Source organism: Salvelinus namaycush, chromosome 1 (assembly GCF_016432855.1).
Source record: "Salvelinus namaycush isolate Seneca chromosome 1, SaNama_1.0, whole genome shotgun sequence".
Classification (NCBI taxonomy): domain Eukaryota; kingdom Metazoa; phylum Chordata; class Actinopteri; order Salmoniformes; family Salmonidae; genus Salvelinus; species Salvelinus namaycush.
The window spans coordinates 6,628,311-6,768,491 of record NC_052307.1 but is presented as its reverse complement, the minus strand read 5'-3'; the positions used below and the strand labels follow the sequence as shown (position 1 = coordinate 6,768,491).

The following is a 140,181-nucleotide window of genomic DNA, read 5'->3' as shown; positions in this document are numbered from 1 at the left end:
AGGTAGCAGGCAGGCAGCAGTAACCCGGCCACAGACAGGCAACAACCCTAACCCTAGCCCAATGACCCTAATCCTAGCCCAATGACCCTAACCGTAGCCCAACGACCCTAGCCCAACGACCCTAGCCTCAATGACCCAAGCCCAATGACCCTAGCCCAATGACCCTAAACCTAGTCTAACAACCCTATCCCAATGACCCTAACCCTAGCCCAACAACCCTAACCCTAGCCCAATGACCCTAATCCTAGCCCAATGACCCTAACCGTAGCCCAACAACCCTAACCGTAGCCCAACAACCCTAGCCCAATGACCCTAGCCTCAATGACCCAAGCCCAATGACCCTAACCCTAGTCTAACAACCCTAGCCCAATGACCCTAATCCTAGCCCAACCACCCTAACCCTAGCCCAACAACCCTAGCCCAATGACCCTAATTCTAGCTCAACCACCCTAGCCCAATGCCCCTAATCCTAGCCCAATGACCCTAACCCTAGCCCAAAGACCCAAGCCCAATGACCCTAACCCTAGCCCAATGACGGTAAACCTAGCTTTTTGTGCGACCTGACCAATGTCACATAGACATTTGAGTTATAGATCTGTCATTCTCATTGAAAGCAAGTCTAGGAAGCGGTAGATCTGTTCTATGTGCACTTCCTGTTCTTAAGTTTTGTTTTTGCATCTTTTACTTTCGGTTTTGTACACCAGCTTCAAACAGCTGGTAATACAATATTTTCGGTGATGGAAAAGGTATTTCACAGCAGTTTCGATTGTACATACATTTTCTACAATATTCTTACTTGTTTTGTCACATTAACTGAAATTAGGCAAACAATTTGAATTTGAGCAACCAGGAAATATGGGTGCAATTTCCGCATAGTGCACCTTTAATATACACTATATATACACAAGTATGTGGACACCCCTTCAAATGAGTTGCTGTTCGGGATCGCTGTGTGCTGAAGCATGTTAAAATCGTCTGTTCTTGGTTGCAACACACACTACCGAGTTCCAAAGAGACCCATGACCTTAACCCCATCGAAAACCTTTGGGATGAATCCGACTGTGAACCAGGCCTAATCACCCAACATCAGTGCCCAACCTCACTAATGCTCTTGTGGCAGAATAGAAGCTAGTCCTCGACAGCAATGTTCCAACATCTAGTGGAAAGCCTTCTCAGAAGAGAGGCAGCTGTTCATAGCACCAAAGGAGGGACCAACTCCATATTAATGCCCATGATTTTGGAATGAGATGTTTGCTGAGCAGGTGTCCACATACTTTTGGTAATGTAGTGTATCTGAATATAGTTACTTAATGTGATTTTGTAGTCATTACTCAAACCGATAGTCACAGTGACCCTGAGGGTCTGTATCACAACCAGCTGTGATTGGGAGTCCCATAGGACAGGGCACAATTGACCCAGCGTAGTCTGCGTTTGGTCCGTGTAGGCATCATTGTAAATAAAAATGTGTTGTTAACTGACATGCCTAGTTAAGTAAAGGTAAAAAAAAAAAAATTAAATATGTAAAAGGGAAGCGGTTCCAAACTGGGGTCGCGACCCCATATTATAATACCTTACACATCTAAATGAAAATTATTCAAATCTAAAAGATCTAATTCAACCAGAGAGCGCCCTTAGATCATGGGAAAAGGCCGCCCTTGACCGTTGCACTTGAATCATTCCCATGGTGAATGGCTAGGCCGGCTACACTATGAAACCACACACTATTGCAGAGACTTATATAGACTTATGATATTGATATGGTGAAAACAATGTTTAGGGAGACGGAGGCACAGAAACTCAAATGAATGCCTTTGTCAGATAATACTGTTATATGAAGAATGTATGCTATCGTTAGCAATCAAGAGGAAACTGACTGAACGACTCAAACTCCCCGGTTTATGCTCTCCAAATGGACGTTAGCTGTGAGGAGCCGAGATACGCATGCATTGACTTTTGTTCGCGATACATGTCGGGGGATGCTATTCACGAGGACCTATTTTTCTGTATCACGATTCCCGAGCATGAAACGGCACAGGGGATGTTCAATGTGCTGTGTGGCTACATTGACGAAAAACAGATTCCATGAGATCGAATGGTGGGCTTTTGCACAGATAGGACATAGATGGTGGGACGGCGGTCAAGCCTCTGCACTCTAGTTATGAATGAGTCTCCCTCTGCCATATGGACGCATTGTATGATAGATAGCAATTGGCGGCAAAAGAGCTGAGCACAGAACTCGGTGATATATTGCAGCTGCGCGCACGCCTTTGCGCAAAACTATGTGGAGATATGCATGCAGGGAAAATACAAAAACATTCTACAGATTAGTGACCGAATCAGTGGATTCAGAGGGAATAATTCTAATTGGAGAGTCTTTCAAACGCGAACCCCTTTCCCTCGGCAGTGCATGTTTCTAACAGAAAACAGCATCACTATGTGTCCCACACTTTGGGACATACTTCACAATCCGTTTGACTGTGATCCTGGCTCAGTTGACATGTCGGTAAGTAAAATCGAACAGCTGATCGAGCTGTCATTTGACCAAATGCATTCACGGGTTACTACGGAATTTTGGTTCCTGACTCAAAGGGAATAATACCCCCTGAGCATTAAATACCGCGTTCAAAACAACTGGGAACTCGGAACTGGGAACTCTGAAATCAATTCAATTCAAGGCGTTTTATTTGCATGGGAAACATATGTTAACATTGCCAAAGCAAATGAAGTAGAGAATATCCAAAAGTGAAATAAAGAATAAAAATGAAAAGGATGAATGAAAATTACACTCACAGAAGTTCCAAAAGAATAAAGACATTTCAAATGTCATATTATGTATATATATATACATTGTTGTAACGATGTGCAAATGGTTAAAGTAAAAAAGGGAAAATAAATAAACATAAATATGGGTTGAATTTACAATGGTGTTTGTTCTTCACTGGTTGCCCTTTTCTTGTGGCAATAGGTCACATATCTTGCTGCTGTGATGGCACAGTGTGGTATTTCACCCAGTAGATATGGGAGTTTATCAAAATCGGGTTTGTTTCGAATTCTTTGTGGATCTGTGTAATCTGAGGGAAATATGTGTCTCTAATATGGACATACATTTGGCAGGAGGTTAGGAAGTGCAGCTCAGTTTTCATTTTGTGGGCAGCGTGCACATAGCCTGTCTTCTCTTGAGAGCCAGGTCTGCCTACGGCGGCCTTTTTCAATAGCAAGGCTATGCTCACTAAGTCTGTACATAGTCAAAGCTTTCCTTAAGTTTGGGTCAGTCACAGTGGTCAGGTATTCTGCCACTGCGTACTCTCTGTTTAGATCCAAATAGCATTCTAGTTTGCTATGTTTTTGTTAATTCTTTCCAATGTGTCAAGTAATTATCTTTTTGTTTTCTCCTGATTTGGTTGGGTCTAATTGTGTTGCTGTCCTGGGGCTCTGCGGGGTGTGTTTGTGAACAGAGCCCCAGGACCAGCTTGCTTAGGGGACTCTTCTCCAGGTTCATCTCTCTGTAGGTGATGAATTTGTTATGGAAGGTTTGGGAATCGCTTCCTTTTAGGTGGTTGTAGAATTTAACGGCTCTTTACTGGATTTTGATAATTAGCAGGTATCTGCCTAATTCTGCTCTACATGCATTATTTGGTATTTTACGTTGTACACAGGATACTTTTGCAGAATTCTGCATGCAGAGTATCAATTTGGTGTTTGTCCCATTTTGTGAATCCTTGGTTGGTGAGTGGACCCCAGACCTCACAACCATAAAGGGCAATGGGTTCTATAACTTATTCAAGTATTTTTTAGCCAGATCCTAATTAGTATGTCGAATTTTATGTTCCTTTTGATGGCATAGAAGGCCCTTCTTGCCTTGTCTCTCAGATAGTTCAAAGCTTTGTGGAAGTTACCTGTGGCACTGATGTTTAAGCCGAGGTATGTATCGTTTTTTGTGTGCTCTAGGGCAACGATGTCTAGATGGAATATGTATTTGTTGTCCTGGCAATTGGACCTTTTTTGGAACAACATTATTTTTGTCTTACTGAGATTTACTGTCAGGGCCCAGGTCTGTCAGGGCCCAGGTCTGTCAGGGCCCAGGTCTGTCAGGGCCCAGGTCTGTCAGGGCCCAGGACTGACAGAATCTGTGAAGAAGATCTAGGTGCTGCTGTAGGCCCTCCTTGGTTGGGGACAGAAGCACCAGATCATCAGCAAACAGTAGACATTTGACTTCAGACCCTCATGCCAAATTGTGTCGAAGGCTTTTTTGAAATCAACAAAGCATGAGAAGACTTTGCCTTTGTTTTGGTTTGTTTGTCAATTAGGGTGTGCAGGGTGAATATGTGATCTGTCGTACGATAATTTGGTAAAAAGCCAATTTGACATTTGCTCAGTACATTGTTTTCACTGAGAAAATGTACGAGTCTGCTGTTAATGATAATGCAGAGGATTTTCCCAAGGTTGCTGTTGACACATATCCCATGGTAGTTAATTGGGGTCAAATTTGTCTCCACTTTTGTGGATTAGGGTGATCAGTCCTTGGTTCCAAATATTGGGGAAGATGCCAGAGCTGATGATGATGTTAAAGAGTTTAAGTATAGCCAATTAGAATTTGTTGTCTGTATATTTTATCATTTCATTGAGGATACCATCAACACCACAGGCCTGTTGGAGGGTTTCATTTTGTCCTGTAGTTCATTCAAGGTATTTGGAGACTCCAGTGGGTTCTGGTAGTCTTTAATATTTCATTCTAAGATTTGTATTTGATCATGTATATATTTTTGCTGTTTGTTCTTTGTTATAGAGCCAAAAAGGTTGGAGAAGTGGTTTACCCATGCATCTTCATTTTGGATAGATAACTCTTCGTGTTGTTGTTTGTTTAGCGTTTTCCAATTTTCCCAGAAGTGGTTAGAGTCTATAGATTCTTCAATAACATTGAGCTGATTTCTGATGTGCTGTTCCTTCTTTTTCGGTAGTGTATTTCTGTATTGTTTCAGTGATTCACCATTGTGAAGGCATAGACTCAGGTTTTCTGGGTCTCTATGTTTTTGCTTGGACAGGTTTCTCAATTTCTTTCTTAGGTTTTTACATTCTTCATCAAACCATTTGTCATTGTTATTCATTTTCTTTGTTTTTCTGTTTGAAATTTTTAGATTTGATAGGGAAGCTGAGAGGTCAAATATACTGTTTTGGTTTTCTACTGCCAAGTTTACACCTTCACCATTATGTCGGAACGTTTTGTCCAGGAAGTTGTCTAAAAGGGATTGAATTTGTTGTTGCCTAATTGTTTTTGGTAGGTTTCCACACTACTTTCCTTCCATCTATAGTATTTCTTAATATTACTCAGTTCCTTTGGCTTTGATGCCTCATGATTGAGTATTGCTCTGTTCAAGTAGACTGTGATTTTGCTGGGATCTGATAGGAGTGTCAGTGGGCTGACTGTGAACGCTCTGAGAGACTCTGGGTTGAGGTCAGTGATAAAATAGTCTACAGTACTACTGCCAAGAGATGAGCTATAGGTGTATCTAGCATAGGAGTCCCCTCGAAGCCTACCATTGACTATGTACATACCCAACGTGCGACAGAGCTGCAGGAGTTGTGACCTGTTTTTGTTGGCTATGTTGTCATAGTTGTGCCTAGGTGGGCATATGGGGCAGTGAATGCTGTCACCTCCAGGAAGGTGTTTGTCCCCCTGTGTGCTGAGGGTGTCAGGTTCTTGTCCGGTTCTGGCATTTAGGTTGCCACAGACTAGTACATGTCCATGGGCCTGGAAATTATTGATTTCCCTCTCCAGGATGGAGAAGCCGTCTTCATTAAAGTTTGGGGATTATAGGTAGCACACAGGAGGAAATTGTTCTCTGTTGAGATCATTTCCTTTTGAATTTCTAGCCAAATGTAAAATGTTCCTGTTTTAGGTCTGCATACCCCCTGAGTCCCTTCCCTGTTTCACACCTGGTAGTTTGGTGGATGGGACTACCAGCTCTCTGCAACCTAGAGGGCAACCAGTGGGTCCGTCTCATCTATGCCATGTTTGTTGTAGGATGACAATGTCTGTATTTCTGATTTCTTTGATGAAGTCCAGGTTCCTGCTCTTTAGGCCAAAGGCAGATGACCTCAGGCCTTGGATATTCCAGGATGAGATAGTGAAGGCTTTGTGTTCCATAAAGTGTCCAATGTTGTTGGTCGTGGGTTTGACCTCAGGATAGTTAGTGTAAGCAGAGCCTGCTGAGCCTCTGGTACATTCCATTGGCTTGGGCTAGTGTAAGAGTGGGGGTTGGGCCTGTTTGCCCCCTCACTGCCTGGGTGTATGTGTGACTTCCATGTTGAGTCCCTCTTTGCGGGACAGGGGGCATGGGGTGGGCAGGAGGGGCATAGGTCTGATCTGAGGGGGCCTAAATGGGATGTGGGCATGGTTGACTTGGGGGGGATGTTGATTGGTTGGGGTTGGAGTGTGGATGTGGATGTGGCTGGTGGTGTTGTGGTCTGGATGTAGGTCCTCTCAGCGTGGGTCCTCTATGTGTAGGTCCGGGGGGGGGGGGGTCTCGCTGGTCTGGGCGGGGTGTCTATTGATCTGTTGCTCCTGTGTGAAGTGTTGGGGGCAGAGTTTGAGAGCGATGTCCTTTAGGGTCCGGGAAAAGATGGGCACTGCTGCCTTGTATAGCTGGACCTGGTCGTAAAGGCTGTTCAAGTCCAGGGTGGAGTGGTGGGCCAGGAAAACATTTGGTTTTGAGGCACATTCACGAGGAAATACATTGTATGGTAGCAGGGTGGATGTATTTTCGTGGTAGCAGGGTGGAGATTGTGCGTTGAGGAAAGTAGAAGAAGCTTTTTCAATCACTCCCTTGAGTGCTGTGGCCACCCTTTCCTGCTGTGTTCTCAGGTCGTTTGTGCCTGTGTGTATTATTATGTGACTAGGTGAACCTAGTTGGTCCTCAGACAGAAGGTCTAGGGCAGGCTGGGTGTATTATTATGTGGCTGGGTGAACCTAGTTGGTCCTCAGACAGAAGGTCTAGGGCAGGCTGGGTGTATTATTATGTGACTGGGTGAACCTAGTTGGTCCTCAGACAGAAGGTCTAGGGCAGGCTGGGTGTATTATTATGTGACTAGGTGAACCTAGTTGGTCCTCAGACAGAAGGTCTAGGGCAGGCTGGGTGTATTATTATGTGACTAGGTGAACCTATTTGGTCCTCAGACAGAAGGTCTAGGGCAGGCTGGGTGTATTATTATGTGACTAGGTGAACCTATTTGGTCCTCAGACAGAAGGTCTAGGATGCGCTGGGTGTATTATTATGTGGCTGGGTGAACCTAGTTGGTCCTCAGACAGAAGGTCTAGGGGCGCTGGGTGTATTATTATGTGGCTGGGTGAACCTAGTTGGTCCTCAGACAGAAGGTCTAGGGCAGGCTGGGTGTATTATTATGTGGCTGGGTGAACCTAGTTGGTCCTCAGACAGAAGGTCTAGGATGCGCTGGGTGTATTATTATGTGGCTGGGTGAACCTAGTTGGTCCTCAGACAGAAGGTCTAGGGCAGGCTGGGTGTATTATTATGTGACTAGGTGAACCTAGTTGGTCCTCAGACAGAAGGTCTAGGGCAGGCTGGGTGTATTATTATGTGACTAGGTGAACCTATTTGGTCCTCAGACAGAAGGTCTAGGATGCGCTGGGTGTATTATTATGTGGCTGGGTGAACCTAGTTGGTCCTCAGACAGAAGGTCTAGGGCGCTGGGTGTATTATTATGTGACTAGGTGAACCTAGTTGGTCCTCAGACAGAAGGTCTAGGATGCGCTGGGTGTATTATTATGTGGCTGGGTGAACCTAGTTGGTCCTCAGACAGAAGGTCTAGGGCGCTGGGTGTATTATTATGTGACTAGGTGAACCTATTTGGTCCTCAGACAGAAGGTCTAGGGGGCGCTGGGTGTATTATTATGTGGCTGGGTGAACCTAGTTGGTCCTCAGACAGAAGGTCTAGGGGCGCTGGGTGTTTGGACACCAGAGTTTAGACACTCTGTGTTTGGGAAAAAGTTTTCTTTCTTGTATATATTTCCCATTTGAGTCCATAAGGAGTACAATCTGTGTCTTGTGTTTGTCCTCAGTGGGAGTGGGGGGGTTGTCAGGACGGGCGATCAGGGTGGCTGATAGGGGTGGTGCTCAGAGGGGGAGGGGTCTCCTGGGCTTGGGGTTCTTCATTTGTCTGTTCTGCTGTGATGTCGACGCTATGGTCAGGGTCTGGTGTGGACTGTTCTGCTGTGGTGTCGACGCCATGGTCAGGGTCTGGTGTGGACTGTTCTGCTGTGGTGTCGAGACTTTTGTCGGGAGCTGAGGTGGGCTGTTCTGCTGGCTTCTCTGCGGGGGTGGCCACCTCTCTAATGGGTTGTTCTCTGTCACACGCCATCCCCCTTCTACCTCTCCTCCAGGAGTCTGATCCTTTCCTCTAGTGCTCTGTTCTTCTCCTGCTCCTGCTCTTTCTCCTGTAGATGTTGTCTCACTACAGTCCAGAGTGCAGATATGTCTCTCTCCACCTCCAGCTCTCCAGGTCTAGTTAAGGGGGTGTTGTTGTACTGGACTGTTGTCTGGGTCTGTGCTGACTGGAGTGGAATCACCTGCTGTTCCAGCTCCACCTGCCTTACCTCCAGCTGGGTGAATGTATCCTTCATCTCAATGAGGGAGTATTACTCTGTGCTGGGAGGTTGACTTTCCACTTGGGGTTGCTCGTGTGTGGGGTTTTTGAAATGAAGAGGTCTGGTCTGACCCACTCTGTGTGGGGGTATCTTTCTCAAGGGAAAGCTTCTCCTGCTGAGCTATTTCTTTGATTAGGTGAAAGTCCAGCTGAAACTGTTTGCGGTTGCCCTGTACCAATACTGTTCCAGACTTATAGAGATTTATATTAGCTGACTCAGAGTCCTCGTCGTCTAGTATCCTGAGTTTCCACCCATCAGTGGAACAGAGGGGTAGTGTGTTAATATAGCACTGTGCCATGCCAGGGGATGGTCTGTATGGAATATAAGGTTGCTTATGTTCCCATTTTTATAACAGCCAGCGAAAAGTGTCTCTTGATTTTCCATAAGGATCTTCATTTTGTACTCTTTTCGTGTCTTATTATTCTTTACATACGAGGGTAATGTATTTGAATTACCTCTGAACAGTGGGAGGGTGCTTCTAAGGCCTCTCCATTTGGTTGGTGCTCTCCTGCCATTGTTGGGCTCAAGGGCTTTGACACCTCTCACTTGACACGCCAGTACTAATTAAAGTTGTATCAAGCTTGGTAGCCTTAATTTAGCATTCAATCCTTATAAAATATATAATTGTAATGTATTTTTCTTTTTGTCTTTTGGAAATAAAATATAGCTTCAGACGGAATATTACTCACTCAGTTCCAGGTTGGATGGTGTTTTCAGGTTTCTGTTTGTATGACAGAGCATTTGCTGTATAGCTTGGGAATAATCATCTTTGGTAATTGTAAGCCTTCCAGGTAATTCCGTAAATCCGTCCAAAATCAGGTTGTAGGTTTTGAGTTTTGATTTGGAGTGAAGGTTAAGTTGTAGAGGGTAGCATCCTGTATAAGTCCTTGCTGAAAAATCCAAGTTTATCAAACTCTAAATCTATATTTTTTAAGAACATGCTGAAAAATGCAGGAGCTCATCTGCTCATGACCTCTCGGTCTCTCTTTCTCTCAAATATCTGACTTCAGTGCATTCAACACAACTGGGAACTCTGAAAAAAACTATCTCCAACTTGGAAAAATAGTTTTGAACGGTCATCCATCACGGAAGTTGAGGCCTCTTTCTAGAGCTCCGACTTTCCGAAGATCACTGACGTCATAATTTGACCTCGTATTTTTCAGAGTTCCCAGTTGCCTTGAAAGCATCATCAGTGCTCTCGTCGGCATTACTCCCAAATATCCATGTTGGATGTCACAGCAGAGATCAGGTGCGCATTGTAGACCACGCCCCATGATTTTGAGAAACTCAGACGCGTCATGCATCAAGCACATCTCATTAGTGGTGGTGAGATAAGATACATTATGTCAGACAAATTTACAATTGTCTCTAATAGCCCCACATTAAAATTATGTGATGGTGAGTTGAGAAGACAATCAGAAATACTGTTAGAATGTTTTTGAAATGACTGCCATAGCTCTAAATAATAAAGTAAACATTGGTTGTTAATTACATAAATTTGTTCACATGGTTGGGGTCGCAAGAATTTTGAGACATCAAAATGGGGTCGTGCCCAAAAAAGTTTGGGAACCCCTGCTGTAGGGGAACCAGATTTGATTCACGCCCCCACTAAGCCAATATACAGTGAGCTCAAAAAGTATTGAAATTCAATTATGTCTATTATAGTAGTTAAAAGTTTAGTATTTGGTCCCATATTCATATCACCCAAAGTCTACATCAAGATTGTGACTCTACAATATTGTTGGATGCATTTTCTGTTTGTTTTGGTTGTGTTTCAGATTTTTTTGGGCCCAATACAAATGAATGGTAAATAATGTATTGTGTTATTTTGGAGTCACTTTTATTGTAAATAAGAATATAATATGTTTCTAAACACTTCCACATTAATGTGGATGCTACCATGATTACAGATAATCCTGAATGAATCATGAATAATGATGAGTGAGAAAGTTACAAAGGCATAAATATCATACCCCCCAAAAATGCTAACTTCCCCTGTTATTGTAATGGAGAGAGGTTAGCATGTCTTGGGGGTATGATATTTGTGCATCTGAAACTTTCTGTCATCCTTATTCACAATTAATTCAAGGCTAATCAATTTTATTTTCCAATGATTGCATGTTAGCAAGAAGAATGGAAGGCTTTGGAGTTTACTCGCTGGCCTCCGGATTCTCAGAAGGGTGCCCGATCTGCTGCCTCTTTTCGGAGTCTTTTCTTCATGCAAAAGGCGTGGATCTGGGCCTGTTCCAGTGAAAGCAGGATATCCTTCTCGTCGGACTCGTTAAAGGAAAAAGTTTCTACCAGTCCGCGGTGAGTAATCGATTTTCTGATGTCCAGAAGTTATTTTCGGTCATAAGACACGGTAGCAGCTACATTATGTACAAAAGAAGTAAAAAAATAAGTTACACAAAAAGCAAAGAAAGAGACAAAATTGCACAATTGGTTGAGAGAATGTAAAACGTCAGCCATGTTCTTCGGCGCCATCACTATCTATATATATATAGCGATAGAGAGTGAGAATATCCAAGGCCTGAGGTCATCTGCCTTTGGCCTAAAGAGCAGGAACCTGGACTTCGGAAATACAGAAATTGTCATCCTACAAGAAACATGGTATAGAGGAGATGGACCCACTGGTTGCCCCCTAGGTTACAAAGAGCTGGCAGTCCAATCCGCCAAACTACCAGGTGTGAAACAGGGAAGTGACTCAGTGTAAGGACCGACGCTGGAGATGAGAAGCAGGTACGGGGAGTCAAACATTTAATGCAGAACAGACAGGTAACAGAACAGGAACAGCGTCAGCACACACGTAAACAAAGACAAATGACAATTAATGCTGAAGCAGGGAACAGAGCGGGGAACCAGACAGATATAGGGAAGGTAATGACAGAGGTGATATAATGTCATAATATAATAGATACTGTAGATCTAGCTGGTTTGTCATAACATAATAGAGACAGTAGATCTAGCTGGTCTGTCATTATATAATAGAGACAGTATATCTAGCTGGTCTCTCATTATATAATAGAGACAGTAGATCTAGCTGGTCTGTCATAATATAACAGAGACAGTAGATTTATCTGGTTTTTCATAATATAATAGAGACAGTAGATCTAGCTGGTCTGTCATAATATAATAGAGACATTAGATCTAGCTGGTCTGTCATAATATAATAGAGACATTAGATCTAGCTGGTCTGTCATAATATAATAGAGACTGTAGATCTAGCTGGTCTGTCATACTATAATAGAAACACTAGATCTAGCTGGTCTGTCATAATATAATAGAGACATTAGATATAGCTAGTCTATCATAATATAATAGAGACAGTAGATCTAACTGGTCTGTCATAATATAATAGAGACAGTAGATCTAGCTGGTCTGTCATAATATAATAGAGACAGTAGATCTAGCTGGTCTGTCATAATATAAAAGAGACACTAGATCTAGCTGGTCTGTCATAATATAATAGAGACACTAGATCTAGCTGGTCTGTCAAAATATAATAGAGACATTAGATCTAGATGGTCTGTCATAAAATAATAGAGACAGTAGATCTAGCTGGTCTGGCATAATATTATAGAGGCAGTAGATCTAGCTGGTCTGTCATAATATAATAGAGACAGTAGATCTAGCTGGTCTGGCATAATATTATAGAGGCAGTAGATCTAGCTGGTCTGTCATTATATAATAGAGACAGTAGATCTAGTTGGTCTGGCATAATATAATAGAGGCAGTAGATCTAGCTGGTCTGTCATAATATAATATATACTGTAGATCTAGCTGGTTTGTCATAACATAATAGAGACAGTAGATCTAGCTGGTCTGTCATAATATAATAGAGACATTAGATCTAGCTGGTCTGTCATAATATAATAGAGACAGTAGATCTAGCTGGTCTGTCATAATATAATAGAGACAGTAGATTTAGCTGGTTTTTCATAATATAATAGAGACAGTAGATCGAGCCTGTCTGTCATTATATAATAGAGACAGTAGATCTAGCTGGTCTGTCATAATATAAAAGAGACAGTAGTTCTAGCTGGTCTGTCATAATATAATAGAGACATTAGATCTAGCTGGTCTGTCATAATATAATAGAGACATTAGATCTGACGCGCGTGACATGGGGATAGCAGGTGTGCGTAATGATGATGGCTAGGGAGCTTGGCACCCTCGCGCGCCAGAGGGGAAGAGCGGGAGCAGGCGTGACACTCAGGGGGTATATACTAATTTGGTATAGAGCAGACCTAACATTCTATTAAATTAATAAAAACAGGACCATTTTACATTTGGTTTTAAAATCAAAAGGAAATTATCTCAACAGAGAAAAATGTCCTCCTGTGTGTTACCTATATCCCCTCACTAGAATCCCCATACTTTAATGAAGACAGCTTCTCCATCCTGGAGGGGGAAATCAATCAATTCCAGGCCCAGGCCCAGGGACATGTACTAGTCTGTGGCAACCTAAATACATGAACCGGACAAGAACCTGACACCCTCAGCACACAGGGGGACAAACACCTACCTGGAGGTGACAGCATTCACTGCCCCATATGCCCCCCTAGGCACAACTACGACAACATAATCAACAAAAACAGGTCACAACTCCTGCAGCTCTGTCGCACGTTGGGTATGTACATAGTCAATGGTAGGCTTCGAGGGGACTCCTATGCTAGATACACCTATAGCTCATCTCTTGGCAGTTGTACTGTAGACTATTTTATCACTGACCTCAACCCAGAGTCTCTCAGAGCGTTCACAGTCAGCCCACTGACACTCCTATCAGATCCCAGCAAAATCACAGTCTACTTGAACAGAGCAATACTCAATCATGAGGCATCAAAGCCAAAGGAACTTAGTAATATTAAGAAATACTATAGATGGAAGGAAAGTAGTGTGGAAAACTACCAAAAACAATTAGGCAACAACAAATTCAATCCCTTTTAGACAACTTCCTGGACAAAACGTTCCGACATAATGGTGAAAGTGTAAACTTGGCAGTAGAAAACCAAAACAGTATATTTGACCTCTCAGCTTCCCTATCAAATCTAAAAATTTCAAACAGAAAACCAAAGAAAATTAACAACAATGATAAATGGTTTGATGAAGAATGCAAAAACCTAAGAAAAAGATTGAGAAACCTATCCAACCAAAAACATAGAGACCCAGAAAACCTGAGTCTATGCCTTCACTATGGTGAATCACTGAAACAATACAGAAATACACTACGGAAAAAGAAGGAACAGCACGTCAGAAATCAGCTCAATGTAATTGAAGAATCCATAGACTCTAACCAATTCTGGGAAAATTGGAAAACGCTAAACAAACAACAACATGAAGAGTTATCTATCCAAAACTGAGATGAATGGGTAAACCACTTCTCCAATCTTTTTGGCCGTATAACAAAGAACAAACAGCAAAAAAAAAAAGAATAAACTATTAAAGACTACCAGAACCCACTGGATTCTCCAATAACATTTGAATGAACTACAGGACAAAATAAAAACCCACAAACCCAAAAAAAGGCCTGTGTTGATGGTATCCTCAATGAAATGATCAAGTAAACAGACAACAAATTCCAATTGGCTATACTTACACTCTTTAACATCATTATCAGCTCTGGCATCTTCCCCAAGGACTGATCACCCCAATAACTACCATGGGATATGTGTCAACGGCAACCTTGGGAAAATCCTCTGCATTATCATTAACAGCAGACTAGTTAATTTCCTCAGTGAAAACAATGTACTGAGCAAATGTCAAATTGGCTTTTTACCAAATTTCCGTATGACAGATCAAGGAATTCACTCTGTAAACCCTTATTGACAAACAGACAAACCAAGACAAAGGCAAAGGCAAAGTCTTCTAATGCTTTGTTGATTTCAATAAAGCTTTTGACTCAATTTGGCATGAGGGTCTGCTATACAAATTTATGGAAAGTGGTGTGGGGGAAAAACATTCATCATTATAAAATCCATGTACACAAACAATAAGTGTGCAGTTAAAATTGGCAAAAAATACACACATTACATTCCACAGGGCCATGGGGTGAGACAGGTAGGCAGATTAAGCCTCACCCTCTTCCACATATATATCAACGAATTGGCGAAAGCACTAGAACAGTCTGCAGCACCCGGCCTCACCCTACTAGCATCTGAAGTCAAATGTCTACTGTTTGCTGATAATCTGGTGCTTCTGTCACCAACCAAGGAGGGCCAACAGCAGCACCTAGATCTTCTGCACAGATTCTGCCAGACCTGGGCCCTGACAGTAAATCTCAGTAAGACAAAAATAAGGTGTTCCAAAAAAGGTCCAGTTGCCAGGACAACAAATACATATTCCATCTAGACATCGTTGCCCTAGAGCACACAAAAAAACTATACATACCTCGGCCTAAACATCAGCGCCACAGGTATCTTCCACACAGCTGTGAACGAGCTGAGAGACAAGGAAAGAAGGGCCTTCTATGCCATCAAAAGGAAGATCAAATTTGACATACCATTTAGGATCTGGCTAAAAATACTTGAATAAGTTATAGAACCCATTGCCCTTTATGGTTGTGAGGTCTGGGGTCCTCTCACCAACCAAGAATTCACAAAATTGGACAAACACCAAATTGAGTCTCTGCATGCAGAATTCTGCAAAAATATTCTCAGTGTACAACGTAAAACACCAAATAATGCATGCAGAGCAGAATTAGGCCAATACCCGCTAATTTTCAAAATCCAGTGAAGAGCCGTTAAATTCTACAACCACCTAAAAGGAAGCGATTCCCAAACCTTCCAAAACAAAGCCATCACCTACAGAGAGATGAACCTGGAGAAGAGTCCCCTAAGCAAGCTGGTTCTGGGGAACCAGAGGAAACAGAGCAAACTATAATGCTATTTGTATCTAAACAGAGAGTAAACAGTGGCAGAATACCTGACCACCGTGACTGACCCAAACTTAAGGAAAGCTTTGACTATGTACAGACTCAGTGAGTATAGCCTTGCTACTGAGAAAGGCCACCGTAGGCAGACATGGCTGTCAAGAGAAGACAGGCTATGTGCACGCTGCCCACAAAATGAGGTGGAAACTGAGCTGCACTTCCTAACCTCCTGCCAAATGTATGACCATATTAGAGACACATGTTTCCCTCAGATTACACAGATCCACAAAGAATTCGAAAACAAACACAATTCTGATAAACTCCCAAATCTACTGGGTGAAATACCACAGTGTGCCATCACAGCAGCAAGATTTGTGACCTGTTGCCACAATAAAAGGGCAACCAGTGAAGAACAAACACCATTGTAAATACAACCCATACTTATGTTTAATTATTTTCCCTTTTGCACTTGAACTATTTGCACATTGTTACAACACCGTTTATATAGATATAATATGACATTTGAAATGTCTTTATTCTTTTGGAACTTCTGTGACTGTGTAATGTTTACTGTTCATTTTTATTGTATATATTCACATTTTTGTTTATTATCAACTTCACTTGCTTTGGCAATATTAACGTATGTTCCCCATGCCAATAAAGCCCTTAAATTGAAATTGAATTGAGAGAGGGGGGGGGGGGGGGGGTGGGGGGGGGGTGGATGAGAGATTCCAGATAGGAAGAGTGTAATTACTTCTTTCATCTTTCTAATCCCCCCTGACACTCATATAATGGATGCTAGCTCAATAAAATGGAGCTAAGCAGGTCATGAGAGAATCAATTCACTTGGACCCCAAGTCTGGATGTATTCTACATAGAGGAAGGCCTTACATTGATACTGTCATTCCTGTCATTTACTGTCATTTTTTTGTGGCCCATGATGCCAATGTGCGCTGCAACATACCCAACACTGGCCTAGAGACTACAGTGAGATACGCACACACATCAAGGCAGAGAAATACACACACACACACACGCATGGTTAAACATAAATACACACACAAACCACAGGCCCATGATGAGCAGTTTGCTTCCTTTTATCTACTGATCCAAACACAATCTGCAGTGTGGAAAGAACATTAGCCATTGATGGAATTCATGGGATACTTGTGGGGAGCACTGCATGAAGTACAAATGAGCATTGACTGGGTTCAGTCCTATGACCCACATGCCCCAGGCCCTACATAGTAGCTACAGATATATGGAATAAATCAACTCCACCGTGGAGCTCTATGGTGGCCAAATGTGTTCTACAAAAGCATCATCCTTCAAAACAGTTTTATTCACGTTTTTTTCTGAACATGTTGAAATAGAAACAGCAAAAAAAAAAAAATCCTTTAAACTGATATATTAGAGAACTTAAATGACAAAACAATTAGGATTCTTCAATGTTAGGATGGCATAATTTCATTGTTCACATCATCAAGGTGGATAGATTGCTATTTTGGATGGTTCAGCAGTTTGATAAAACCATGGATGAGTCTCTAGATCTGTACCACAAGGTGAGATGGAAAGAGATATTTATGCAATAATGCTCGAGGGGGTGTGGCATATGGCCAATATTCCACTGCTAAGGACTGTTCTTAAGCATGACGCAACGCGCAGTGCCTAGATACAGCCCTTAGCAATGGTATATTTGCCATATACCACAAACCCCAGAGGTGCATTATTGGTATTATAAACTGGTTACCAACGTAATTAGAAGAGTCAAAATAAATGTTTTGTAATACCATCTGATATACCATCTGATATCCCACGACTTTCAGCCAATCAGCATTCAGGGCTCGAACCACCCAGTTTATAATACAGATTATACAACGGGTGGGTCTAATCCTGAATGCTGATTGGTTTAAACCGCATTCCAGCCGGTGTCTATTCCACAAATTACCACCGGCTAAATCTATGATGTTAAAATGCCTTTTTACTCTGTTCCGTCTGACTGAGCAATCCACTGTCTCATCAGCCCAGCCAAGCAATTTATAAACTTGATCTCCACTATAAAAAGCATCTAGACATTATCTCACATTTCTTTTATACTAACTTTTCGTTTTCAACAGCGGAGATTTGTATAAACCTTGCTGTCTGTCTCTCTGACATTTGCAACATTGATTCAATATTCAAATTCGATTTCCAGCCATCCCATAGTAACGAACGTGTCGTGAGTCGGGACGAGACAGATGGCAGGCAGCGTTTCTCAGCTTCTCGAAAAGGTAAAAGGAGATGAAGTGCAGCTAAACTAGCATTCTTTCCAGCTTCCGTTTGAATTGATTGTGTTAGCTGTGTTGTTGGCAAGCTCCTCTTAACAACAGTGGCCTGATGAGTGAGCACATTTTCTATGCTAGGCAAAATCGCACCTCATTAGCTCATTGTTATGGATGTATCCAAATAAATGTCACAAGAAAACAGTATAAACAAATGCAAATGCCGCTACTTTGCTGTTATTCTGTCTTTTTGATGTGACTAAATTAGCAGTAGTTGGTTAGCTAGCAAGCAAGAGATAAGAATGTTGCCAGCCAGTATGGCAATGGAACTTTTAGAACGAACGACTGGGTCGCGTCCATAGATACAGAACAAAAAGACTGAACGACTGGGTTGCGTCTCTAGCAACCGAACCGATAGAATGAATGACCAGTCGACGTGGGTAGCAACCCTAGATTTGTGTCCGGGCTAAATTTATCACAATAAATTTTTTTATGAAAATATGTCAATCATTATTTGAATATATTGGTAACCCGTTGCATAAAATTGATAATGCCCTCGAAGCCGGTGTTTGGAGGATATATTGGCACAGTTTGTAGACCCTTGACTTCTTCTCAGGCCTAACAACACTTGTGCCAATATATCCTCCAATCACCAGCTTCTCTGGCATTATCACTAGGGGGCAGAATTTTTATATTTCGAAAAATAACGTTCCCATGGTAAACGGACTATTTCTCAGGCTCAGATATTAGAATATGCATATAATTGACAGATTAGGATAGAAAACACTCTACAGTTTCCAAAACTGTCAGAATATTGTCTGTGAGTATACCAGAACTGATTTTGCAGGCGAAAACCTGAGGAACTCCAACTCGGAAGTGCTTTTCTTTTCTTTTTTATCCTTGTTCCATTGCTTGCCCCTCCTCCATTTAAAGGCGTATCAACCAGATTCCAATGGCTTCCTCAGGCTGTGACCAGGCTTTAGACATAGTTTCAGGCTTTTATTTTGAAAAATGAGCGAGATTTATCAAACCGCGTCAGGTGTCCTTTGATTACTTCCTGCGCAGGAGAGATTTGGCTCACATTTTCTTTCTCTGTAGTATTGAACAGTTTACCGTCTGGTGAAATATGATCAATTATGTATGTTAAAAACAACCTGAGGATTGATTTAAAAAAAAACATTTCACATGTTTCTACGAACATTACGGATACTTTTTGGAATTTTCGTCTGCCCTTCAGGACCAGAACGAGCTTGTGGTTTTCTGAACATAACGCGCAAACCAAATGGCGTTTTTTTGTTATAAAACTAATCTTTATCGAACAAAAATAACATTTATTGTGTAACTGGGAGTCTCGTGAGTACAAACATCCGAAGATTATCAAAGGTAAGCGATTAATTTTATTGCTTTTCTGACTTTCGTGATCAAGCTAATTTAAGGCTAGCTGTTCTAGCAGTGATTGATACACTCACAAACGCTTGGATTGCTTTCGCTGTAAAGCATATTGTAACGTCCTGGGTGAGCTGGGTGGGAATTCTATGTTGTGTGTCTAGTTCGTCCGTTACAGAACCACCCACCAACCAAGGATCAAGCAGCGTGGCAACGGGCAGCAGCGACAGCAGCAGCGGTACCAGGAGGAATGGTCATGGGAGCAAATATTTAACGGAGAAGGACCCTGGGCTAAGGTTGAAGAATATCGCCGCTCTCGGGAAGAGATGGAGGCAGCTAAAGCCCAGGAGCGGTGGTCTGAGGAGGCAGCACGGAAGCGGGGCTGGAAGCCCGTGAAGAAACCCCAAAAATGTATTGGGGGGGGGGGGCTAAAGGGTAGTGTGGCGAGGGCAGGTAGGAAACCTGCGCCCACTTCCCATGCTTACCGTGGAGAGCAGGAGTACGGGCAGACACCTTGTTATGCGGAAGAGCGCACGGTGTCTCCTGTACGGGTGCATAGCCCGGTGCGGGTTATTCCACCTCCCCGCACTGGGCGGGCTAGAGTGAGCATTGAGCCAAGTGCCATGAAGCCGGCTCTACAGATCTGGCCTCCAGTACGTCTCCTCGGGCCGGTGTACATGGCACCAGCCTTACGCATGGTGTCCCCGGTTCGCCAACACAGCCCAGTGCGGGTTATTCCACCTCCCCGCACTGGACGGGCTACGGGGAGCATGCAACCAGGTAAGGTTGGGCAGGCTCAGTGCTCAAGGGAGCCAGTACGCCTGCACGGTCCGGTATATCCGGCGCTACCTTCCCGCTCCAGCCCAGTACCACCAGTGCCTACACCACGCACCAGGCTTCCAGTGCGTCTCCAGAGCCCTGGTCCTCCTCCACGCACTCTCCTTGTGGTGCGTGTCTCCAGCTCGGTACCACCAGTTCCGGCACCACGCACCAAGCCTCCTGTGCGTCTCCAGAGCCCTGTACGCACTGTTCCTTCTCCCCGCACTCGCCCTAAGGTGCGTGCCCTCAGCCTGGTACCTCCAGTTCCGGTACCACGCACCAGGCCTATAGTGCGCCTCGAGAGTCCAGTGTGCCCTGTTCCTGCTCCCCGCACTCGCCTTGAGGTGTGTGTCTCCAGTCCGGTACCACCAGTTCCGGCACCACGCACCAGGCCTAGTGTGCGCCTCAGCGGGTCAGAGTCGGCCGTCTGCCCAACGCCGCCTGCACTGCTCGTCTGTCCAGCGCCGTCTGAGCTGCCTGCCTGCCCAGCGCCGTCTGAACTGCCTGCACTGCTTGTCTGCTCAACGCCGCCTGCACTACTCGTCTGTCCAGCACCGTCTGAGCTGCCTGCCTGCCCAGCGCCGTCTGAACTGCCTGCACTGCTCGTCTGTCCAGCGCCGTCTGAGCTGCCTGCCTGCCCAGCGCCGTCTGAACTGCCTGCACTGCTCGTCTGCTCAACGCCGCCTGCACTGCTCGTCTGTCCAGCACCGTCTGAGCTGCCTGCCTGCCCAGCGCCGTCTGAACGGCCTGCACTGCTTGTCTGCTCAACGCCGCCTGCACTGCCTGCCTGCCCAGCGCCGTCTGAGCCATCCGTCTGCCCAGCGCCGTCTGAGCCATCCGTCTGCCCAGCTCCGTCTGAGCCATCCGTCTGCCCAGCTCCGTCTGAGCCATCCGTCTGCCCAGCGCCGTCTGAGCCATCCGTCTGCCCAGCGCCATCTGAGCCATCCGTCTGCCCAGCGCCGTCTGAGCCATCTGTCTGCCTAGCGCCATCTGAGCCATCTGTCTGCCCAGCGCCATCTGAGCCATCAGGATGGCCAGTCAGGAGCTGCCAGAGCCGCCAGCCAGTCAGGAGCTGCCAGAGCCGCCAGCCAGTCAGGAGCTGCCAGAGCCGCCAGCCAGTCAGGAGCTGCCAGAGACGCCAGCCAGTCAGGAGCTGCCAGAGCCGCCAGCCAGTCAGGAGCTGCCAGAGCCGCCAGCCAGTCAGGAGCTGCCAGAGCCGCCAGCCAGTCATGAGCTGCCCTACAGTCATGAGCTGCCCTACAGTCATGAGCTGCCCTACAGTCATGAGCTGCCCTCCAGTCATGAGCTGCCCTCCAGTCATGAGCTGCCCTACAGTCATGAGCTGCCCTACAGTCATGAGCTGCCCTACAGTCATGAGCTGCCCTCCAGTCATGAGCTGCCCTCCAGTCATGAGCTGCCCTACAGTCATGAGCTGCCCTACAGTCATGAGCTGCCCTACAGTCATGAGCTGCCCTACAGTCATGAGCTGCCACCCAGTCATGAGCTGCCACCCAGTCCGGAGCTGCCACCCAGTCCGGAGCTGCCACCCAGTCCGGAGCTGCCACCCAGTCCGGAGCTGCCACCCAGTCCGGAGCTGCCACCCAGTCCGGAGCTGCCACCCAGTCCGGAGCTGCCATTCAGTCCGGAGCTGCCATTCGTCCTGAGCTGCCTCTCTGTCCGGAGTTGCCCCTCTGTCCTGAGCTGCCTCTCTGTCCTGAGCTACCTCTCTGTCCTGAGCTACCTCTCTGTCCTGAGCTACCTCTCTGTCCTGAGCTACCTCCTAAATCATGTGGGGGCCTTGGGGAGGATTCTTAGGCCAAGGTCGTGGGCGAGGGTCACCACTCAAAGGACGCTAAGGAGGGGGACAAAGACAGTGGTGGAGTGGTGTCCTCGTCCACCGCCGGAGCCGCCACCGCGGACAGATGCCCACCCAGACCCTCCCCTTGAGTTTTAGGGGTGCGTTCGGAGTCCGCACCTCAGGGGGGGGGGTACTGTAACGTCCTGACCAGAGTTCTTATGTGTTTTGCTTGTTTAGTGTTGGTCAGGACGTGAGCTGGGTGGGAATTCTATGTTGTGTGTCTAGTTCGTCTGTTTCTATGTTCAGCCTGATATGGTTCTCAATCAGAGACAGCTGTCAATCGTTGTCCCTGATTGAGAATCATATATAGGTGGCTTGTTTTGTGTTGGGGATTGTGGGTGGTTATTTCCTGTCTCTGTGTTTGTGTTCTGCACCAGCTAGGACTGTGACGGTATGTTCTTTTGTTATTTTGTATAGTGTATTGTTTTGTGTTGATTAAATTCATTATGGAAAATTACCACGCTGCGTATTGGTCCTCTGATCCTTCTCGCCTCTCCTCGTCTGAGGAGGAGGACGAAGTAGACTGCCGTTACACATATTTTCAAAATCTGACACGATAGGTGGATTAACAACAAGCTAAACTGTGTTTTGATATATTTCACTTGTGATTCTATGATTATAAATATTTTTAGTATTATTTTTGAATTTGGCGCTCTGCAATTCAGCGGTTGTTTACGAAAATGATCCCGTAATCGGGATCTGTGCGGCAAGAATAATGCACAGTATATCAGCATGGTCGAATTCAATGGCTATAGTTCATTCTTACATATTTAGTTTGAGCTGCTTTTTACAGCAAAAGTCGAATTGAAAACAGTATTGGTATTGTTGAATTAGGTTTTCATAATAGCAAGCTAGTACTGATGGTTTGGTTATCTAAACTAGCAAGTATGTTTGTTTGGTTACCAAGGCAACTACTGTAGCTATCTAGTAAACTTGCTGTCAGGTTTTGGCCAGGACTGTTCAGGTTTTGGTCACTAGATGTCCCCATTGCACCTTTTTTGTACCTTTTGTTTTTTCCTTGCTCTAATTATTGTTTGCACCTGTGTGTCGTTCCCTTGTTAGTATTTAAACCCTGTGTGTTCCTCAGTTCCTTGCTCAGTGTTTGTATGTTAGCACCCAGCCCCAGCCCAAGCCTTGTTCTGAACATATGATTCTCTTATTGGATTTTCCAGAGGTTCTCTGGTTTAGTTCTTGTGTATTTTTTGAGTAGTCTTTTGAGGTTTGTTTTTCCCTGCTGTTTTTACCACGTTGTGGAGTTTCTTTGTATTTTGGAGGATATCCATTTTGTGCTTCTTGGCTTTATGTTTGGACATTGTGGATTTAGATTCTTTGCCTGAAGATTTTGTTCTTTAATTAAACCACCATCTCTAGTACTGCTGTGTCTGCCTCATCTTCTGGGTTCTGACGATTATTAGTGACTGTTTCTCGCACCGGGTCCTGACACTTGCAAGCTACTTCAGTGGATGTTGATCACATTTCTACCGGCAAATGTACAGACACCAACACATCTTGACCACCAAAGTGCATTTGATGTCACAAAGCTGTCCAGTACTTAAAAAATATCCACTCATGTTGTCCAGAAGAGGATGTCTTCCTTAATTGACCCCCCATAAACGTAACGGACATATACCAGGAGCTGTGCCAGGCCCGCCACATCTGTTGACTCATCCAGATTAACGCATATAATTCACTGGCTTGTATGCTAAGCAGTAATTGTTTCAAAACATCTCCTGCCATGTCACTGATGCATCGTGAAAGTGTTGTTTGATGAAGGCTTTGTCTGTTTAGGTTGTTTGGCCTTTTCCCCCAGCATTGTCCCACCCATATCCACGGCAGCAGGAAGAATTAAGTCCTCCAAAATAGTATGGGGCTTGCCTGTCCTAGCCACTCGGTAGCTCACCATATAAGACGCGTCCAGCCCCTTCTTATTAATGGTATCTGTTGCTTTTATACATGTCTTACTACTCGAAAGTCGTCTTTATTCTCGCTCAAAAAACTCCTTTGGTTTATTTTTCAAATTGTCATGTTTCGTTTCTAAATGTCTGCGCAAAAGTGAAGGTTTCCCGCGAGAGAGTAACGGTTAATGTTATTGGATGTTAATTATTTGACTAGGCTATCTGTATTTGACATTGACTAGGCTACCTGTATTTAACATTGACTAGGCTACCTGTATTTGACATTGACTAGAGTACCTGTATTTGACATTGACTAGGCTACCTGTATTTGCCATTGACTAGAGTACCTGTATTTGACATTGACTAGGCTACCTGTATTTGACATTGTGTTGTTATTTCACTGAACATTAGATGGTTTAATGTTTTTTTGTTGCAGTGAAAGGAGGCTACTCAGGCGAGAAAAAAACCTTACCCAAATGTATAGCCCTGATGGAAAATGTAAATGTACTGTTTGAAAATGTAAAAAAAACCTCATTTTTATTTGGCGTACCCTGGACGGCATTGTGCAGGTATTCCCAGTTTGGGAATAACTGCACTACGCAACACACCTTCCATGTCTTTCATTATTTTCCATAGAACGCTTAGCCCCTCGTTGATTACCCCTTCCTTCGAAACCCCTGCCCGGCTATTACTGCACATAACATAGACTCCAAAGTAAATAAATGTAGTAGAATGGCTATCATCTGTGCTGATTTGTGTTGGGATGCCTGAAAATAGCATTCCAGTCCATCTCTATATGGGCTGCAGTAGTTTCCTGACGGGCCGGCGAATCTGCTGTCGACAGCCTGCTGCTGTTATTACGTGGATGAATTTGAGATCTAAATGTGAACGATTATGACCAACTCTCCCAACCCTAATCCCTTGTTGTACTGGGTAAATGTACGATGTATTAAGATAACCTCATGCAACTGTACACAGTTAAACTTCATTAATCGCACATTTAGCGCGTTTCACATTGGGTAAAGGGGAATAGAATTCGCAATCTTATTTATACGTGTAATCCACCCCCCCTCACATCCATCATATGACACTCGGCGAATCAATTAAGGTTTGAGTCTCGAAAGTGACAGACTTCCATTTGATGAGCCGTCGTTTGCATGTGATGAGAACGCGCGGTTTCGTCAATCTTGACAGCCGTCTGTTCCTTCTGAACAAGGAGATTTGATTTGTGCGTGGGTAGGCTACTGTAAGTAAAAACACTCATTTAGTACCAGCATGAGGATCCCATCCCTTATTCCCTCATTTACAGGGCATCATCAGAGAAATTTCAGTGACATGTAATTCTATCTAAGCCTCTTAAGCGTGCCTGGCTTTCTCTTAAAATGGGGGATCTAGGTTTACGATCCAAACGGCACCCTAAAGCCTTTATAATGCACTACTTTTGACCAATACCCTTAGGGCTCTGGTTAAAAGTAGTGCACTATATAGGGAATAGGGTGCCATTTCGGACAACATAGATCATGAGTGCTATGTGAAAAACATGATGGACAGGAAATGTGCTTTGATTAATACAATTTAGTTGCCATGTCTAGAACCTGGACCATAATAATCTGTCTATTCTACTAAAACCTGGACCATAATGATGGGTCTGTTCTACTAAAACCTGGACCATAATGATCTGTCTGTTCTACTAAAACCTGGACCATAATGATGGGTCTATTCTACTAAAACCTGGACCATAATGATCTGTCTATTCTACTAAAACCTGGACCATAATGATGGGTCTGTTCTATTAAAACCTGGACCATAATGATCTGTCTATTCTACTAAAACCTGGACCATAATGATGGGTCTATTCTACTAAAACCTGGACCATAATGATCTGTCTATTCTACTAAAACCTGGACCATAATGATGGGTCTATTCTACTAAAACCTGGACCATAATGATCCGTCTATTCTACTAAAACCTGGACCATAATGATGGGTCTGTTCTACTAAAACCTGGACCATAATGATCTGTCTATTCTACTAAAACCTGGACCATAATGATGGGTCTGTTCTACTAAAACCTGGACCATAATGATCTGTCTATTCTACTAAAACCTGGACCATAATGATCTGTCTATTCTACTAAAACCTGGATCATAATGATGGGTCTGTTCTACTAAAACCTGGACCATAATGATGGGTCTATTCTACTAAAACCTGGACCATAATGATGGGTCTATTCTACTAAAACCTGGACCATAATGATCTGTCTGTTCTACTAAAACCTGGACCATAATGATGGGTCTATTCTACTAAAACCTGGACCATAATGATGGGTCTGTTCTACTAAAACCTGGACCATAATGATGGGTCTGTTCTACTAAAACCTGGACCATAATGATGGGTCTATTCTATTAAAACCTGGACCATAATGATCTGTCTATTCTACTAAAACCTGGACCATAATGATGGGTCTGTTCTACTAAAACCTGGACCATAATGATGGGTCTGTTCTATTAAAACCTGGACCATAATGATGGGTCTATTCTACTAAAACCTGGACCATAATGATGGGTCTATTCTACTAAAACCTGGACCATAATGATGGGTCTATTCTACTAAAACCTGGACCATAATGATCTGTCTGTTCTACTAAAACCTGGACCATAATGATGGGTCTGTTCTACTAAAACCTGGACCATAATGATGGGTCTGTTCTACTAAAACCTGGACCATAATGATGGGTCTGTTCTACTAAAACCTGGACCATAATGATCTGTCTATTCTACTAAAACCTGGACCATAATGATGGGTCTGTTCTACTAAAACCTGGACCATAATGATCTGTCTATTCTACTAAAACCTGGACCATAATGATCTGTCTATTCTACTAAAACCTGGACCATAATGTTGGGTCTATTCTACTAAAACCTGGACCATAATGATCTGTCTATTCTACTAAAACCTGGACCATAATGATGGGTCTGTTCTACTAAAACCTGGACCATAATGATGGGTCTGTTCTACTAAAACCTGGACCATAATGATGGGTCTGTTCTATTAAAACCTGGACCATAATGATCTGTCTATTCTACTAAAACCTGGACCATAATGATCTGTCTATTCTACTAAAACCTGGACCATAATGATGGGTCTGTTCTACTAAAACCTGGACCATAATGATCTGTCTATTCTACTAAAACCTGGAACATAATGATGGGTCTGTTCTACTAAAACCTGGACCATAATGATCTATCTATTCTACTAAAACCTGGACCATAATGATGGGTCTGTTCTACTAAAACCTGGACCATAATGATCTGTCTATTCTACTAAAACCTGGACCATAATGATCTGTCTATTCTACTAAAACCTGGACCATAATGATCTGTCTATTCTACTAAAACCTGGACCATAATGATCTGTCTATTCTACTAAAACCTGGACCATAATGTTGGGTCTATTCTACTAAAACCTGGACCATAATGATGGGTCTGTTCTATTAAAACCTGGACCATAATGATGGGTCTGTTCTACTAAAACCTGGACCATAATGATCTGTCTATTCTACTAAAACCTGAACCATAATGATGGGTCTGTTCTATTAAAACCTGGACCATAATGATGGGTCTGTTCTACTAAAACCTGGACCATAATGATCTGTCTATTCTACTAAAACCTGGACCATAATGATGGGTCTATTCTACTAAAACCTGGACCATAATGATCTGTCTATTCTACTTAAACCTGGACCATAATGATCTGTCTATTCTACTAAAACCTGGGCCATAATGATGGGTCTGTTCTACTAAAACCTGGACCATAATGATGGGTCTGTTCTACTAAAACCTGGACCATAATGATCTGTCTATTCTACTAAAACCTGGACCATAATGATGGGTCTGTTCTACTAAAACCTGGACCATAATGATGGGTCTATTCTACTAAAACCTGGACCATAATGATGGGTCTATTCTACTAAAACCTGGACCATAATGATCTGTCTATTCTACTAAAACCTGGACCATAATGATGGGTCTATTCTACTAAAACCTGGACCATAATGATCTGTCTATTCTACTAAAACCTGGACCATAATGATCTGTCTATTCTACTAAAACCTGGACCATAATGATGGGTCTATTCTACTAAAACCTGGACCATAATGATGGGTCTGTTCTACTAAAACCTGGACCATAATGATGGGTCTGTTCTACTAAAACCTGGACCATAATGATCTGTCTATTCTACTAAAACCTGGACCATAATGATCTGTCTATTCTACTAAAACCTGGACCATAATGATGAGTCTGTTCTATTAAAACCTGGACCATAATGATGGGTCTGTTCTATTAAAACCTGGACCATAATGATCTGTCTATTCTACTAAAACCTGGACCATAATGATCTGTCTATTCTACTAAAACCTGGACCATAATGATCTGTCTATTCTACTAAAACCTGGACCATAATGATGGGTCTATTCTACTAAAACCTGGACCATAATGATCTGTCTATTCTACTAAAACCTGGACCATAATGATCTGTCTATTCTACTAAAACCTGGACCATAATGATGAGTCTGTTCTATTAAAACCTGGACCATAATGATGGGTCTGTTCTATTAAAACCTGGACCATAATGATCTGTCTATTCTACTAAAACCTGGACCATAATGATCTGTCTATTCTACTAAAACCTGGACCATAATGATCTGTCTATTCTACTAAAACCTGGACCATAATGATGGGTCTGTTCTACTAAAACCTGGACCATAATGATCTGTCTATTCTACTAAAACCTGGACCATAATGATGGGTCTGTTCTACTAAAACCTGGACCATAATGATCTGTCTATTCTACTAAAACCTGGACCATAATGATGGGTCTGTTCTACTAAAACCTGGACCATAATGATGGGTCTGTTCTACTAAAACCTGGACCATAATGATGGGTCTGTTCTACGGGGAATGAAATTGTGTCATAATGAATTACATGGGCAATGGAATTGTGTCATAATAAAACGAATGTGCTTGATTATGAGGGGATTAACCAATATTAATAAAAACAGATTAAACGGGTAAGAAAAAAAATAGACCATAAAAAGCAGACTTGTTGAGTGCAGTGATTTACACACATGTTTCTTTATTCAAAGCAGCGCAGGACAAGCAGCATCTGTATTCCATTAAGGGAATGTTACTATGTAAGAGATCCAGAGGTTGACTTAGTGCAGTTTAAGGTTTTCTAACAACAGTCACACCTACTGTAAACGTTGGTATGATAAAACGTTAACAATTAAAGTCAGATTCCATTTCTATTGGCCCTAAAAATCAGTCCATAAATTAGAGATGATCCGTTGTCTCTTTGGGATTAAGAGCCGAGATGAAAGCACATTGTATTGGAGAGCATTGGCAGAGCCATCCATGGTTTCGTCAGCAATAAAGTGGAACGCATAGAAGCATGTAAGGAACATAACTGCAGTTTTTAACATACATTATTAAAGTCTTTGGTAGTTTGAAGGACTCCTCAATTGTAATACTGTAGGAACTCATGATATTTCTGGACTGAGCTGGTTGCATGGAAGTCTATTCCCTGGAGCTTCACGTCTGTTTTCTTCGGATTACTCTCATTTTAGGTCAAGAAGTATTTTCACATTTTCAGCTCAAATAAATGATGAGCTGATCCTTTCTATTTTTAATCTCTCGTGAATTCTGCAGATGTCCCAAGAAAGTGCTACAGAGGGGGGTGCGGACAGCTCTGTACATCACAGGGCTGAGCTTCTTCCCTGCCACCCAGGACCTCTATATCGGGTGATGTCAGAGAAAGGCCTGAAAAATGTCCAAATGTCCAAAGACTCCAGCCACCCGAGCTATACACTGAGTGTACAAAACAATAAGAATACCTTCCTAGCCTCCCGGGTGGCGCAGTGGTCTAGAGCACTGCATCGCAGTGCTAGCTGCGCCACCAGAGTCTCTGGGTTCGCGCCCAGGCTCTGTCGCAGCCGGCCGTGACCGGGAGGTCCGTGGGGCGACGCACAATTGGCTTAGCGTCGTCCGGGTTAGGGAGGGTTTGGCCGGTAGGGATATCCTTGTCTCATCGCGCTCCAGCGACTCCTGTGGCGGGCCGGGCGCAGTGCGCGCTAACCGAGGGGGGCGGGTGCACGGTGTTTCCTCCGACACATTGGTGCGGCTGGCTTCCGGGTTGGAGGCGCGCTGTGTTAAGAAGCAGTGCGGCTTGGTTGGGTTGTGCTTCGGAGGATGCATGGCTTTCGACCTTCGTCTCTCCCGAGCCCGTACGGGAGTTGTAGCGATGAGACAAGATAGTAATTACTAGCGATTGGATACCACAAAAATTGGGGAGAAAAGGGGATAAAAAAAATATATAAAAAAAAAGAATACCTTCCTAATATTCAGGTGCACCCATCTTTTGCCCTCAGAACAGCGTCAATTAGTCGGGGCATGGACTCTACGAGGTGTTGAAAGCGTTCCACAGGGATGCTGACCTATGTTGACTCCAATGCTTCCCACAGTTGGTTCAAGTTGTCTGGATGTCCTTTGGGTGGTGGACCATTCTTGATACACATGGGAAACTGTTGAGGGTGAAAAACCCAGCAGCATTGCAGTTCTTGACTTAAACCGGGGGGGCTACTGCCATACCCCGTTCAAAAGCACTTTTGTCTTGCCCATTCACCCTCTGAATGGCACACATTACACAATCCATGTCTCAATTGTCTCAAGGCTTAAAAATCCTTCCTTTATCTCCCCTTCATCTACACTGATTGAAGTGGATTTAACCAGTGACAACAACAAGGGATCATAGCTTTCACCTGGATTCACCTGATCAGTGTATGTCATGGAAAGAGGTGCCTGGTTTCACCTGGTCACTCTGTGTCATGGAAAGAGATGCCTGGATTCACCTGGTCAGTCTATATCATGGAAATCAGTGCCTGGATTCACCTGGTCAGTGTGTCATGGAAAGAGGTGTCCTGGATTCACCTGGTCAGTGTGTCATGGAAAGAGGTGTCCTGGATTCACCTGGTCAGTGTGTCATGGAAAGAGATGTCCTTAAAGCTACCATATAGCAAACAGACCCGGAGCATCGGCTCTCCACCGAGACAGCTTCTACCCCCAAGCCGTGACTGCTAAATACCCATAAATGAATGAAATGGTTACCTGGACTGTTTGCATTGACCCTATCTTGCATGGACTCTATGCACACTCACAAGACTATACAGTGCATTCGGAAAGACCGCTTTACTTTTTCAACATTTTGTTACGTTACTGCTTTATTCTAAAATTCATTAAATTACATTTTGTTTACATCAATCTACACACAATGCGCAGACCAGCTGGCTGGAGTGTTTACGGACATATTCAATCTCTCCCTATCCCAGGTTGCTGTCCCCACTTGCTTCAAGATGTCCACCATTGTTCCTGTACCCAAGAAAGCAAAGGTAACTGAACTAAATGACTATCGGCCTGTAGCACTCACTTCTGTCACCATGAAGTGCTTTGAGAGGCTAGTTAAGGATCATATCACCTCCACCTTACCTGACACCCTAGACCTACTTCAATTTTTTAATCTTACCTCATTTGCACACACTGTATATAGACTTTTCTATTGTGTTATTGACTGTACGTTTGTTTATTCCATGTGTTACTCTGTGTTGTTGTTTGTGTCGCACTGCTTTGCTTTATCTTGGCGAGGTCGTAGTTGTAAATGAGAACTTGTTCTCAACTGGCATACCTGGTTAAATAAAGGGTAAATTTAAAAAAAAATGTTTAAATTGCTTACCGCCCCAATAGATTCACAGACGTTGCAATCGCCAATGCACTGCCGCCCCCAGGTGGTGAAGGTAGGAAACAACACCTCCACTTCGCTGATCCTCAACATAGAGGCCCCACAAGGGTGCGTGCTCAGCCACCTCCTGTACTCCCTGTTCACCCATAACTGAGTGGCTACGCACACCTCCAACTCAATCATCAAGTTTGCAGACGACACAACAGTAGTAGGCCTGATTACCAACAATGACGAGACAGCCTACAGGGAGGAGGTGAGGGCCCTGGGAGTGTGGTGCCAGGAAAATAACCTCTCACTCAATGTCGACAAAACAAAGGAGCTGATCGTGGACTTCAGGAAACAGCAGAGGGAGCACACCCTTATCCACATCGACGGGACCGCAGTGGAGCAGGTGGAAAGCTTCAAGTTCCTTGGCATACACATCACTGACAATCTGTAATGGTCCACCCACACAGACAGTGTGGTGAAGGAGGTGCAACAGCGCCTTCTGGCTGTGGTAGCTACTAACAATGGTGGACAATGGTGGCTGTGGTAGCTACTAACAATGGAGGACATCTTGAAGAGGCACAATAGCGCCTCCTCAACCTCAGGAGGTTGAAGAAATTTGGCTTGGCACCTAAAACCCTCACAAACGTTTACAGATGCACAATTGAGAGCTTCCTGTCGGGCTGTATCACCGCCTGATACGGAAACTGCACCGCCCACAACCACAGGGCTCTCCAGAGGGTGGTGCGGTCTGCCCAACGCATCACCGGGGGCATATTACCTGCCCTCCAGGACACCTACAGCACCCGATGTCACAGGAAGGCCAAAAAGATCATCAAGGACAACAAACACTGAAGCCACTGCCTGTTCACCTCGCTATCATCCAGAAGGTGAGGTCAGTACAGGTGCATCAAAGCTGGGACCGAGACTGACAAACAGCTTCTATCTCAAGGCCATCAGACTGTTAAATAGCCATCACTAGGCGGCTTCCACTCTGTTACGTAACAATGCACCTTAGTCTGCTGCCCCGTACACAAAGACTTGAAATCACTGGCCACTTTAATAATGGAACACTAGTCACTTGCATAATGTTTACATATTTTTGCTTTACTCATCTCATATGTATATGCTATATTCTATTCTACTGTATTTAGTCTATGCCACTCTGACATTGCTCATCCGAGTCAGTATAGCAATGTATGTTATTGATCTGTCAATTTCCCTAGCTAATTCCCTACTTTTCACACTGATGCGGTATTAACAGCTCTACAGACTACACTGTCATGGTGCACAGTCAGTACACAACACAATATTGATGATGATGATGAATGGATACATATATGTTTGAATGCCCAGACATGTTCACATAATCTCAGACATAAAATACTGCAGTTTAAAATCTCTACAGGATCGGTATCCCCCCCCCCCCCCCCCCCCCCCCCCCCCCCCCCCCCCCCCGCGGGACGGTTGAGCTAACGTGCGCTAATGTGATTAGCATGACATTGTAAGTAACAATAACATTTCCCAGGACATAGACATATCTTATATGGGCAAAAAGATTACATTCTTGTTACAGTTTTTTACAATCGCTAGGACCTATTTCTCAATACTTAGGTCACTTTTTCAAAACTCTTCACACAGTTCTCCTAGACAAATTTCAGCTTAGCACAGCAGTTCATTTCACATTCAAAATGCCCTAAAACTACCAAAACACTTCATACATGTCTCAAATCAACTCATTATTCCATAACACTAGCAAAGGTTGTCACTCAACAAGCACACGTTGTCACTCATAAAACAATGACCTAAACAACACTAACAACAGGTAGCATTACACAATGTTCTTTACAAAACAAGAATGACACCTCTCAACTGTTTAGAATTCACTGCAGTATATGTTACAGGAATTAATCAGACATGATGCAATATGCTTCAATATGTTTTATGTCATTTTTTGGCATTGAGTGATTCCAAAATAAAATAATTTGTACATACACCATCTACCGATACAGATACAGTAGCAATGCTAGTCAACCCTGTCTTATGCATTTGGCCACAGGTTCTCATCCACGTCACATCTTATGTCATCTTGGGCAATACACCTAGGAAAGAATCTTTTGGCGTGCCTGGTCCATCCCTGGCAATCTTCTGCAGATATGTCCAGGCATCCAGCATTCATTGCGTCCAGGAGGGACATTTGATCATGTGGATGGTGGTCATAAACCTTCTACCTCCATGAGGAAAATAATTCCTCTATGGGGTTGAGGAATGGAGAGTAAGGAAGGAGGAAAAGTGACACACCATCCTGGGATGGGCTGCAAACCGCTCTGTGACTGCACGGGAGTGGTGAAATGCCACATTGTCCCATACAATTACAAACGTTGGCCAATTTCGCCTCACTGCAACCCTTTCCTCACCCGGCACGACCCTTCCATAGAGGTCATCCAGGAATGAAATGAGAAGCTCGGTGTTGTATGGCCCTATTAGCGGTTTGTGTAACAGCAATCCATTAGAGGATATTTCTGCACACATTGTGATGTTGGCACCCCTCTGGCCCGGGACATCCATTGTGCCTCTTTTTCCAATCACATTCCTTCCTCGGCGCAGTGTTTTGGCCAAGTTGAAACCAGCCTCATCCACAAAGATGAATATGTGGGGTGTTTGCCTGGCTTCTATCTCCATGACTCTCTCTCTAGTTAGGCTATTCCGGTAGTTTACATTATACCTTAAAACATGCCATTGTGTGTCTCTGCCCTGTTTAGTTTTGTTCAAAACCAGTTCTGTGTTTTATAGTCATCTTACCTGGACATATTGGTTCCTGAGTTGCTTGACTCGTTCAGAGTTCCTCTCAAAGGGGATAGTGTACAACTGCTTCACCCTGACTTGATGTTGTTTCAGGACTCTAGAAAAATGTTTTATGCTTACCGTACATTGTCTGCCAGCACTTGTCCCGAATTTCTGTGAGTTTTATGCCATTGTTTCTGATGACCATATCAACGATTGCAGTTTCCTGCACAGCAGTGAAAATCCTACCTCTCCCGCCTGTAGGAGGTAACCGTTGGGTCCTAAGCAGAAATACAAATACAAAAACAATTACAATTACACACAAGTAGGTTTAGAGGCTTTGCTCAATTTACTTCTGTAATGTTTCAGTCAGATGCCCTTGCAGAATGCACATCTTACCTGTTGTTTTGTCGGAAATTTCTCAGAATAGATGCCACTGTTGAGCGTTGCAGATTTGTCTGCACTCTCAGACCAGCCTCTCTCATTGATAGCCCAGGATTTATTACATGATCAATTATAGTGGCCCTAATCACATCTGAGACTACAGCTCTTGATCTTCCTCTCAGTCTTCTTCCACCACGCGTACGTACTCCTCTCCCTCCTCCTCTCCCTCTCTCTCTCTCTCCCACTCCCTCTCCCACTCCCAGCCACTCTTCTTACTCTGTCAGCCACTTCTCTCTCTCTGGCTGGGTCCATGTTTACATTACAGTACAGCATTATTCCTAAAATGTCCCCTTTTGTATAGATGGTAATGTAATTGAAAGACTAACACCTGGGTAGGTGTTCAGCTACAATGGGAATCAGCTGTAGTTGGTCTAATTGTTTTGATAGTATTTCATTTTTTTAGATTTGTAATATAAATGTGTCTTATTCAATTTTGTGTTATGTTAGGTTTTTAACTTAAGTTTAACAGTTTTGAAAAGAGTATGTAAACATGTGCAAATTGGCCTGTAGGTACATAGAGTTTTGGTGGTGGTTGTGTCTGAGTGAGAAAATAATTCACGAAATTTGAAAGATGTAGTCATTGAATGCATTTTGTGCCAAAGCAATGAAAAATGATCCAAAGTTTAGCCCACATAGACTGCTGTTGTGCTCACTGTGTGAAGAGTTTTGAAAAAGTGACCTAAGTATTGAGAAATGGGTCCTAGCGATTGTAAAAAAAAAATAATAATAATCTAACTGCACTGTCTAATGTACAGTAGCTATTACAGTGAAAGAATACAATGCTATTGTTTGAGTGCACATGTACTTGAAAATGTATCAATAAACCAATTAGCCACATTTGGGCAGACTTGATACAACATTTTGAACAGTAATGCAATGGTTCATTGGATCAGTCTAAAACTTTGCACATACACTGCTGCCATCTAGTGGCCATAATCTAAATTGCACCTGAACTGCAATAATACATGGTGGCCTTTCTCTTGCATTTCAAAGATGATGAAAATAAGAAAAATTAAAACGCATGTTTTTTTTCTTTGGATTATCTTTTATCAGATCTAATGTGTTATATTCTCCTACCTCAATTTCACATTTACACAAACTTCAAAGTGTTTCCTTTCAAATGGTATCAAGAATATGCATATCCTTGCTTCAGGTCCTGAGCTACAGGCAGTTAGATTTGGGTATGTCTTTTTAGGCAAAAATTGGGGGAAAAAGGGTACGAGGTAAGACCATCCATATAACATACTATGTGCCAGTGAAACTGAACATCATGCACTCAGAAATGTAATTCCTCTGCTGGAAGTGAAAAACACAAAAGGGGACATATTGCCTACAGTATGTTATGATCTTGTGAAGGCTGGCTGAATTCTTGCAAAGAGTATGATCTTTTATCTCAGCATGTCTACAGATTCTCCCTTCTCCCTGTTTTGGTTTGTTTGTAGGTGTTGATACTGGAGACTGTTACAGTATCAGAAGAAACGGTGTAACCTAGCATTTATAGCAGCTAGGTTGGTTAGAAGGTTGGTTATCCTCCATACAATGTCACAATGGATGGCAGAAATGACAAGTTATGTATCACTAGATTTGATTAATTACAGGATTAAGGGTATACTGTGAAACTTTCTTAAAGTCTGGGTGCCTTATATGGAATAGCTTACTGCTTGACAAAAGGGGTCTGTATTGAAAACATAATAATTTTTTTTAGAGCACTCGCAAATATATAGTTTTTTTCATGGCACACAAGACACCTGTGTAATTTGTGCCTGTCTCAGTGGACTAATCCATTGAGGAAGAAGCAGGGATGCCACGGTCCAAGAATATGGGGATTGTGACTCCGATGCACAAGACACATCTCTCCAGAATGCGCTCTCTCCTGCCATTTCGTGGGTATTCAGTGTTTCATAACTTCATTGTGTGCATTATTTGTTGTGTCAATTCCCCATTACTTACATCACCAATAGAAGCCTACATTTACCGTTAATACCCATCCTTTATCATCTGCAATATTTGTTTGGTTATGGTAATTTACCACATACTACATAATACTACATAATGGTACTACTCCATACTACTGCTACATACTACTACTACTACATAATACTACTACATACTATTAGATACTACTACATAATACTATTAGATACTACTACTACACACTACTACATACTATTTCATAATACTACTACAACACACCTCTACTACATACTACTAAATAATACATACTATTAGATACTATGACATAATACTATTACATTTACGTCATTTAGCAGACGCTCTTATCCAGAGCGACTTACAAATTGGAAAGTTCATACATATTCATCCTGGTTCCCCCGTGGGAATTGAACCCTGGTCCCCCCGTGGGAATTGAACCCACAACCCTGGCGTTGCAAGCGCCATGCTCTACCAACTGAGCCACACGGGACCACACATTACACACTACTACATAATAAACTCAGCAAAAAAAGAAACGTCCCTTTTTCAGGACCCTGTCTTTCAAAGATAATTTGTAAAAATCCAAATAACTTCACAGATCTTAATTGTAAAGGGTTTAAACACTGTTTCCCATGCTTGTTCAATGAACCATCAACAATGAATGAACATGCACCTGTGGTACGGTCGTTAAGACACCAACAGCTTACAGACGGTAGGCAATTAAGGTCTTTCTACTGACTCTAAAAAAACAAAAGAAAGATGCCCAGGGTCCCTGCTCATCTGCGTGAACGTGCCTTAGACATGCTGCAAGGAGGCATGAGGACTGCAGATGTGGCCAGGGCAAGAAATTACAATGTCCGTACTGTGAGACGCCTAAGACAGCGCTACAGGGAGACAGGATGGACAGCTGATCGTCCTCGCAGTGGCAGACCACGTGTAACAACACCTGCACAGGATCTTGTTATGTTCAAATATTTACACATGTTAAGTTTGCTGAAAATAAACACAGTTGACAGTGAGAGGACGTTTCTTTTTTTGCTGAGTTTACTACTACTACATATTACTACATAATACTACTACATGCTATTAGATACTAATACTACACACTAATGCATACTACTACATACTACTACTACACACTAATACATACTACTAAATACTACTACATAATACTACTACATACTATTACATGCTGTACTACTACATAGTACTACTACTACATAATAGTACACACTACTACATGCTACTACATAATACTACATACTACTACTACAGTACATACTACATAATTATATGCTTTAATTGAAGCCTTCATAAACACTTTATAAGGCATAAATTCTTCAGAAATCATAAGCATGTCATGCTGTATGAAGGGTGGCAAAGCACCCTGTGTAATGATATCACCTTTTATGCAGTATGGCTTTGCTCTTTTATAACAACATCATGTGAAGCACTTATGTAGTGCTCTTAAAGACTTCATGAATGACATATACAGCCTTTTTAAATTGTAGTTCATTTAAGTATAACCAGTTTTTTGCCATTTCCCCTCAGAAGGGGTAGCATGGGAACAGTACTTGAACAATTAATAATGTTACTGTGAGTTACAGAGATACTCTTAGGTCATTGTTACAGAAATACTCTTAGGTCATTGTTACAGAAATACTCTTAGGTCATTGTTACAGAAATACTCTTATGTCATTGTTACAGAAATAATCTCAGGTCATTGTTACAGAAATACTTTTAGAACAATGTTACAAAAATAATTTTATGTCAATGTTACAGGAATACTCTGAGCACAATGAAAATCAGATTCCCTCACAGCCTTACCAAGAACAGTGTGTCTCTGAACATGCTGCATAATTGATACATATTCTAAAATACACCAGTAGCGAGCACAAGGCAGCTATTTAAAAATGTGTGTGTGTCATATGCTTAGTGACAGCAATTCAAAGTAAATGATGTTATATTATTGTATATTATTGAATAATGTAATCATCTGAATCTGGACATTTCTAAGTGACTACAGGCAGCACAACCTGACTAGAATTATTCATTCATCATTTATTAATTAACTAACACATTATTACAGTCACAAAATGTACTGTAGTGTCCTGCAGTTTGAGCTAAACCAGGGTCAAAATCACACTGTTTCATTGGAGATCATTCAACCATCATAAAGGGTTTGGTTTATCATCAGTGTTTATCAGCATATAAACTTCAATTACCAGGAAAAGCCAATACACATTATTTCATCACTCTAATGGCAAAGCTTTTTTATTGAATGTCTGAACATCTTGCTGGGTTTTGGGGATACATGTCTGCTCCTATCTTGAGCTAGCATCCCAGATCTCCTCTTCCAGAAGACAGCATTTACATACTCCCTGTCTTGGATTTAAATGCATATATGATTTGGTGTAAGGCGCGGCGCATTGGAATGAAGGGAGTTTCTACTGTTGTTAAATTCAAGCGATAAAGTGGTCAAGTGGTCAAGGTCACAGATGCAGTGGAAATGAGAGTAGATTGTGGATCCCTGCATGAACAGCTAACTGGCCCGTCTGGCCCAGGGCGTGGAGGAACGCCATTGATTTGTAGCATTGATATTATTGGTAACACCCAGCAGGGGAGAAACCAGGTCAAAAGAGGAATGTTGGGATGCGATGTGGCGTGACATTGCAGATTCACAAAATAATCTCCCAGCTGTTGATTAAAATCAAATGTAACCTCTATGTCTACTATTCAATGGCATTTTGGGATGTGAAATCATGCTCCCTTCTCTGCTGGAGTGCCCTTTTGATCTCATTCAAGAAAGTAGCTGCTGCAATCTGTTAATGGACATGCGTGTGATGTGCACCTGGCTCCATAGTTGGATAGAGGGCGCACTTGGCCCAAACGCCTGTTTTTCGCATGGGCAGCGCCATTGAGGGCTTTCACCGTTTTGAAGTAGTAATCTGGATGGGACTTTCTATGGATTAAGGAAGGATCAAAAAGCAAACATTCCATAACTCCAGGTGGCAGTAAATCACCAACCTTGGCTGTATACCTGTTCAGACCGCAGGTATAAAGTCAGATTTGATTTGGAGATCCATCCTGGCATGTCAACAAAGCTATCTGAAAAAGAAATCTATATATTTTTGCAACCCAATAGAAACAAGTGAAGTTACAGTGCACGACAACAAACTGTAGGGTGATGCTCAAGTGTCATTCATCACAGGGATGTCAAAAGACTCATCCAAAGGGAATTCAAATAAACAACTCATAACAAACATCCAAAGTAATAAACAGTCAGATTTTTCCAAGCCATCAATAGGTCAAGAAATTATCCAACAGAGGCAGTTCCTGCTGTGATTCTTGTTCTGTTCTTCTCTTTCACAGAAGGAGCGGTCAAGAGGTGAAGGACTAGGTGAGACTCAAGCAGCTTCAAATGTGTCACCAGAAAAGTGTGTGTGTGGTGGTGGTGGTGGTGGGGGGGGGGGGGGGGGGGGGGTGGTTCTTCTATCCTTGTGGGGACATGAAATCTCCAAAAGTCCCCACAAGGATAGTAGAACAAAGAAAATGTTCCCTTGTATGGACATTTCCCACATTCCCCATGAGGACAAAGGTTATTTTAAGCTTAATGGTTAGAATTAGGGTTAGGGTAAGAGGTTTAGGAGTTAGGTTAGGGTATGGGTTAAGGAAAATAGGATTTGGAATGGAAATACATTTTAGGTTCCCACGAGGATAGAAGAACAAAATGTGTTCGTGTCAAACCAACATTTTCTTTCACTGATTATTTGTGGAGGCAATTTTGTAAAATAGTCCACTTCAGCCAGTCATTTTATTCTTAACAGTCAGAAGGGGAGTCATTATTCAAAGATTTGCAGTAGGCCACAGACAAAATATATGATGACAAAATATATATAACGACATCAAAGGAACATCAAAAGGAACACGGCAAAAAAACATCATCTTCACAAAAGAGCGAACTTAAAAGCTGTGGCAATGTCTTCATTGATTTCTGTGGAATGCAGTAGTTACCATAGCACAGTCCAAATAAAACGGTAACATATTAGCTAGATAACGACTACCTGTTTGAACTTCATTGAAATCAATCACATTTTTTATTCCAAATATCTATCATTAGCAATGTTCTCTGGACATTGAGTATTATTTTCTGTTTTAAATCAAACATGAACATTTTAGCAACAAAAACTTTCCCAAAATCCGACAAAATATCAACACAGAACATTGTCAGAATGTCCTTGGTGGTGAACTTGTTATTGCAGTAAGCCTAGGCCTGAGATGACATGCTAACTAAATGTACTATTAGTATTTGCGGTTTCCAATACACACAACTGGGGAAATTCATCAGGTTCAAAACAGGAGCGACAACACAACTAAAAGGCTGACATGTGCAGTACATCATATCAAATGAAGAGGGTGATAGTGTTTTACACACATTATTTTGGTTGACTTATATCAGGGTTTCCCAAAACTCAGTCCATCGGAACCTCAAAGGGTGAACGTTTTGGTTTTCGCCCTAGCACTAACCAGCTGATTCAAATAATCAGCTAATCATCAAGCTTCGATCATTTGAATCAGATGTGTCGTGTTAGGGCAAAAAAACTAAACGTGCACCTCTTGGGGTCCCGAGGACCAAGTTTGGGAAACGCTGGGGACTTGTATATTTTTCTGTGCAATAATGATAGTGTCCATCTGGCATATTTCTTTGTCGTAGAGAAAAAGCAGAGAGACATGGATACTGAAAGAGGAAAATGTCCTGATATCCAGACAGGGGAAAGAAAGAAACACCTAGACACTCACGGCTGATCTTCATCACCTTCCAGCAGTGGAGGCTGCTGAGGGGAGGACGGCTCATAATAATGGCCGGAACGGAGTGAATGGAATGGCATCAAACACCTGGAAACCATGGAAACGATGTGTTTGTTGTATTCGATACCATTCCACTAATTCCGCTCCAGTCATTACCACAAGCCCGTTCTCCCCAAATAAGGTGCCACCAAACACTAGCAACCTGCAAACAACTCACATGAATTGAAGTCAAAAACACTGTAGTCTATGGACTGGTTGATACAGACACCACAACACAACAATCACAATAACATGACTCTGTGTGCCAAGAGCAGGCTTAAAAAATACAACTAAAAAAAAGGTTATTTTTCTACAAACATCATGTCACTTTATCAAAAACATCCTTCATTACTACATCTTTTGGTTCTCCAAATCATCCAATAAGGATGTAGAAAAAAATATATGGATATCGTCGAAACCATCCCATGAAATTGTCCTTCGGATGTCAAAGTTGCAACCTTACATTTTCAGGAAGTTCTAGCGAGGTCTCTCCACTCCAGTCTCGTTGCACTTGTGCTATTGGGTCCTTTGGTGAACGTGTCTTGCTGCTGAGTGGACAGAAAGCCCAAGGCCCGTATTCACAAAGCATCTCAGAGTAGAAGTGCTGATATGGGATCAGGTTCCTCCTGTCATGCTTTCTCATCTAAAAGGCTAAACTGATTCTAGATCAGCACTCCTACTCTGAGATGCTTAATGACTACGGGCCCTGGACACACAGAACTTTTAGTTGGTACAAGTGTTGATGTTCTTGCCATCGGCAGCGTCCTCCACTAGGGAGAGGTGGTAGTCGGTGGACAGGGTGAAGTGGGAGACGCAGCCCACCAGACCTCCACTGTACTGCCGGTTAGTGTGCAGAGCAATCTCCTTCATCCCCCCTAGGCAGAGCAGAGACATCAGGCATTAAAGTTCTAATCCTACTCATCTTCATCATAATTACAATATGACATTTCTGACCATGACTACCCTTATCACCATCATAACCATTATCAACACCATCACCCAAATTGCCATCACTATCATCACGATAATTTTCTTTGTCATCATCATCGTCATCACCATCATAACCATTATCATCACAGTCATAACCATTATCATCACAGTCATAACCATTATCATCACAGTCATAACTATTACCATTGCTGTTATTGCTATCTTAACAATCATCATATCATGATCAACATAGGTTGTACTAGCTTACATTTAGTCTTCCAACCATCAGACAGACAGTGGAACCGCCAGACAGACAGACATTGGAACTGAGGAACCACCAGACAGACAGACATTGGAACTGAGGAACCGCCAGACAGACAGACATTGGAACTGAGGAACCGCCAGACAGACATTGGAACTGAGGAACCACCAGACAGACAGACAGACAGACAGACAGACAGACAGACAGACAGACAGACAGACAGACAGACAGACAGACATTGGAACTGAGGAACCACCAGATAGATAGACAGACATTGGAACTGAGGAACCGCCAGACAGACAGACAGACATTGGAACTGAGGAACCGCCAGACAGACAGACAGACATTGGAACTGAGGAACCGCCAGACAGACAGACAGACATTGGAACTGAGGAACCGCCAGACAGACGGACATTGGAACTGAGGAACCACCAGACAGACAGACAGACAGACAGACAGACAGACAGACAGACAGACAGACAGACAGACGGACATTGGAACTGAGGAACCACCAGACAGACAGACAGACAGACAGACAGACAGACAGACAGACAGACAGACAGACAGACAGACAGACAGACAGACAGACAGACAGACAGACATTGGAACTGAGGAACCGCCAGACAGACGGACATTGGAACTGAGGAACCGCCAGACAGACAGACATTGGAACTGAGGAACCGCCAGACAGACAGACATTGGAACTGAGGAACCGCCAGACAGACGGACATTGGAACTGAGGAACCGCCAGACAGACATTGGAACTGAGGAACCGCCAGAGAGACAGACATTGGAACTGATGAACCGCCAGACAGACATTGGAACTGATGAACCACCACCAGACAGACGACAGACAGACAGAGATTGGACCTGAGGAACCACCAGACAGACATTGGAACTGAGGAACTGCAAGGCAGACATTGGAACTGAGGAACTGACAGACAGACATTGGAACTGAGGAACCACCAGACAGACATTGGAACGGAGGATGCAATGAGAATCCAGGAGACTATCCATGGAAGGGAATGGGAAAGGGGGATACCTAGTCAGTTGTACAACTGAATGCATTCAACTGAAATCTGTCTTCCGCATTTAACATAACCCCTCTAATCAGAGAGTTGCGGGAGGCTGCCTTAAATCAACATCCACGTCATCGGCGCCAGGGAAACAGTAGGTTAACTGCCTTGCTCATAGGCAGAACGACAGATTTTTACCTCGTCAGCTCGGGGATTCGAAATAGCAACCTTTGGGTTACTGGCCCAACGCTCCTACCCGCCAGGCTACCTGCCACGGCTGCACCTACTTCACTGCCCAGTCACTTTTAATAGGGACTAATGATGATTTAGTGTAAACTACACAATAGTTTCTTAAAAATACGATGACATTGCACTTTGGATGAAATCTTAATCAGCGGCAATAGAGAATGGAGTTAGTGGAACTGTCAGCCGGGAGGCACAGAACTTTCAGAGGTGGAGTGACGCAAAGTGCAACCCCAGGAATAATATAGGTGACTACATAGCTGTGGTGGTGACATACCGACATACAAGACCCCGTTGACGTTCAGCTGTCTCATCTTCCCAGGTGACCTGCCAGTCTGGGCCCCATAGTCATCCACTGTCAGCTTCCCAGTCTGGCCATCCCTGAAGAACACACAACAACAGGAAGGACGTGCAACAGAATGACACACAACGAGAGAGAGGGGGGGAGATGAATGGATGAGAGTTCCAGATAGGAAGAGTGTAATTACTTCTTTCATCTTTCTAATCCCCCCCCCTGACACTCATATAATGGATGTTAGCTCAATAAAATGGAGCTAAGCAGGTCATGAGAGAATCAATCCACTTGGACCCTAAGTCTGGATGTATTCTACATAGAGGAAGGGCTGTACATTGATGGGGTCTTGGTGTACAATACATGTACATTTACTGTCATTCCTGTCATTTACTGTCATTTCTCAGGTCTTTTCTGTGGCCCATGATGCCGCTGTACACTGGCCTAGAGACTACATTGAGATACGCACATACATCAAGGCAGAGAAACACACACACACACACATACATACACACACAGTTTTATGTCTATTTCCCAGACTTGTCTAAAGAAGTCCAATTGAAGCAATGAGACAGACCTCCAAATTCTTCCCAAATGTCTTAGACACTGCCTGATTCCATATGCACAAAATGTTACAACGGAATACAAGATCAAATGGGAGATTAATCTACAATGTCATACAAGTTTGCCACCTGCAATAAGACACATTATGTTGTATTCCCAGAAACCCTAGTAGAATGTAAGGCATTTTTCTTATTTTAATTTCCAAGTGAGAAGGCATTGAAAAGCACCTGACAGCCTTTACTCTGTGCCACCTTCCATCGCTGAAGGTTCCGTTGACGATCACATTGGCCACACCACTGCCCAGGTTATAGCTACAGACACAGGAAGACAACATTGGAATTAACTACTGCTACAATCATCCCACAGCCAGGAATGAAACAATGCACATACGACAAGGCTCAACTCAAAGGGTTGGTTTCCCAGATGCCGATTATGCCTAGTCCTGGACCAACAAAATGGTGTACGGAGTCTACTTTTTAGTCTATGCGTAGTTTTAAGGCTTAAGCTGGGATTCATCCTTTTCGGGGCTATGCACCTTTTAAAGGCAATGTTCCCGCATTTGTGGAGAACGCATTCACGGTAAATGCTGCATATGTTAATCTCAATCGGAAATTACCTTTAAATGCAAATTGCGCTATATTGCGGATCTAACACGAATCGCAATCAATCCTGGCCTTAATCTGTATCCAGGAAACTGTCCCAAAGATACGGAAAGAAAAGGCTGGGCAATGTTTTTACCAGCCTGGTCCCAGACCTGTTTGTGCTGTCTTACCACAGCATGACCAGAGGAGTTTTTTCTTCTGCAGGAAGCATTAGGGAAAGGGAAGGTGTGGACTAGAGGTCAACCGATTCTGATTTATCAACGCCAATACCGATTATTGGAGGCCCAAAAAAGCAGATACCAATTAATCGGCCGATTTTTATATATATATTTGTAATAATGACAATTACAACAATAGTGAATGAACACTTATTTTTCCTTAATATAATACATAAATAAAAATACATTTAGTCTCAAATAAATAATGAAACATGTTCAATTTGGTTTAAATAATGCAAAAACAAAGTGTTGGAGAAGAAAGTAAAAGTGCAATATGTGCCATGTAAAAAAGCTAACGTTTAAGTTCCTTGCTCAGAACATGAGAACATATGAAAGCTGGTGGTTCCTTTTAACATGAGTCTTCAGTATTCCCAGTTAAGACGTTTTAGGTTGTAGTTATTATAGGAATTATAGGACTATTTCTCTCTATACCATTTGTATTTCATATACCTTTGACTATTGGATGTTCTTATAGGCACTATAGTATTGCCAGCCTAATCTCTGGGGAGTTGATAGGCTTGAAGTCATAAACAGCGCTGTGCTTCAAGCATTGCGAAGAGCTGCTGGCAAACGCAGGAAAGTACTGTTTGAATGAATGCTTACGAGCCTGCTGCTGCCTACCACCGCTCAGTCAGACTGCTCTTTCAATATCAAATCCTAGACTTAATTATAATATAATAAACACACAGAAATATGAGCCTTTGGTCATTAATATGGTCAAATCCTGAAACGATCATTTCGAAAAACAAAATGTTTATTCTTTCAGTGAAATACAGAACCGTTCCCTATTTTATCAAACGGGTGGCATCCCTAAGTCTGAATATTGCTGTTACATTGCACAACCTTCAATGTTATATCATAATTATGTAAAATTCTGGCAAATTAATTACGGTCTTTTTGTTAGGAAGAAATGGTCTTCACACAGATCGCAACGAGCCAGGCGGCCCAAACTGCTGCATATACCCTGACTCTGCTTGCACAGAACGCAAGAGAAGTGACACAATTTCCCTAGTTAATATTGCCTGCTAACATGAATTTCTTTTAACTAAATATGCAGGTTAAAAAATATATACTTGTGGTATTGATTTTAAGAAAGGTATTGATGTTTATGGTTAGGTACATTGGTGCAACGACAGTGCTTTTTTCACGAATGTGGTTCTTAAATCATCACCCGTTTGGCGAAGTAGGCTGTGATTCGACGATAAATTAACAGGCACCGTATTGATTATTTGCAACACAGGACAAGCTAGTTAATCTAGTAATATCATCAACCATGTGTAGTTAACTAGTGATTATGTTAAGATTGATTATGTTTTTATAAGATAAGTCTAATGCTAGCTAGCAACTTACCTTGGCTCCTTGCTGCACTCGCGTAACAGGTGGTCAGCCGGCCACGCAGTCTCCTTGTGGAGTGCAATGTAATCGGCCATAATCGGCATCCAAAAATGCAGATTACCGATTGTTATGAAAACTTGAAATCGTCCCTAATTAATCGGCCATGCCGATTAACCGGTCAACTTCTAGTGTGGACTCGAGTGATGTGTAACGTCAGGGGTTCATCATTAGGGAAAGGGAAGGTGTGGACTCGAGTGATGTGTAACGTCAGGGGTTCATCATTAGGGAAAGGGAAGGTGTGGACTCGAGTGATGTGTGACATCAGGGGTTCACCATTAGGGAAACGGAAGGTGTGGACTCGAGTGATGTGTGACATCAGGGATTCACCATTAGGGAAACGGAAGGTGTGGACTCGAGTGATGTGTGACATCAGGGGTTCACCATTAGGGAAACGGGAAGGTGTGGACTCGAGTGATGTGTGACGTCAGGGGTTCACCATTAGGGAAACGGGAAGGTGTGGACTCGAGTGATGTGTGACATCAGGGGTTCATCATTAGGGAAAGGGAAGGTGTGGACTCGAGTGATGTGTGACATCAGGGATTCACCATTAGGGAAACGGAAGGTGTGGACTCGAGTGATGTGTGACATCAGGGGTTCACCATTAGGGAAACGGGAAGGTGTGGACTCGAGTGATGTGTGACGTCAGGGGTTCACCATTAGGGAAACGGAAGGTGTGGACTCGAGTGATGTGTGACATCAGGGGTTCACCATTAGGGAAAGGGAAGGTGTGGACTCGAGTGATGTGTGACATCAGGGATTCACCATTAGGGAAACGGAAGATGTGGACTCGAGTGATGTGTGACGTCAGGGGTTCACCATTAGGGAAACGGGAAGGTGTGGACTCGAGTGATGTGTGACATCAGGGGTTCACCATTAGGGAAAGGGAAGGTGTGGACTCGAGTGATGTGTGACATCAGGGGTTCACCATTAGGGAAAGGGAAGGTGTGGACTCGAGTGATGTGTAACGTCAGGGGTTCACCATTAGGGAAACGGGAAGGTGTGGACTCGAGTGATGTGTGACATCAGGGGTTCACCATTAGGGAAACGGGAAGGTGTGGACTCGAGTGATGTGTGACGTCAGGGGTTCATCATTAGGGAAAGGGAAGGTGTGGACTCGAGTGATGTGTGACATCAGGGGTTCACCATTAGGGAAACGGAAGGTGTGGACTCGAGTGATGTGTGACATCAGGGGTTCACCATTAGGGAAACGGGAAGGTGTGGACTCGAGTGATGTGTGACATCAGGGGTTCACCATTAGGGAAACGGGAAGGTGTGGACTCGAGTGATGTGTGACATCAGGGGTTCACCATTAGGGAAAGGGAAGGTGTGGACTCGAGTGATGTGTAACATCAGGGGTTCACCATTAGGGAAAGGGAAGGTGTGGACTCGAGTGATGTGTGACATCAGGGGTTCACCATTAGGGAAAGGGAAGGTGTGGACTCGAGTGATGTGTGACGTCAGGGGTTCACCATTAGGGAAAGGGAAGGTGTGGACTCGAGTGATGTGTAACGTCAGGGGTTCACCATTAGGAAACGGGAAGGTGTGGACTCGAGTGATGTGTGACGTCAGGGGTTCACCATTAGGAAACGGGAAGGTGTGGACTCGAATGATGTGTAACGTCAGGGGTTCACCATTAGGGAAACGGGAAGGTGTGGACTCGAGTGATGTGTGACGTCAGGGGTTCACCATTAGGGAAAGGGAAGGTGTGGACTCGAGTGATGTGTGACGTCAGGGGTTCACCATTAGGGAAAGGGAAGGTGTGGACTCGAGTGATGTGTGACGTCAGGGGTTCACCATTAGGGAAAATGAAGGTGTGGACTCGAGTGATGTGTGACGTCAGGGGTTCACCATTAGGGAAACGGGAAGGTGTGGACTCGAGTGATGTGTGACATCAGGGGTTCACCATTAGGGAAAGGGAAGGTGTGGACTCGAGCGATGTGTGACATCAGGGGTTCACCATTAGGGAAACGGGAAGGTGTGGACTCGAGTGATGTGTGACGTCAGGGATTCACCATTAGGGAAAGGGAAGGTGTGGACTCGAGTGATGTGTGACATCAGGGGTTCACCATTAGGGAAACGGGAAGGTGTGGACTCGAGTGATGTGTGACATCAGGGGTTCACCATTAGGGAAAGGGAAGGTGTGGACTCGAGTGATGTGTGACGTCAGGGGTTCACCATTAGGGAAAGGGAAGGTGTGGACTCGAGTGATGTGTGACGTCAGGGGTTCACCATTAGGGAAACGGGAAGGTGTGGACTCGAGTGATGTGTGACATCAGGGGTTCACCATTAGGGAAAGGGAAGGTGTGGACTCGAGCGATGTGTGACATCAGGGGTTCACCATTAGGGAAACGGGAAGGTGTGGACTCGAGTGATGTGTGACGTCAGGGATTCACCATTAGGGAAAGGGAAGGTGTGGACTCGAGTGATGTGTGACATCAGGGGTTCACCATTAGGGAAACGGGAAGGTGTGGACTCGAGTGATGTGTGACATCAGGGGTTCACCATTAGGGAAAGGGAAGGTGTGGACTCGAGTGATGTGTGACGTCAGGGGTTCACCATTAGGGAAACGGAAGGTGTGGACTCGAGTGATGTGTGACATCAGGGGTTCACCATTAGGGAAACGGGAAGGTGTGGACTCGAGTGATGTGTGACATCAGGGGTTCACCATTAGGGAAACGGGAAGGTGTGGACTCGAGTGATGTGTGACATCAGGGGTTCACCATTAGGGAAAGGGAAGGTGTGGACTCGAGTGATGTGTGACATCAGGGGTTCACCATTAGGGAAAGGGAAGGTGTGGACTCGAGTGATGTGTGACATCAGGGGTTCACCATTAGGGAAAGGGAAGGTGTGGACTCGAGTGATGTGTGACGTCAGGGGTTCACCATTAGGGAAAGGGAAGGTGTGGACTCGAGTGATGTGTAACGTCAGGGGTTCACCATTAGGAAACGGGAAGGTGTGGACTCGAGTGATGTGTGACGTCAGGGGTTCACCATTAGGAAACGGGAAGGTGTGGACTCGAGTGATGTGTAACGTCAGGGGTTCACCATTAGGGAAACGGGAAGGTGTGGACTCGAGTGATGTGTGACGTCAGGGGTTCACCATTAGGGAAAGGGAAGGTGTGGACTCGAGTGATGTGTGACGTCAGGGGTTCACCATTAGGGAAAGGGAAGGTGTGGACTCGAGTGATGTGTGACGTCAGGGGTTCACCATTAGGGAAAGGGAAGGTGTGGACTCGAGTGATGTGTGACGTCAGGGGTTCACCATTAGGGAAACGGGAAGGTGTGGACTCGAGTGATGTGTGACATCAGGGGTTCACCATTAGGGAAAGGGAAGGTGTGGACTCGAGCGATGTGTGACATCAGGGGTTCACCATTAGGGAAACGGGAAGGTGTGGACTCGAGTGATGTGTGACGTCAGGGATTCACCATTAGGGAAAGGGAAGGTGTGGACTCGAGTGATGTGTGACATCAGGGGTTCACCATTAGGGAAACGGGAAGGTGTGGACTCGAGTGATGTGTGACATCAGGGGTTCACCATTAGGGAAAGGGAAGGTGTGGACTCGAGTGATGTGTGACGTCAGGGGTTCACCATTAGGGAAAGGGAAGGTGTGGACTCGAGTGATGTGTGACGTCAGGGGTTCACCATTAGGGAAACGGGAAGGTGTGGACTCGAGTGATGTGTGACATCAGGGGTTCACCATTAGGGAAAGGGAAGGTGTGGACTCGAGCGATGTGTGACATCAGGGGTTCACCATTAGGGAAACGGGAAGGTGTGGACTCGAGTGATGTGTGACGTCAGGGATTCACCATTAGGGAAAGGGAAGGTGTGGACTCGAGTGATGTGTGACATCAGGGGTTCACCATTAGGGAAACGGGAAGGTGTGGACTCGAGTGATGTGTGACATCAGGGGTTCACCATTAGGGAAAGGGAAGGTGTGGACTCGAGTGATGTGTGACGTCAGGGGTTCACCATTAGGGAAAGGGAAGGTGTGGACTCGAGTGATGTGTGACGTCAGGGGTTCACCATTAGGGAAACGGGAAGGTGTGGACTCGAGTGATGTGTGACGTCAGGGATTCACCATTAGGGAAACGGGAAGGTGTGGACTCGAGTGATGTGTGACATCAGGGGTTCATCATTAGGGAAAGGGAAGGTGTGGACTCGAGTGATGTGTGACATCAGGGGTTCACCATTAGGGAAAGGGAAGGTGTGGACTCGAGTGATGTGTGACATCAGGGATTCACCATTAGGGAAACGGGAAGGTGTGGACTCGAGTGATGTGTGACATCAGGGGTTCACCATTAGGGAAAGGGAAGGTGTGGACTCGAGTGATGTGTGACATCAGGGGTTCACCATTAGGGAAAGGGAAGGTGTGGACTCGAGTGATGTGTGACATCAGGGGTTCACCATTAGGGAAAGGGAAGGTGTGGACTCGAGTGATGTGTGACGTCAGGGATTCACCATTAGGGAAACGGGAAGGTGTGGACTCGAGTGATGTGTGACATCAGGGGTTCACCATTAGGGAAAGGGAAGGTGTGGACTCGAGTGATGTGTGACGTCAGGGGTTCATCATTAGGGAAAGGGAAGGTGTGGACTCGAGTGATGTGTGACATCAGGGGTTCACCATTAGGGAAAAGGGAAGGTGTGGACTCGAGTGATGTGTGACGTCAGGGATTCACCATTAGGGAAAGGGAAGGTGTGGACTCGAGTGATGTGTGACATCAGGGGTTCACCATTAGGGAAAGGGAAGGTGTGGACTCGAGTGATGTGTGACATCAGGGGTTCACCATTAGGGAAAGGGAAGGTGTGGACTCGAGTGATGTGTGACGTCAGGGGTTCACCATTAGGGAAAGGGAAGGTGTGGACTCGAGTGATGTGTGACGTCAGGGATTCACCATTAGGGAAAGGGAAGGTGTGGACTCGAGTGATGTGTAACGTCAGGGGTTCACCATTAGGGAAACGGGAAGGTGTGGACTCGAGTGATGTGTGACGTCAGGGATTCACCATTAGGGAAACGGGAAGGTGTGGACTCGAGTGATGTGTGACATCAGGGGTTCACCATTAGGGAAACGGGAAGGTGTGGACTCGAGTGATGTGTGACGTCAGGGATTCACCATTAGGGAAACGGGAAGGTGTGGACTCGAGTGATGTGTGACATCAGGGGTTCACCATTAGGGAAACGGGAAGGTGTGGTCGAGGGGTGTGTGAGGTCAGGGGTTCACCTGAAAATGAGTGCTCCATCCTGCAGTCCTAAAGACAGGAAGTCACTGTTGGGCCTCACTTGGCTGTCGCCTCGCCATAGCAACAGACCATCCTTCGCAGTGCTCTTAAAGCGCATAAACATGTTGGTCCTGACGCCCGAAACCCTGGGGTGGGAAACACACAGGATCTGTCAGCACAGAGTGGCACACGCATCACTTTCCTTAAAATCCCACAAACCCAGAGGGCTTTCTAGTTGACTGGGTTATACTCACATTGGCTGACTGTGTAGTGTACATCATCTGACTAAAGCTAATTACAGAAACTATGTCATGCAGTATAACTCAACTACTGCTGAAGTCATAGTATTTCTGTCTGAACCTAATGCTTCAGAAAATACTATTTTAGTGGTAGTGTTTTCTCTAAAGCACACGTACATGCACGCACGCACGCACGCACACACACACATAGACAAACCTTTTCAGGATTTCACGATTGTCGTATGTGAGGTAGCTGCGGCCAATGAATTGTGGAATCTCAATGGCCTCTGTGACAGCTGAAAAGAAAATAACATTTACACAATGTGGCCACTAGATGTCCTCCTAAGCATGGTACTAACTGAGGGGAACCGGGACACAGACAACGCTGCACAGGATAATGAACAGGGGTGTATTCATTAGTGCACACTGTAGCAAAATATTTTGCAACTGAACACGTTTTTCAACGAATTTGAGAGTTTCTGATTTACAAATTCATGAGTTCCTTCCTGGTTTTTGCCTGTTTGTTCTGTGTGGTTCCTAGTAAATATACCCTAGGTAAACAAAAAAAGTGTACAAACAGCATTATTAAAGTCTGATATGGTAGATGAACAGAGGTAGCCTAGTATTTACGAACATAATGGTGATAGAAAACTTACTGTTTAAACAGTAATTCCCACATTCTGCACAGCGAAAGCATAAAACAGATAAGATAACGGCTTAGGCGAGATTATGTTGTTCAAATATATTACATACATTAAAATGTACATTTAAATGCAAAATATTTTCCACCAAAATGTTGAAAATCTACCTTGTCATACGGAATGTAGTCTACAGAGTATAACTTGTGAAAAATGTGGACGCGGGAACAATTTATTTTCCGTCTCTCACCCTTCTGGCAGTGCCGGCCATCGTAGCCGAGAGGGCAGTCACACTCGTAGTCATCCCAATTGGGCCTGCAGGTGCCGCCGTTGGCACAGGGACTCTGCACACATGGGTGGGCTGCGTTCTCCACATTCACCCCCAGAGCAAAGTCCTTGGTCAGTGGGATGCTGCGGTCATTCAGAACCAGCTGACACAACAAGTAGAGGGGAGGGTGGGGGGGCAGGTAGATGAGGAGAACGTTAAATGAACAATCATTGTTTCCTTCTCCTATACGAACAAATTAATGAATGAAGTACTGAATGAATTAACAAACAAATGAATAAATTAATGAATTGAGTTGACCATTGTAAAATATATGTCAACTTGCCACAGTACACACATTAAGAACAATCGAGGAGAAATATACACAAAAGTCAAAATACTGTGGTCAGATGGGCCATCCCAACACTTTAACATGTATTTGAAAAGCCAAATCAGTTGTGTTTGTGGGATATCTGGCTCTTCACCTGGCTCATTATCTGACTCATTATCTGGCTCTTCATCTGGCTCTTCATCTGGCTCTTCATCTGGCTCTTCATCTGGCTCTTCATCTGGCTCTTCATCTGACTCTTCATCTGACTCTTCATCTGACTCTTCATCTGACTCTTCATCTGGCTCTTCATCTGACTCTTCATCTGACTCTTCATCTGACTCTTCATCTGGCTCTCCATCTGGCTCTTCATCTGGCTCTCCATCTGGCTCTTCATCTGGCTCTTCATCTGACTCTTCATCTGACTCTTCATCTGACTCATTATTTACTAGGAACTCTGGGACACATGCAGTAAGAACCTAACAACTGGGCTGTGTTCAGTACGAAAACACATAATGCAATGTTCAATTAAAAACAGAAACAGGTGATGTTCTGAACGACCAGCTGAAAAAAAACGGGGAGGGGTTGGGTTGTGGCTTTGGGAACGCTGTCGGAATAGCCCCTGCCCTTTAAATACGTTCACTGACTGCTTCAAGCCACACCTCGCCTCACCCACCAAAACGGAGCAAACGTACCTCAAAGTCAAGAATGTTCAAGAAACGTGTCGTTCAGTACAAGACGTTACACAATGTAGCAAACATGTAATCGAACTGAACGGACCCCCGGAGAGACTGTGGCACCCTATTCCCCTACATAGCGCACTATCTTTGACCAGAGCCCTATGGGCCATTTGGGAAGCAGCCGGTGTGACAGGGCAGGAGGTACGGCTGTTTCAGCCCCTCAACCTGAGTCATCTATACAGAAACAGTACCTTCTGGATGGTGCCGCTGAAGGGGCGGAGCACGGCCGCGGCGCTCTTGGTTTTGTCATATTGTGGAACTCCGCCGATGTACAGAGGAGAGCTGCACTTGATCTGAGTGAAGGCTCCCTGGAGGAGGAGGAGTCACAGTACAGTCACAGTACAGTAGAGTCACAGTAGAGTCACCATAGAATAGAGTTACAGTGTAGTAGAATTACAATAGAGTAGAGTCACAGTAGAGTAGAGTTACAGTAGAGTAGAGTTACAGTAGAGTAGAGTTACAGTAGAGTCACAGTAGAGTAGAGTTACAGTAGAGTAGAGTTACAGTGGAGTAGAGTCACAGTAGAGTCACAGTATTCACAGTAGAGTAGAGTCACAGTAGAGTCACCATATTCACAGTAGAGTCACAGTAGAGTAGAGTCACAGTATTCACAGTAGAGTAGAATCACAGTAGAGTGAAGTCACAGTAGAATTGTTCCTTACCATGCCTCCTGACCTAGGTAAACACTGTGCCCTAGAGTTTTTACCTGGTCAGGTTACATGGTCAAGTGTAGGGATGTTGTGGTGAACATACTACAGGCAGTTATGAGAAATGTAAAATTCAGGAAAAATCGGACAAGAAAAACGCAGTAAAATTCCACGTGAGCATTGAGTCACGGTAATCTCCTTTTATGCACTCTGGACACAGTGGCAGAATAAATTCAACCACACATTTGTTTCATTACAAAACCAGAGAGCAACATCTGTCCGGTGAAGTCAACAAAACATATGGCATGTAACAAACAGTTACATGACCTACAGCATGGTCAAGCAAGGTAATGTTTCCCTACATTTTTCGGACAACTAAACAACTATTGATTTAGAACCACAGAGAGTTACCACAAGTCGCAAAGAAAACAGGAGCTGCCTCCACTATTCCAGCACTATTTCAACATCATCTAATCTCCTCTGCTTAGTCTAATACAGTGACAACTAAAAGATACCAAAAACGATTTAGTCCAATCAATGTAAGCTAAATATGATGTGGCTGTCCATGGTATTGATTTCTGTGAGTGTTTGTGTGTGTGTGCATGTATGTGTGAAAACATGTGGATTTACTCTACTTGCCAATGCCATCTTCCTCTTTCATGTTGCCTGACAGTATATGACTATTTCATACAGTACACGCTATTATTTTTGGTTGTCCTAGGTTACCTGGCTAAAATACTTGCTCGCTAGCTTAACTTCATGGGCAACGGCGCGCCAGGCCAGCTAGTTAACATTAGCATATTAAGTCTAGCTACATATTGAACTTCCATCCTCTCAGGCCAGGGGCAAAACAATGTACGAATGTATGGTTGGATCAGATTCGCCGTTATAATCATTGGCCAGTACGGAGAATTAAGTACAACCACAAGTTCAAATCCCTATCTCCAAATGTAATGGCTAATTTAGGAAAGGGACGATTTTAGCTAGCTAGCCACCGGAGGACAACAACACAATGAGATGCAACAATTCAATTTTTTTTCTGTCAATAATGACGTTTGGCTCGTGATGTGATTGGTCTGAAGACAAATCCAAACTGGCTTCCCTTGACACTTTTTTTGTGTGCACCAGGACCAATCACAGCTGAGCTCACTCAGTTTAGCTGAACGCTGATTGGCTATTATTTTATATATTTCTTTATCAAGGGAGGCCAAATGCTCGCTGGCTTTCCTTCCATTCAATGCTATGGGTGGCAACAATGTTTTTGTGACTTTCTCAAATCATCAATAGCCTATAGTCGCATCATGCAGCCCATATATGTTTGATTTCTAAGACATTCTAAGGTTTGTATCATTCACAACTAATGTTGCCAAAGAACTCTAAATCCAGTGTATAGGACCTGTTTCAAATGATCACTTGCTAAACGTGCAAAACGTGTTCATGTTAATTAACGGTCAATTACCGTGAGACAGACAGTCTTTTGCGTGACAATAACCAGCTGACAAAATGTTTTCTGGAAATCCCAATCGAACAATTCCCAGAATCAGGATAGAAAAGGAAGGACATCTGTAATTCTCCGACCAGGATTTCTGGAAAACCAGGGAATTTGGGGAAAGTTGTTGGAAATGTCAAATCCTAGTCCAGTCCTGTACCTCAGCTATGCCCTCCATGGGCCTCTGGTTGTCCACCTGCAGGATGCCACTCTTGGCTGTACGAGAGACCCGCAGCTCATGCCATGCGCCTATACTGACCTGCTCCTCACTCCTACACACACACGCGCACACACGCACACAGAGACACACATACGCATGTACATAAACAGACATAGACACACATTCGCACACAGACACAGACACAGACACACACAGACAGGAAAAGCATGGGTCAAACAGTCATCATTTCCTATACATATGAACAAAGAGTTGCCAGCACAAGTCTACAAACACTAGAAAACAGTCGTAACAAAGGCATATCTTCTAAACATAGATCTTTCAATGAAGCCTGTACCTAATGACAGACCCTCCAGAGCCACAGTCAAAGCGGAACTCCACGTATCCTTCCACCAGGTTGATGGCCAAGAAGTCCCGGCTGCTGGCGTCGTCGCTGTAGAGCAGCGTGCCGTCAGGACTGGCCGGCTGAAAGGTGATCTCAAACTCCATGAAGGACAGGTAACTGAGGAGGGACTGGGGCCAAGGGGCGCTGGCGTACGAAAACATGGTCTCGTTGAAGAGCGGCAGAGACAGCAGGAAACCTGGCAGTGGTTTGAGATAAAGTGACAGGTTTGGGATAGAGTGACAGGTTTGGGATAGAGTGACAGGTTTGGGATAGAGTGACAGGTTTGGGATAGAGTGACAGGTTTGGGATAGAGTGACAGGTTTGGGATAGAGTGACAGGTTTGGGATGGAGTGACAGGTTTGGGATAGAGTGACAGGTTTGGGATAGAGTGACAGGTTTGGGATAGAGTGACAGGTTTGGGATAGAGTGACAGGTTTGGGATAGAGTGACAGGTTTGGGATAGAGTGACAGGTTTGGGATAGAGTGACAGGTTTGGGATAGAGTGACAGGTTTGGGATAGAGTGACAGGTTTGGGATGGAGTGACAGGTTTGGGATGGAGTGACAGGTTTGGGATAGAGTGACAGGTTTGGGATAGAGTGACAGGTTTGGGATGGAGTGACAGGTTTGGGATAGAGTGACAGGTTTGGGATAGAGTGACAGGTTTGGGATAGAGTGACAGGTTTGGGATAGAGTGACAGGTTTGGGATCGAGTGACAGGTTTGGGATAGGGTGACAGGTTTGGGATAGGGTTAGGGGAGAGGAGTTGGAAAATGTTTCAAAATCGAAACGCTGATCTATCTAAGTAGCATACAGGGTGTGGCTGATCTTTCTAAGTAGAATACAGGGTGTGGCTGATCTATCTAAGTAGAATACAGGGTGTGGCTGATCTTTCTAAGTAGAATACAGGGTGTGGCTGATCTGTCTAAGTAGAATACAGGGTGTGGCTAATCTTTCTAAGTAGAATACAGGGTGTGGCTGATCTATCTAAGTAGAATACAGGGTGTGGCTGATCTATCTAAGTAGAATACAGGGTGTGGCTGATCTATCTAAGTAGAATACAGGGTGTGGCTGATCTATCTAAGTAGAATACAGGGTGTGGCTGATCTTTCTAAGTAGAATACAGGGTGTGGCTGATCTATCTAAGTAGAATCCAGGGTGTGGCTGATCTATCTAAGTAGAATACAGGGTGTGGCTGATCTATCTAAGTAGAATACAGGGTGTGGCTGATCTGTCTAAGTAGAATACAGGGTGTGGCTGATCTTTCTAAGTAGAATACAGGGTGTGGCTGATCTATCTAAGTAGAATACAGGGTGTGGCTGATCTTTCTAAGTAGAATACAGGGTGTGGCTGATCTTTCTAAGTAGAATACAGGGTGTGGCTGATCTTTCTAAGTAGAATACATGGTGTGGCTGATCTATCTAAGTAGAATACATGGTGTGGCTGATCTATCTAAGTAGCATACAGGGTGTGGCTGATCTATCTAAGTAGCACAAGAAAGAAACATATCTATGTCTGATGTCAAGTATGATTGAATGGGCAGAAGTCAGTATTTAATATCTACATTTATTCACAATTGGCATTATACAGTTTGTGTTGTAGAGAAGTACAGTATGATGTATCCCAAATAGCACCCTATTCCCTACACAGTGCACTACTTTTGACCAGAGCCCTATGGGCCATTTGTGACGCAGACTAGAGGACAGAAAGATGACTCACTCTCTTCACAGAGCATGCCTCTGAAGCCCAGAGGGCACAGACAGATGTACCCGTCCGCTCGGTTGGCAAAGCAGATCCCTCTGTTGTCGCAGGTGATCATCTCACACACACTGTCACTGCAGTCACCTGGAGAACAAACAGAAAGGATACACACAGGCGCTGCAGGGTTTAAAGAAACAGTTCACAACAACAACAACAAAAAAGGTGTCCACTGTTAATACAATCCCAAGAAATTGTGCAGTCAAGTTTTCACTTTTAGAACAAAGCTACATTTCTGATGATGTGTTTTGTGTTTTATGATGATGATGAACTCTCTCTTTAACTGCCCCAAACTCTAAATTAACTATCCCTTTAACTGCCCCCATCTCTAAATTAACTATGCATTTAACTGCCCCCTAAGTCTAAATGAACTATCCCTTTAACTGCCCCCAACTCTAAATGAACTATCCCTTTAACTGCCCCCATTTCTAAATTAACTATGCATTTAACTGCCCCCTAAGTCTAAATGAACTATCCCTTTTACTGCCCCCTATCTCTAAATGAACTATCCCTTTAACTGCCCCCTAACTCTAAATTAACTATCCCTTTAACTGCCCCTTAACTAAATTAACTATCCCTTTAACTGCCCTCTAATTCTAAATGAACTATCCCTTTAACTGCCCTCTAATTCTAAATGAACTATCCCTTTAACTGCCCTCTAACTCTAAATGAACTATCCCTTTAACTGCCCTCTAATTCTAAATGAACTATCCCTTTAACTGCCCTCTAATTCTAAATGAACTATCCCTTTAACTGCCCTCTAACTCTAAATGAACTATCCCTTTAACTGCCCTCTAACTCTAAATGAACTATCCCTTTAACTGCCCTCTAACTCTAAATGAATTTACTTGTACAGCCAGACTTGACCAATAGATGGAATGTGGATGACACTACCACAGACGAAGAGCCAAGCGTAAGTGAAGTCTATTTTTTTCACTGCTGTCTATCCCTATTCTACATACCATCATTATGGGATGGGATGTGTATTTCATATCATCTTTCTTTGGACGAATCACCTCATTGATTTCACCTATGTGGTGCTACAGTGTGAGTTACCACTTTGACACAGAGTGAGAACCAGCGGTGCATCTCCCTCGTTCTGTCGACTCTCATCAACATTGACTGTCCATTCAACTCCACACCCGGTATAAATGCACTAATCAATATGGTGTCTGACTGTTGACCTACAGAAAGCCAGACAACTCTCCAGCTCAAATCTGACCTGGGGACAGATTCATTCCACAGACATGGCCAAAGACATGGGATGATGGACTACAGTACATCAGAATATTCATGGTAATTGGACAAAGTGACATTCTGTTAGAAGTGCTAGAACTAAAACTAGAGGTAAAAGACTACGATTATAAGACTTGAATGAAAAACATAAAGAAACATCAGAAACCATTGGGAATGAAGAGGATATACAAATAGCTAGACATCCAGACGTGTATGGATCGGACCCCGTCCCTTACCGATGTCTGCCCCGCTCAGAGCGCTGCCTAGGGGCCAGGGTCTGAGATCTGTGGCCTTGTTGTTGACGGTCAGGCTCTGGATGCAGCCCTGAAAGCCCCGGTTGCTCCCTGTGGCCCTGACCAACCAATAGGCACTGGGAGCCCCTCCCACGTACAACGGGCTTCGGAATGTGATCTTGGTGTACTGTCCCTGTGGGGGAGAAAGAGAGGGTCAACCATTACAGTCAAGCAAATCTATAGCTAATCCTGGCAAAACATAAAGAGAGAAATAGAAAAAGTGATGCACCAAAGCTCTCTAATGAGAGGGATTATCACCTGTCAATCATGGATGTGTGCATCCCAAATGACACCCTATTCCCTATATTGTGCACTACTTTAGACCAGGACTGGCACCCTATTCCCTACATAGTGCACTACTTTTGACCAGAGTCCATAAGGAAGCCCATCGGGCTATGGTCAAAAGTAGTGCACTATGTAGGGAATCGGGTGCCATTTGATACACAGACCATTATAGATCATACTTCTATCTCAGTGAAATATCGACCCAATCTAAAATATTGCTGGCTCCACTGGTGTGTTCTGCCCTCACCTGTGAGCGTCCTGAAACGGGCGTATCGTTGTCCATTCTCAGCCAGCCACTCATGCCGTCCCTGAATACGGTGACAGTGTGCCACTGTCCCGGCACCATGCGAGTCTCGCTGACTATCTGAGCTGCCCCAGTGCCACAGTTAAACCTGCAAAACCACAACACATTGTCTGTCTCCCTCGCCACAACCACACTGACCCTATCACAGCATGCATAATCTCTGTCACACAGTCTGGGATGAATTTTCCCCTAAGTACAGATCTAGAATCAGCTTCTCCTCCCCCAATACTAATCTTAATTATTAGTGGGGGAAATGCAAGACTGGCACAAGATCAGCATCAAGGGGAAAATTCACCCTACACCCTGACAAACCCGCCGCAACCACACTGGTCACACACCTGTAATGCAGCTTGCCTCGTACAAGAGCCAGAGAGGTGAAGTCTCCACGGCCATGCTCATTCTCCCCACAGTACAGCAACAAGCCATCCTCCGAGTCTGCCTAACACACAACACACACACACAGATACAGACGGAAATACACACACACATGCACGGACCACACACACAGACACACAACCAGTGGTATGGTACTGTACCTTGAATTCAAGGGTCATCTGAAATGTCTGGTAAGAGTTCTTCAGAGGTTCAAAGGTCATGTGGGAGTGGCCATAGAACCTTGGGAACTGCACCGTCACTCCTGGCAAACACAGAGCAGGAAACACCAGCTCATCACTGTGTTTTACAATGGCATCGATCAAGTCAGTGCGAACATGCAACACACTCAACTGAATTCAAATACTGGGGCTCAAAAATGTAGGAGTGCAAGGCAGAACCAGGTGGAAGATCATGATGGTATTCATTAGGGCACACCGTGGCAAAAGGCTTTACAACGGAAGGTAAAAAGAGCGTTGGTTATTGGACAAGCTCAGGTATAGTCCATCCTTGTTTTAGTTTGTGTCTTCTGTTTGGTGAATAATGAATACAACCCAGTTGAATTTAGGTGAAACACAAACATATTCAAAACTCTGACCCCCCCCCTTCTCCTTGTGCTCCACATGATCAATTTATGTTCATGACACAGAATTAGGCCTACACCAGAGACACCCTATCCACAGACCCTATCTCCACTAGAGAGACGTTTTCAGAGAAAGAGAGGACACAGATAATTTCCAGAAGGATGTCTATAGACCCAAACTCAGCCACTGTCTCTGGGGTACCCCCCCACAAATTACAGAGGATAGAACGCTCCGATTGCACAGGGTTGATCCATTCTCCCACGAGGAGAGGGGTTAAAAACACTCAATAAAGTCAGTCAAATTATTGTCAGGGTTTATAAGACTCAGGAGATAAGATGCTTTGAGTATAGTTCTGAGGAGGAGCAGGAAGAGGAGAGGAGGAAGGGGAGAAAGAGGAGGAGCAGGAAGAGGAGAGAAGGAAGGGGAGAAAGAGGAGGAGCAGGAAGAGGAGAGAAGGAAGGGGAGAAAGAGGAGGAGCAGGAAGAGGAGAGGAGGAAGGGGAGAAAGAGGAGGAGCAGGAAGAGGAGAGAAGGAAGGGGAGAAAGAGGAGGAGCAGGAAGAGGAGAGGAGGAAGGGGAGAAAGAGGAGGAGCAGGAAGAGGAGAAAGAGGAGGGGGGAAAGCAGGAGAAGAGGAAAAACAGGAAGAGGAGCAGGAGGAGCAGAAGTAGAGGAAGAGCAGGAGGAGGAGGAGCAGGGGGAGGAGCAGGAGTAAGAAGAGCAGAAGAAGAGGAAGAGCAGGAGGAAGAGCAGGAAGAGGAGCAGGAGTAAGAGGAGCAGAAGAAGAGGAAGAGCAGGAGTAAGAGGAGCAGAAGATAAGGAAGAGCAGGAGGAGGAGAAGCATGAAGAGCAGGAGGAAGAGGAGCAGGGGGAGAAGAAAGCTGGCAAGTCCCTGTCCTAATCCAAGGTCCAAGTCCTGTCATCACAGGGTTAACTCCCCCTGACCTGACCTGACCTGGACTGACTCACCGTAGGAGCAGATGTCACCACTGCGGCCCAGGTTGCAGTGGCAACGGGAGCCTCCGCTGTCGTAGTCACTGAGGCAGAAGCTGTCGGGGGGGCACACCGTGTCCTCACAGGCTAGGTCGTAGAGCCTGGGCACGGGGCCCATCCATTGGGTCATGGGGGGCGTGGGGGTGGTGGGAGGCAGGGTGGTGGGGGAAGGGCTGTCGGTGGTGGGGCTCATGGTGATCAGCTCAGGGGTGACGGGGGTAAGTGGGGAGCCCAGCTCTGGGTCAGAGGGGGGTGAGGGGAGGAGGATGGCGTTGGGTGCGGCCGTGCCCATCCTGTAGATGACGTTCCCGCCTGGCTGAGAGGACGGCGTTCCAGACCGGGAACGGAGCTGGGATCTCTGGTTGTCACCGTTGGGAATGGCAGGGAACGGCTTCAGCTTTGAAACGGCAAGATGGAGTAAGAGGGGCGCCACTGCCACGGTTAGTTTAGTTTGCTGGATTAGTTATTGGACAGACTGGGTGCATGCCTAAAACAAACAGTGTTGCCAAATGTATAGTTATACTTATATAGCTGCTTTCCTGGACCCAAATTAACCCTATTCCTGGACCCAAATGAACCCTGTCCCTGGACCCAAATGAACCCTGTTCCTGGACCCAAATGAACCATATTCCTGGACTCAAATGAACCCTATTTCTGGACCCAAATGAACCCTATTCCTGGACCCAAATGAACCCTATTCCTGGACCCAAATGAACCCTGGTCCTGGACCCAAATGAACCCTGTTCCTGGACCCAAATGAACCCTGTTCCTGGACCCAAATGAACCCTGTTCCTGGACCCAAATGAACCCTGTTCCTGGACCCAAATGACCCCTATTCCTGGACCAAAAACCAATCTCAATGGATAATCTGTATTGAAAGTGCTTTTTGAAAAAGGAAACTGGAACATACGGTTGTTAAATATTTGCCCTGAGAATAGCTTCCGGATTGGGATATGACTGAGATAAGGATAAGATTGGTAGGGTGGCTTTCCTGGGTTTCTAGGGCCCCTGTGACCGGTCTAGGGTGAATTTGCTCCTAGACACTGATCTTGGGACAGTTTTTCCTTTCCCCCACTAATGGTTAAGGTTAGGATTGAGAGAGGGTAAGATGATCCTAGATCTGTACCTAAGGAAAACTTAACCCCAGAGCCCTGATGTACATGATGACCCACCTCCTCAATGAAGACATCGTAGTCAGAGTCGTCTATGTCAAATCCGTCTTCATCTTTGATCTTGCCGTCTGTGATGTAGCGCTGGCCATAGCCGCTGCTGCCAACCTCTGCTGTGCCTATGGATATGGACACTATTATGTATAGAATTAAATCGATACCGTGTACAGTACAAGTAACAATATCAGCATCATGAGACTATGATAAGAGCACAGTGAGTCACAATGTCACAGTTAGTCTGACTCTCCAGACAGATGGACAGGTGGGGGGACATAGAGTTGGAAATAGCTGCCCATGCTAACACAGGCCTTGTGGCAAGTACTCTATCCAACTCTATGGTGGGGACTTGGTCGAGTGGGCAGCAAACACACAGGGAGCCCATGGTACTGAGGGTGATGATGATGATTAGCTAATAAATGTTGGTGGATGATCCCCTTTATAGGGATTGATGATATACAGTAGTAGCCTGGTCCTAGATCAGCTTGTGCTGTTGTGTCAAAGTCATGACAAGGAGTTTACATAATAGCACAAACAGATCTGGGACCAGGCTAATACAGTAGTTGTCCCAGGTCTACCTGTCACAGTGTAGAGAGCTTGTTTCACCACATACTGGAACCTGTCCCCCAGATATACGACTGACCATGCAGACAGAGACCAGGCTGAGTCCGGCCAGACAGTAGGAAACAAAAACACCATGATGTTTAGAATCCCCAACCTAAATGTTTTATTTCACATTTAATGCTGTGTGTTTGTGTGTGTGTGTGCAGAACAAACTCAAAAGAATTACTCCTAACCATAACGTAGGAGTCAGGTAAGGTTACTACTGACCATAATATAGAAGTGAGGTAAGGTTACTACTGACCATAATGTAGGAGTGGGGTAAGGTTACTATTGACCATAATGTAGGAGTGGGGTAAGGTTACTACTGACCATAATGTAGGAGTGGGGTAAGGTTACTATTGACCATAATGTAGGAGTGGGGTAAGGTTACTACTGACCATAATGTAGGAGTGGGGTAAGGTTACTATTGACCATAATGTAGGAGTGGGGTAAGGTTACTGCTGACCATAATGTAGAAGTGAGGTAAGGTTACTACTGACCATAATGTAGGAGTGGGGTAAGGTTACTACTGACCATAATGTAGGAGAGGGGTAAGGTTACTACTGACCATAATGTAGAAGTGAGGTAAGGTTACTACTGACCATAATGTAGGAGTGGGGTAAGGTTACTACTGACCATAATGTGGGAGAGGGGTAAGGTTACTACTGACCATAATGTAGGAGTGAGGTAAGGTTACTACTGACCATAATGTAGGAGTGGGGTAAGGTTACTACTGACCATAATGTAGGAGTGAGGTAAGGTTACTATTGACCATAATGTAGGAGTGAGGTAAGGTTACTACTGACCATAATGTAGGAGTGGGGTAAGGTTACTACTGACCATAATGTAGGAGAGGGGTAAGGTTACTACTGACCATAATGTAGAAGTGAGGTAAGGTTACTACTGACCATAATGTAGGAGTGGGGTAAGGTTACTACTGACCATAATGTGGGAGAGGGGTAAGGTTACTATTGACCATAATGTAGGAGTGGGGTAAGGTTACTATTGACCATAATGTAGGAGTGGGGTAAGGTTACTATTGACCATAATATAGGAGTGGGGTAAGGTTACTATTGACCATAATGTAGGAGTGGGGTAAGGTTACTACTGACCATAATGTAGGAGTGGGGTAAGGTTACTACTGACCATAATGTAGGAGTGGGGTAAGGTTACTATTGACCATAATGTAGGAGTGGAGTAAGGTTACTACTGACTACAATGTAGGAGTGGGGTAAGGTTACTATTGACCACAATGTAGAAGTGGGGATAAAATGGGTTGTGTTAAGTAAGGAGAAAACGTTTTCAATCAGAGTGAAAACAGAGTCCTCAATGTGTTATGGTAAAGATGATTGGCATTAAAATGATCCTGCCCTCTTTATTCTTTGTTTTGTGGGAGGGAACTACAAATAAGACAGTGGGGATGTGTAACGCCCCCCTCCCTGCCTCCCTCCCCTCACGTGCCCCATGTTTTTGGTCATGCAGGGAGGTAATTTGGAGATATGGGTGCTAGTCAAGTCCTGTACAAACCCGCCCTTCCCCGCGGGGGGCAAACCTCCCCCATCCCCCCGCTCTTAATCCTGTCTGATAAGGCCAGGGCGTAACCCGATTTTCGCCCTGTGAGGGGGGGCAGGCTTGTGACGCAGTGTGTTGGGACAGCCTCTCTTAAGATGCTTCATTCAGTCCAGTTTAACCCTGTGATTGCCACCATGTGTCGGCGCGCCAGCCGTCCACCCACATGGCTCTAGGAGTTGGATTGACAGGACAACAGGCCCCACAGTCCTCCTCACAACATGGCATCAGGAACCTCTCTCTGTTCTATAAAGGGTTAAACTTGTCTCCAGTACCTATTTGGGAGTCTTACCTCCAACCTGTATTTATAACCTTATGTTTACCTAATACAGTGTGTGTGCAAACAAACAAAAAACACACTTCCATACTTGCACACGCACACACACACCAGAGTAAAGCTTACTTGCTAATGTTTGCCCATAGACTGCTAGTCTACCATGGCCCCTCTCTCCCATATAAAGACAGTACTGATCCGGAGACTCGGGGTTATCTCTGGTAGCCTCCTAAATGGCATCCTATTCTCTATATAGTGCACTACATTTGACCAGGGCCCATAGGGATCTGTCAAAAGTAGTGCACTATGTAGGGAATAGTGTGCCATTTGTGACACAGCCTCTTTCTCTCTCATGTCAATATCAATCAGCCCATAAACCTCCCTTCCCCCCCCACCACACCAATTGTAATTTACATTATAACAATAGGAAAATACAATTCTCTGGACCCGGTCTAAGTCTATCGCTTTATCTCCATAGACTTAAAGAAATGGACAGAAAACACATACGCTCTCTATGCATGCACACCTCTCTCTCCGTGTGCGCGCACACACGCACGCACGCACACATGCGCACACACACACAAACACACACACACACACACACACACACACACACACACACACACACACACACACACACACACACACACACAGTGGCGGGGCAGTTACCAGGGGTGCGGATGGGGTTGTTGATGGCGCTAGGAGGGCTCACTCCATGGACGTTGGCGGCTCGGACCACAAACTGGTACTCCGTGTCGGGGCTTAACCCTTTCAGTACCATGGAGTTGGCTTCAATGGGCTCCCTGATGTAGGTCCACTCTGTGTCCATCTCAGGCCTGTATAGAGGAGACCATTCATATAGGAATTACACTGGTGCACTGACTAAAACACTATTCAGAATATAAAACATTGAGAGAAAAAAATTATATCTCATGAAATAATGCATTTATTTATTTTTTTAAACTGGGAGGAATATGGAGTGTGCAACTTAATTCATGGTCTGTGTTAGTCTGCACCTTGTTAACGGGCGTGTTTCTCCAGCTTCATGCTCTACTTAACTAGAGGGCCACTGACTGCATAACTTCCAGGTTATCTTACAGGGTTCTCACCACGCACTGCACACCTGTCCTGCACACTTCCAGTCACAACATGGTTCACAGGTCAAAGTTGAGTCTTAACACAGATCGTCTTAACACAGAAACACAACTCATTCTCAAATGATTGGCAGGCAACACCGGGATAGTGTTTTCAGCAAATGTTCATATGAAATTGAAAATATGCTGTGGTCTAAAAATAGAAGAGATACGTATATTGATGTAGCTCCATTTAAACAACCGTTTCTACCTTTTTTCAAAGTTGCCCTTTGATATCAGAATCGGGCAACGGATCAACCCAAATCCAAGTACCTGCTTGTTCTAGCAGGCGTGAAACAGTATCTTACTCTATTGGCTGGGAACATGAGGATATTACAAATCAGACAATTGTCTTGTCAGAAGCTTGGCAGGGTGAGGTGATCAGAGTTGAACATGTACAGCTGGTACTTTTAATACTGTCCATCTCACTTTCCTCAAGTCAATGTTATTTTTTAAATCAATACTTCTCATTTTAAATGGACTGTGTGAAGAAAACGGCTGTTCAAATAGAACCACTGTGGTTTGGTAGAGTTGAGAAATCAAACTGAAACATGCATTCTAGAGTGGAACAAATCTGCAAAAAGGTATAAAAACTGTCTTCAGAGGGCTTTTCTTTTCTTTCTTATTTTTCTCCCCAATTTCATGGTATCCAATTGGTAGTTACAGTCTTGTCCCATCGCTGCAACTCCCCTACGGAGTCAGGAGAGGCGAAGGTCGAGAGCTGCGCGTCCTCCAAAACACGACCCAACCAAGTCGCACTGCTTCTTGACACAATGCCCACTTAACCCCAGAAGACAGCCGCACCAATGTGTCACAGGAAAACACAGTACACCTGGCGACCGTGTCAGCGTGCACTGCGCCCGACCCGCCACAGGAGTCGCTAGTGCGCGATGGAACCCTCCCCTAATCACTCCGAACCCTCCCCTAATCACTCCGAACCCTCCCCTAATCACTCCGAACCCTCCCCTAATCACTCCGAACCCTCCCCTAATCACTCCGAACCCTCCCCTAATCACTCCGAACCCTCCCCTAATCACTTCCGTGGCCTCCAACTGCTCTTAAACGCTAGCAAAACCAAATGCATGCTTTTCAACCGTTCGCTGCCCGCACCCGCCTGCCCGACTAGCATCACTACTCTGGACGGTTCTGACCTAGAATACGTGGACAACTACAAATACCTAGGTGTCTGGCTAGACTGTAAACTCTCCTTCCAGACTCATATCAAACATCTCCAATCCAAAATCAAATCTAGACTTACCCAAACTTACCCTCGTAAAACTGACTATCCTTCCGATCCTCGACTTCGGCGATGTCATCTACAAAATAGCTTCCAATACTCTACTCAGCAAACTGGATGCAGTCTATCACAGTGCCATCCGTTTTGTCACAAAAGCCCCTTATACCACCCACCCACTGCGACCTGTATGCTCTAGTCGGCTGGCCCTCGCTACATATTCGTCGCCAGACCCAATGGCTCCAGGTCATCTACAAGTCTATGCTAGGTAAAGCTCCGCCTTACCTCAGCTCATTGGTCACGATAACAACACCCACCCGTAGCACGCGCTCCAGCAGGTATATCTCACTGGTCATCCCCAAAGCCAACACCTCTTTGGCCGCCTTTCCTTCCAGTTCTCTGCTGCCAGTGACTGAATTGCAAAAATCGCTGAAGCTGGAGACTTACATTTCCCAAACTAACTTTAAACATCAGCTATCTGAGCAGCTAACCGATCGCTGCAGCTGTACATAGTCCATCTGTAAAAAGCCCACCCAATCTACCTACCTTATCCCCATATTGTTTTTATTTACTTTGTTGCTCTTTTGCACACCAGTATCACTACTTACACAACATCATCTGCTCATCATCATCTGCTCATCTATCACTCCAGTGTTAATCTGCTAAATTGTAATTACTTTGCTACTATGGCCTATTTATTGCCATACCTCCTCATGCCATGTGCACACACTGTATATAGACTTTCTTTTTTTTCTATTGTGTTATTGACTGTACCCTTGTTTATTCCATGTAACTCTGTGTTGTTGTTTCTGTCGCACTGCTTTGCTTTATCTTAGTCAGGTCGCAGTTGTAAATGAGAACTTGTTCTCAACTAGCTAACCTGGTTAAATAAAGGTTAAAGAAAAAAGTAGAAGACTGACTAGAAGTGTTTACCGCTAGCGTAAGCTAAATAGTCACTGTATGAACGTACCTGATGTAAGCAACAAGAAAGTGTAGAACTGGTGCACTTCCCTCACTCTCACCCTGTGTCCACGACAACGCAAGCTCTGTGTCCGATACGGCCACGACAGTGGGCTGAGTGGGAGGGGACGGAGGCATACACATCTCTGCGGATGGGAAATAACAACCCTGTCATGTGACATTTAAATGTCCCGCTGAACTCAATGTAAGATCATGCTCGATTTACAAAGTCAAATAAATTCATCCTAGAGGGGGAATTACAAGGAAGGAAACAATAAACAACAACATGACAACAGGAAGAAAATTAATATACCACAACATACTGTATACCATACATGATATTAATATACCACCACATACTGCATACCATACATGATATTAATATACCACCACACACTGTATACCATACATGATATTAATATACCACCACATACTGCATACCATACATGATATTAATATACCACCACACACTGTATACCATACATGATATTAATATACCACCACATACTGTATACCATACATGATATTAATATACCACCACACACTGTATACCATACATGATATTAATATACCACCACATACTGTATACAAATCAAATCAAATTTTATTTGTCACATACACATGGTTAGCAGATGTTAATGCGAGTGTAGCGAAATGCTTGTGCTTCTAGTTCCGACAATGCAGTAATAACCAACAAGTAATCTAACCTAACAATTCCACAACTACTACCTTATACACACAAGTGTAAAGGGATAAAGAATATGTACATAAAGATATATGAATGAGTGATGGTACAGAACGGCATAGGCAAGATGCAGTAGATGGTATAGAGTACAGTATATACATATGAGATGAGTAATGTAGGGTATGTAAACATAAAGTGGCATAGTTTAAAGTGGCTAGTGATACATGTATTACATAAAGATGGCAAGATGCAGTAGATGATATAGAGTACAGTATATACATATACATATGAGATGAGTAATGTAGGGTATGTAAACATTATATTAAGTGGCATTGTTTAAAGTGGCTAGTGGTACATTTTTACATAATTTCCATCAATTCCCATTATTAAAGTGGCTGGAGTTGAGTCAGTATGTTGGCAGCGGCCGCTAAATGTTAGTGGTGGCTGTTTAACAGTCTGATGGCCTTGAGATAGAAGCTGTTTTTCAGTCTCTCGGTCCCTGCTTTGATGCACCTGTACTGACCTCGCCTTCTGGATGATAGCGGGGTGAACAGGCAGTGGCTTGGGTGGTTGTTGTCCTTGATGATCTTTATGGCCTTCCTGTGACATTGGGTGGTGTAGGTGTCCTGGAGGGCAGGTAGTTTGCCCCCGGTGATGCGTTGTGCAGACCTCACTACCCTCTGGAGAGCCTTACGGTTGTGGGCGGAGCAGTTGCCGTACCAGGCGGTGATACAGCCCGACAGGATGCTCTCGATTGTGCATCTGTAGAAGTTTGTGAGTGCTTTTGGTGACAAGCCGAATTTATTCAGCCTCCTGAGGTTGAAGAGGCGCTGCTGCGCCTTCTTCACAACGCTGTCTGTGTGGGTGGACCAATTCAGTTTGTCCGTGATGTGTACACCGAGGAACTTAAAACTTTCCACCTTCTCCACTACTGACCCGTCGATGTGGATAGGGGGGTGCTCCCTCTGCTGTTTCCTGAAGTCCACAATCATCTCCTTTGTTTTGTTGACGTTGAGTGTGAGGTTATTTTCCTGACACCACACTCCGAGGGCCCTCACCTCCTCCCTGTAGGCCGTCTCGTCGTTGTTGGTAATCAAGCCTACCACTGTAGTGTCATCCGCAAACTTGATGATTGAGTTGGAGGCGTGCATGGCCACGCAGTCGTGGGTGAACAGGGAGTACAGGAGAGGGCTCAGAACGCACCCTTGTGGGGCCCCAGTGTTGAGGATCAGCGGGGTGGAGATGTTGTTACCTACCCTCACCACCTGGGGGCGGCCCGTCAGGAAGTCCAGGACCCAGTTGCACAGGGCGGGGTCGAGACCCAGGGTCTCGAGCTTGATGACGAGTTTAGAGGGTACTATGGTGTTAAATGCTGAGCTGTAGTGATGAACAGCATTCTCACATAGGTATTCCTCTTGTCCAGATGGGTTAGGGCAGTGTGCAGTGTGGTTGCGATTGCGTCGTCTGTGGACCTATTGGGTCGGTAAGCAAATTGGAGTGGGTCTAGGGTGTCCGGTAGGGTGGAGGTGATATGGTCCTTGACTAGTCTCTCAAAGCACTTCATGATGACGGAAGTGAGTGCTACGGGGCGGTAGTCGTTTAGCTCAGTTACCTTAGCTTTCTTGGGAACAGGAACAATGGTGGCCCTCTTGAAGCATGTGGGAACAGCAGACTGGGATAAGGATTGATTGAATATGTCCGTAAACACACCAGCCAGCTGGTCTGCGCATGCTCTGAGGACGCGGCTGGGAATGCCGTCTGGGCCTGCAGCCTTGCGAGGGTTAACACGTTTAAATGTTTTACTCACCTCGGCTGCAGTGAAGGAGAGCCCGCAGGTTTTGGTAGCGGGCCGTGTCAGTGGCACTGTATTGTCCTCAAAGCGAGCAAAAAAGTTATTTAGCCTGTCTGGAAACAAGACATCCTGGTCCGCAACGGGGCTGGTTTTCTTTTTGTAATCCGTGATTGACTGTAGACCCTGCCACATACCTCTTGTGTCTGAGCTGTTGAATTGCGACTCTATTTTGTCTCTGTACTGGGACTTAGCTTGTTTGATTGCCTTGCGGAGAGAATAGCTACACTGTTTGTATTCGGTCATGTTTCCGGTCACCTTGCCCTGGTTAAAAGCAGTGGTTCGCGCTTTCAGTTTCACGCGAATGCTGCCGTCAATCCACGGTTTCTGGTTTGGGAATGTTTTAATCGTTGCTGTGGGTACGACATCGTCAATGCACTTTCTAATGAACTCGCTCACCGAATCAGCATATTCGTCAATGTTGTTGTTGGACGCAATGCGGAACATATTCCAATCCGCGTGATCGAAGCAGTCTTGAAGCGTGGAATCAGATTGGTCGGACCAGCGTTGAACAGACCTGAGCGAGGGAGCTTGTTGTTTTAGTTTCTGTTTGTAGGCTGGAAGCAACAAAATGGAGTCGTGGTCAGCTTTTCCGAAAGGAGGGCGGGGGAGGGCCTTATATGCGTCGCGGAAGTTAGTATAACAATGATCCAAGGTTTTACCAGCCCTGGTAGCACAATCGATATGCTGATAGAATTTAGGGAGTTTTGTTTTCAGATTAGCCTTGTTAAAATCCCCAGCTACGATGAATGCAGCCTCGGGGTGTGTGGTTTCCAGTTTACAAAGAGTCAGATAAAGTTAGTTCAGGGCCATCGATGTGTCTGCTTGGGGGGGAATATATACGGCTGTGATTATAATCGAAGAGAATTCCCTTGGTAGATAATGCGGTCGACATTTGATTGTGAGGAGTTCTAGATCAGGTGAACAGAATGACTTGAGTTCCTGTATGTTGTTATGATCACACCACGTCTCGTTAATCATAAGGCATACACCCCCGCCCCTCTTCTTACCAGAAAGATGTATGTTTCTGTCGGCGCGATGCGTGAAGAAACCAGCTGGCTGCACCGACTCCGTTAGCGTCTCTTGAGTTAGCCATGTTTCCGTGAAGCAGAGAACGTTACAATCTCTGATGTCTCTCTGGAATGTTACCCTTGCTCGGATTTCATCAACCTTATTGTCAAGAGACTGGACATTGGCGAGTAGTATGCTAGGGAGTGGAGCGCGATGTGCCCGTCTCCGAAGCCTGACCAGGAGACCGCTACGTTTGCCCCTTTTACGGCGTCGCATAGGGTCGCCGGCTGGGATCAGATCCATTGTATTGGGTGGAAGGCAAAACACTGGATCCGTTTCGGGAAAGTCATATTCCTGGTTGGAACGATGGTGAGTTGACGTTGCTCTTATATTCAGTAGTTCCTCCCGACTGTATGTAATGAAACCTAAGATTACCTGGGGTACCAATGTAAGGAATAACACACATGATACCATACATGATATTAATATACCACCACATACTGTATACCATGCATGACATTAATATACCACCACATACTGTATACCATACATGATATTAATATACCACCACATACTGCATACCATACATGACATTAACATACCACAACATACTGTATACCATACATGATATTAATATACCACAACATACTGTATACCATACATGACATTAACACAGGGTTTCTTGTACTTTTTCTGCACACAACTAAAAAGTTGACACTCGAAAATTCAGGGGATCCAACTTGGAAAATGTATATTCCTTAATTACCGCTGTGTGTTCATTATTCACAAAATGTTAGGTCCCGCTGGTTATCCTTACACACAATAATGTAGAAGGAGTAAAAGCTTCTTAGTTGACACTGAAAGGTAGTGTTCTAAAAAACGAATCTTAATTTGTTTGATAAGATTACAGATTTTCTCAAGGGACCTCATTTGACTTTCAGACCCCACGTTTGGGAACCACTGCATTAACATACACATCAAATCAAATTACATTTTATTGGCCACATACACATGGTTAGCAGATGTTATTGGCCACATACACATGGTTAGCAGATGTTATTGGCCACATACACATGGTTAGCAGATGTTATTGGCCACATACACATGGTTAGCAGATGTTATTGGCCACATACACATGGTTAGCAGATGTTATTGTGAGTGTAGTGAAATGCGTATGCTTCTAGATCTGACAGTGTAGCAGTATCTAACAGGTCATATCTAACAATTCCACAACAAAACCTAATATCTAACAAATTCCACAACAAAACCTAATATCTAACAAATTCCACAACAAAACCTAATACACACAATCTAGTAAAGGAATGGGATAAGAATATATAAGTATAAAATATATGGATAAGCAGTGACAGCACACCTTAGACAGGTCTAGCTTGTAGAGTAAAAATAAAAAAATAAAAATACAGCACAGTATTGTGGTCACCTTTGCTGTCACCTCTGCTGTCACCCTTTATTACCTTGTAAAGAGGTGCTGATGTCCCTGGGCATGCTAGGTCGGCCCTCGCCTGCCCATCCATACGCACCAACACTAACTCTGTACTGGGTGGCAACTTTAAGGTTACCAATGTCCACATCCTAGGAGAAAGGGTGAGAGAGAGTGAGAGAGTGCATAGTAAGCTTGTCTGCTCTGAAACTTCCATTCACATACAGCACCAGTCAAAAGTTTGGACACACCTACTCATTCAAGGGTTATCTTTATTTTTGCTATTTTCTACATTGTAGAATAATAGTTAAGACATGAAAACTATGAAATAACACATATGGAATCATTTAGTAACTAAAAAAGTGTTAAACAAATAAAGATATATTTTAGATTCTTCAAAGTAGAATCCATACTCTTTGTCACGTCTGCTCCCGCTCTCCCCCCCCCCCTGGCGCTCGAGGGCGTCAGGTTGCCCTGCATCCCGCCTCCCTCGCTGCAGCGGGATTGACAGGCCTCTTGCCTCAGCCGGATTGTCTGGCTTCCATGCCTCAGCCGGCTCACCAGGCTCTCACGCTCCTGTCGGTTTGTTGGGCTCCCACGCCCCAACCGGCTTGCCCAGCGCCCATGTCTCGGCCGGTTCGCCCAGGTGGGACGCCGGGTGGCGCCCCAAGAAGGGGGGGTACTGTCACCTTTGCTCCCGCTCTTCTCTCTTCCCTGGTGCTTGAGGGTGCCACGCTGCCCTGCATCACGCACTCCTTCCATCAATTACGCACACCTGCCTTCCCTCGTCATGAGCATCAGCAATATTGGACTCACCTGGACTCACTTATCACCTGTTTATTTCCTCCCCTATATTTGTCAGTTCCCCAGCTCTGTTCCCCGCTGTTGCATTGTATTGTTTTTGTCTTTAGTATTAGTTTGCTGACGCTGTTCCTGTCTTGTTCCATGTCCGTTATTTATTAAATGTTTTACTCCCCATACCTGCTTTGTCTCTCCAGCGTCATTCCATTTGGCACTCTTGGCATTCTGTCAACCAGCTTCACCTGGAATGCTTTTCCAACAGTCTTGAAGGAGTTCCCACATATGCTTAGTACTTATTGGCTTCTTTTCCTCTACTCTGTGGTCCAACTCATCCCAAACCATCTCAGTTGGGTTGAGGTCGGGTGATTGTGGAGGCCAGGTCATCTGATGCAGCACTCCATCACTCTCCTTCTTGGTCAAATAGCCCTTACACAGCCTGGAGGTATGTTGGGTCATTGTCCTATTGAAAAACAAATTATAGTCCCACTAAGCGCAAACCAGATGGGATGGCGTATCGCTGCAGAATGCTGTGGTAGCCATGCTGGTTAAGTCTGCCTTGAATTCTAAATAAATCACTGACAGTGTCACCAGCAAAGCACCATCACACCTCCTCCTCCATGCTTCACGGTGGGAACCACACATTTGGAGATCATCCGTTCACCTACTCTGCGTCTCACAAAGACACGGCGGTTGGAACCAAAAATCTCCAATTTGGTCTCAATTTGGACTCAAACCAAAGGACAGATTTCCAATGTCCATTGCTCGTGCTTCTTGGCCCAAGCAAGTCTCTTCTTATTATTGGGGTCCTTTAGTAGTGGTTTCTTTGCAGCAATTTGACCATGAAGGCCTGATTCATGCAGTGTCCTCTGAACAGTTGATGTTGAGATGTGTCTGTTACTTGAACTCTGTGAAGCATTTATTTGGACTGCAATTTCTGAGGCTGGTAACTCTAATGAACTTATCCTCTGCAGCAGAGGTAACTCTGGGTCTTCCTTTCCTGTGGCGGTCCTCATGAGAGCCAGTTTCATCATAACGCTTGATGGTTTTTGCGACTGCATTTGAAGAAACTTTAAAAGTTCTTGAAATTTCCCAGATTGACTGACCTTCATGTCTTAAAGTAATGATGGACTGTAGTTTCTCTTTGCTTATTTGAGCTGTTCTTGCCATAATATGTACTTGGTCTTTTACCAAATAGGGCTATCTTCTGTATACCAACCCTACCTTATCACAACGCAACTGATTGGATCAAATGCATTAAGAAGGAAAGAAATTTCACAAATTAACTTTTAACAAGGCACACCTGTTAATTGAAATCCATTCCAGGTGACTACCTCATGAAGCTGGTTGAGAGAATGCCAAGAGTGTGCAAAGCTGTCATCAAGGCAAAGGGTTGCTACTAGAATCTCAAATATAAATATATTTTGATTTGTTCAACACTTTTTTGGTTACTACATGATTCCATATGTGTTATTTCATAGTTGTGATGTCTTCACTATTATTCTACAATGTAGAAAATAGTAAAAATAAAGAAAAACACTTGAATGAGTATGTGTGTCCAAACTTTTTACTGGTACTGTACATACAAAGGCTGTGGATAAGATTACATTAGACAACAATTATGTAACTTTAAAGTTTTACACTCAAATATGTTTGGCACAAGTAGCACAGTTCTGTCTGAATAATACTTACAAAACTTGCTTGTCCATCCAATTGCCCCTAAGAGAGAATAAGAGCCAAAATAATAAATAAGTAATTATGTTGGATTAAGTAGGATAAAACAGTCAACTATTTGTTTTCCAAGAAACATTATGTGACCTACTCAAAACGGATAAAAAAACGTATACTTTTAAAGGATTTCCACCAGATGCCTAATCATCTACTTCTATCACCCATTTATTTGTTCAATTACTGTAAGGACACGTCCATACTGTTAGAGTTACTTTAAGGACACATCCATACTGTTACTGTAAGGACATGTCCATACCATTAAGGTTACTGTAAGGACACGTCCACCATACTGTTACTGTAAGGACACGTCCATACCATTAAGGTTACTGTAAGGACAAGTCCATACTGTTACTGTAAGGACACGTCCACCATACTGTTACTGTAAGGACACATCCATACTGTTATGGTTACTATAAGGACACGTCCATACTGTTACTGTAAGGACAAGTCCACCATACTGTTACTGTAAGGACACGTCCATACCATTAAGGTTACTGTAAGGACACATCCATACGGTTAGAGTTACTGTAAGGACACATCCATACTGTTAGAGTTACTGTAAGGGTATGTCCACACTGTTATGGTTACTGTAAGGACACATCCATACTGTTACTGTAAGGACCCATCCATACTGTTATGGTTACTGTAAGGACATGTCCATACCGTTAAGGTTACTGTAAGGACACATCCATACTGTTACTGTAAGGACACATCCATACTGTTATGGTTACTGTAAGGACACATCCATACTGTTACTGTAAGGACACGGGCATACTGTTACTGTAAGGACACATCCATACTGTTAGAGTTACTGTAAGGGTATGTCCACACTGTTATGGTTACTGTAAGGACACATCCATACTGTTACTGTAAGGACCCATCCATACTGTTACTGTAAGGACACATCCATACTGTTAGAGTTACTGTAAGGGTATGTCCACACTGTTATGGTTACTGTAAGGACACATCCATACTGTTACTGTAAGGACCCATCCATACTGTTATGGTTACTGTAAGGACATGTCCATACCGTTAAGGTTACTGTAAGGACACATCCATACTGTTACTGTAAGGACACATCCATACTGTTACTGTAAGGACACATCCATACTGTTAGAGTTACTGTAAGGGTATGTCCACACTGTTATGGTTACTGTAAGGACACATCCATACTGTTACTGTAAGGACCCATCCATACTGTTATGGTTACTGTAAGGACATGTCCATACCGTTAAGGTTACTGTAAGGACACATCCATACTGTTACTGTAAGGACATGTCCATACCGTTATGGTTACTGTAAGGACACATCCATACTGTTACTGTAAGGACACGGGCATACTGTTAAGGTTACTGTAAGGGTATGTCCACACTGTTAGAGTTACTGTAAGGGTATGTCCACACTGTTATGGTTACTGTAAGGACACATCCATACTGTTAGAGTTACTGTAAGGGTATGTCCACACTGTTATGGTTACTGTAAGGACACATCCATACTGTTACTGTAAGGACACATCCATACTGTTAGAGTTACTGTAAGGACACATCCATACTGTTATGGTTACTGTAAGGACACATCCATACTGTTATGGTTACTGTAAGGACACATCCATACTGTTACTGTAAGGACACATCCATACTGTTATGGTTACTGTAAGGTCACGTCCATACATATACAGCTAACAGTATCACTGCCATCACTCTGAGGAGAGGACACGTTACTTACGGTGGTCAGCATGTCCAGACTGAGAGGCACCTCCAGCGTCACGGCAGTACTCACTGGCCGACTGTTCCTCATCTCTGTGTAGAACACCTGACAAACACACACATACACACGAACGCACACACACACACACACGCACACACACACAGCCTGGGTTCAAGACTGTGCAGTATACTATCGTCAGGCTTAGAAAATGTACAAGGTGGCAACAAGGTGAAGTGCCCTTCTGTGAAGTGGAGAGAATGGTAAGTGGGATAGTGTATGGCAGAGGGTGTGTGTGTGTGTGTGTGTGTGTGTGTGTGTGTGTGTGTGTGTGTGTGTGTGTGTGTGTGTGTGTGTGTGTGTGTGTGTGTGTGTGTGTGTGTGTGTGTGTGTGTGTGTGTGTGTGTGTGTGTGTGTGTGCACATGAATGGTATGTATGCAGGTGTGTGTGTCCATGTGCTTGTGTGTGTGTGTGTTTGTGTGTGTGTGTGTGTGTGTTTGTTTGTGTGTGTGTACGTGTTTCTTATTGTACTGGGTCCAGTACAATAAGCTTCCCGTTATGTGAATGAGGAGCAGAAATATAATCCTGTCCTCTCTTTATGTGAATGAGAAGCAGAAATATAATCCTGTCCTCTCTTTATGTGAATGAGAAGCAGAAATATAATCCTGTCCTCTCTTTATGTGAATGAGAAGCAGAAATATAATCCTGTCCTCTCTTTATGTGAATGAGGAGCAGAAATATAATCCTGTCCTCTCTTTATGTGAATGAGAAGCAGAAATATAATCCTGTCCTCTCTTTGTGTGAATGAGGAGCAGAAATATAATCCTGTCCTCTCTTTATGTGAATGAGAAGCAGAAATATAATCCTGTCCTCTCTTTATGTGAATGAGGAGCAGAAATAGTATCCTCTCTTCTCTTTATGTGAATGAGAAGCAGAAATATAATCCTGTCCTCTCTTTATGTGAATGAGGAGCAGAAATATAATCCTGTCCTCTCTTTATGTGAATGAGGAGCAGAAATATAATCCTGTCCTCTCTTTATGTGAATGAGGAGCAGAAATATAATCCTGTCTTCTCTTTATGTGAATGAGGAGCAGAAATATAATCCTGTCCTCTCTTTATGTGAATGAGGAGCAGAAATATAATCCTGTCCTCTCTTTATGTGAATGAGAAGCAGAAATATAATCCTGTCTTCTCTTTATGTGAATGAGGAGCAGAAATATAATCCTGTCCTCTCTTTATGTGAATGAGGAGCAGAAATATAATCCTGTCCTCTCTTTATGTGAATGAGGAGCAGAAATATAATCCTGTCCTCTCTTTATGTGAATGAGGAGCAGAAATATAATCCTGTCCTCTCTTTATGTGAATGAGGAGCAGAAATATAATCCTGTCCTCTCTTTATGTGAATGAGAAGCAGAAATATAATCCTGTCTTCTCTTTATGTGAATGAGGAGCAGAAATATAATCCTGTCCTCTCTTTATGTGAATGAGGAGCAGAAATATAATCCTGTCCTCTCTTTATGTGAATGAGAAGCAGAAATATAATCCTGTCCTCTCTTTCTGTGAATGAGAAGCAGAAATATAATCCTGTCTTCTCTTTATGTGAATGAGGAGCAGAAATATAATCCTGTCTTCTCTTTATGTGAATGAGAAGCAGAAATATAATCCTGTCCTCTCTTTATGTGAATGAGAAGCAGAAATATAATCCTGTCTTCTCTTTCTGTGAATGAGAAGCAGAAATATAATCCTGTCTTCTCGTTATGTGAATGAGGAGCAGAAATATAATCCTGTCTTCTCTTTATGTGAATGAGAAGCAGAAATATAATCCTGTCCTCTCTTTATGTGAATGAGAAGCAGAAATATAATCCTGTCCTCTCTTTATGTGAATGAGAAGCGGAAATATAATCCTGTCCTCTCTTTCTGTGAATGAGAAGCAGAAATATAATCCTGTCTTCTCGTTATGTGAATGAGAAGCAGAAATATAATCCTGTCCTCTCTTTATGTGAATGAGGAGCAGAAATATAATCCTGTCCTCTCGTTATGTGAATGAGAAGCAGAAATATAATCCTGTCCTCTCTTTATGTGAATGAGGAGCAGAAATAGTATCCTCTCTTCTCTTTATGTGAATGAGAAGCAGAAATATAATCCTGTCCTGTCTTTATGTGAATGAGAAGCAGAAATATAATCCTGTCCTCTCTTTATGTGAATGAGAAGCAGAAATATAATCCTGTCTTCTCTTTGAATGAGAAGCAGAAATATAATCCTGTCTTCTCTTTATGTGAATGAGGAGCAGAAATAGTATCCTCTCTTCTCCTTATGTGAATGAGGAGCAGAAATAGTATCCTCTCTTCTCTTTATGTGAATGAGGAGCAGAAATATAATCCTGTCCTCTCTTTATGTGAATGAGGAGCAGAATTAGTATCCTCTCTTCTCTTTATGTGAATGAGGAGCAGACATATAATCCTGTCCTCTCTTTATGTGAATGAGGAGCAGAAATATAATCCTGTCTTCTCTTTATGTGAATGAGGAGCAGAAATATAATCCTGTCTTCTCTTTATGTGAATAAGAAGCAGAAATATAATCCTGTCTTCTCTTTGAATGAGAAGCAGAAATATAATCCTGTCTTCTCTTTATGTGAATGAGGAGCAGAAATAGTATCCTCTCTTCTCTTTATGTGAATGAGGAGCAGAAACAGTATCCTCTCTTCTCTTTATGTCAGTTTGAGAGGAGAAACAGGAGCATCAATGCTTCTTGATCCACGATGGTAATGAGGCCTTAGCTGACGTTCACCACAAGGTCATCAGACTGCTGTCAAATAAGAAACACGGTCTGTCCCAAATGGCACACTATTCCCTACTTAGTGTACTACTTTGAGTAGTGATGGGGGGAAACATCGATACAGTTACATATCGCAATGTTAAGTGTTGATTTGTAAAAAATCTATATACACACTGAACACACAGATCCATAGATTAGGGCCTAATGAATTTATTTTAATTGACTGAATCCCTTATATGAACTTTAACTCAGTAAAATCTTTGAAATTGTTGCATGTTGGTTTATATTTTTGTTCAGTATATGTACAGTTAATTCAGAAAGTATTCAAATCCCTTGACTTTTTCCACATTTTGTTACGTTACAGCCTTATTCTAAAATGGATTAAATCGTTTTTTTCCCTCATCAATCTACACACAATACCCCATAATGACAAAGCAAAAACAGGTTTTAAGAAATGTTTGCTAATTTATAAAAAACTGAAAAATGACATTTACATAAAAATTCAGACCCTTTACTCGTACTTTGTTGAAGCACCTTTGGCAGCGATTACAGCCTTGAGTCTTCTTGGGTATGACGCTACAAGCTTGACAGACCTGTATTTGCGGAGTTTCTCCCATTCTTCTCTGCAGATCCTCCCAAGCTCTGTCAGGTTGGATGGGGAGCGTTGCTGCACAGCTATTTTCAGGTCTCTCCAGAGATGTTCTATCATGTTCAAGTACAGGCTCTGGCTGGGCCACTCAAGGACATTCAGAGACTTGTGCCGAAGCCTCTCCTGCATTGTCTTGGCTGTGTGTTTAGGGTCATTGTCCTGTTGGAAGGTGAACCTTCACCCCAGTCTGAGGTCCTGAGTGCTCTGGAGTAGGTTTTCATCAAGGATTTCTCTGTACTTTGCTCCGTTCATCTTTGCCTCGACCCTGACTAGCTACCAGTCCCTGCCACTGAAAAACACCCCACAGCATGATGCTGCCACCACCGTGCTTCACCATTCGGATGGTGCCAGGTTTCCTCCAGACGTGACGCTTGGCATTCAGGACAAAGAGTTCAATCTTTGTTTCATCAGACCAGACAATCTTGTTTCTCATGATCTGAGAGTCTTTGGGTGCCTTTTGGCAAACTCCAAGCGGACTGTCATGGGCCTTTTACTGGGAAGTGTGTTCCGTCTGGCCACTCTACCATAAAGGCCTGATTGGTGGAGTGCTGCAGAGATGGTTGTCCTTCTGGAAGAGTCTCCCATCTCCACAGAGGACCTCTAGAGCTCTGTCAGAGTGACCATCGGGTTCTTGGTCACCTCCCTGACCAAGGCCCTTCTCCCCTGATTGCTCAGTTTGCCCGGGCGGCCAGCTCTAGGATGAGTCTTGGTTGTTCCAAACTTATGCCACTGTGTTCTTGGGGACTTCAATGCTGCAGACATGTTTTTGGTACCCTTCCCCAGATCTGTGCCTCAAAAGAATCCTCTCTCGGAGCTTTACGGACAATTCCTTTGACCTCACGGCTTGGTTTTTGCTCTGACATGCACTGCCAACTGTGGGTCCTTATATAGATAGGTGTGTGCCTTTACAAATCATGTCCAATCAATAGAATTTATCACAGGTGGACTCCAATCAAGTTGTAGAAAAATCTCAAGTATGATCAATGGAAACAGGATGTACCTGAGCTCAATTTGAGTCTCAGGGTCTAAATACTTATTATTATTAAGTTTTTGTCAATTTTATAAAATTTCTCAAAACTTGTTTTTGCTTTGTCATTATGAGGTATTGTGTGTAGATTGCTGAGGAATTTTTATTTATTTAATCAATTTTAGAATAATAAAAAGTTAAGGGGTCTGATGACTTTCCCAAAGGCACTGTAAATATATATTTTTTGCTAGGTAGCGTTAGCAAGTGCTAGTAGGCTATACCTACACCTAAACTATATGTTTGATCCTGTAGCATGTTTTCCATCTTCAATAGTGGGCCAATATGTCTTTTATTTCCATGACTTCTCCATGACTAATCAAAACTCATGTTCTCATGTTCTCTCTGCAGCAGACATGCACCACCGTGCTTATTATGGAAAGGGGGATACCTAGTCAGTTGTACAACTGAATGCATTCAACTGAAATGTGTCTTCCGCATTTAACCCAACCCCTCTGAATCAGAGAGGTGCGGGGGGCTGCCTTAATCGACATCCACGTTTTCGGCGCCCGGGGAACAGTTGGTTAACTGCCTTTTCCCGTATAGAATCATGAGAATCGCAATACATATCGTATCGGTACCTAAGTATCGTGAGGTCCCGGGCAATTCCCAGCCCTACTTTTGACCAGGGCCCAGAGGGCTCTGGTCCAAAGTAGTGCACTATAAAGGGAATAGAGCTCTGGTCCAAAGTAGTGCACTATAAAGGGAATAGGGCTCTGGTCCAAAGTAGTGCACTATAAAGGGAATAGGGCTCTGGTCCAAAGTAGTGCACTATAAAGGGAATAGAGCTCTGGTCCAAAGTAGTGCACTATAAAGGGAATAGGGCTCTGGTCCAAAGTAGTGCACTATAAAGGGAATAGGGCTCTGGTCCAAAGTAGTGCACTATAAAGGGAATAGAGCTCTGGTCCAAAGTAGTGCACTATAAAGGGAATAGGGCTCTGGTCCAAAGTAGTGCACTATAAAGGGAATAGGGCTCTGGTCCAAAGTAGTGCACTATAAAGGGAATAGGGCTCTGGTCCAAAGTAGTGCACTATAAAGGGAATAGGATGCCATTTGGGATGCTACCATTCACACAGTTGCAGATAGAGACAGTTATGCTTGACCTCATGTCATGTAACATTAAACAAATAAGTCTGCTTGAAAACATCCATCTGTTATGGGTAGGGAACTGCACACCACGTTCCATGTACTGTGCATGGTCACGTTCCAGACCCACTACATTGCTGTCGATTTGATGCGGGTATCAGATTGCAATATCATATGATGTGCTCGGCTGATATGTTAAACCAGGCACTGTGAGATGTGACAGACGACTGCAAAGTGGTCGGCCTGAAACGTGACCACTGTGTTGGTGCATGTAAGCCAATTGTTACCTTGTAGCCTGTGATGGTGCTAACATGACGCCGCGGCATCTTCCATCGCACACTGACGGCTGTGCAGTTCACCATCTCCAACTGGATGTCCAATGGAGGGCTGAGGCGCTCTGTATGGGCCAGGAAATGATGTCATCACAATGGGTCAAAGTGAAAAGGCAGTGGGACTCATTTCAGGTTACAGGTCAATCACAATCCAAGAAGCAACAAGTAAGAGTGATCTACAACCAATATGTAATCATAAATACAGTACAAATACTGTCCCTCTGTGAATGAGTTCGCGAGGCAAAACGCACACATGTTGTTATAAAAATGATGTGTTTGACTGCCGCAACAGATACACTGCTAATATTTGACATGACAATGCATCTGCAGACTACCAGAATTTTCAGAAGACCTAATGAATCTCTTCATATAATGCCCTTCTGAGTAAGCACCCATAGAATAAAGCTCTGATGCAAGTCCGGGGTGTGGAAGTGACCAAAATAATGGTGTCATTCCACACCCCAGACTTCCGAGGTGATTTAATTTATATTTCAGACAGCACCTTTAATAAGGCTTATTGGATGATGACACAAAAGATGCATTCGCTCTGCCATGGCTAATAATCACAATCAGACCCATTCTTCATGGTAAATTCCTTGTGATGCTGATGGTCTCATTGGTCTTTGCCTAATTATTTTCCCTGATGTGAAAGTGTGGAGAGTTAACACTTGTGTCATCAGTATGGCTCCTGAAGAGGACACATAACTTGGTACCCTTTCTGTCTGAATGGATCTCTGAAATGGCATCCTATTCCCTATATAGTGCACTACTTTTGACCATTGCCCATGGGTAGTGCACTATGTAGGGAATAGGGTGCCATTTGGGATACAGCCAGACCCAGGCAGCCAGAATAAAACACTACATAGTAGATACATGTACCAAAACTTCCACTATGACTCACTTGCTGGAACCTAATGTCAGCACTGCACTTAAACAGACCGTTCCAGAGCAGTGAGAGGAGAGGAGGGGAGGGGAGAGGAGAAGAGGGGAGGGGAGGTGGAGAGGAGAAGAGGGGAGGTGGAGAGGAGGGGAGGGGAGAGGAGAGGAGGGGAGAGGAGAAGAGGGCCAAGCAAGGACATATTTCCACTGGGGTAAATGTCTGATAGGGAGCAGACCTCCATGGCCAAATGGAAAGGACATGTAGGGAGCCTGCACTGCTCTCTGAGCAGAAAATGCCGCATGTGAAGTTGACTTGTTCCTGTCCCCAGGTGCACTCGAGTAGGTCATGTAGAACTGATTCTTAGAATCAAATTTAATAGAATTGAAATTATAGAATAGAATAGAATGCTCATGGATCTCCAAGCAGACAGTACATGATGTGATAATGTGGGGGTCTGCAGTAAGATGTAGTGGTTTAGGATAGTTTTTAGGATGTTACAAAGCATTTCCCCGGTACGTTACACCAAGACTATGCAGCGTCTAGGATTAAAAAAAAGCCCCTTGTTGTCACACAAGAGTTTGTCAATCATAATTTTTTCCCCCTTTCCTCAAGCTACTATGTTTTTCTGAAGAAGACAAAAAGGCAACTTTGCAAGACTTTAAGGCAGGGTTCCCCAACTAGCCTTTTTAAAGAGGGTTCCCCAACTGGCCTTTAAGGCAGGGTTACCCAACTGGCCTTTAAAGCAGGGTTACCCAACTGGCCTTTAAGGCAGGGTTCCCCAACTAGCCTTTAGAGCAGGGTTCCCCAACTGGCCTTTAAGGCAGGGTTCCCCAACTAGCCTTTTTAAAGAGGGTTCCCCAACTGGCCTTTAAGGCAGGGTTCCCCAACTGGCCTTTAAGGCAGGGTTCCCCAACTGGCTTTTAAGGCAGGGTTCCCCAACTGGCCTTTAAGGCAGGGTTCCCCAACTGGCCTTTAAGGCAGGGTTCCCCAACTGGCTTTTAAGGCAGGGTTCCCCAACTGGCCTTTAAGGCAGGGTTCCCCAACTGGCTTTTAAGGCAGGGTTCCCCAACTGGCTTTTAAGGCAGGGTTCCCCAACTGGCCTTTAAAGCAGGGTTCCCCAACTGGCTTTTAAGGCAGGGTTCCCCAACTGGCCTTTAAGGCAGGGTTCCCCAACTGGCTTTTAAGGCAGGGTTCCCCAACTGGCCTTTAAAGCAGGGTTCCCCAACTGGCTTTTAAGGCAGGGTTCCCCAACTGGCCTTTAAGGCAGGGTTCCCCAACTGGCTTTTAAGGCAGGGTTCCCCAACTGGCTTTTAAGGCAGGGTTCCCCAACTGGCCTTTAAAGCAGGGTTCCCCAACTGGCTTTTAAGGCAGGGTTCCCCAACTGGCTTTTAAGGCAGGGTTCCCCAACTGGCCTTTAAAGCAGGGTTCCCCAACTGGCTTTTAAGGCAGGGTTCCCCAACTGGCCTTTAAGTCAGGGTTCCCCAACTGGCTTTTAAGGCAGGGTTCCCCAACTGGCTTTTAAGGCAGGGTTCCCCAACTGGCCTTTAAGGCAGGGTTCCCCAACTGGCCTTTAAGGCAGGGTTCCCCAACTGGCTTTTAAGGCAGGGTTCCCCAACTGGCCTTTAAGGCAGGGTTCCCCAACTGGCTTTTAAGGCAGGGTTCCCCAACTGGCTTTTAAGGCAGGGTTCCCCAACTGGCCTTTAAAGCAGGGTTCCCCAACTGGCTTTTAAGGCAGGGTTCCCCAACTGGCCTTTAAGGCAGGGTTCCCCAACTGGCTTTTAAGGCAGGGTTCCCCAACTGGCCTTTAAAGCAGGGTTCCCCAACTGGCTTTTAAGGCAGGGTTCCCCAACTGGCCTTTAAGGCAGGGTTCCCCAACTGGCTTTTAAGGCAGGGTTCCCCAACTGGCTTTTAAGGCAGGGTTCCCCAACTGGCCTTTAAAGCAGGGTTCCCCAACTGGCTTTTAAGGCAGGGTTCCCCAACTGGCTTTTAAGGCAGGGTTCCCCAACTGGCCTTTAAAGCAGGGTTCCCCAACTGGCTTTTAAGGCAGGGTTCCCCAACTGGCCTTTAAGTCAGGGTTCCCCAACTGGCTTTTAAGGCAGGGTTCCCCAACTGGCTTTTAAGGCAGGGTTCCCCAACTGGCCTTTAAAGCAGGGTTCCCCAACTGGCTTTTAAGGCAGGGTTCCCCAACTGGCCTTTAAGGCAGGGTTCCCCAACTGGCCTTTAAGGCAGGGTTCCCCAACTGGCTTTTAAGGCAGGGTTCCCCAACTGGCCTTTAAGGCAGGGTTCCCCAACTGGCTTTTAAGGCAGGGTTGTTGTTGTTGTTGTTGGACATATAAGACCATAAAAACACTAATAAATCAGCTCCAAGTGATTTTAATTTTGGAAATCTGTTCCAAAGTATTCCTACGCATAATAGAGAGATATATGTGACCATGCAAATGTAAGCAATGTTTGAAATTATTATGTTTCAGTCAAATATTATATCTGTTTGGGCTTCTTGCGGTCAATTTGAAGTCTACAAACTATTTGTAATTATGTTCCGGTCCACTGACCAGCCGCTCAAATAAAAATCGTGCAAAAACGGCAGCTGAATCTAGTTGATGATCCCTGCTTTAAGGCTAAATTAGGAGGAGTCCGTCGTTTTTCAGATGCCGCAGTACTCCTACACTCTTAGAAAAAAGGGTTCCAACAGGGTTCTTCAGCTGTCCCCATAGGAGAACCCTTTTTTCCCAGTTAGAACATTATTTTGGGTTCATGTAGAACCCTTTGTGCAAAATGGTTCTACCTGGAACCAAAAAGGATTCTTCGAGGGGTTCTCCTATGGGGAAATCCAAAATAATCATTTTAGGTTCTAGATAGCACCTTTTTCTTCTAAGAGTGTCGACTGTGTCTCAAATGGCACACTATTCCCTATGTAGCACTATGTAGCACTATGTAGCACTATGTAGCCCTATGTAGCACTATGTAGCACTATGTAGCACTATGTAGCACTATGTAGCACTATGTAGGGAAAAGGATGTGATCTGGGACGCTGCCCCAGTCTTGTGTTTTAGAGGGGATGTGATTCATGTGGACACGTCCCTGTCAACCTCCTCGTAGAATGTGATCAGAATGACTGGAAACACACCGCAGAATACAAAGACATACCGCCGTCGCTGCCCGAAAGAGATCAGGATACAAGCTGTGTGTCAGAAACAACTGCTCTGAGTTCAGTCTACACTACAGGGAGATATATAATAGTGTCAATCCAAAAGGCGTAGAGGTCAAACGGGCAGAGCAACACACTATCACAGGAAATAGAGAAAGTCACAGTAGACTAGAACCCAAACATTGTAGCACTAAATATCCATGAAAGGCATATTTGTTGTTGTTGTTGATGAGGGTATGCTCTGATATACTCCTGCTGACCAACATCAGGTCACCAAGCTGCAGTAAAATGAACACACTGAAAACATTCTGAATGTTCTTCTATAGTGATAATGATCACTGATGGCCAGCGAGCAGGCCACAAGTTAACGGTTACTAATTGAGATAAATGACAAATGATTAACTGACTTAAATAACACCTGTGAGGTGTTATAAAAGTAGGCTGGGTTTCTGTATAAGCACTTTGTGACAACTGCTTATGTAAAAAGGGCCTTGTAAATACATTTGATTGATTGATTGATTGATTGATTGATTGATTGATTGATTGATTGATTGATTGATTGATTGATTGATTTAACAACAGAGTAAGGCACATCCAAGGATGTCGTTCTTTGACTGCTACTATTACAGTAAGAGAGACATTTTAATTTTACCTTGGAACTCATTTTAGCCAGTCTGGTGCATTAGGTTTACATCACATTATACAGTAGATCTGGTGCAGTAGGTTTACATCACATTATACAGTAGGTCTGGTGCAGTAAGTTTACATTACATTATACAGTAGGTCTGGTGCAGTAAGTTTACATCACATTATACAGTAGGTCTGGTGCAGCAAATTTACATCACATTATACAGTATGTCTGGTGCAGTAAGTTTACATCACATTATACAGTAGTTCTGGTGCAGCAAATTTACATTACATTATACAGTAGATCTGGTGCAGTAAGTTTACATTACATTGTACAGTAGGTCTGGTGCAGCAAATTTACATCACATTATACAGTAGATCTGGTCCAGTAGGTTTACATCACATTATACAGTAGGTCTGGTGCAGTAAGTTTACATTACATTGTACAGTAGGTCTTGTGCAGCAAATTTACATTACATTATACAGTAGGTCTGGTGCAGTAAGTTTACATTACATTGTACAGTAGGTCTGGTGCAGCAAATTTACATCACATTATACAGTAGATCTGGTGCAGTAGGTTTACATCACATTATACAGTAGGTCTGGTGCAGTAAGTTTACATTACATTGTACAGTAGGTCTGGTGCAGCAAATTTACATCACATTATACAGTAGATCTGGTGCAGTAGGTTTACATCACATTATACAGTAGGTCTGGTGCAGTAAGTTTACATCACATTATTCAGTAGGTCTGGTGCAGTAAGTTTGCAATACATTGTACAGTAGGTCTGGTGCAGTAGGTTTACATCACATTATACAGTAGGCCTGGTGCAGTAAGTTTACATCACATTATACAGTAGGCCTGGTGCAGTAGGTTTACATCACATTATACAGTAGGCCTGGTGCAGTAAGTTTACATCACATTATACAGTAGGCCTGGTGCAGTAAGTTTACATCACATTATACAGTAGGTCTGGTGCAGTAAGTTTACATTACATTATACAGTAGGTCTGGTGCAGTAAGTTTACATCACATTATACAGTAGGTCTGGTGCAGTAGGTTTACAATACATTATACAGTAGATCTGGTGCAGTAGGTTTACAATACATTATACAGTAGATCTGGTGCAGTAAGTTTACATTATATTATACAGTAGGTCTAGGGCAGTAGGTTTCGGCTACCAGACTCTTGTAGGATTTCTTTTTACCAGAGTAATAGCCGTCACTCTGCAATCATACCCCTTTGTTAATAAGTACAAGACGGCACATTTTTATGTTTTACGTTTCAAGGGCTGTGCATTTTTTATGATTTTTAAGTGTGCATTTTTTATGACGCATGTAATACAGTGGTTAGACAAACTGTAGCTGGTAAGGGATGTGTAAAATGGAGGAAGGGAGGTGTAACGCCTGTGTGTGCCCATTTAATAACAAATGCAGCATGTGTGCTCAGCACAGGAGTCTTTGGGTATCCAAAGGTCCTCATGTGGTAAATCAAGTCATACAACATAATGTACACCATATATACCATGTTCCTCTAGACAAGCTCTCTCCTATTCTCTCCTCCACTACTACTCAGTATAAATTGTGTACTTCTGCAAATCACCTTCCTCACTGACAGAAACAACACTGACATGTGCCTGGCACTTGGCAGCTAGTATGAGAATGTGTCTGTCACCTAGTATGATAATGTGTCTGTCACCTAGTATGATAATGTGTCTATCACCTAGTATGATGACACAGACTTGTTTCAGATTAGCGTTATTATGAGTTTATTACCATATAGTAATATGGCTAATTGTCCTACTGTATTCCAAAACATGTAACAATTCATGTACTATGTGGAAATGACAATCAGAAAATTGGTCATAGTTCCTTTTGATTCTGCAGTAAATGATGTAGGTCAAATGAATATTCACAAAATTATAATATGTATGAATTTCTCTTTGATGTTTATTAAAATCAGGAGAAACATCTCTTGACCAAGGCCTACATATCAATCGAGAATATGATCAATAGTCAACTTACCCGATCTTCGAACGTTGGTCCTTTTCGCAGAAAAAGAAACGTTGATCATGCATATTGAAAAAAACAATATATAAAAAACGCTCCTCTGTTTACTGGTAAACTCCATATCTTTTTCTAAAGTTAAAAAGGTCAAATGGTCATTTTAGGCTACATGCAACAACAAAAAACTCCTTGTGCTTAATTATAAGAACTGACGAGAGACGCAACTGATCAAAGTTTCTGATGACAAAGACAACTAGTCATTCAAAGTTCCTCACAACCTGCTCCCAAAGAACGCAAATGAAAAGGTAATTATGTTTGGAAGGAAACTGAGGTTTGACACGGATAAGATTGTAAGCTATTAAGATCAGTTGAACGCACCACGAGTTACTGTGACATTGTCGGCGGCAAATGGAGACAAGTGTCCTGCGTAAACGTAAAAAAACACAATCTGGAATTCCGAATTGGTACTAATTTTACGCGCGACACTCTTCTTCTTGTCATTCGTCTTGTGATTTAGAAGTTTGCGAAATGGCAGAGGAGAGACGAAACGTGGGGACATTTAGAGCTAAGAGGATAACAGGAGTCTAATCCGCCCAGCTGGAGACTTGGCAGCTCACTACAGCCACTCAGACTAATATAGAAACACACTGACGCGCGCGTAATAGAAAACAAATAAACCAGGAATTAATGAATTGAATTCAATATTTCATATGAACTTTTAAAGAGAAGTCGTCTTTTTTGCACAAATATTGTAAAAAACAAATGACTGGAGAATGAGCATATAAAGGTATTGTAGCCTTCCATAGGTATGTAGTGCTGACTCTAATTTCAAAACAATGACTCGCTGACTCGGGTATAACTAATTTGACCATGTAAGAGGAATGATTGGTAAACTCAATTGTCTTGAGGGAAATTACTTGGGTTCTCTCGCTGTGTGTTAATGCTCACGGATAGATACGTTTTCTGGGGAGATCAGCCACATGGCTTAAGTAAATTTGCCAATTCCCTCCTCCCCCATAGAAGAATCCCATGAAGAACTCATGTCTTATTTCGTATTATTATTGAAATGTATTATTATTTTATTGAAAACAGAGGCCATCTTGCAAAGCCGTGTAGCAATTGAATCAGCTCTAATCGAAACGAAGGAACATGTGAAATGTAGAATTAGGAGGTTAATATTTGCTGTAGCGCTGCATGTTGTCTAGTATAGCGCTCTCACACACACACACACACACACAAATCGGAACCCCATAATGGATAGGATTAATAACTACCTCCGATCATTTTAATAACATAATATATTCAATCAAAGCTCTTCATAGGATAGAAGATGTCTACTCTGTTGTGATAATCCTACTCATCATAAAGTTCAAATGCTTCCATTCTATTCCTCCACCAAATGTCCCGTATCAAACCGTTTTAATTATTCCATGATGTGAGTCCCAAATGGCACCGTATTCCCTATATATTAGCTACCCTACTTTTGACGAAGGCCAATAGGGCTCTGGTCACAGTAGTGCACAATATTGGTAATATGGTGCCATTTAGGACGCAATTCTATGTCAAACACATTCTATTATTCTAACATGGCACAGATACACCTTGCTCGGTGTGAAATCCATGTTGTGGGATTAATCTGTTAAATCTACACTGAGAATGTCAATGACTGTTCTGTGGTCAGTCTTATTAACACTCCTCTTCAACCTCTATTATCTTTCCCTGCAGGTCACCACAAATGTAACCTTCCTTGCCTGGGAAGGAAATGAGGAATCACAAGGAGAAGTCGAGAGGAAATTGTTGAATTCATTACCGAGCACAGAAATATTCAACTATTTTTCCTCTATAGGGTTATAGGAGAGTCAAGTTGATCTCTTATTTTCTAATGAAACCAAGATAAGAAAGTCGAATAGAAAAAAATAAAAAATGAAAGAAAGTAAAATAGAATGAGATACAGTCTAGGGTTAGTCTACACTGAGTAGACAAAACATTAAGAACACCTACAGTCTAAAGTTTGTCAACACTGAGTAGACAAAACATTAAGAACACCTTCAGTCTAGGGTTAGTCTACAATAAAAATATGAAGAACACCTGCTCTTTCCATGACATAGACTGACCAGGTGAATCCAGGTGAAAGCTATGATCCCTTATTGATGTCACTTGTAAATCCACTTCAATCCGTGTAGATAAAGGGGAGGAGACAGATTAAAGAAGGATTTTTAAACCTTGAGACAACTGAGACATGGCTTGTGTATCTGTGCCATTCAGAGGGTGAATGGACAAGACACAATATTTAAGTGCCTTTGAACAGGGTATGGTAGTAGGTGTCAGGCAGGCGCACTGTTTTTTTTCAAGAACTGCAACGCTGCTGTTTTTTTTAACGCTCAACAGTTTCCCGTGTGTATCAAGAATGGTCCACCACCGAGAGGACATCCAGCCAACTTGACACAACTGTGGGAAGCATTGGAGTCAACATGGGCCAGCATCCCTGTGGATCGCTTTCAACACCTTTTAGAGTCCATGCCCCGGTGAATTGAGGCTGTTCTGAGGGCAAAAATGCAAGTATTCAGACCTTTTGACCTTTTTCACATTTTGTTAGGTTACAGCCTTATTCTAAAATTGATTTTTTTAGAAATGTTTGCTGATTTATATATATTTTTTAAATGGAAATATCACATTGACAGTGGCAAGAAAAAGTATGTGAACCGTTTGGAAATACCTGGATTTCTGCATAAATTGGTCATCAAATTTGATCTGATCTTCATCTAGATCACAACAATAGACAAACACAGTCTGCTTAAACTAATAACACACACACAATTGTATGTTTTCATGTCTTTATTGAACACACCGTATGAACATTCACAGTGCAGGGTGGGAAAAGTATGCGAACCCTTGGATTTAATAACTGGTTGACCCTCCTTTGGCAGCAATAACCTCAACCAAACATTTTCTGTCGTTGCGGATCAGACCTGCACAACGGTCAGGAGGAATTTTGAACCATTCCTTTTTACAAAACTGTTTCAGTTCAGCAATATTCTTGAGATGTCTGGTGTGATCTGCTCTCTTGAGGTCATGCCACAGCATCTCAATTGGGTTGAGGTCAGGACTCTGACAGGGCCACTCCATAAGGTGTATTTTCTTCTGTTGAAAACATTTTGTTATTGATTTACTTCTGTGTTTTGGGTCATTGTCCTGTTTCATCACCCAACTTCGGTTGAGCTTCAATTGGCGGACAGATAGCCTAACATTCTCCTGCAAAATGTCTTGATAAACATGGGAATTCATTTTTCCGCCGACGATAGCAAGCTGTCCAGGCCCTGAGGCAGCAAAGCAGCCCCAAACCATGGTGCCCCCTCCACCATACTTTACAGTTGGGATGAGGTTTTGATGTTGGTGTGTTGTGCCTTTTTTTCTCCACACAGTGTTGGGTGTTCCTTCCAAACAACTCAACTGTAGTTTCATCAAACCACCGAATAACATCCAGGGGCACTTTTGCAAACTTCTGATGTGCAGCAATGTTTTTTTTGGACAGCAGTGGCTTCTTCTGTGGTGTCCTCCCATGAACACCATTCTTGTTTAGTATTTTACGTATCGTAGACTCGTCAACAGAGATGTTAGCATGTTCCAGAGATTTCTGTAAATCTTTAGCTGACACTCTAGGATTCTTCTTAACCTCATTGAGCATTCTGCGCTGTGCTCTTGCAGTCATCTTTGCAGGACGGCCACTAGGGAGAGTAGCAACAGTGCTGAACTTTCTTCATTTATAGACAATTTGTCTTACAGTGGACTGATGAACACCATGGCTTTTAGAGATACTTTTGTAACCCTTTCCAGCTTTATGCAAGTCAACAATTCTCAATCTTAGGTCTTCTGAGATCTCTTTTGTTCGAGGCATGGTTCACATCAGGCAATGCTTCTTGTGAATAGCAAACTCCAATTTTGTGAGTGTTTATAGGGAAGGCAGCTCTAACTAACATCTCCAATCTCGTCTCACTGATTGGACTCCAGGTTAGCTGACTCCTGACTCCAATTAGCTTTTGGATAACTCATTAGCCTAGGGGTTCACCTACTTTTTCCAACCTACACTGTGAATGTTTAAATGATGTATTCAACATAGAAAAATACTATAATCTATTAGTTTAAGCACACTATGTTTGTCTATTGTTGTGACTTAGATGAAGATCAGATCAAATTTGATGCACAATTTATGTAGAAATCCAGGTAATTCCAAAGGGTTCACATACTTTTTCTTGGCACTGAACATAAGTATTCAGATCCTTTACTCAGTACTTTGTTGAAGTACCTTTGGCAGTGATTACAGCCACAAGTCTTCTTGTATTTGGGGAGTTTCTCCCATTTTTCTCTGCAGATCAACTCAAGCTCTGTCAGTTTGGATGGGGAACTTTGCTGCACAGCTATTTTCAGGTCTCTCCAGAGATGTTCGATCAGGTTCCAGTCTGGGCTCTGGCTGGTCCACTCAAGGACAGTCAGAGACTTGTCCCGAAGCCACTCCTGTGTTGTCTTGGCTGTTTGCTTAGGGTCGGTGTCCTGTTGGAAGGTGAAACTTTGCCCCAGTCTGAGGTCCTGAGTGCTCTGGAGCAGGTTTTCATTAAGGATCTCTCTGAAACTTTGCTCCGTTCATCTTTGCCTCGATCCTAACTAGTCTCCCAGTCCCTGCTGCTGAAAACCATCCCCACAGCATGATGCTGCCACCAACAGGGATGGTGCCAGGTTTCCTCCAGACGTGACGCTTGGCATTCAGGCCAAAGAGTTCAATCTTAGTTTCATCAGACCAGAGAATCTTGTTTCTCATGATCTGAGAGTCTTTAGGTGCCTTTTGGAAAACTCCAAGAGGGCTATCATGTGCCTTTTACTGAGGAGTGGCTTCCGTCTAGCCACTATCATAAAGGCCTGATTGGTGGCGTGATGCAGAGATGTTTGTCCTTCTGGAAGGTTCTCCCATCTCCACAGAAGAACCCATCGTGTTCTTGGCTCCCTGACCGAGGCCCTTCTCCCCCGATTGCTGAGTTTGGCTGGGCGGCCAGTTCTAGGAAGAGTCTTGGTGGTTCCAAACTTCTTCCATTTAAGAATGAAGAAGGCCACTGTGTTCTTGGGGACCTTCAATGCTGCAGAAATGTTTTGGTACCCTTCCACAGGTCTGTGCCTTGACATAATCCTGTCTCGGAGCTCTACAGACAATTCCTTTGACCTCATGGCCTGGTTTTTGCTCTGACATGCACTGTCAACTGTGGGACCTTATATAGACAGGTGTGTGCCTTTCCAAATCATGTCCAATCAATTGAATTTACCACAGGTGGACTCCAATCAAGTTGTAGAAACATCTCAAGGATGATCAATGGAAACAGGATGCACCTGAGCTCAATTTTCAGTCTCATACTGTAGCAAAGGGTCTGAATACTTATGTAAATAAGGTATTTCTATTTGTATTATTTTATACATTTGCAAAAATTTCTAAAAAACTGTTTTCGCTTTGTCATTATGGGTAGTGTTTAGATTGCTGAGGATCATTTTTTCCTCTTAAAAGGGTTAGGGTTACAATGTAGATGCCTCCCGTATGGATGTATCCTTTTAAAAGGGTTAGGGTTAGAATGTAGATGCCTACCGTATGGATGTATCCTCTTAAAAGGGCAGTAATTATTATTTCTGACTATTACATACCGGCTGTGATTGGATGTACCGCTGGGCGGCGCAAAATTGGCCCAGCATCGTCCGGGTTTGGCCGGAGAAGGCCGTCATTGTAAATAAGAATTTGTTTTTAAATCACTTGCCTAGTTAAATAAAGGTTACATTTAAAAAATGTTTTAATTATGTATTGATAATTACACCATACTTAAATTCAATTTTTTTGGAATACCTATTATTCTTGTATTGGATTGACTATTCACAAGATACTTTCGTCGAACTATTGTTCACAACCACACTGAATATACCATCCTCATAGAAAAAGCCTCTATGGCCTCTACTTCTACGGTCACATTCCTACAGCAGACATCAAATCAGACACAATTCCTTATTTTGTAAACCAATGTCTTTGTTCATTATCACATCTTTATAGGATCCTGTGGTGCCCCTGGCTACTAATGTGGCATCCTTGTATTCAATTTAGAACTCCCCCGAGCAAAATGCTAAAGAGCAAGTATCTGTCCCAAATGGCACCCTATTCCCTACGTAGTGCACTACTTTTTTTTACCAGAGCCTTATGGGCCATGATCAAAAGTAGTGCACTAAATAGGGGAAACGGGTGCCATTTGGATTGCAATGATCTCTAATGCCTTGCATACACATCATATCTCCCTGCAAATTAAGACGTCAAATTCAGGAACCAGCACCAAACAAACTAGCTTGATGATCTGTGCAATTGTTATAAGCTCTGAGGAGAAAAGATAACATTGTTGTTTGTCATTAAAGTTCCATACCCATATACCCAAACCACCCAGTCATCAGTGTTATGGCTTTTTCTCATCTGTCTTCACCCAGCAGTATGGTTTCTCTGTCTCTAGGGGGTGGTAGACGGTGCTCTGGGTTTGGCAGAGTGAAAGTTCACAGCAGTATGGTTTCTCTGTCTCTAGGGGGTGGTAGACGGTGCTCTGGGTTTGGCAGAGTGAGAGTTCACAGCAGTATGGTTTCTCTGTCTCTAGGGGGTGGTAGACGGTGCTCTGGGTTTGGCAGAGTGAGAGTTCACAGCAGTATGATTTCTCTGTCTCTAGGGGGTGGTAGACGGTGCTCTGGGTTTGGCAGAGTGAGAGTTCACAGCAGTATGGTTTCTCTGTCTCTAGGGGGTGGTAGACGGTGCTCTGGGTTTGGCAGAGTGAAAGTTCACAGCAGTATGGTTTCTCTGTCTCTAGGGGGTGGTAGACGGTGCTCTGGGTTTGGCAGAGTGAGAGTTCACAGCAGTATGATTTCTCTGTCTCTAGGGGGTGGTAGACGGTGCTCTGGGTTTGGCAGAGTGAGAGTTCACAGCAGTATGGTTTCTCTGTCTCTAGGGGGTGATAGACGGTGCTCTGGGTTTGGCAGAGTGAGAGTTCACAGCAGTATGATTTCTCTGTCTCTAGGGGGTGGTAGACGGTGCTCTGGGTTTGGCAGAGTGAAAGTTCACAGCAGTATGATTTCTCTGGTTCTAGGGGGTGGTAGACGGTGCTCTGGGTTTGGCAGAGTGAGAGTTCACAGCAGTATGGTTTCTCTGGTTCTAGGGGGTGATAGATGGTTGCCTGGCTACCCAAACTCCTTGCTACGGCCAAACGCTACGCCACAAACGTTAGTTTCTTCTCCGCAATGACAATGAATCTGGATATGAGTACCTCCCTAATGATTTCTAGAATGGAAATCCATTCGAGACCATCTGATTGGTCCCAGAAACTGATGAGTTGGGCCAGAGCCAGGACACACGTGGGTAAATCGCAGTTTAGAAAATTCGGCATTGGCTTTGATACTCTGATTGGTTGGAGATGATCCAATCGCTGATGACTTTGTTTTGTACAACACCCCTCATTTTGACATCACCACAAACAACTTCAATGATGGCAGTCTGAAGTTGAAGCTTGTAGTGAACGATAGAGCAGGGGAAGAATTCAGTTTGAGTGGTTAGATAGATGGTGGGGGGGGTGTCACAACAGTATGGTAGATATAGAAGCCTCTGTCATGGTTATGCTGGCCAGCAGGGCTGAACTGGGGTGAAAAATAGGCCCAGGCATTTCTAATTTCCTTTTTACCTTAAGGCCCCCACAACCGGACCATTTTTTTCCTCGAAGCCCCCACTATTAGCCAAATAATGCTAATTCTACACAGGTAAGGCAGGTAGTGGTTAAGCGCGTTCGGCCAGTAACCAAAAGATTGCTGGTTCAAATCAATGAGCCGACTAGGTGAAAAATCTGCCGATGTGCCCTTGAGCAAGGCACTTCACCCTAATTCACCCCACTCTTATCCAGTCGCTCTGGATAAGAGTGTCTGCTAAATTATTTCAATTATAATGTAAAATGTAAAACCTCCCAGAGTCCATTTCTTCTGGCCAGGCCTAACCCTGCTGGAAACAGGACATCTGCTCTGATGAGATACAGCCAAGAAACCCAATGCACAGGTTCTAGACTACACAACCTGGAGGAGCAAGCACGAAATCTGGCAATAGTTGACATGTCTTATTGAGAAAGTTTATATAAACTAAAAGGTGAGGACACCTAACAACAACGTCTGACCACCATCTTTCTGTGTCATCCTCAATGATTTTATGTCTGCACCTTGTCTGTGATATGTGTTTATAAAATGATCAAATAAACATTTGACCAAAAAAAATGGTTAGCAGTGCTGCACTGTCATGGAGTTATCATTTTATTAAGGTCATTGGTCATTGGTCAAGGTCATTTATTAAGGTCATCGCCCCCGTCCCGCCCCTCTAGAAATATATTTCTCAAAACTATAGATCAAGTGATCAAGTTATGCGCATGTGTTATTTTACGCACAATAATTTTTCTATGTAGCTGCCGCTCACACTCCACACCTCGCTTCACATTTCTCGCTTTACTCACCCTCTTCTGAACCACTAGATTATGTCTCTGAATCATATTTCTGAACAGCTGAAATAAAAACCCTGCAGCGATATGAACGAACATTCACGCATTTTGAAGGCTACAACCTTCTCTGTCTGCTGTAACGGATATTGCAGTTAAACAAGCAGGGCGCGGTCTCTACACATTGCATTGGAGCAAAAACAATCTTCGTTTTGTGTGATGATGTAGGTCTCTTTGTAATCTTTGTAGTTGCTGCCATATCGTAGCCACTAGTCAGAGTTGCTGAAAAATAACATGACAACACTGGCTGCCTGTCTGCCTCCTGCTTAGCCAATGTTTGCCGTGATGATGAAAATAATAAGACTACATCGCTAATTAGACTGCGTGTCTGTGGGCGCGTTTGAGTGGTAAGGCGAAAGCAACCGACTGTAGACTAAAGTCAAGGAGTGTAGTCGTGGAAGGTGCGAAAGTTGGACACTAATGTGGTTTTCCAACGGCAAGGCTCAGATCAACATGGCAGCGTTGCCATTGTTTATTAAAGTTTTTCTTTATATTATCGAAATAAACATGCCCCCATACACTCACAAAAATGTCAATCATACACTACAAGACCAAAAGTATGTGGACACCTGCTCGTCGAACATCTCATTCCAAAATCATGGGTATTAATATGGAGTTGGTCCCCCTTTGCTGCTATAACAGCTTCCACTATTCTGGGAAGGCTTTCCACTAGATGTTGGAACATTGCTGCAGGGACTTGCTTACATTCAGCCACAAGAGCATTAGTGAGGTCTTGCACTGATGTTGGGGAATTAGGCCAGGCGATGGGGTTGAGGTCAGGGCCCTATGCAGGCCAGTCAAGTTCTTCCACACCGATCTCGACAAACCATTTCTGTATGAACCTCGCTTTGTGCACAGAGGCAATGTCATACTGAAACAGGAAAGGGCTTTCCCCAAACTATTGCCACAATGTTGGAAGCACAGAATCGTCTAGAATGTCATTGTATGCTGTAGCGTTAAGATTTCCCTTCACAGGAACTAAGGGGCCTTAGCTGGAATTCAGTAGTGAGTGTTGCAACCAAGGACAGACAATTTTTATGAGCTACGTGCTTCAGAACTCGGCAGTTCCCTTCTGTGAGCTTGTGTGGCATACCACTACGCAGCTGAGCCATTGCTGCTCCTAGAAGTTTCCACTTCACAATAACAGCACTTACAGTTGACTGGGGCAGCTCTAGCAGGACAGAAATTTGTCAAACTGACTTGTTGGAAAGGTGGCATCCTATGGTGGTGCCTTGTTGAAAGTCACTCAGCTCTTCAGTAAGGTGATTCTACTGCCAATGTTGGAGATTTCATGTCTGTGTGCTCGTTTTTATACACCTGACACTAACAGGTGTTACTGAAATAGCCAAATCCACTAATTTGAAGGGGTGTCCACTTACTTTTGTGCCTTCGGTAAGTATTCAGATCTCTTGACTTTTTCCACATTTTGTTACATTACAGCCTTATTCTAAAATTTATGAAATAGCTTTTTCCCCTAATCATTTTACACACAATACCCCATAATGACAAAGCAAAAACTGGTTTTTAGCCATTTTTGCTAATTTATACAAATAAAAAAAATAACAAATATATCACATTTACATAAGTATTCAGATCTTTTACTCAGTACTTTGTTGATGCACCTTTAGTACTGATTACAGCATTGAGTCTTCTTGGGTATGACGCGACAAGCTTGGCACACCTCTATTTGTGGAGTTTCTCCCATTCTTCTCGGCTGATCCTCTCAAGATCTGTCAGGTTGGATGGGGAGCGTTGCTGCACAGCTATTTTCAGGTCTCTCCATGTTCGATCGGGTTCAAGTCTAGGCTCTGGCTGGGCCACTCAAGGACATTCAGAGATTTGTCCCGAAGCCACTCCTGCGTTGTCTTGGCTGTGTGTTTAGGGTCATTGTCCTGTTGGAAGGTGAACCTTCACCCCAGTCTGAGGTCCTGAGTGCTCTGGAGCAGGTTTTCATCAACAATCTCACTGTACTTTACTCCTTTCATCTTTCCCTCAATCCTGAGTAGTCTCCCAGTCCCTGCTGCTGAAAAACATCCCCACAGCATGATGCTGCTACCATCATGCTTCACCATTCGGATGGTGCCAGATTTCCTCCGGACGTGATGCTTGGCATTCAGGACAAAGAGTTCAATCTTGGTTTCATCAGACCAGAGAATCTTGTTTCTCATGATCTGAGAGTCTTTAGGTACCTTTTGGAAAACTCCAAGCGGACTGTCATGTGCCTTTTACTGAGGAGTGGCTTCCATCTGGCCAGTCTACCATAAAGGCCTGATTGGTGGAGTGCTGCAGAGATGTTTATCCTTCTGGTAGGTTCTCCCATCTCTACAGAGGAACTCTAGAGCTCTGTCTGAGTGACCATCGGGTTCTTGGTCACCTCCCTGACCAAGGCCCCTCTCCCCCGATTGCTCAGTTTTGCCGGACGGCCAGCTCTAGGAAGTTTCTTGGTGGTTCCAAACTTCTTCCATTTAATAATGATGGAGACCACTGTGTTCTTTGGAATCTTCAATGCTGCAGAAATGTGTTGGTACCCTTCCCCAGATCTGTGCCTCGACACAATCTTGTCTCGGAGCTCTACGGACATTTCCTTCGACCTCATGGCTTGGTTTGCTCTAACCCGGAAGCTTATAACAAATCCCGCTATGCCCTCCGACGAACCATCAAACAGGCAAAGCATCAATACAGGACAAAGATCGAATCGTACTACACCGCTCTGATGCTCATCGGATGTGGCAGGGCTTGCAAACCATTACAGACTACAAAGGGAAGCAAAGAGCTGCCCAGTGACACGAGCCTACAGTACTAGACGAGCTACACTACTTCTATGCTCTCTTCGAGGCAAATGGCACTGAAACATGCATGAGAGCACCAGCTATTCCCGGAAGACTGTGTGATCACTAGGGATGGGTATCGTTAAGATTTGAACGGTATTGCTACTCTTACCGTTACTGCTTATCAATCTGTACTTTAACGGTATTCTTATCAGTTATTTTTGTTATTTTTTACTAGAAAAACAAAAAACAAATTAAGAACAGAATTAACGTTGCTTTATTTTCTGAAATGTTAAATAAATAAAAGAAACAATTATTTACAACAAAAGAAACAGCAATGTTTTGAACAAATCATTATTATAGACTAATGTTGTGATGATGGAAATGTAAAACAAATGAAATAAACAATATTTTCCTGCAAAAGAAAAGACAGTGGTACAGAGCAACACGGGTGGGGCATGCAGGTAGGCTGCAGAAGATAAGCCAGTCGTATAGAGCAACACGGGTGGGGCATGCAGGTAGGATGCAGAAGATAAGACAGTCGTATAGAGCAACACGGGTGGGGCATGCAGGTAGGCTGCAAAAGATAAGACAGTCGTATAGAGCAACACGGGTGGGGCATGCAGGTAGGCTGCAGAAGATAAGCCAGTCGTATAGAGCAACACGGGTGGGACATGCAGGTAGGCTGCAGAAGATAAGCCAGTGTTATAGAGCAACACGGGTGGGGCATGCAGGTAGGCTGCAAAGGACTAGCAGTTCTTAGCAGTTCTCTGGAGAAAGATCAACATATTTGCCTTCTCTGGCAAAAGTCGGGACCTCTCCTGGCTTATTGTGTTCCCTGCAGTTGAAAATACCCTCCTGCAAGGTGTGGAGGCTTGAGCACAGAGGTAGCTTGTTGCAATGTTTGTGAGGAGGGGCAGAGTAGCTCTCTTCTCCCACCACCACTAAATCACCGGCTCTTCAGCCATGGGGATGGGAGGCAGGCCTTTGTAGAGCTCGACCTCTAGGTCAACATGCTCGCTGAGGGTGAGGGACGAGGTGTCCTGTTGGATCGTCAACCTCAACTCTCTGTCCTCCTGTGAGAACAGTTCCTCCAAGGCACTCCTTGTTTTGTACAATGGAGGGACTGTCTCCTTCATTTCCTCTCCTTCTCCTTCAGACTCCTCCTCCTGTTGCTGGTGCTCTGTGTCTGTCTGTTCCGGCTCCTCTGACAGCCCCGGTGTTGCTCCTGTCACATTGACCTCAACAGTTGTCTTCCTCAGCCTGTCCCAGGTGGCGTCACTCACCGGCCTCCCTTTAAATCTGCGGTCCATTGCTGTGGCTTCATTCAGGAAGGCTTGAATGTCCTCATCCTGATAGCGCTCGGAGAGGTTCTCCCAGACCTCCTCTTTGATGGTTGCCACAAACGTTGTATCTTCATGCTTCACAGTGAAGTGCTCTTCCAGTTTGTGGAGGATGGGTTTGATCTGTCCACAGGTCACATTCTTTTCACATGACACACAGAGTGTGGATGTATAGAGGATTCATCTCATGAGCTGGACAAACTCCTCAGCCTTATGGAAGTCCTCCTCCTTCAGACGGTCCAGGTTTGACAGAGTCGAAAGCCTTGGCCAGGTCGATGAATACATCTGCACAGTAATGTCTCTTATCGATGGTGGTTATGATATCATTTAGGACCTTGAGCGTGGCTTAGGTGCACCCATGACCAGCTCTGAAACCAGATTGTATAGAAGAGAAGGTACGGTGGGATTCGAAATGGTCAGTGATCTGTTTATTAACTTGGCTCTCAAAGACCTTAGAAAGGCAGAGTAGGATAGATATAGGTCTATAGCAGTTTGGGTCTAGAGTGTCTCCCCCTTTGAAGAGGGGGATGACAGCGGCAGCTTTCCAATCTTTGGGAATCTCAGACGATACAAAAGAGAGGTTGAACAGGCTAGTAATAGGGGTTGCAACAATTTCGGCAGATAATTTTAGAAAGAGAGGGTCCAGATTTCTAGCCCGGCTGATTTGTTGGGGTCCAGATTTTGCAGCTCTTTCAGAACATCAGCTATCTGGATTTGGGTGAGGGAGAAATGGGGGAGGCTTGGGTGAGTTTCTGTGGGAAGTGCAGGGCTGTTGATCGGGGTAGGGGTAGCCAGGTGGAAAGCATGGCCAGCCGTAGAAAAATGCTTATTGAAATTCTCAATTATAGTGGATTTATTGGTGGTGACAGTGTTTCCTAGCCTCAGAGCAGTGGGCAGCTGGGAGGAGATGCTCTTATTCTCCATGGACTTTACAGTGTCCCAGAACTTTTTGGAGTTTGTGCTACAGGATGCAAATTTCTGCTTAGCCTTAGCTTTCCTAACTGCCTGTGTATATTGGTTCCAACTTCCCTGAAAAGTTGCATATCACGGGGGCTATTCGATGCTAATGCAGAACGCCACAGGATGTTTTTGTGCTGGTCAAGGGCAGTCAGGTCTGGAGAGAACCAAGGGCTATATCTGTACCTGGTTCTACATTTTTTGAAAGGGGCATGCTTATTTAAGATGGTGAGGAAGGCACTTTTAAAGAATGACCAGGCATCCTCTACTGACGGGATGAGGTCAATATCCTTCCAGGATACCCGGGCCAGGTAGATTAGAAAGGCCTCCTCGCTGAAGTGTTTTAGGGAGCGTTTGACAGTGATGAGGGGTGGTCGTTTGACCGCAGACCCATTACGGATGCAGGCAATGAGGCAGTGATCGCTGAGATCTTAGTTGAAAACAGCAGAGGTGTATTTGGAGGGCAAGTTGGTTAGGATGATAATATCTATGAGGGTGCCCGTGTTTACGGATTTGGCGTTGTACCTGGTGGGTTCATTGATCATTTGTGTGAGATTGAGGGCATCAAGTTTAGATTGTAGGATGGCCGGGGTGTTAAGCATTTCCCAGTTTAGGTCACCTAGCAGCACAAGCTCTGAATATAGATGGGGGGCAATCAATTCACATATGGTGTCCAGGGCACAGCTGGGGGCAGAGGGTGGTCTATAGCAAGCGACAATGGTGAGAGACTTGTTTCTGGAAAGGTCGATTTTTAAAAGTAGATGCTCGAATTGTTTGGGTACAGACCTGGATAGTAAGACAGAACTCTGCAGGCTATCTCTGCAGTAGATTGCAACACCGTCCCTTTTGGCAGTTCTATCTTGTCGGAAAATGTTATAGTTAGGGATGGAAATTTCAGGGTTTTTGGTGGCCTTCCTAAACCAGGATTCAGACATGGCTAGGACATCTGGGTTGGCAGAGTGTGCTAAAGCAGTGAATAAAACAAACTTAGGGAGGAGGATTCTAATGTTAACATGCATGAAACCAAGGCTTTTACGGTTACAGAAGTCAACAAATGAGAGCACCTGGGGAGTAGGAGTGGAGCTAGGCACTGCAGGGCCTGGATTAACCTCTACATCACCAGAGGAACAGAGGAGGAGTAGGATGAGGGTACGGCTAAAGACTAACAGATCTGGTCGTTTAGTATGTTCGGAACAGAGAGTAAAAGGAGCAGGTTTCTGGGCGCGATAGAATAGATTCAAGGCATAATGTACAGACAAAGGTATGGCAGGATGTGAGTACATTGGAAGTAAACCTAGGCATTGAGTAATGATGAGAGAGAGATACTGTCTCTAGAGACGTTTTAACCAGGTGATGTCACTGCATGTGTGGGAGGTGGAACTAAATGGTAGGTTAAGGCATATTGAGCAGGGCTAGAGGCTCTACAGTGAAATAAGACAATAATCACTAACCAGGACAGTAATGGACAAGGCATATTGATATTAGGGAGAGACATGTGTAGCCGAGTGATCATAGGGGTCCAGTGAGTGGTTGGGCTGGCTGGAGATTCAGACAGCTAGCAGGCCGGGGCTAGCAAGCTAGCAGAAGGGCCTTAGAAGGACGTTGCGACGGAGGAAAGTCTGTTTTAGCCTCCGCCTACATGATGTTGGTTCCTGTTTCAGTCATGTCTTTGGTCACGTTCGCGTGGGTTTAACAAAAACACCTTAATGATTGGTTGACGATAGAGCCTCCCACAATGCAGGCGATGGCTGAAGGTTGAAGAGCAACTGCAGAAACTTGCAGTCAACCTTTGAACTTTGATCACATGATTTCCGTTAAGTCGGACAATTTTTATCCCCATAATGCAACACGTTTTAAAAGGCGGTGACCTTGCGAAAGTGATATGCTCGAACGTGCCCTGTGTCTTGCTTATGTTGGATATGTTGCCTCCCCACTTGAGTTTTGCATTTGGGCAAAAAACTATTTGTGAGTTTGTGCGAAGATGTTGATCATGTCTATTATATACAACATGTAAATTCAACCACTGACTTTTTCCTAATTTGTGTTGCTCAACTCAGTGCGTCAATGCCACTACATCTCCAGTTGAGCAACACAAATTAGGGAAAAAGTCAGTCATTGTATTCAATAAAAGTTTTTATTAAAAGTATGAATTTCAACACCTCCTAGAAGAACTGTAGTTGTACAGGACAAACATAGGTACAGGTAAGCATTTTCAGAATTTACCGTTATTTAAAAAAAAATATGTTTTTTGTATTTTACCCCCTTTTTCTCCCCAATTTTGATCTTGTCTCAAGGTCGAGTCATACGTCCTCCGAAACATGACCCGCCAAACTGCGCTTCTTAATACCCGCCCGCTGAACCCGGAAGCCAGCTGCACCAATGTGTCGGAGGAAACACGTTCAACTGATGACCGAGGTCAGCCTGCAGGCGCCCGGCCCGCCACAAGGAGTCACTAGATCGACATGAGCCAAGTAAAACCCCCGCGGCCAAACCCTCCCCTAACCCGGACAACGCTGGGCCAATTGTGTGCCGCCCTATGGGACTGCAGATCACGGCCAGGTTGTGATACAGCCCGGGATCGAACCCAGGTCTGTAGTGACGCAGAACATACATTTTTACAAGAATTGACTGATGATGGCTCAATGTTGTTGCTAGCAAATCGCATGACCAGTTAAGCCTAACTCCCCTCCTAAAAAAAAGAACATGAAATTGTGCTTCTGCTTAATAGCCTACTGAGGCATGGAACGCAATATCCAAGTCGATCATGTCCTTTGTATACAACATGAAGTTTGTAGGCTACACCAGAACCTAGGTGTTCATTGCTGATCAAGAAAGGGGAAGCGGCAGGGGACCGAGCACTGAGCAGCAGCTAAATAGGCAGAAGAGTGGGTATAGACAGCGGAGTGGGTATAGACAGCGGAGTGGGCAGCAGCAGCAGCATAAAAAACATCTCAGTATCTTTAGCCACGGCAAATCGGGTTTCCAGAACTGCCACCACTCCGTTTTATTAAACACAACAAACACATTATGAATATTAGGATTGTTGTTATGATTATTTCAGACGAATGGCCTTAACTGACCCTGGGGATTAGTAGATTAATCCTCCATCATGCAGTAAGGGTGTAATAATTGGTTGACCTGCAGTTGCAGAGGTTGACCCCCTAGTGATGTCATGATGCAATCAAAGAATGAAATCATGAAGAAAAAAATCTAAAATCCTGCATGTGTATTATAGAACTTTATCAAAACAGAAAAACAACTTTCAGTCTGTTAGTAAGAGTCTGCTTCTGAACAAGTGCAATGTGTATGGAGATGGAGAGATCCCAGCTAACCAGTTTTGGTTCCCAGAACATTGTGGAAAAACAAAGGAGAACCTTTAGGCAACGTTACAGGAACGTTCTGTACTAGCTGGGATAGACCTTTACTCTGTCTGAATGGGACAGCCTGTAGTTCACAGGATCATCATAGAGACAGGCTGATAGAATCCTACTTCTTTCCCTGTGGATTACTTCCTAATCTATCACTGTCAATAAATCTCACAAGGGAGATTATACAGTATATTGGAAAGATTAGAAGGTGCCCTAGCGTCAAGGTGACCATGTGCTTGTGTATTGGTTAAATTAACTCCTCAGCTTGAAATACCACCACCCGTGCTATCAAATTGCAAGCTTTTTGGTGGCGCAGCAGACTAAGGTGTTGACAAGAGGGCAGTCACATGTGTTCCCGAGACAGAGGATCTAATATTGAATGCCAGTGTGGGCTCATGAGGAACGAAGTGGTACTGTTAAGCAAGCAGCGTGGCGCCTGTTACACTCAGGCCTCTGTATCGTCTGCATGCAACGATATGAACAGGCGTATCACACATCTGTTTGTTGCCTACAAGCAGATAGGTGTTTGTCCCCTGTAAATCCAGTGTCTGACCTTTCTGACTTGTTTCATATCTATATTTTTTGTCTCAGAAAGAACAAGCAAAGCCAGAATGTAACAGGCCTAGATACACAACCGCTGGTCTCTAAAAGGTAATGAGATAACACAGTAAACCCTTCATGTAATACTACCTTCAACTCCTTCTTTGCTATGTGATATTATTTGCTTCCATATAAAATATCCTAGTCTGCCCTCTAGTGGACTTGAACTGTAAATGTAAATGTTTCTGAAGGTAAAAACCCCTGTGGGTCCCAGTGAATCAATAAACCAATTGACTTTCCCTGAAACAACCATGAAAACCCCTACCAATACCCCTTGCCTGTAGAATGACATCCTAAACTCCTGCTACATGTACATCCATATTAGATATGAAGAGGAGAAAACTGTAGGCTAGGATGGTGATGAGTAAGCTATGCCTCGTGCAATGGGAGGTCATCATTTGGCCACTGTGGTTTCAAAATAACACCACTTGACCTTGTCCTCCCCAGCCACGTTATGTTTCCACCTACAATCTGGTTTGATCTAGCTTGCATCCAAAATTGTGTCCTATTCCTTACTTGTAAGGGCTGTCCCTACTACAGCAACCCTTGTCTGCTACCTGCATGTCTCAATAACACAAAGACCCACATGATATCTGGTGGGAACGCAGCCCTTCAATGGGAATAACAGTGATTGCTGTCAAGATGACACTTCTAGCTAACTAATGAACGTCCATGTTGAGATCTTGAGAGGATAGTTAGTTGTGGCTATTATTCCTTTCCATCTCATATTTCTCAAATGAATAGCAACACCTCACGGCACAACGCCTCTCCCCTATTTGACCTAGATAGTTTGTATGTATGTATTGATGTGTAGGCTACATGTGCCTTTTTAAAACATGTATGCAGTTCTGTCCTTGAGCTGTTCTTGTCTATTGATGTTCTGTATTATGTCATGTTTCCTGTTTTGTGTGGACCCCAGGAAGACAAGCTGCTTTCGCAACAGCTAATGGGGATCCTAATAAAATACCAAATACCAAGATGTCATAAAATCAAGACGGAATTACGAGAAACCTTCAGGACCATTTTCTAGGCCTACTTGAAGACTAATAAAACATAAACTGTAATAATGGGATGATCTAATGATATTTATTTGCTGTAAAGCATCTTCGTCTTATTAACTTCAACTTGAGATCTATCACTTTCCCTGGTGTGTTATCGTCATCACACTCATAATAAACTTCGTAATGGCTGTGTTTAAAAATGGCTGTGTTTCAAAATGGCTGTGTTTCAAAATGGCTGCACTTCAAAACACGCAGATGGAAGCATACAGACATACACACACACATACAGTCCATTCAGAAAGTATTCAGACCCCTTCCCCTTTTACACATTTTGTTACGTTACAGCCTTATTTTAAAATTGATTAAATCAAAAAATGTATCATCAATCTATACACAATACCCCATAATGACAAAGTGAAAACAGGTTTTTAGAAATGTTAGCAAATGTACTAAAAATAAAATACAGAAATACCTTATTTACATAAGTATTCAGTCCCTTTGCTATGAGACTTGAAATTGAGCTCAGGTGCATCCTGTTTCCATTTATCATCCTTGAGATGTTTCTACCACTTGATTGGAGTCCACCTGTGGTAAATTCAATTGATTGGACATGATTTGGAAAGGCACACACCTGTCTATATAAGGTCCCACAGTTGACAGTGCATGTCACAGCAAAAACCAAGCCATAAGGTCGAAGGAATTATCCGTAGAGCTCCGAGACAGGATTGTGTTGAGGCAAAGATCTTGGGAAGGATACCAAAAACAGGTCTGCGGCATTAAAGGTTCCCAAGAACACAGTGGCCTTAATCATTCTTAAATGGAAGAAGTTTGGAACCACCAAGACTCTTCCTAGAGCTGGCCGCCAGGCCAAACTGAGCAATCGGGGGAGAAGGGCCTTGGTCAGGGAGGTGATCAAGAACCTGATGGTCACTGACAGAGCTCCAGAGTTCCTCTGTGGAGATAGGAGAACCTTAGAAGGACAACCATCTCTGCAGCACTACACCAATCAGACCTTTAGGGTAGCGTGGCCATACAGAAACCACTCCTCAGTAAAAGGCACATGTCAGCGTGCTTGAGGTTTGCCAAAAAAACAAGATTCTCTGGTCTGATGAAACCAAGATTGAACTCTTTGGCCCGAATGCCAAGCATCACATCTGGAGAAAACCTGGTACCATCCCTACGGTGAAGCATGGTGGTGGCAGCATCATTCTGTGGAGATGACTGGGAGACTAGTCAGGATCGAGGCAAAGATGAACGGAGCAAAGTTTCAGAGAGATCCTTAATGAAAACCTGCTCCAGAGCACTCAGGACCTCAGACTGGGGCAAAGTTTCACCTTCCAACAGGACACCGACCCTAAGCAAACAGCCAAGACAACACAGGAGTGGCTTCGGGACAAGTCTCTGAATGTCCTTGAGTGGACCAGCCAGAGCCCGGACTGGAACCCGATCGAACATCTCTGGAGAGACCTGAAAATAGCTGTGCAGCAATGTTCCCCATCTAACCTGACAGAGCTTGAGAGGATCCGCAGAGAAGAATGGTGACAAGCAGACAAGCTTGAAGACTTGAGGCTGTAATTGCTGCCAAAGGTGCTTCAACAAAGTACTGAGTAAAGGGTCTGAATACTTTTGTAAATGTGGTATTTCAGTTTTGTATATTTTTAATACATTTGCTAAAAAATAAAAAATACAAGTTTTTTTTGCTTTGTCATTATGGGGTATTGTGTGTAGATTGGTGAGGGGGAAAAAACAATGTAATACATTTCCGAATAAGGCTTTAACGTAACAAAATGTGTGAAAAGTAAAGGGGTCTGAGTACTTTCCGAATGCACTGTATATACATTCATGTTACATATACATCACAAATGCTGCTCTCATACTTTTATTTAGTATTGCTAATACTGCCCAATTTAAACACCGGCGCCCACAATCCCTCCCTTTCTCTATATGTTTATTAAATATTGGACTATACATTGTGTCTTCCTGTATTATACTTATGCTGAAATGTTAATTATATTCTAATGAGCCATTTGACTTCATGTTTGTATTCTTATCTTTTATTATGTCTTATTGTTGTTGCATTGTCGAGAAGGAACCTGCAAGTAAGCATTTCGATGGACGGTGTGTCTACCATGTGTATCTACCATGTGTGTCTACCATGTGTATCTACCATGTGTGTCTACCATGTGTATCCTGTACATTCAACTAATTCAATTGAAACTACAGTATGTGAGGTAAAAGCACCATGACCTCTGTGTCTGTTAGCAACAGCAGCAGAGCATGGTATGTCTCTCAATAGGCCTCCTGAGTCAAGTCTACTACACAACACTGTTGCACTTCTGCTCCTGAACCCAGGGAACCAGCTGGACCTTAACACCAGTACATGTGGCGTGGATTACATCAACATCACCAGCGGCCACTTTCTCCCCCGTTTAATCACAGCCCCATTACAACTGTCAGATCGTCCCTCTAGGAAGCCGAGTACAGCAGGGCTGCATTCCAAATGGCACCATATTCCCTATATCGTGCACTACTTTTAACCCGGTTCCCCCTAAGTTCACTACTGTATCTAGGGAATGAGGTGCCATTTGGAACGTATCCCCAGGAGTTTCATGTTAGAGGCATAATGGAGGTAAATGCCCCTTACAATTAGCCCGTGTGAGTGAAATAATACCTAGACTGCCTGTCGGCCTCCATCAGTCTTGTTGTGTCCCAATTTATCTTTCCTGACCACGTGCACTTGTTCACTTCCCTTCGTGGATTTGAAGGGAAATGAACGATGTATGGAAACTCCCACTGGCCTATGCCGACACCAATCCAACGCTTTTAAACTTGTGGGGAGTAGAAAACGATTGCACACTTCAGGAGGAAAGAGATATCATTGGGACACCCCCATTGAATCCAGCAGGGGAGGAAGTGGGTGTCTTCTTTGTGGAGTTGAAGCTTGGCATGAGGGTAATTGCTTTGTTTTTTTCTTTCTTTTTTCAATCAGCATGGAGTCTAATTGGTGAAAAGGGGACTCTAATGACTAGACTTGCTGTTGCACCCATCGGCAATGTACAGGGTACAATGTACAGTACTTTATATGGGAATTGCATTTGTATAACCAGTGTGTCCCACTGGTTGATGCTTATTTATAAAACCCTCTTAGGCCTCACTCCCCCCTATCTGAGATATCTACTGCAGCCCTCATCCTCCACATACAACACCCGCTCTGCCAGTCACATTCTGTTAAAGGTCCCCAAAGCACACACATCCCTGGGTCGCTCCTCTTTTCAGTTAGCTGCAGCTAACGACTGGAACGAGCTGCAACAAACACTCAAACTGGACAGTTTTATCTCCATCTCTTCATTCAAAGACTCAATCATGGACACTCTTACTGACAGTTGTGGCTGCTTCACATAATGTATTGTTGTCTCTACCTTCCTGCCCTTTGTGCTGTTGTCTGTGCCCAATAATGTTTGTACCATGTTTTGTGCTGCTGCCAGGTTGTGTTGCTACCATGTTGTTGTCATGTTGTGTTGCTACCATGTTGTTGTCATGTTGTGTTGCTACCATGTTGTTGTTATGTTGTGTTGCTACCATGCTGTGTTGTCATGTGTTGCTGCCATGCTATGTTGTTGTCTTAGGCCACTCTTTATGTAGTGTCGTGTTGTCTCTCTCGTCGTGATGTGTGTTTTGTCCTATATTTATATTATTATTTATTGTTTTTAATCCCTGCCCCTGTCCCTGCAGGACGTCCCTTTTGGTAGGCCGTCATTGTAAATAACAATTTGTTCTTAACTGACTTGCCTAGTTAAATAAAGGTTAAATAAATAAAAATGTTTTAAAAAGTGTCACTTTGGTAACTCATACCACTGTATCTCCAGATCTCGACCCAGTGAACCCTGAGACAATGGAACGTCAGGATTCTGCCCCCCTCACAGCTTTCGTCAATTAACATTTGGTGAATAAACACGATTTAACTGGAGAAATAAGTCTTACTGATAGAAAAGTTGTAATAGTTTTTTCTGACTGGGAGGTTTTCATAGGAAAAATAATGAATGTATTTTCTATAGACAGAAATACACAAAATACTGACGTTTACTGGCCTCAGTGAGTGACTGGAAAAAAGTGCACTGAGAACGAATGTGGTATTCCAAAATGTTGATCTATATATCCTTCTACAGGACAATATCTTCCCCGAAACAATTGATCTTCAGGCCATTAGGATCCAAAGGCCTTGACAACATTACAGCCTTTAGTTATCTCTGGACTTTGTAACAAACATATGAGGTGAATGCAGTTATGTAAAGTACTTAAGTAAAAATACTTTAAAGTGCTACTTACAGTAAGTCGTTTTTTGGGGGGTATCTGTACTTTACTTTGCTATTTATATTTTTGAAAACTTTTACTTCACTACATTCCTAAAGAAAATAATGTACTTTTTACTCCATACATTTTCCCTGACAACCAAAAGTACTTGTTACATTTTGAATGCTTAGCAGGACAAGAAAATGTTCAAATGCACTCACTTATCAAGAGAACACATGGTCATTCCTATTGCCTCTGATCTGGTAGACTCACTAAACACAAACGCTTCGTTTGTAAATGATGTCTGGTTATCTGTACATTTTGAAAACAAGAAAATGGTGCTGTCTGTTTTACTTAATATAAGGAATTTGAAATTAATTTTACTTTTGATACTTAAGTATATTTAGAACCAAATAGTTTTGGACTTTTACTCAAGTAGTATTTTACTGGGTGACTTTGACTTTTATTTGAGTAACTTTCTATTAAAAGGTAACTGTCCTTTTACTCCAGTATGATAATTGGGTACTTTCTCCACCACTGGGTGAATGATGTTGAAGCCACTGCAACAAACATATGACGTGAATGATGTTGATGAAGCCAGCGTGATCTAAGGCATTTACAAAGAACAGCATCAAGGGTGGAGCAGAGCAGCCACTAAACATTGACATCTCTCTCTGGGAAAAACAAATGCTGAGCCAGAGCAGTTCAATGCTATGATGTGATACTTCATCTTCAAATTTAGCCATATGGCAGTTTTGGCAAATGCCAAATGGGTTGGTCCATATTCAGCCCAATGAGCCAGTCTACATTGGGGGTTTTGCACAAAATGATGATTAATTAGCTGATGACAGTAGAGAGGACTGTACCTCTGACGAGAGTAGAGAGGTGTTACGCACGCCTCTAAAAAGAGGGAATGCAACTCCCTGCTGCAACTCAACTCTCCGTGAAGCGAAAGAGGTATGGACTGTAGGTGCGAGTAAGGATGACAAAAGTCAGAATTTACCGTTTACTAGGATTTATTTCCTTAAACGGTAATATGGGGAAAAGAGGCTGGACGGAACCAAAGGAAAGAAAGTAAATATCAAAGCTCCCCCTCTCCTATCTAACCTGCCTACCCACTTAACTTACCTAACTTAGCACCACCTGGTGCCCTAACCAAAATACAGGGGGTGGTCCGCCCAGGTCTTACCTAGTGTGCCTAGACATTGAATATACTACGGGTATATGTATGCCCTCGGGCCTCTTGCCTAAGCACTCCCTAAGTGCCTTCCCCTTCCCCCCTGGGAACAAATGAAACAGAATAATTATTAACAATTTCACAAACACTTTACAACAAAACTGAGTAAACTAACTCAGGCCACTAAAGAACTTTTGACAAAGCAACAAACACAACATATCAAAGCTGCTACCAACAACAACTAACACATTACATACCACACTTTCTGTTAAACAACCAACACTATATCATAATCTAATTCTCCAGCAAGGATCTCAGCCTGCCTATAATCTCTCTCTAATCTCTCCAAAATATTCAATCTTCTCTCTCTCTAATCATTTCTCATGATCTCCCTTCTTCTGAACAGAACACTGGCTTTTATATCTTCTGGTGGCAATGGTGATTAGAGTCAGCTGCTTCTTGACGAGGGGGCGGGGTCAGCTCTCCAATCATCAATTAGCCTGGGGTCGACCAATCAGCTGCTTGGGGAGTTTTCAGGAATCTATCTCCTGAAACACACACACTCAAATACAAACCAGAACACAGAAACTGGGGAACGTAACAAGAGGACTGTACCATGATGAGAGTACAGAGGACTGTACCATGATGACAGTAGAGAGGACTGTACCATGATGACAGTAGAGAGGACTGTACCATGATGAGAGTAGAGAGGACTGTACCATGATGACAGTGGTGAGGACTGTACCACGATGACAGTAGAGAGGACTGTACTTCTGATGACAGTAGAGAGGACTGTACTTCTGATGACAATAGAGAGGACTGTACCATGATGACAGTAGAGAGGACTGTACCTCTGATGACAGTAGAGAGGACTGTACCATGATGACAGTAGAGAGGACTGTACCATGATGACAGTAGAGAGGACTGTACCTCTGATGCATGCCTGATATGAAAAAGATCCTTTCATCATCCTCTCCTTCATTTTTTATTCCGTTATTTTTAACAATGTGACATTAAGTAAGCCTTATCTGAGCCAGAATGGCCCATCGGTCATCTCCTGTTTCTGTAGCGTGAGTGAGGCACCTTGATGTACAAGTACACCCCCTGGACAAGGTGAAATGGAAGGCACAAAAGCCTTGTGATAAACCAAGGCCTATCTTGACCACTAAGCTACAGAGACACAGCAACAGCTCCAACTCTGGCCCTGCAATTTGGATGCCTGTCCGGCACTATGGCTGCTGGTAGCATTTAAAACCTTGGAAACTGGCCAACACTAGTAAACTTCTTTAATTGACTTCTACAAGACTACACACAAGTACAAGCCTATAGTACTTTGACAAATAGAACATAACTCGAAAAGACAAACACTGATCATTTGTGAAGTCCTTTGTACATGTGGAACATGACAACACAGGAATATCTCGCTGAGATATACCCCTAACCAGGGGTATTCAACTATTACCTTACGAGGTCCTGAGCCTGCTGGTTTTCAGTTCCACCTGATAATTAATTGCACATACCTGGTGTCCCAGGTCTAAGTCAGTCCCTGATTAGAGGGGAACAATGAAGAAAAGCAGCAGAACTGGCTTCGAGGTCTAGAGTTGCGATTGAGGGCCCTAAACTATTAAGCTAAATGTGGATAGGCCTATCTTGTCACTCCCTGACCATAGAGAGCCCTCTGGGTTCTCTATGGTGTTTTAGGTCAGGGTGTGACTAGGGGGGTTTCTAGGTATTATATTTCTATGTTGGTGTGTGTATGGTTCCCAATTGGAGGCAGCTGATGATCGTTACCTCTAATTGGGGATCATACTTAGTGTGTCCTTTTTCCCACCTGAGATGCGGGATATTGTTTTGTATGAGTGCCTATGTGCTCTACGTATTTCACGATCGTTATGTCTTTGTTGTTTTGGAAGTTTCACTACCATTAAAATGTGGAACTTTACTCACGCTGCGCCTTGGTCCAATTATTCATACGACGGTCGTGACAGAATATCGCACCACTACAGGACCAAGCAGCGTGCCCAGGAGGTGAAGGAGAGTTGGTCATGGGAAGAGATACTCGGTGGATGCGAGAACCTTCCTTGGCCGAGTCGCCGAGGAGTAAAGGAGGACCGCGGCCACAAACAGCCCAAGGGCAACCCCAAGTTTTTTGGGGCGGGGGCACAAGGGGCGGTCGGCCGAGCCTAGGAGAGAGCCAGAGACCGTCTGGGAGTCGATGGAGCAGGTTGAGGAAGGATATCAGAGAGAGATGTTGGCTAGGAGTATGCTGCAGCGCAGGCGTTTTGAAGAGCGTGTCATCAGTCCGGTGCAGCCTGTGCCGGCTCCCCGCACTCGCCCTGAAGAGCGTGTCATCAGTCCGGTGCAACCTGTGCCAGCTCCACGCACCAGGCCTCCAGTGCGCCTTCCCAGCCCGGTACGTCCTGTGCCGGCTCCACGCACCTGCCCTGAAGAGCGTGTCATCAGTCCGGTGCAACCTGTGCCGGCTCCACGCACCAGGCCTCCAGTGCGCCTCCTCAGCCCGGTACGTCCTGTGCCGGCTCCCCGCACTCGCCCTGAAGAGCGTGTCATCAGACCGGTGCAATCTGTGCCGGCTCCACGCTCCAGGCCTCCAGTGTTCCTTCCCAGCCCGGTACGTCCTGTGCCGGCTCCCCGCACCTGCCCTGAAGAGCGTGTCATCAGTCCGGTGCAACCTGTGCCGGCTCCACGCACCAGGCCTCCAGTGCGCCTCCTCAGCCCGGTATGTCCTGTGCCGGCTCCCCGCACCTGCCCTGAAGAGCGTGTCATCAGTCCGGTGCAACCTGTGCCGGCTCCACGCACAAGGCCTCCAGTGCGCCTCCTCAGCCCGGTATGTCCTGTGCCGGCTCCCCACACTCGCCCTGAAGAGCGTGTCATCAGTCCAGTGCAACCTGTGCTGGCTCCACGCACCAGGCCTCCAGTGCGCCTCCCCAGCCCGGTACGTCCTGTGCCGGCTCCCCGCACTCGTCCACCAGTGCGTGCGTACAATCCGGAGTCTCCAGCGACGGTCTACAGCCCAGAACCTCCAGCGACGGTTCACGGTCTGGAGCTTCCAGCGAAGGTTCACGGTCCGGAGCTTCCAGCGACGGTTCACGGTCCGGAGCTTCCAGCGACAGTTCATGGCCCGGAACTTCCAGCGACGGTCCACGGCCCGGAGCTTCCTGCGCCGGTGCCATGGCTGGAGCCTTCCTCTGCACCGGTGCCCAGTCCAGGCACGGCGTACAGTCCCGCTCCATGGCCGCAGCCTCCTCTGCGCCAGTGCTCAATCCAGGCACGGCGTCCAGTCCCGCTCCATGGCCGGAGCCTTTCTCTGCGCCGGTGCCAAGTCCAGGCATGGCATTCAGCCTAGCTTCATGGCCGGAGCCGCCACTGACGCAAAATGCCCACCCTAACCCTCTCCATCTAGTTTCAGGGGGGGGGGGGGGGGGGGGGGGCGCTGTCACGCCCTGACCATAGAGGGCCCTCGGGGTTCTCTATGGTGTTTTAGGTCAGGGCGTGACTAGGGGGGTTTCTAGGTATTATATTTCTATGTTGGTGTGTGTATGGTTCCCAATTGGAGGCAGCTGATGATCGTTACCTCTAATTGGGGATCATACTTAGTGTGTCCTTTTTCCCACCTGAGATGTGGGATATTGTTTTGTATGAGTGCCTATGTTTCACTACCATTAAAATGTGGAACTTTACTCACGCTGCGCCTTGGTCCAATTATTCATACGACGGTCGTGACATATCTCAGAACACCGTATTAAAGTTAGACAGACAGGGTTGTGTTTGACTAGAAACAAAGACCTTCTGTGGAAAATGTGCTTTTATTAATGATGTCTTGTCTAATACCACACAAACCATCTAAATGACAGACTACAAAGGGAAGCATCGCCGTGAGCTGCCCAGTGACACGAGCCTACCAGATGAGCTAAATTACTTCTATGCTCGCTTCGAGGCAAGCAACACTGAAGCATGCATGAGAGCACCAGCTGTTCCAGATGACTGTGTGATCACGCTCTCCATAGCCGATGTGAGTTTGACCTTTAACATTCACAAGGCCAGACGGATTACCAGGATGTGTACTCTGAGCATGCGCTGACCAACTGGCAAGTGTCTTCACTGACATTTTCAACCTGTCCCTGACCGAGTCTGTAATATCAACATGTTTCAAGCAGACCTCCATAGTACCTGTGCCTAAGAACACTACATTTACATTTACATTTAAGTCATTTAGCAGACGCTCTTATCCAGAGCGACTTACAAGTACATACATTCATACTTTTTTGTAAAGGTAACCTGCCTAAATGACTACCAACCCGTAGCACTCACGTCTGTAGCCATGAAGTGCTTTGAAAGGCTGGTCATGGCTCACATCAACACCATTATCTCAGAAACCCTAGACCCACTCCAATTTGCATACCGCCCCAACAGATCCACAGATGATGCAATCCCTATCGCACTCCACACTGCCATTTCCCACCTGGACAAAAGGACAAAAGGAAAACCTACGTGAGAATACTATTCATTGACTACAGCTCAGCATTCAACACCATAGTGCCCTCAAAGCTCATCACTAAGCTAAGGACCCTGGGACTACCCTCTGTAACTCGATCCTTGACTTCCTGACGGGTTGTCCCCCAGGTGGTAAGGGTAGGTAACAACACATCTGCCACGCTGATCCTCAACACGGGGGCCCCTCAGGGGTGCGTGTTCAGTCCCCTCCTGTACTCCCTTTTCACCCATGAATGCATGGCGAGGCACGACTCCAACACCATCATTAAGTTTGCCAACAACACAACAGTGGAAGGCCTGATCATCGACAACGATGAGACAGCCTACTGTATAGGGAGGAGGTCAGAGACTTGGCCGTGTATTGCCAGGACAACAACCTCTCCCTCAATGTGATCAAGACAAAAGAGATGATTGTGGACTACAAGAAAAGGAGGACCGAGTACGCCCCCATTCTCATCGACGGGGCTGTAGTGGAGCAGGTTGAGAGCTTCAAGTTCCTTGGTGTCCACATCACAAACAAACTAAGATGGTCCAAACACACCAAGACAGTCGTGAAGAGGGCATGACAAAGCCTATTCCCCCTCAGGAGATTGAAAAGGTTTGGCATGGTTTCTCAGATCCTCAAAAGGTTCTACAGCTGCACCATCGAGAGCATCCTGACTGGTTGCATAACTGCCTGGTATGGCAACTGCTCGGCCTCCAACCACAAGGCACTACAGAGGGTAGTGCGTACGGCCCAGTACATCACTGGGGCCAAGCTTCCTGCCATCCAGGATCTCTATACCAGGCGGTGTCAGAGGAAGGCCCTAAAAATTGTCAAAGACTCCAGCCTCCCTAGTCATAGACTGTTCTCTCTGCTACCGCACTGCAAGTGGTACCAGAGCGCCAAGTCTAGGTCCAAAAGGCTTCTTAACAGCTTCTACCCCCAAGCCATAAGACTCCTGAACAGCTAATCAAATGGCTACCCAGACTATTTGCATTGCCCCACCCCCCCACGCTGCTGCTACTCTCTGGTTATTATCTATACATAGTCAATTTAACTCTACCTACATGTACATATTACCTAAATGACCTCAATTAATCTATATACAGGAGGTACCGGTACATTGACTCTGTACCGGTAACCCTGTATATAGCCTTGCTACTGTTATTTTACTGCTGCTCTTTAAATATTTGTTATTTTAATTTTTTTACTTATCACTTATTTTTCTTAAAACTGCATTGTTGGTTAAGGGCTTGTAAGTAAGCATTTCACTGTAAGGTCTACTCAACATGTACCTGTCGTATTCGGTGCATGTGACAAATAACATTTGATTTGATATAAATGTTTATTCCTCTGTAACAACACAAGTTACTTCTTATCATAAGTAATTTGAGTTTACAAAATGGACTCTTCTCAAGGGCAATTCCATTATCATGTATTTATGTTGTGGGTTGGTTATGGACTCTTTTGTTCTGTATCTGGGAAAATATAGGCCTAGAATTTTTATCCTGGATGACATGAATCCAACTACAGATGTTTTTTGTCAGTGGAAAGTAAAAGTCCCGGGGTAGTTTCACCTCGTACAGATCTAGGGTCAGCTTCCCCTCTCCCAATCCTAACCTTAACCATTAGTGGTGAAAATGCTAAACTGACCCCAGATATTACATTCATAGAATAATTCATTATATTTCTAGGATTGTCAAACATTCATTAACCATGTGCCCACATTTGTTTTTCAGTTAAATCCTGAAACTGTTTTCACTATCTCCCTGACATTTCGGCCATTCTTATCTTCACATTATCAAGCCATGTGTTGAGATAACCATCAATATGTCATATCAGATCTTAAGTTACAATTTCTTTGAAATTGCAGTAATCAGATGAACTCACATAACATGATATGGTTCCAAATGGCACCCTATTCCCTTTATAGTGCACTACATTTGTAGGGCTCTGGTAGCAAGTAGTGCACTAGATAGGGAATAGGGTGCCAATTAGGATGCATTTGGCTTTTGACAAAACCATGGCATTTTTATGTACTGTATAGTGTTTGATGTTGAGGGAGGGAAATGCTGTTCTAAACATAACGTGTGTACAAATGGCTTTTCAATTGACCAGTTGTGCTCTTTACGGCTGGGTGGGTGTACACAGTAGATTCACCGTAAACAAGTTTAACGACATCTGGCAAAAGGACACTTGACACGCACGCAATGACACACAAAGTCCCTGACCACTCTGTTCTTTGACCTGGTATATGGAGACCGTGATACGGCATCAGGAGGCGACTCCCCCTATACAGCTTCATTCATGGCAAAGTCCTAAGCTTACTCATTAACACTCCTCCTACACCTCTTCTCTCTATCCAGTGTTTCCAACAGAGTTTCCTATAGGCGGGGCAAAGGCTTTAAGCAATATTCCAAACTGCCAAATATTGACACCAATCTGAAATTCTCAAGTCAAACTTTGGAATTGGGGAAGGACTTCTCTCTGTATAAAGAAGTCATTGCTTCAACTAAGTTCCTTAAAGACTAAGACAGATTGTCTTCCTTCTCATGGAGGTGTGTTTTAGGTTAAATGTCTAAATTACACCGATTCTTAGCAGGATTTTCAGTCCAGTGAAGTCATATGATACCCACCCGAGGTAAGCGATATACGTCCACAATTACTCCCCTGATGGGAAATGTTATCTACTGGCCAAGCTCCGTTTAGAGTTCAAGCTCAGAAGGCAGAGAAATAGGTCGTCAAAGCCTCGCTTGGCGAATTTTAGTGGGAACGTGACCAAATATTTCAATAAAATCTTCGTAAGAGTTGATTCCTTTCTCTTTCTAAACATGCCTCACCCAACATAAATCTAAAGCTCAGAAATCCAAGCTGAAGGCATCTAGTGCTCTGTGAGGAACTGCTCCTGTCTTTCTGTGCTCAGGCATTTTGGTAGAGGGACTTGTTCATGAGCTCCCTCACTCTCGCCGTATGAAGCAACTGTTGTAACAGAGTGAGCCCTCTCCTTTACTATCAGCATAAAGTGATCATAACCCCTTAAACTGTAAACCTCACATTTCATTTGGACCTTTATCCATATGACAACATGGATGATGATTGTGGCTGTCCTGGGTCTGTATAAGATGGATGTCATATCATGATGACATAGGGTGCCGTTCGGGCAATTTAAAGTATTGTTCGGGGCCTTATTTGTGGAGTAACTGTTTTTCTGGGTGATTTGTGACGTTTTATTTTGTGCTTCCAATGACTGTGTTTTTGTATTTTAATGTACAGTGCATTCGGAAAGTATTCAGACCCCTTTCCCTCATCAATCTACACATAATACCCCATAATGACAAAGCAAAAACTGTTTCAAATTTTTTAGCACATTTTTTTATTTAACTAAAAAAACTGAAATGTCACATTTACATACAGTACGAGTCAAAGGTTTGGACACTCCTACATGTTGAGATGTGTCTGTTACTTGAACTCTGTGAAGCAATTATTTGGGCTGCAATTTCTAAGGCTGGTAACTGTAATGAATTTATCCTCTGCAGCAGAGGTAACTCTGGGTCTTCCTTTCCTGTGGCGGTCCTCATGAGAGCCAGTTCTTGAAACTTTCCAGTTTGACTGACCTTCATGTCTTAATGTAATGATGGACTGTCGTTTCGCTTTGCTAAATTTGAGCTGTTCTTGCCATAATATGGACTTGGTCTTTTACCAAATAGGGCTATCTTCTGTATACCAACCCTACCTTGTCACAAAACAGCTGATTGGCTCAAACGTATTAAGAAGGAAAGAAATTCCACAAATTAACTTGAACACAAGGCACACCTGTTAATTGAAATGCATGAAGCTGGTTGAGAGAATGCCAAGAGTGTGCAAAGCTGTCATCAAGGCAAAGGGTGGCTACTTTGAAGAATCTAAAATATATTTCAATGATAGCCTGCCAAAAGGCAAAAGGCCTCCTGCAGGGACAGAGGCTGCGATTTAAAAAAAAATAAAAATAATATTGGACAAAACACATCACAACAAGAGAGACACCACAACACTACATAAAAAGAGAGCTAAGACAACAACACAGCATGGCAGCAACACCATGCACAGTAATCACATGGAAATGAAAGATATCCTAAATGCTAAATCCTAAATGACCTCAAAACAACTGTAAAATAGGCCTATAGTGCAAAATCATAGTATCTCCAGGAAATGTGTAATATGCATCTTTAAACTAACTGGAGTTATGAGTCTCTTCTTTAATCCGATGTCTGCAACCACATCATATTAACAACATTTGAGAGTGGATTCATAAATACAGTTGCCTACGGTCTTCAGTATTTCTCTTGAAGACAACCACTGCAATCTACTTCAATAAAGTATGTTGGGCCATTTCTCATGTTAGATGGTGCGGAGAGCAGCACACTAGAGAGGGCGGATTACGAGACGTCAGCACTCCCCAACCCACTGTATAAATCTGCTCCACCCGCTGACTCCCTCAACACCAAGACCAGTAGGAGCTGCGCGGAATTCTGAACAATGAGGACCACCAACACTAATCTCGAAGCTAGTTTACTTCACACTAACTGGTTTACCTACCTTGAGAAAGCCTTAAACCAAATGGAATTTTACTAAACAACAACTATGGTGTAGATGAAGCATTTTCTTCTTCATCGGACATAATTCGCATTGGACATCGCATAGGCTACCAGTTGATTCCATTCTTAGTTCTCGAACAATCATGGCACTTTCGGTCTTACTGTTGCATGGCACATTTGCTTATTAACCAGTTTTGATGTTTTATTCTTTATGCCAAGCAGTTATTATTGGACAATTTGTAGAAGTGTAGAGTAGTAGAGTGACTGACATCTGGAATTTAGGAAAAAAAACGGTCGCTTCGCAGCGCATGGACAGGTTGTCATCGTGAAATTGGATTAAAATTCTATATTATCCTAATTGTTAAATCTGTCAATTGATTTTAGATATTGAACTCTAAAACATATTAATTTGTATTCAGAATCTTAAAAAAGTTGTCATGGACCTGATATAAATTGAGGATAACCATCACCCATAGGTTTATCGCCAAGGGAAAATGTTTACTCGGTATTTATGTTCCAACGGGAATTTCTTTGACCCAGGGCAGGTTCCACAATTGGACTAAGTTCTACAATGAAGTTATGGGACACCCTTACCACCTGTTTCGTGCTGCTGAGCAGCGTACATACGAGCCCTCTCCGGAACCGACAGTCCACAAAAAGAACACGCGCTTCAGAGAGTCTCCATGACTTCCCGCCAATGCATCTCAGTATATTTTCAACCAAAAGTCCAGAAACAGCCGACAGGGAAGAGCTATCTGTAGAAACACAATGTAAGTTCAGACATTCTCATTTCTGGAATTAAATCTTGGTTAAATCTTGCTATGTAAGTAGGCCACGTCACTGACTTTGCTGCAATAGGTCTGCCTCTTGGTCGGACTGGTTTTGCACTACACATTTAATAGTGTTATTTGTTTCAGAAGCAAGAATATTTGAATAGATCACTCCCAATGACATAAATACAAAATACCAATTGAAGGGCCTGAGTTCCCGCACTAACACCCTGGACCAAAGCTAGGTATCAGCTAGGTGCACTTATCAGATGACAGGACCAGTCAATAACTCTAAAATCACACGACTCTCTGTCAGATGTAAAGATGCACTCAAATATATTGACACCCTTGCACAATTCACTATTTATTCTAAAATAGCCATTCAAACAGTTTTGAAAAGAGAAAACCGAACATTCTGCTCCATTGCCACAATATTTGACCACAATCTGTAGGATAATCTCAAAGAACATATCATGTAGCCTATTGGTACATAAAATATTGTAGTTTCATGGGAATTCCCTCTCCACACTTTGTGTGCATAAATTCTATACAATTTCTGTGAGAAGTTTTAAAAGTGTATACTGCTGTGGATGAGGTATGTACCCAGTCTTCAGGATGTGCATAGTATATACCGCAGACTCTAATTTGCTCTTTTTTCTCTCTGACAGATAACATGGATGAGCTTCAGCCAGAGCAGTTTGAGGATGTGGTGGATTTCATCAAAGTCACCATCAGTAGACTGAAGAGCTCGTTACACCTGGACACGGGCTCAAGGATACGAATGAAACGAGAGAGAAGGAAAGGAGGGAAGGGAGCAACCAGAGGAAAGGACCAGAGGGAGAGGTCTGGGAGCGGACGAGGGAAAGGGGGCAGAGGACAAGGCTGTCTGCTCAAACAGATCCACCTGAATGTGACGGACCTGGGTTTAGGTTATCAAACCAGTGAGGAAATGATCTTCCGGTACTGCAGCGGGCCTTGCAGGATCTCGGAAACCAACTACGATAAAATCGTCAACAACCTCACCCAAAACAAGAGGCTCCTGCCGGAAACGCCGCCTCACGCTTGCTGTCGACCAGTCGCCTTTGACGATGACCTGTCCTTCCTGGATGACCACTTGATGTACCATACAATGAAGAAGCATTCTGCCCGGAGGTGTGGCTGTGTCTGACCTCCGACCTGTGTCACTAAGAAGAGAGTCAATAGTAGTGAGAGGACATGGCTTGGATCAAAACTAGGATACATTTTGTAGAGGCCATCCTAGACCCATTGAAGGTACATGAAATGAAAGGGCCTACCAATGCTTTGTGTTGTTGATAGGATGATTTAGGAGGCATGCCATACCTCTCCATTGATAATTGTATCCCACCACTAACTGATGACGTCAAAATCATACTGACTCTATGGATGGTTTTAGATGCTGACAATGGACTTAACATGTACAACAAATACTGAATTACAATGTGTACAATATTTAGAAAGATTTAATTAACTTATTCTTATTTATTACAGTTTTTATAATAAAGGAATTATCTTCTTGTTATTTATTTCTATGTCATTTCCTCGATAAGTGCCAAAGGTTTAAGTCATGGATGAAAGGGCATATTATAGGGTTTTGGGGAGAGTAGGCTATTCTATATCCTGGGCCCAGTTTTTTTTAATGCATAGAAACAGAATGAATAGAACGGACAAATCGTTGACTTGAATGTGGGCTCCCGTTCTATTTCTATGCATTTAATCCTATCCGATGTGCGAAATCCACACAGATAACTTTGGAAAAACTGCACCCTGGGTACAGTACCAGTCCGTTTAGCATGGCCTGTGTGTCGTCTATTATTGTCCTCCCGCATCCTGCTCGACTTCGATATAACCATAGTGGTTCCACATCATCATCAAAAAACATATTAGTCCCCATGCCAGCCAAAAGAGACCTGCTATCCTGCTCTGGTCTTCAAGGTTTGTGTGCTTGTGCTTTAGTCAGTTGATTGTGTGTTTTTTTTGTTCAGACTAGTGCGCTTGTCTGAATTTCAATGATATTATTCTGGTAAAAAAAAAGGGAAGGTGTTCTTTATTATTCAGGGTTGAAGAGTTGTGTGCTGATCTTATTAAGTTGTATTACTGAACCAAAGTTCTCAAAACTATTTTTTTATACATTATTTGTTTTTTTTATAACTTTGTATTGGTTCCAACCGCTGTGTCAATGGGTGACAGCTGCATGTTAATTCATAGGCCTATGTCATCTTTAAATTAGATCACTTTTCTTTTCCATTTTATATTATTAGTCATTTAAAATCGTTAGCTGGTTGTAATCAATACTCAGGAATCTTCTGGCTAGCATGTTTGAAGAATGTATCAATGCAAGTGGAAACAGATTGTAGAGAGGTGCATTAAACAACATGATAGGTGAATGAGGGGAGAAACACTCTCTCTTCCCATGCTTTTGAATACACCACTAATAGGCCTACAATCCAATTCCACATTGCTACATTTTCCAAAACTACTAGCCAAAATATTTTGGACGGCACTAAATAGGTCTATCCAGCAAACTAATTTAAAAGGGTTTGGATGAAATGACTACACCCTCGGTTTGACAACACCTTTAAGATCCCACGCTGTACAGATCCTCCCCTTTTGAGCTCTGTAAACCTTATGCAGTTGAGAAACAGAGTCAGATTAGTACTATCAAATCGGTCCTTAGACATTGCATTGTTAGGCTCAGGGCTGTGCATCACTCCTGTGCCCCAATCAGGACCCACTGCCCTCTATGGATGCCCTAATGACATCATTTGCCTCTCCACTCCTTATGGAATCTTATGACATGTCTGTCATGTCTGATACTGATGACACGGTCTGTGAGGATAAAGCTTTGTGGATTATACTACAGGGCTGCTTGATGAGAGCTGCTTCACTGGGTATTACAGTCCTCAATGGGTTTAGTTCAGTGACGTCTGATCCCCTAACTGGCTGCATGCTAACCACTGGGGACTTTGCTATGATCCTTTAAAAGTATAATATTGATCTGAACAATTATTTTGTACGCCTGATTCCCACTGTAGGGCCGACGCGAATCGCACTGCGCTGGCTTGGACATCTTCTTAACACATTGTCCTCTCCAACACTGTTCCAACAACTATGGTGGATGTGTAACCAGGCCAGACCAGTACATCTCGGCTTGGCCCTGTACTGTGAACCAGACTTTACTATCTGCAAATACATAGGCAGGTCTACACAGTGGCAGGTCTACAAAGAGAGAGGTCTACATAGAGAGAGGTCTACACAGAGAGAGGTAGGTCTACACAGAGAGAAGTGGGTCTTTATAAATACGATTGATTGATTGGTCTACACAGAGAGTGGTAGGTTTACACAGAGAGAGGTCTACACAGAGAGAGGTAGGTCTACACAGAGAGAGGTAGGTCTACACAGAGAGTGGTAGGTTTACACAGAGAGAGGTAGGTTTACACAGAGAGAGGTAGGCAGGTCTACACAGAGAGTGGTAGGTTTACACAGAGAGAGGTCTACACAGAGGTAGGTAGGTCTACACAGAGGTAGGTAGGTCTACACAGAGAGAGGTCTACACAGAGGTAGGCAGGTCTACACAGAGAGAGGTAGGTTTACACAGAGAGAGGTCTACACAGAGGTAGGTAGGTCTACACAGAGGTAGGTAGGTCTACACAGAGAGATGCAGGTCTACATAGAGAGAGGCAGGTCTACACAGAGAGAGGTAGGTCTACACAGAGGTAGGTAGGTCTACACAGAGAGATGCAGGTCTACATAGAGAGAGGCAGGTCTACACAGAGAGAGGTCTACACAGAGAGAGGTCTACACAGAGAGAGGTCTACACAGAGGTAGGTAGGTCTACACAGAGAGAGGTCTACACAGAGGTAGGTAGGTCTACACCGAGAGATGCAGGTCTACATAGAGAGATGCAGGTCTACATAGAGAGAGGCAGGTCTACACAGAGAGAGGTCTACACAGAGAGAGGTCTACATAGAGGTAGGTAGGTCTACACAGAGAGAGGTCTACACAAAGGTGGGTCTACACAGAGAGGTCTACACAGAGAGAGGTCTACATAGAGGTAGGTAGGTCTACACAGAGAGAGGTCTACACAAAGGTAGGTCTGCACAGAGAGGTCTACACAAAGGTAGGTCTACACAGAGAGAGGTCTACACAGAGAGAGGTCTACACGGAGGTAGGTAGGTCTACACAAAGAGAGGTCTACACAAAGGTAGGTCTACACAGAGAGGTCTACACAAAGGTAGGTCTGCACAGAGAGGTCTACACAAAGGTAGGTCTACACAGAGAGAGGTCTACACAGAGAGAGGTCTACACGGAGGTAGGTAGGTCTACACAAAGAGAGGTCTACACAAAGGTAGGTCTACACAGAGAGGTCTACACAAAGGTAGGTCTACACAGAGAGAGGTCTACACAGAGAGAGGTCTACACGGAGGTAGGTAGGTCTACACAAAGGTAGGTCTACACAGAGAGAGGTCTACACAGAGAGAGGTCTACATGGAGGTAGGTAGGTCTACACAGAGAGAGATCTACACAGAGAGAGGTCTACACAGAGGTAGGTAGGTCTACACAGAGAGAGGTCTACACAAAGGTAGGTCTACACAGAGAGAGGTCTACACGGGGGTAGGTAGGTCTACACAAAGGTAGGTCTATACAGAGAGAGGTCTACACAGAGAGAGATCTACACGGAGATAGGTAGGTCTACACAGAGAGAGATCTACACAGAGAGAGGTCTACACAGAGGTAGGTAGGTCTACACAGAGAGAGGTCTACACAGAGAGAGGTCTACACAGAGGTAGGTAGGTCTACACAGAGAGAGGTCTACACGGAGGTAGGTAGGTCTACACAGAGAGAGGTCTACACAGAGAGAGGTCTACACAGAGGCAGCCGTTTCAAAACGGCATTGTCTGTTTCATCAGTGTTGTCTGTTTCATCAGTGTTATTTTAGACCAGGAGAGAAAACCACACAAAGGGACTAAAATAATGTGCAAAGCAGTAGGAAGAAGAATAGAGAAGGGAGAGAAGGGTCAAATGAAGTCCAATCTTATCAGATGGAGGAAACAGGTAAGCTTTCATGTGAACGGAGTGACAACACAAGAGGGAGGTGAAGATGGAGGGAGGTGAAGATGTAGGGGTGTAGAAGAGGTGGAATAGAAAACATGAGATGTAGTGTGGTTGACATGTGATCCAGCCCTCCCCATCCCCATGGCCTTGACACAATGACTCAGCCCATCAACACAACAGAGGAAATAATTACACGTCCAGGAACAAAGAGGTGACCAGATCGTTAGATGAGCTACACCACGGACTATTGTTAGGGTATCGTAGGCCACTTGTAAATGAAGGACAATACCCAACGACTGAACCTAGACACCCAGTCCAACTGCTATCTGGTAACAGAACACAGGTGGTGGCAAAGCAGGTGCTAAATACATGTATGAGCGAAAACACACTCCTTGTCCCTGGGGGGGGTTTCAAAAGAGCTTTTCAGATACAAACGGCAATTTCTATAATCAGGACAAAATGGTTGATGATCAGTAGACTTGGCTCTCTCTGACGCTGCCATGCGTCAATGTGTGAAAAAACAAAGAATGTGGAAAAATGACCTCAAACATGAAGTGGGAGGATGATAACATCAGATGGGGGGCGGGGGGTCAAGCCAAGGGGGATATGAAACACAGGGACCATAAGGCTGTGCGTGACCGGGTTTCACAACTCTGAAATCTTTCAACGTGAGTCAGTTGTATGGGAATATGGGAAGAGTCGGGGCTAATATGGCCGCAGCACCAGAGGGTGACCAGGGGGGCAACAAGCTGATTCGTTTCCTGGATGTCTGTCCTCCAACCACAGCCCACCCTTTCACCAGTCCTTATCTGCAGTTAGATCTCACCCACAGCCCACCCTTTCACCAGTCCTTAGCTGAAGTTAGATCTCACCCACAGCCCACCCTTTCACCAGTCCTTAGCTGCAGTTAGATCTCACCCACAGCCCACCCTTTCACCAGTCCTTATCTGCAGTTAGATCTCAACCACAGCCCACCCTTTCACCAGTCCTTATCTGCAGTTAGATCTCACCCACAGCCCACCCTTTCACCAGTCCTTAGCTGAAGTTAGATCTCACCCACAGCCCACCCTTTCACCAGTCCTTAGCTGCAGTTAGATCTCACCCACAGCCCACCCTTTCACCAGTCCTTATCTGCAGTTAGATCTCACCCACAGCCCACCCTTTCACCAGTCCTTAGCTGAAGTTAGATCTCACCCACAGCCCACCCTTTCACCAGTCCTTATCTGCAGTTAGATCTCAACCACAGCCCACCCTTTCACCAGTCCTTAGCTGCAGTTAGATCTCCCCACAGCCCACCCTTTCACCAGTCCTTATCTGCAGTTAGATCTCACCCACAGCCCACCCTTTCACCAGTCCTTATCTGCAGTTAGATCTCACCCACAGCCCACCCTTTCACCAGTCCTTATCTGCAGTTAGATCTCAACCACAGCCCATCCTTTCACCAGTCCTTAGCTGCAGTTAGATCTCACCCACAGCCATACAGTGAGTCAGTCTCACCATTACTCTTACATGTGCCCCCACCCCCACCACCTCTCACTACAGAGGTCAAACTCAGTGCAAGCCACAGTATCTCTCACGCAACCCCACATGTCTACTTAAATGACTTGTCTAGTTTCCTTAGATGTTATCTGTTTATTATCCTGCCTTATTTCTTACATTGGAACAAGGTTTTGTAACATATAGATATTCCATGATTATGTAGAAATTACTTCCAACTTTACAGTAATAATACTTGTTTAGGCTGCCTCGTATTTTCTGATGAGGTGTGAAATGTAATGTAACCTTTTTCAGGTGAGCGTCAGTCAGATGTCTGACTCAAAGCAGGCTTATTAAATATTCAGGTGTGCCAAGCCGGGGGAAACCTGAGTGTCTCACACCTGTGTAACGCTAACGTGTCTCCCACAGTACAACCAGCTCCCCTCTTACACATAGACTGACTGAATTCAGTCAGAATGTGTCAAGTTCCCCCCATGGACTGCTGTGTGTCATTGTCATTATACTATATGTGTTTAAGTGTATATCCGTGTGTGTGTGTGTGTGTGTGTGTGTGTGTGTGTGTGTGTGTGTGTGTGTGGTGTGTGGTGTGTGGTGTGTGTGTGTGTGTGTGTGTGTGTGTGTGTGTGTGTGTGTGTGTGTGTGTGTGTGTGTGTGTGTGTGTGTGTGTGTGTGTGTGTGTGTGTGTGTGTGTGTGTGTGTATATATATATACCTGTCTGTTTTTTTCTGTGTGTGTGTGTTTTTACGCACGTGTGAGACTGTAATTTAATGGAAGCCCTTGAAATTGAGTAACATACACACAAACACATACAAACACACAGAGAGAGACAGAGATAGAGAGAGAGACAGACAGCGAGGAAGAGTGAGTGAGAGAGTGAGAGAGAGAGAGAGAGAGAGAGAGAGAGAGAGAGAGAGGAGACAAAGTGACTTTCCATTCGGGAGCCTGGTTGTCTCTGCGGTTCATAGTTCATTGCTCACAGGAGACAGGAGCAGTGTTTGGTGGAAACTGTCCATACTCCTCCTGCACAGTACATTAAGCAAAGAGGTTACTGCTGACGGCCTGTCTCTTTCTCTTTGGAGTGAGCGGCATGGTGCCGTGCCATCCAGCAGCACACAGAGCCACACAGAACTCTGGTCAGTGTGGGAAGCACTTCTCCCGGGCGTGACAGTGAGGTGGCCTGCCTCTCCTCTCCTAGGCCACATGACCAGCAGCAGCACAGCAGAGTCACAGAGGAGACAAACTGTCCTCTAGCTGCCCTTTGGGGGGTCTGATGGAAACACAATCAGAGGAGAGAAGAGGGGACGGGAGAGGGGAGAGGAGGGAGGAGAGAGGAGAGAAAATGGGACGGGAGAGGGGAGAGGAGAGGAGGGAGGAGAGAGAGGAGAGAGGGGACGTATCAGAATTGATGCCCTGGTACAACCCCTGTTAGCCTGGGACTGGAGCATGGGCCCCCGTGACGACACCCTATCCTGTATGGGCTCTGGTCAAAAGTAGTGTACTACATAGGGAATAGGGTGGCATTTAGGATGCAACCGTGGACTACGGTGTCACTACAGCTCAGAGTTCCAGGAGAAAAAAAGAGTTCATTAAGAGAATGACGTCTCGTCTTTACACGATTGAGAATCGAGTTTCATTAAGCAGATGCTTGACGGGCAACACTTGGTCTTCATTAGGCATTAGGATGAGGTCCGAGACAGATACTCCAACCTGACTGAAAACATCAAAGGCATGTCAACAAATCATTTTTACTGGTATTCGTTTGCATTGTACACATTCACTCATCGGACGGAAGGAACACCGACGGCCTTCCAAACAAGACGTCTCGGACAGAGAATGTGTGTCCTCACCAGGGTTTTACAACCGGTACAAACAATTGGGGGCGGCTGTATGAAACCGGTAAACTCCCTCTCCTGAACAAAGCGGATAAATTATGCGTTTCTGGATGTAGCGGGAAGGATAGGATGAGGTCTGGATGTAGAGGGAAGGAAAGGATGAGGTCTGGATGTAGCGGGAAGGAAAGGATGAGGTCTGGATGTAGCGGGAAGTAAAGTAGGAAAGGATGAGGTCTGGATGTAGCGGGAAGGAAAGGATGAGGTCTGGATGTAGCGGGAAGGAAAGTAGGAAAGGATGAGGTCTGGATATAGCGGGAAGGATAGGATGAGGTCTGGATGTAGCAGGAAGGAAAGTAGGAAAGGATGAGGTTTGGATGTAGCGGGAAGGAAAGGATAAGGTCTGGATGTAGCGGGAAGGATGAGGTCTGGATGTAGAGGGAAGGAAAGGATGAGGTCTGGATGTAGCAGGAAGGAAAGGATGAGATCTGGATGTAGCAGGAAGGATGAGGTCTAGATGTAGCAGGAAGGATAGGATGAGGTCTGGATGTAGAGGGAAGGAAAGGATGAGGTCTGGATGTAGCGGGAAGTAAAGTAGGAAAGGATGAGGTCTGGATGTAGTGGGAAGGAAAGGATGAGGTCTAGATGTATCGGGAAGGAAAGGATGAGGTCTGGATGTAGCAGGAAGTAAATGATGAGGTCTAGATGTAGCAGGAAGAAAAGGATGAGGTTTAGATGTATCGGGAAGGAAAGGATGAGGTCTGGATGTAGCAGGAAGGAAAGGATGAGGTCTGGATGTAGCGGGAAGGAAAGGATGAGGTCTGGATGTAGCGGGAAGGAAAGGATGAGGTCTGGATGTAGCGGGAAGGAAAGGATGAGGTCTGGATGTAGAAGGAAGGAAAGGATTAGGTCTGGATGTAGCGGGAAGGAAAGGTTGAGGTCTGGATGTAGCGGGAAGGAAAGGATGAGGTCTGGATGTAGCGGGAAGGATAGGATGAGGTCTAGATGTAGCGGGAAGGATAGGATGAGGTCTAGATGTAGCGGGAAGGATAGGATGAGGTCTAGATGTAGCGGGAAGGATTGGATGAGGTCTGGATGTAGCAGGAAGGATAGGATGAGGTCTGGATGTAGAGGGAAGGAAAGGATGAGGTCTGGATGTAGCGGGAAGTAAAGTAGGAAAGGATGAGGTCTGGATGTAGTCGGAAGGAAAAGATGAGGTCTAGATGTAGAGGGAAGGAAAGGATGAGGTCTGGATGTAGCGGGAAGGAAAGTAGGAAAGGATGAGGTCTAGATGTAGTGGGAAGGAAAGGATGAGGTATAGATGTAGCAGGAAGGATAGGATGAGGTCTGGATGTAGCAGGAAGAAAAGGATGAGGTCTGGATGTAGAGGGAAGGAAAGGATGAGGTCTGGATGTAGCGGGAAGGAAAGTAGGAAAGGATGAGGTCTAGATGTAGCGGGAAGGAAAGGATGAGGTATAGATGTAGCAGGAAGGATAGGATGAGGTCTGGATGTAGCGGGAAGGATGGGATGAGGTCTAGATGTAGCGGGAAGGAAAGGAAGAGCTCAGGATGTAGCGGGAAGGAAAGTAGGAAAGGATGAGGTCTGGATGTAGCGGGAAGGAAAGGATGAGGTCAGGATGTAGCGGGAAGGAAAGGATGAGGTCTGGATGTAGCAGGAAGGATAGGATGAGGTCTAGATGCAGCGGGAAGGATAGGATGAGGTCTAGATGTAGCGGGAAGGAAAGGATGAAAGGTGAGGTCTGGATGCAGCAGGAAGGAAAGTAGGAAAGGTGAGGTCTGGATGCAGCAGGAAGGAATGGATGAGGTCTGGATGTAGCGGGAAGGAAAGGATGAAAGGTGAGGTCTGGATGCAGCAGGAAGGAAAGGATAAAAGTTGAGGTCTGGATGCAGCAGGAAGGAAAGTAGGAAAGGTGAGGTCTGCGCTAGCTAAGGGAAAGGAAGCTGGTCAAAGGAGAACATATTACCCTGATGAAAGCAGCTTAATAGTATCCAGCTGTTCAACCTCTGTGTGTGTCTGTCAGTCTGTGACGTCATCAGTCAGGGACAGAAACACCAACATGCCCTGGCCCCTGACCCATCTAATCAAGTAAGAACAGCTCAGCACTAACACTTCATTGAGCCTGGTTTATGTGTAATCCAAACCTTTTTTCTTGACCAAACAAGATTTATACAGTGTAATACAATTAATTACCATTTGGGTTTAATTCAGATTGTTATCAGGGCTCAGTCTGATATCGTTCTGCTCAGGTCTTTTCATCCATTCTAGTATTGAAGTGAATAACAGGATTGCTTTCAATTTGGGCCAACTGTTCATTAGAGAATTCAGGTGGTCATTCATCTCAATTTGTAGTGAGCAAAGCAAACCTACTTCTAGTTCTGAGGTCCACATCATGGTCTTCTAAGTAATGTTGTAGCAGCCAAAATGGACACACCCTGACCACACCCAACTTCTGTTGGTTCCTGTCTGGATCCAGCCAATCAAAGTCAACCAAACTATGCTAGATTAGGACATTACCTTCCAAACTCAACAGGATGTATAATGTGTGCGCTTCTGCAAAAACACAGCTAGCTAAAACAACATTTTATTTTACCCACAGCGGCTGCCCTAGTTACGGCTAGTGACATTGAGACTTTTCACCCCGTGGTGTGCGGGGAGTTGAGGCCGGGGCGATCGTGCACAGTTCAGCCATGTCAGGTGTGATTGGGCTGGATTGACGGCGGCTGGGCTGGCTGTGTTTTTAGCTCTGCTCTCACCTGGGTCACAGAGGAGAGACGAGCCCTGTAGAGGGAGGCACAGTGAGGAAAGCCTCTAATCTCCCTCCATAAACAGCCAGACCCCTCACTCAACTCCCCAGGAGATGAAACATCATCTCTCCACAGATCTGTTTCTTTTAGCTCTCCACGTCATATCACACAGCACAAGGCCTAGCTGGCTGGACTGTTGCCAGGTCTCCTATCACACAGCACTGGGCCTAGCTGGCTGGACTGTTGCCAGGTCTCCTATCACACAGCACCGGGCCTAGCTGGCTGGACTGTTGCCAGGTCTCCTATCACACAGCACATGGCCTAGCTGGCTGGACTGTTGCCAGGTCTCCTATCACACAGCACAGGGCCTAGCTGGCTGGACTGTTGCCAGGTCTCCTATCACACAGCACTGGGCCTAGCTGGCTGGATTGTTGCCAGGTCTCCTATCACACAGCACTGGGCCTAGCTGGCTGGACTGTTGCCAGATCTCCTATCACACAGCACAGGGCCTAGCTGGCTGGACTGTTGCCAGGTCTCCTATCACACAGCACAGGGCCTAGTTGGCTGGACTGTTGCCAGGTCTCCTATCACACAGCACTGGGCCTAGCTGGCTGGATTGTTGCCAGGTCTCCTATCACACAGCACTGGGCCTAGCTGGCTGGACTGTTGCCAGGTCTCCTATCACACAGCACTGGGCCTAGCTGGCTGGATTGTTGCCAGGTCTCCTATCACACAGCACAGGGCCTAGCTGGCTGGACTGTTGCCAGGTCTCCTATCACACAGCACTGGGCCTAGCTGGCTGGATTGTTGCCAGGTCTCCTATCACACAGCACAGGGCCTAGCTGGCTGGACTGTTGCCAGGTCTCCTATCACACAGCACAGGGCCTAGCTGGCTGGACTGTTGCCAGGTCTCCTATCACACAGCACTGGGCCTAGCTGGCTGGGTTGTTGCCAAGGCTCCTATCACACAGCACTGGGCCTAGCTGGCTGGACTTTTGCCAGGTCTCCTATCACACAGCACAGGGCCTAGCTGGCTGGACTGTTGCCAGGTCATCTCTCTCCTTCCTTCTCTCGCTCATTGTGACTGCCTCGTTAGATAAAGAACATCTGAAACCCCTTCACAAACAACACTCCAGCATGCAGAGGACTTCAACATGGTCCCACTGTCAAATGACCAAACCGTCATAGATGGTTGTAATTAGCAGTAACTTTTTGCTTTTGTTACTATAAAATGAGAATAAAACGTGCCTGTCTCTTCGATTTTTTTTAACACCAAAATAATTGCAATGTGGGGAAACAAATAATTCATTAATATGAATAATTCCTACTGTGATGTGTTTAAGAATGGTGCACACAAATAGTTGACCTGAATGGCGTGTGAATGGAAAAAGTTCCCGGAATAGTTCCTCAAAAGGCTTTTCAGGGGATTTGGAGGGTGTGGGTGTGTATAGTATAATCTTTAGATAAAAGGTAAGGGGTAAGCGCTACACTATAGAAAGTTTTGTGTTTATCCAAAGCATTCTTGTCTGAGTGTATGATGGCAGTGGGCTGGTTAGTTTACGTTAGACTAAGTTACTGTCAGGTCTAGGAGCGGGAGAGGTCTGCTCTGAGGGGGAAGAGCCAGTCAGCCCCATCACTGCTCTGAGGGGGAAGAGCCAGTCAGCCCCATCACTGCTCTGAGGGGGAAGAGCCAGTCAGCCAGATCACTGCTCTGAGGGGGAAGAGCCAGTCAGACCCATCACTGCTCTGAGGGGGAAGAGCCAGTCAGCCAGATCACTGCTCTGAGGGGGAAGAGCCAGTCTGCCCCATCACTGCTCTGAGGGCGAAGAGCCAGTCAGCCCCATCACTGCTCTGAGGGGGAAGAGCCAGTCTGCCCCAGCACCGCTCTGAGGGCGAAGAGCCAGTCTGCCCCATCACCGCTCTGAGGGCGAAGAGCCAGTCTGCCCCATCACCGCTCTGAGGGCGAAGAGCCAGTCTGCCCCATCACCGCTCTGAGGGCGAAGAGCCAGTCTGCCCCATCACTGCTCTGAGGGCGAAGAGCCAGTCAGCCCCATCACCGCTCTGAGGGCGAAGAGCCAGTCAGCCCCATCACCGCTCTGAGGGCGAAGAGCCAGTCAGCCCCATCACTGCTCTGAGGGCGAAGAGCCAGTCTGCCCCATCACCGCTCTGAGGGCGAAGAGCCAGTCTGCCCCATCACCGCTCTGAGGGCAAAGAGCCAGTCTGCCCCATCACCGCTCTGAGGGCGAAGAGCCAGTCTGCCCCATCACCGCTCTGAGGGCGAAGAGCCAGTCAGCCCCATCACTGCTCTGAGGGCGAAGAGCCAGTCTGCCCCATCACTGCTCTGAGAGCGAAGAGCCAGTCTGCCCCATCACTGCTCTGAGGGCGAAGAGCCAGTCTGCCCCATCACCACTCTGAGGGCGAAGAGCCAGTCTGCCCCATCACTGCTCTGAGGGCGAAGAGCCAGTCAGCCAGTCAGCCCCATCAATGTGTTATAATTAGCCTGCTATGCGGGATGAAGTGTCCCCTGGTACAGATCTAGGATCAGCTTCCACAATCCTAACCTTTAACCATTAGTGGGGAAACATTAAAAACTGACCCAAGGTCAGCGTCTAGGGGCAACTTCACTCTACTCCGTAACCTAAATACTGCTCCCCAAACAGAAAGCACAACCATTTATCAGCAGATCCTTCAAAGATAGCCCACCTTATCTAAACCTGGGCTCCCACGAAGGATAAGAGAGGGGGTTAGGGGAGGGTAAGAGAGGGGGTTAGGGGAGGCAGCATGCGTCATGGCATGTATATTGGCTATAAAGGAACTACTGCAGCAGTCATTAGCATTATTATAGGAATAGTGGTGAAGTCTCTAATCTGGAGAGGGAAGATAACATTGCTGCTCACCCAGAGCTCTAAAAGCCGTTTCCTCCGACTCTAGTGTCATCAAAATGCTGCTTCTGCCTCATTTTAGATTACCTTTTCATTCTAACTCTTTCAGCCCCCGCTCTAAGTCGGAGTGGGGGAGGGCTATATCTCACAGGTTGAACCAGACCACAGACAAAGTGTTGTAGAGAATGTGCTCCTCGAAATCACAGATAGAGCCATCAACAGCATCGTATAATCACAGATAGAGCCATCAACAGCATCGTACAATCCAACAATAAAAACCAAAAACATTGCTACATGCCACAAAGACATACCATTGGGCCAGTGCAGCCATTCATTTCTTACTTAGACACATCTATAGCAATATAGGGCTTCCTATATTTACAGTAAGCATTGCAAGACTGATCAATTATTTGAGAAGTTAGGGAAGTTCGTAAGCATCAGATGAAGTTCCTCAAGTCTGCTACCTGTGAGAATCTACCAGTGGGTTACTCTGTGGACTTACAGCAACATTATAGATGAAGAATTT

At 44.4% G+C, this 140,181-nt stretch overlaps 2 protein-coding genes across 2 annotated transcripts; one reads left to right on the top strand and one right to left on the bottom strand.

The window, feature by feature from the left end:
* Nucleotides 1–42,252: 42,252 nt before the first annotated feature.
* Nucleotides 42,253–98,124, bottom strand: LOC120050245 (pikachurin). Its single transcript, XM_038996840.1, has 23 exons — nucleotides 98,121–98,124; nucleotides 84,979–85,088; nucleotides 79,177–79,263; nucleotides 74,957–75,074; nucleotides 69,947–70,082; nucleotides 67,279–67,445; nucleotides 64,170–64,285; nucleotides 62,974–63,394; nucleotides 61,588–61,688; nucleotides 61,390–61,490; nucleotides 60,995–61,139; nucleotides 60,406–60,595; nucleotides 58,895–59,020; nucleotides 57,130–57,373; nucleotides 56,775–56,886; nucleotides 54,670–54,786; nucleotides 53,396–53,576; nucleotides 53,164–53,187; nucleotides 52,725–52,803; nucleotides 52,271–52,414; nucleotides 45,064–45,147; nucleotides 44,258–44,361; nucleotides 42,253–42,404 (listed from the first exon to the last, which is right to left on the bottom strand). The coding sequence occupies exons 1-23, from the start codon at nucleotides 98,122–98,124 to the stop codon at nucleotides 42,253–42,255; spliced, it is 3,063 nt and encodes a 1,020-aa protein (XP_038852768.1).
* A 27,285-nt stretch (nucleotides 98,125–125,409) lies between these two features.
* LOC120053636 (glial cell line-derived neurotrophic factor) lies at nucleotides 125,410–126,776 on the top strand. The gene is made up of 2 exons (XM_039000794.1): nucleotides 125,410–125,608; nucleotides 126,277–126,776. The coding sequence occupies exons 1-2, from the start codon at nucleotides 125,410–125,412 to the stop codon at nucleotides 126,774–126,776; spliced, it is 699 nt and encodes a 232-aa protein (XP_038856722.1).
* Nucleotides 126,777–140,181: the final 13,405 nt, after the last annotated feature.

Bases quoted from the DNA above. Each gene is read 5' to 3' on its own strand.
- LOC120053636 (XM_039000794.1), top strand. From the start codon at position 125,410: ATGAAGTTATGGGACACCCTTACCACCTGTTTCGTGCTGCTGAGCAGC. The intron at 125,609-126,276 runs GTAAGTTCAGAC...TCTCTCTGACAG, and splicing joins GCTATCTGTAGAAACACAAT to ATAACATGGATGAGCTTCAG.
- LOC120050245 (XM_038996840.1), bottom strand. The intron at 61,140-61,389 runs GTGTGTGACCAG...GTGGTTTTGCAG, and splicing joins CGAGGCAAGCTGCATTACAG to GTTTAACTGTGGCACTGGGG. The intron at 52,415-52,724 runs GTTTGTCTATGT...TTCCCACCCCAG, and splicing joins AATCGTGAAATCCTGAAAAG to GGTTTCGGGCGTCAGGACCA.